This window comes from Erpetoichthys calabaricus, chromosome 5 (genome assembly GCF_900747795.2).
Source record: "Erpetoichthys calabaricus chromosome 5, fErpCal1.3, whole genome shotgun sequence".
In the NCBI taxonomy this organism is placed as follows: Eukaryota; Metazoa; Chordata; class Cladistia; order Polypteriformes; family Polypteridae; genus Erpetoichthys; species Erpetoichthys calabaricus.
The window spans coordinates 129,120,181-129,264,359 of NC_041398.2; the positions used below are offsets into that span (position 1 = coordinate 129,120,181).

The 144,179-nt window shown below is 39.1% G+C and overlaps 2 long non-coding RNA genes across 2 annotated transcripts; both read right to left on the reverse strand.

Annotated features, from left to right (window-relative positions):
- Positions 1-35,127: 35,127 nt before the first annotated feature.
- On the reverse strand, positions 35,128-42,056 carry LOC114652658 (uncharacterized). Its single transcript, XR_003716410.2, has 3 exons — positions 41,904-42,056; positions 38,576-38,629; positions 35,128-35,882 (listed from the first exon to the last, which is right to left on the reverse strand). It is a non-coding gene; the product is annotated as an uncharacterized LOC114652658 (long non-coding RNA).
- Positions 42,057-48,690: 6,634 nt separating this feature from the next.
- On the reverse strand, positions 48,691-94,415 carry LOC127528036 (uncharacterized). Its single transcript, XR_007935189.1, has 3 exons — positions 94,290-94,415; positions 93,863-93,946; positions 48,691-48,829 (listed from the first exon to the last, which is right to left on the reverse strand). It is a non-coding gene; the product is annotated as an uncharacterized LOC127528036 (long non-coding RNA).
- Between the last annotated feature and the right edge of the window lie 49,764 nt (positions 94,416-144,179).

Sequence of the window (144,179 nt, forward strand, 5' to 3'; positions counted from 1 at the left end):
CCCCCTTCCTACTTCAAATATTCTCAAATATATTGCGCAATTACGCGATAGATTGGAGAAAATTAGACCCATTCTAAAAGACAATTTGGAAAAAGCACAAGCAGCACAGTCGCGTTATTATAACGGTAACACCACCATCCGGGAGTTTGTTCTGGGTGATCGTGTTATGGTACTTGTCCCGACGTCCCATTTTAAATTGTTAGCACATTGGCAGGGCCCCTATGAAATCAAAGAAAGGAAAGGACTCGTCGATTATTTGGTTAAACAACCCAATCGTCGACCGAGTGAACGCGTATATCATATTAATTTGCTGAAGCCGTGGAAGGATAGGGATCTTGATCCCTCCTCCGGCCAGCCTCTTTCTCTTTCTATGTCTTAACCCCACCTTAATTTTGGCCCCGATTTGACGTCACAACAAAGACAAGATCTCAAACAGGCTATCTTGTCTGTGCCCAAAGTTGTGGACGAAATTCCTGGATGTACTGTGCTGATTGTTCATGACATCATCACTGACCCTTGAGTGATTGTCAGAGAGAAGCCCTATAGGCTCCCGGAGGCAAAGAAAGCGGAAGTAGAGTTGGCAATTAGATGAATGTTAGAATTAGGGGTTATTGAAGAAAGCTATAGCCCTTGGTCTAGTCCAATTGTCCTAGTTTCTAAGCCTGATGGGTCATGGAGGTTTTGCAATGACTTCTGTCGACTTAATCAGGTCTCTAAATTCGATGCGTATCCCATGCCGTGAGTGGACGATTTACTCGATCGGCTAGGGAACGCTCAATTCCTAACTACTCTTGACATGACGAAAGGGTATTGGCAAATTCCCTTAACGGACTCCACTAAAGAAAAAACCGCCTTTAGTACTCCAAGTGGACACCAGCTACCTTCCAACGTCTGGTAGACACACTGCTATGGCCCCACAGTTCATTTAGTGCCGCCTACCTGGATGATGTGGTCATTTATTCCAGCACGTGGAAGGACCATATAGTGCAGGTTAAAACGGTACTCTCCACACTAGCATCGGCAGGGCTCCATATTAATCTGAGGAAATGTTTCTTTGGATTGCGCGAAGCCAAATATTTGGGCTACCTGGTGGGTGGAGGTGTCATTAAACCACAATGTAGTAAAGTGGATGCCATCATTAATTGGCCCCGTCCGATAAATAAGAGGCAAGTTCAAGCATTTTTGGGTTTAGCTGGTTACTATCGCCGTTTTGTACCGCATTTCTTCGAAACTGCTGTGCCCTTATCTAATTTGACAAAGAAACGAGCACCTGTGAAAGTGGTAATGGATGATTTGGCTGATAAAGCATTTAGTGACTTAAAATTGGCCCTTACGTCAGCACCTGTTTTGAAATCTCCTAACTTTTCTGTTCCTTTCATCCTCCAGACTGATGCATCAGCCACAGGATTGGGTGCTGTGCTGAGCCAATGCGTCAATGGTGCTGAACACTCTATTATGTACCTCAGCCGGAAACTGCTGGATCGGGAGACCAAGTATGCCGCGGTGGAGCGGGAAGCCTTGGCAATTAAGTGGGATGTTACGTCCTTAAGGTATTATCTGTTCGGGCGGGGATCATGCCGCTTTACAGTGGATGTCCCTTCATCGGGAGTCGAATCCTCGCATCACTAGGTGGTTTTTGGATCTTCAACCTTATCCTTTCAGTGTCATTTATCGTAGAGGTTCCTTGCAGGCCAACGCAAATGCTCTCTCCCGTATCCACGACCTCTCGGTGCAGGACGCCCGACCCGATGGGTCCGGGCTGAGGGGGGGGGGGGGGGTCATGTCACACACGTGCGATTAGGAGGCAGTCAAAGAGCCTAAAGGTGATTGAACTTTCGCGAGATATGGAGTGGTCACTTGGTACTTACCTGAATCTCTTCTCTCCACAGAAAGTCAGAAGGAATTTAATTACCTCCACTTCCGGGTATACAAAATGGCCGAGGCAACGTCACTTCCGGCCATCTCCAATGACATCACTTCTGGCTCATTATAATGACGTCATTTCCGGTTCATGTCTGACGTCACTTCACGCCAACCATTTCCTGTTTCCATAAACCTTACTGTATAAAACCACCATTTTCATCTCAGTAAATTGTCAATTGTACTTTGCATTCAAAGACTTTTGATCTCTTTTTTTCATATATTGTCTTAGGGCAATATACGGGGACGGTCCCCAAACCTTTATATTTGTCAAGATTTATTTTTTCAAGAAGAAGCTTTACACAAGATAATGTCTTTTCAGATGCAAGTCCAAAACTAGACTGTTGGCTGCAGTAATGGTGAACCTCTTAAGATTTTCCAGGTGGAATAGAGTGGGAAAAAGTAACCTGGAGCCGTAAGTGACGTCAGAGGTCCTCATGCTGCTGATTTCCTGGTCTGAGGATAGAAGGAGAGGGGAATCAGTATGTGACAGTGCCAACCTGTAGTTTGAAGTGGTATCACTGATAGAACAAGCCTGAAGTTGTCCTCCAATCATGTGTGTGTGACAGGTGTAAATCCTTAAAACATCCTTCCATTCATTATCCAACCCACTATATCCTAACACAGGGTCACGGGGGCCTGCTAGAGCCAATCCCAGCCAACACAGGGTGCAAGGCAGGAACAAACCCCGGGCAGGGCGCCAGCCCACCACAGAGCACACACACACACACACAAACACACCAAGCACACACTAAGGCCAATTTAGAATCGCCAATGCACCTCACCTGCATGTCTTTGGACTGTGGGAGGAAACCGGAGCACCCGGAGAAAACCCACGCAGACACGGTGAGAACATGCAAACTCCACGCAGGGAAGACCCGGGAAGCAAACCCAGGTGTCCTTACTACGAGGCAGCAGCGCTACCACTGTGCCACCATGGCGCCCATCCTTAAAATAAGTTTGTTTAACTTTTCAAAAATAACATTGTATTTATTCCTCAAGAGAATGCACATAAATCCAAAGAAAATGCCCAAAATCCAAAAGGGGAACAGGTATTCAACAATTATTTATCATTGTTTTGCTTTAATTCAGCAGATTCCTTGAGAATCTCTATGGTAACTATTATGGTAACAAAGAAAATATTGTTTATAAAAATATATATAAATGCTGTTTATATAAATACTGTTTGCAAGGAAAGCAAAAAATAAATACAAATCTGTGATTATAAAAGAAAGGTGAAGTGGCTCTGATCAATCTAAAGCATATAGACAGGTAATTTTGATTAATTCGGCCTCAGAGTTCTTCATAGTGTCATAGAGAACTAGACATTTCATGATCTCTCAGTGCATCTAAATAAGATGAAAGAGCCAGGAGGGAAACTCCTTGGTTTCAGCAAATCAATGGATGGATGAATGATGGATGAAAATGTGCCACATAATTAGCTATTTTTTCCTTGATATACTCCCCCAAAGTAACCCACATACAGTTTCTCAATATCAATTGCATTGCATTCCAACTGTCACGACAATTCACTTCTCAAACACTATCTTTTCACGGCATGCTACTGATCTGGATTTTTTAAAAACAATTTATTTGACCACATGGGTGTCTAACTGTATGCTTTTCACAGACAAATACAAGTTAACGGATTTCTTGTTTGTTCTATGTCTAATAACACTGAATGGAGCCATTTTGACCAGAGTCCAAGTGCATAAATGTACAGGTAGCCAGCCCTCATTCATGGTGCTTTGGGTCTCCATAGTGACATCACGCAACAAACACAGATGTGGAAAACTTGTGGTTTGCTTCTGTCAGTACCTTCTTTTCCTGTTTAAACAGATTTTTTTTTTGTTTTTGTAAATATCTCCCATATGGACAAGATTTAAACAAAGATGTGACATTCTAGAGGTGTGTTTTTTTGTAATGTAATCTATGTTAAGAATCACAAATTGAATAAAAGCAGTGAGTCTGCTCTGTTATAATACATTATAACGTGAAGAAAGTCTGATTAATATAAAAGGCAAATTAATGTATTCTTATTTAATTAGTTAATTTATTTTGGCTAAGTACCACAATTATGCAAAAGGTAGATACAGTATATTATTTCAGGCTGATATGTTATGACAGACCACAAATAATGTTGATAGATAATCACAGCATGGCCTAATAATATTGGGTGCAAAGGACCACAAGAACCAGAAATAGGTTACACACCAGTTTATTGAATAGCATTCTTATTTTATAAATTAGACTCATCTGACTGCGGTGGGTTGGCACCCTGCCCAGGATTGGTTCCTGCCTTGCGCCCTGTGTTGGCTGGGATTGGCTCCAGCAGACCCCCGTGACCCTGTGTTCGGATTCAGCGGGTTGGAAAATGGATGGATGGATGGACTCATCTGAACATTTTTACGAAAACTGCAGAGAAATATGGAGATCATGCAAAGTCCATACAATGAGTAGTTTTATATATTGCTTTGATTATTAGCTTTATGCCACTTAAAATTGTTCAGTTAAAAGGCCTTTTGCCTCAAATCTGAGGTATTGTCAACCTGAACAGAAGTGCTGTACATGCTGGGGATGATGAAACACAAAGCAGGACTTTAGAGATTTTTTTTTATATCTTTTACTTTTGCCTATGTTGCTGGGAATCTCATAGAACCACACTTGAGCTTTGGTAACAATGTCTGAAGCATTCACCGTGTTCTGATAAAATGCAAAATATAATGTGAACTTGGCGGCACGGTGGCACAGTGGGTAGCGCTGCTGCCTCGCAGTTGGGAGATCTGGGGACCTGGGTTCGCTTCCCGGGTCCGCCCTGCATGGAGTTTGCATGTTCTCCCCGTGTCTGCGTGGGTTTCCTCCGGGCGCTCCGGTTTCCTCCCACAGTCCAAAGACATGCAGGTTAGGTGGACTGGCGATTCTAAATTGGCCCTAGTGTGTGCTTGGTGTGTGGGTGTGTTTGTGTGTGTCCTGCGGTGGGTTGGCACCCTGCCCGGGATTGGTTCCCTGCCTTGTGCCCTGTGTTGGCTGGAATTGGCTCCAGCAGACCCCCGTGACCCTGTGTTCGGATTCAGCGGGTTGGAAAATGGATGGATGGATGGATAATGTGAACTTGCACTCGTGCCGGTGTGTGTGTGTGTGTGTGTGTTTTCTCAGGTTTGGGAAAGAAGGGGGAAGCTGAAGCTGAAGTCCCTCCCCTTCCCCTCTTTCAGCTGCTCTTTTAAAAACTGCCAATGAGTTCTCTATCTTTCTCACGCTATATCTTTGCTTTCCTAGAGAACACATAACCTCCAAGAAAAGAAGACACTTGGGAGTGGAATAATCATCAGCATCTTGCTTCAGTTTGGACTTAATGAAAATTTAAAGCACTCAGGTTGTACAATTCTGTGTATCTCCATATATCTACTGTTATTGATTTTAATTCAAATCAATATCATTTACAAGTAAAAACTTAAAATTCAGCCCCTTGGTCTAATCATTTCTATTGAGCAGAGAAGCTAGATTGTCCATTCCTTCACTAGCTAGGGTCCCTTAAGGGCATTTGAGGGCACTCGGGTGAATCCCTCTATTGGTGGTAAAACTGGGTATGGGAAAAAAACGACCGTCCCAGTCAATAAGCAGACTGCATTAGAGGTCCCTAGGGTTGAATAGACAGGGTTCAAAATGGACAGTCAGACAGGAAAGAGGATACAAGTAAGAAGAATATAGCTGGTTTTAACGTTTCTTCCTATCCCCCTTTTTGTGTTAGGTGATCTGATAACATGATAAAAAATCTCCTTAGAACTTTGAAACAGTGGTGCCAGACACTGTTCCACAGTACAACTCTGTTGATTTGTATCTTTATGAGTAAAACAATAATTAGAAACTTTGTGATTTACTGCTCTGTGCTCAACTGTCATTCTTCCCAGGATTGGTTCCTCACTAGCATTCATAGTTCTTTATAATCCTGTAACATAAAATAACAGGTTCATAAAATGGATGGGAAGATAGATGATTTAAAAGAAATTCTTAAAATGTGTACTTTTTAGTTAAGGAGCATTAAAAATACCACCTTAATAAAAGGACAAGTGTGTGTTGTAACTGTGTGTCTATCAGGATGCTATACCTCTCTCATTCCAACAGATGAGGCATCACAAACATTTGTAGTAGTAAAATGCAGTGAATTTGTCATTAAAAAAGATGGTGCATCACAATCATTTACTCTGCTTTTACAAATTTCACACGAAATGGCATATAACAGAGACATATGCATTGTATTTCTCATTCCAACAGACAGCACATCTTATTGCTGCAAATGTGATGCCCCACCTGTTCGAAACACAAATGGCAATGTATTTCTTTACTACATGCATTACAAAATACAGTGGTGGGTTGGCACCCTGCCTGGGATTGGTTCCTGCCTTGTGCCCTGTGTTGGCTGGGATTGGCTCCAGCAGACCCCCGTGACCCTGTGTTCGGATTCAGCGGGTTAGAAAATGGATGGATGGATGGATTACAAAATATATTCCAACAGATGGTACATTACAAACATTAAGGTCTGTATTGATTATTTAAATTTCAACTCATCTTAGATGGTAGCAGTGCTAGTCTAATGCAGTATATAAAGCTGAATTTGCCCAGCATGCAAACCCAAACCATTGAAACTTGCATTTGTACAAGAGAAGGCTCTAGGTTATGTTTCATTCAATATGGTTATTGTTCAAACCCCGGCAAGCACCTGGCACCCCTGTTTTTTTGTTTTTCAGGTATGCATATCAACCCTATTTTATCTATTTCCACCAAATTTTGCACAAATTCCCAATTTTTTACTGGGGGACACCATAGGCTCTGCTTTGTTCTGAACTTTAGCAAGTGCCCCTAATCCAAGCAGTGTCAAATGGTGTACCCAAGGCTGGGTACCACAGCTAGTATTTTATAAAATCAAAAAGAAAAATACTGCATTTGAAAAACTGAAATTTAAAACTGCATTACAATATACAGAATGCAAAAGACAGGAGCAGAATCCTTAAAAATGTTTGCTATTGCTCAACAGAGAACTTTGTGAGTTTACACGATCCTGACAGTTTCAGTTATTGACATTTCTTCATCTGACAGATACCATGCATCCAGGCTGCTGACAAGCTGAGGGTTACAGAGGAAGAAAGACAAGCTCCAGTCAGCACCTTAATCAGCAAGACGCTGCAGATGCTTGCACAGGAATGTAAAATCTTCTGGAATTACATCAGTACAGCAGTTTCTTGCTCGATTCTATTTTAATAAAAGAGTGCACTAATAATTGCTATTCTTGTAATTTACTCAGCAAAGTGATACTAGACACATTTTAAGTTAAAAATCATAAATATTTTCCAATGTAACTTCCAACTACATTAAATTTCTTTTAATATTGGACTGGTATGGGGTTAAACTAATTTTTCACAAAGAATAGTGCAAATAACAACTATAAATTCAATTGTAAAAATTTTGAGAATACTAAAAATACACGTGGGTTCGCTCACCTCTGACTTATAAGGTGGTAAAGAACATACAGATTGATGTGACAATTTTGTAGCAGAAATGCAGGGTGAACTTTTAATCGTTGGTAGAAAAGTGACATGTTTCTTTAAAATATCTATTAAACTATATTAACCGGTCCTTTTGCATGTATGTAAATGCAGAATACACACTTTTTTTAGAATTAAACAGTAATTAGATGCCTAATATTTAATCAGATCACCGGCAGCTTTGAACAGTCAAAGAAATAAGAGTTAGTTTTTATTTTGTAACCTAAATGGGAGGACATCTTAAAGAGTATTCATACATAGCGAAAGGTTTTTATGTTGTAGGGTAGGTAAAGGGAGCGTATCGAATTTGTGTTAAAAAGCTAACATATATGAATGTTCCACTATTTAATTTGGACACTTCACTTACCAAATATTGTGTGGATATGCGTGTGTGTGTTCACCCTGCGATGGACTGGCACCCTGCTCAAGGTTTGTTCCTACCTTGCACCCTTATGCTAGCTGGTTTAGGCTCCAGCACACCCTGCGACTCTGGTCTGGATTAAGCAGGTTAGGAATGAAACTTACCAAATGTCCTTTTATTATTTTTTTTTCTGTTTATGACATTCATGTCCCAAAGCCATGCACCACATTTGTGTTGATATGAAATACACAGTTTTTTGTCAGTTTTCCCAGTCAAAAACAAGAAATAACCTGATGGATCGAAATGTGTTCATGAGGTTTGGTTCAGTGGTTGATATTACAAGCTTGGATATTCTGCTTGTCTGCTTTTCATGGTCTCAGAAAAGGCATCCTAACTTTAATGCTTTCTGGCGTTCCTAACTCATTAATGCATTAACAACTACTTGACTGCAAATTAAGTAACAACAGTTCCATAGATTTTGATCTTGGACCTATTGAAAAAGAAATCTACCTGCCTCTCTGCCTGGGTTAATAAAGCTTTAGTGAGTATTCTTTTGCATCAGCAGAGAGACCCAGTATCATTTTTTAATGGTTCTATCATGCTTTCCAGTCTCAGTTCGAGCGAAGGTTACCTGCAAGTACAGAACTAATTTCAATAAGACAAAATTATGATTAAAAAATGTACCCATAACCAGCTCTCATCTGTGCTCTATCTGTTCTTGATGAGGATGGATTTGAAAAAAATTGACTGGCATTCCATCTGCTTCTTCCCATCGGAACTTTTGAACTATGTCACCAATTAATTTCTGCGTAACTGAAATGAAAAGATTCACCTTTTTTAACCGTTATGTATTGCTCATATCTGCAAATAAAACCTAAAATAATTCTAGTAGCTATTTTCAAACATCCTTTACTACTGTTATATCATTGTTATAATTTGAAAATTAAAATTTCATACAACAAGTGTTTAAACATTATTTAAATGGACACAACATGCACTGGAGTTTACATGTTCTCCCCGTGTCTGCATAGGTTTTCTCCGGGTGCTCCGGTTTCCTCCCACAGTCCAAAGACATGCAGGTTAGGTGCATTGGCGATTCTAAATTGTCCCTAGTGTGTTCTTGGTGTGCTTGGTGTGTGTGTGTGTGTGTGCCCTGCGGTGGGCTTGCACCTTGCCCAGGATTTGTTCCTGCCTTGTGCCCTGTGTTGCCTGGGATTGGCTCCAGCAGACCCCCGTGACCCTGTGTTCGGATTCAGCGGGATGGAAAATGGATGGATGGATTTTTAGCTTATATTTAAGTTAGTTTTTCAGTTTTATATTCTGTATTGCTTGGGGTTCCTGCTAACCAACCTAATTTAGTGCAATTTTTTAAAATTTAACTGATCTGTTAATTAGATGTTTTAACTATTTACATACATTTTTAGAAGTATCTGCAGTTGCAACAGACCTTTGCTGTGTGTAAACTTTGACCTCAACTAAAACTTAACTCTGGCCTTATGTTTGCCTATTTAGTTTATTCTTAATTCATTATATATTTTGTAATAAGTACCTTATTTATTTAAGAGCCAAAATGAGAAGCAAACATTACAATGATCATAAAAGTTCAATGTTTGCATTGCGAACCAAAAAATGAGGCATCGAGACAGGATCACAAAAAATCTTCTTCTTCTTTCAGCTGCTCCTGTTAGGGCCTGCCACAGTGGATCATCTTCTTCCATATCTTTCTGTCCTTTGCATCTTGTTCTGTTACACCCATCACCTGCATGTCCTCTCTCACCACATCCATAAACCTTCGCTTATGCCTTCCTCTTTTCCTCTTCAACTGGTAGCTCTATCCTTAGCATTCTTCTCCCAATATACCCAGCATCTCTCCTCTGCACATGTCCAAACCAATGCAATCTCATCTCTCGGACTTTGTCTTCCAACCGTCCAACTTGAGCTGACCCTCTAATGTACTCATTTCTAATCCTATCCATCCTCGTCACACCCAGTGCAAATCTTAGCATCTTTAACTCTGCTACCTCCAGCTCTGTCTCCTGCTTTCTGGTCAGTGCCACCATCTCCAACCCATATAACATAGCCGGTCTCACTACCGTCCTGTAGACCTTCCCTTTCACTCTTGCTGAAACCCATCTGTCACAAATCACTCCTGACACTCTTCTCCACCCATTCCACCCTGCCTGCACTCTCTTTTTCACCTCTCTTCCACAATCCCCATTACGCTGTACTTTTGATCCCAAGTATTTAAACTCATTCACCTTCGCCAACTCTACTCTTTGCATCCTCACCATTCCACTGACCTCCCTCTTATTTAAACACATGTATTCTGTCTTGTTCCTACTGACCTTCATTCCTCTCCAGGGTCTCCTCACCCTGCTCCCTACTATCACTACCGATCACAATGTCATCATCAAACATCATAGTCCACGGAGACTTCTGTCTAATCTTGTCTGTCAATCTGTCCATCACCATTCCAAATAAGAAAGGGCTCAGAGCCGATCCCTGATGTAATCCCATCTCCACCTTGAATGCATCCGTCACTCCTACCACAGAGCTCACCACAGTCACACTTCCCTCGTACATACAGTATCCTGTACAACTCTTACGTACTACTCTGCCACTCCCAACTTCCTCATACAATACCACAGCTCCTCTCGAGGCACCCTGTCATATGCTTTCTCCAGGTCCACAAAGATGCAATGCAACTCCTTCTGGCCTTCTCTAAACTTCTCCATCAACATCCTCAGAGCAAACATTGTATCTGTGGTGCTCTTTCTTGGCATGAAGCCATACTGCTGCTCACTAATCATCACCTCACTTCTTAACCTAGTTTCCACTACTCTTTCCCATAACTTCATGCTCTGGCTCATCAATTTTATTCCCCTGTAGTTACTGTAGTCCTTACACTTCTTCTCCACTCCTCAGGCATCCTTTCACTTTCCAAGATTCCATTAAATAATCTGGTTAAAAACTCCACTGCCATTTCTCCTAAACACCTCCTTGCTTCCATAGGTATGTTATCTGGACCAACGGCCTTTCCATTTTTCATCCTCTTCATAGCTGCCCTTACTTCCTCCTTGCTAATCCGTTGCACTTCCTAATTCACTATCTCCACATCATCCAAACTCTTCTCTCTCTCTCATTCTCTTCATTCATCAGCCTCTCAGACTACTCTTTCCGTCTGCTCAACACACTCTCCTCGCTTGTGAGTACGTTTCCATCTTTATCCTTTATTACCCTAACCTGCTGCACATCTTTCCCAGCTCGGTCCCTCTGTCTAGCTAATCGGTTCAGGTCCTTTTCTCCCTCCTTAGTGTCCAACCTCTCATACTACTCATCATACGCCTTTTCCTTAGCCTTTGCCACCTCTCTCTTCACCTTGCGCCTTATCTCCTTGTACTCTCGTCTACTTTCTGCATCTCTCTGACTATCCCACTTCTTCTTTGCCATCCTCTTCCTTTGTATACTCTCCTGTATTTCCTCATTCCACCACCAGGTTTCCTTTTCCTCCTTCCTCTTTCCAGATTCTTGCTGTCACCCTTACTACATCTGCTGTAGTTTCCCAGCTGTCTGGTAACTCTTCACTGCCACCCAGTGCCTGTTTCACCTCCTCCCTAAACTCAACCTTGCAGTCTTCCTTTTTCAACTTCCACCATTTGATCCTTGGCTCTGCTCTCACTCTCTTCCTCTTCTTGATCTCTAACATTCATCCTACAGACCACCATCCTATGCTGCTTAACTACACTTTGCCCTGTCACCACTTTGCAGTCTTCAGTCTCCTTCAGATCAACTCTTCTGCATAGGATGTAATCTACCTGTGTGCATCTTCCTCCACTCTTGTACGTAACCCTATGTTCCTCCCTCTTCTTAAAATATGTATTCACCACAGCCATGTCCATCCTTTTGGCAAAATCCACTATCCTCTGACCTTCTTCATTCCTCTCCTTGACACCATACCTACCCATTACCTCCTCGTCTCCACTGTTCCCTTCACCAACATGCCCATTGAAATCCGCTCCAATCATCACTTTCTATCCCTTGGGTACACTGCTCATCACTTCATCCAACTCACTCCAAAAATTTTCTTTCTCACACATTGCACATCCAACTTGCGGTGCATATGCACTAACAACATTCATCATCACATCTCCAGTTTCCAGCTTCATAATCATTACTAGGCCTGACACTCTTTTCACCTCCAAAACACTCTTGACATACTGTTCCTTCAGAACTACTCCATTTCTCCTCCCATCCACACCATGATCAAACAATTTGAATCCACTTCCAATCCACCTGGCCTTACTCCCCTTCCATTTAGTCTCTTGCATGCACAATATATCAACCTTCCTTCTCTACATCATATCTGCTAACTCTCAACTGCCAACATTCAAAGTTCCTACCTCTTTACTTTCCTCTTCTCCTTCTGCCTCCGGACACATCTCCTGCCTCTTCTTCTCCTTCTTCTTCTTCGGCCAACAGTAGCCCAATTTCTGCCAGCATATGGATATTGATTTGGCAAAGTTTTACACCAGATGCCCTTCCTAATGCAACCCTCCCCATTTATCCGGGCTTGGGACCGGCACGAAGAAACACACTGGTTTGTGCATCCCCTGTAGCTGGGTTACAGGATCACAAAAAATAATGAGAAAAAAAGCAGAATAATATCAAACCTACAAAGTCAAACATGAGTTATTAATGTAAAATAAAAAAAATAATGCACCAAAAGTGTTCCACAATTCTCCATCAGGACAAGTGCCTCTGGTCCAACCAAGACAACAGGAACGTTGATGACTTACTTATCAACTGCTGCATTCTTGTCACTTCATCTTTATCTAGGTTTCAGGGTAAATTTCCAAAGACTGCACAGCTTGATGAATTCCAACAAGGCAGCTTTGAGATGTTAAACAATTGTGATAGACAGTGTTTTGTGTTTAGTGTTTTGGCTTGCTTTTTGATACTTTTTGTGTTTTCTGTCTCCTGGTACAGCTTGCACTTATAAGAATCCATCTAGACCACCTCTTATTTTACCGGGGGTTCACAAAAGTTTTAGCAATGCCTAAACTGTAATATTGCTGCCTTCTAGTTGCTACAACATTTCTGTGAAGGCAACCTTCACTCCCACAAGATTTTGGAAACTACATACAGTATTTGGCTAGATCTGCACTGCCTAGTTGAACAAATTTGTCTCAACAACGTCTATGCCTTGTGTATTTTACAAGTACAGTATGTGCACATGATAATACAGAAAGCAGTTACTCAGTAATATAAGCAAAAAAAAAAAAACTGAGGGCCAGTGAGGGCTTTGCAGAGGTAGACAAAGATGACACTAATAAGGCATTAAAAAATTACTCTGTAGTGCAAAATGACAGAATTCATTAGGTCCAGTAAACCTAATAGTGAAAGGACTTTGTTTTGTTTTCCCAATCCTGGAGGTTCATTTAATAGACTTTACCCCACTAACGTGGGCAGCTTTTTTTTGTTACTGCAGAGTAAAACCTGCCCAAAAAATTATCCATATGTCAGAAATAAAAATGCATGCAAATTTGTATTCCCCATTGATAGAAGAGTATAAACTGGAACACCTCTCCCTTAAAGGACAGTTTTACTAAACAGCTTGAGGAGGGAAGGGGTGAGGACAATAGTAATAGTGTGACTTTCTCAGGTCTGTCAGAGACCTTGCACAGTTTGTGGCAAAGAAAGTAATATTCTGTCAACCAAGCTCTAAATCCATAATAGCATATTCAACATTTGTGGAAAATGGTATGCCGGTCATAGAATTAAAGACTGAAGGTCACTTACACTTTGTTTCACACTACAACTAAAGAATTCACATGACCAGTATCTTTAGGTAACCTGGCTTGGGCTGCCTTTCAACTTGAGGCAAAACACATCAAGGGCTAGGATGCCACACAATTTAGAGTATCTCCAACATCATTAGAAGGTAGTAAGCCAGACAGCATAGCAAATAAATTCTGAATAAGCATGTCCGTGTCTTCTGCTTGATTACTTATGATAGGCAAGTCTATTATTTTTGCAGGGTGCCTAACAAAAAAGAAGCCCTAAGCATGGTAAAGAATCCAAACTGGTTTCAGCATCAGTAAATAAAATTGGTCATTATTATTACTTGGCTGAAGTCTTTATCCAAGATAACTTACAATATCTGAGAGTGTGGCCTGCAGGGAGCGCTCAGCGCTCCAAACCCAACACAAGGAGACACAGGACACAAAATCAGCTAGACACGTTTTTTTATTTTTCTTGTGGGAAATGCTTCTGCACCATTTCCATCCTGTCCAGCACAGTGCACAATCAAGAGCACAATAAAACTTGCCTTTGCCTTCTCTCTTCTTCTCTCTTTCTCTCTCTCTTTCCACCTTCACTTGTCCTCTGCCAAGAATCCTCCTATCCCTCCTAACTCTGGCTCCCCAAATGGAGTGAGGTGACTCCTTTAATAGAGCACCAGGAAGTGCTTCAGGTGTCCAATAGTCTCCTTCGGGCAGCACTTCCTGGTGTGGCGGAAGTGCTGGAATAAAGGACTCCGCATTTTCAACAGTACCCACTGCAGGGCAGCACCCACGGAACCCAACTGGGCTGTACCAAACTCCAACTCCCATGAAGCCCATGGTGCAGCAGCAACCCAGGGGGCTACCCTTTAGCATTCCAGGGGAGATAATGCCCTGAGCACGCTTTTATTGTAAAGGGCCCTGGCTGTCTGCTACAAGAGATACAACTTACAAGTTACAAACTTTGTAAGAAAGAATATGCCTAACTTCTCTAATCCACCAACAGTCCTCAAACATGAAAATATTATAAGTAAAGAGCAGTATGTTGACAACATTTCTAGACTAATATTGTCATAGAGCTCACACCTGGTTACAAACCCTTATTTTCAATTGGAGCATAAGCATTTGCTCATGGTCAAGGAGCATTTACTCATGGTCACACAGTGTCAGTAGTGGGATATGAACCCAAAATCCTTAACTACTATGACACATTGTTGAAGCTAGTAGGATGTTCTCATGCAGGATTTGTTTAATGTTGTTAGCTCTGTTATCTGTGTGCTTACTGGAGAGAACTATTCATTGGAACTACATATTTCAGTTGTGGAGCCATATGTTCATACAGGCTCCTTTAAGCTGACACGCAAATTTGTGTAATAATATCCCATTGCCAGTGCTCCTGTGAAATGCATAATTCATCAGTTGGTGGAAAAGCAAAGCCTCTACTCCCTAATTTTATGTACTACTTTTTCATATAATTTCAAGTAATTTCCTTGTAAATGAATCCCATATCAAATGCTGTGTTCATTGTCAAGTATGTGCATGCTTGGATCTGCTGAGTGTGAGGAGAAACACGTTCTGGTTACACAAAAAAGCAAAAATTATGTTTCAGATTACTGGCATTCTTCCTAATCGAAAGTCTTCACCTCATTTTTCTTGATATAAACCTGTTGTGTTATGAAATAGTTTCAAATGATTCCCCTTTCTGTATGTTTTATAAAATGGTCTTCTAGTATCATTGATTATATTTTAACAAAACACACATATTATAAATTTTAAGCAGTGAATATAGTTAAAATAAATATTTATGTAAAAATGTATCTCTGAAGCAAAGATCTAGAAGGATTGGAACAAGAAAAGGGAATTAATCATAAAATATATCAATTGCTTTTCTACCCTCTTTGACTATATCTAAACAGAATCTGTGATCCCCCCATTAAATGTTGACAAAACCCTCTCTTGCATCTTGCTTCCATCAAACTGCTACTGGAGTAAAATATTACAGTAAAATGTCATGGGCCACTTTTCAGTTCTGCATCATTGCTACCTTCTGTCAGAATTTATTCTATCATGCATGCTTGGCAAGAAACAAGCAAAATTCTCTAGGGTTTCCTAGGACAACTTACAAAAGAGAAATAGAAGTACTGACCACTGGCAAAGCTCAGACATGATTGCTTGCTGGGTGGCTGTCTTTCAAAGAGATAAGACCAAAAGTCTCATACTCACACTAATGTAAGACCTATCATCTAATTTCCAAAACTAATCATAGCATCTAATGTGTATCACTTTGCAGAGTTCATAGTGTATTGCAAGGTGGTAGTACATCCTAACTAGCAGACACCCCTAAACCCAGGTAGAATAAGCTAACCCTCCCTAGCTTGAGATTCATTATGGAGGAGAAGTGTGCACACATAGGTATTGCTACTGCTCCATACCCAAAAACTAAAATATTAAACGGATATTACATATATATATAGAAAGTTGTATGTTAATTAGTGCTCCATGTCTCAGTACAACTTAAATAATTTAAAGGGATATATTAAAAGAATTATATTTATATATAATACACTACCATGGCTGTTCGTTTGTCTGTCCAGGATTTTAAATTACCTGTAGCTCACAAACCGTTTAACCTATTGACCTGAACTTTGGTACACATATACTACATGACATCTACTATCCGCATTTAGGGTGATAATTGACATCCAAGGTTATTCCTCTTTTTATTTTTATTGTAGAAACAACTCTTGGCAGCGGCAAGCAGGGTGGCTGTGCAGCGCATGTGTATGGGTGCTGTTCTTATCCCTACCACCTTCGCTGTCACTCCCCCTACCTCTTCATATCTTAAATAATTCTTGAGACAGATTGAAGACTTAAGTGCCAGCTTAAGTGAAAACTTAAGTAAAACGTACTAAGTAATTGCAGCATAAACACTAACTTAATCAGTTTTAACACGAAAAGATCCCGACGAAAGAAGAGAAGAAATGGGCCGCTAGAGTGGGGAAAAGAAGAGCTGCTCAGGAAGCAGCAAGTGCATCAACCTCTGAGCAAACAAATGCTAAACGTACAGAGAAAGAGTATGAAAACTAGGAATGCTCAAGTCGAGTGTATTCACTGGACATTACCGTGCAGTGCGGCGTTGCTGGTATTACATAAAAGATTAATAAAAGCATAGATAATTGATTAAACATCCAACGATAGCATTAATCAATTTGTCAACAAATGCAACTTTCTCACTGTGCTTATGTGAGTTTCTTCCAGCTAATTTGTATTCATCTATCAATATATAGGCAACCGTTGATCTTGAGAGACGATGGAACATGGTACACAAGGATAAAACAGAGAATCAGGAGGAACTGACATCACACTGCTTGCCGATTTCCATCCATTTTCCAGCCTGCTGAATCCGAACACAGGGTCATGGGGGTCTGCTGGAGCCAATCCCAGCCAACACAAGGCACAAACCAATCCCAGGCAGGGTGCCAACCCACCGCAGGACACACACAAACACACCAAGCACACACTAGGGCCAATTTAGAATCACCAATCCACCTAACCTGCATGTCTTTGGACTGTGGGAGGAAACCGGAGTGCCCAGACGAAACCCACACAGACACGGGGAGAACATGCAAACTCCACGCAGGGAGGACCTGGGAAGCGAACCCAGGTCCCCAGGTCTCCCAACTGCGAGGCAGCAGCGCTACCCACTGTGCCACCGTGCTGCCTAGAACCCAATTTATGAGTGGAAATCCCTCTGGCAACAGCTACAAAAAAGGTTGCTGCTGCCTGGGATCTAAGAGGCTAAATTCCCCTAATGTGCTTGAGTGCACTCTCAACAAGACTGCTTTCCTACTCAGGGTTTTTTCCTAATTTGCACCAAATGCTTCTGGGATTGACTTTCACCCCCTATCTTCATTTGTGAATAAACAAATTCAGAACATTAATCCTTGGATGGATAGATTATAATGTATTGATTGAAAGTTATATGTACAGATACATATCTTATAATCTACTAACTGTGATGAACTGGTACACCACACAAAGTAGGTTGCGCCCAAGTTTGTTAGGACAAACTTTTGTGACCCTCTGCTTGATTAGTCAGGTTCTGTAATAGATTACAGTGTATATGGATGGATGCAATATAATCAATTTGCATAAATTAGAAAGTATATACAATATCCGTAGGAAGAACTTTCTTTTGTAGTGATTTTTTGTATTAGAAAGCATCGGTAAAGTGTTTACCACAGTGGCTCAGTGGTTGTGCTGCTGCCTAACAGTAAGGTGACTAGGGTTTAAATCCTGTGTCCATCTTTTATTGATTGTGTATGTTCTCCCTGTGACTGTGTGGGTTTTCTCTGAGTACTTAAGTTTCCCCCTACGATCCAAAGACATGCTGGTTAGGTGGCTGGGTGATGCCAAATTGGCCCTAACGTGCATGCATTTGGGGTGTATTTTCACCTTGTGATGAAATGGTGCCTTGTTTAGGGATTGTTCTTTTCTTATGCCCTATGCCTGCAGTAATGGGCTCCAGCAACCCTGAAAATGGATGGTAGGGTTCATGATCATGCTGACCTGCTATATAACTGTTGTGAAATACATTAGAAATACAAAATTAAGGTAGACAGTATAGTTACAGATCTGCAAACAGGTATTAAATAAATATTACTTGTTACAGTTTTATCAATTGGGGATCAGTGCACCCATAGAAGTAAATACTAGGTTAGAGTCATTCAGCAAAATGACATTTAAAAATTGATTCCTCAAACATAATGTTTTTTTGCTCTGTTTAGAACAACTATATTAAACAACTATTATATACATAATATATATATGAGTGTGTGTGTGTGTGTGTGTGTGTGTGTAAAATTTGATTTTAAATTATACACATTCTCTCATTGAAAGGTAGTGGGAAACAATTAAATATCAGTCCTGAGCTCTTATTCATAGGCTGAGTGAACAAATCTGCAGGGGCAATCTGTAATCTATTCATTTCCACAAGCAAATGCCAATCCTTTTACTGGATTATCTAATCAATTTGTTTATCAGTAAGGCTCCCTTGTAAGCAGGGCCAAGTGGTGCCCTTCTCAAATCCTTCCCCACCCCCTGTGCTAAGATATTTTGTTCCCAGACTAGTGATGTAAGAACAAAGGACAGCTGAAAAGGGAAAGAAAGGCTAGGCTTGAGACAGGACACAGGCTTATCCAGCAGCTTTCTGTTTTTTAATTCGATCGCCAATGATAGAAGTGATCAAAGGCCAGAACCCCTGCAGGAGCTTAGGCGAAGCAGCATGGCTGGCAGAACGCTTCCTGATGATTTGTAAGCAGGAAAAGACTTTTGACATGAAAGACAGCTTAAACAGCAGAAGAATAATAATAAACCAGCTGTAAAATGCTTCTTGTTGCCCTTGAACTGATGCAGATTGTTCCAAACAATTTTCTCTTTTCTGTAGGTCTCTGGCTACCCTGCTGGGGCATTTAAACAGTCACATGCTTGCAGTACAAAAGACTATATTAATAGAGAAAGGGAAAAAAACTGTTGCTTTGTGTTGGAAATGGCCAAACCAGACAACTTCCCCTTTCTTTGATTCAGTCCCTGTTGTTTGGCCGACTTCATTGTGAAGACAGAGGCCAGACTCCAAATAATTTAATTTATAAGACATTGCAGCTTTTAGTATGACTCTCACTTTTTTTATATACCCAGTGGCATCTCAGTGGACCAGGCACACTAATTTATATACTGTATATGTGCATTACCTATTTTACTTTTAAATGAAATATACACAATTTAAGGAAAAAATCAAATGATAAAGAAATATTGTCACTAATTGCTACATTTTGAATGATCACTTTGTCATGTATCAGATTACTGAGTGTGTACTGTAAAACTCAGAAAACAATATATTTCTGCTTAAACCATTTACAAGAAAATGTGCTTTGAAATATAATGTAATTTTTTCACAGATTATTACACATTTTTATTATATACTAAGTCATTGTTCCAGAAACCAATACAAATTTTATCTTGTAATTTTATTATTTTTAATATTCAAATGCTCTTCCATCTAATATTGAAAGCTTACTTTTATTTACTTTATATGTTATTATAATTTCATGTGCTTGATTAGGTATAAACAAAAATGGAGCCAGGAGTGGAGAAGGTAACATATCACCATTGACACAATTGGGTGTTCATCATAAAGAAACTGCTTGAAAAGCATGCTTAAAAAGAAATGGGGGCAGACTAGATAGATAGATAGATAGATAGATAGATAGATAGATAGATAGATAGATAGATAGATAGATAGATAGATAGATAGATAGATAGATAGATAGATAGATAGATAGATAGATAGATAGATAGATACTTTATTGACCCCAAGGGGAAATTCACATACACCAGCAGCAGCATATTGATAAAAAACAATATTAATTAAAGAGTGATAAAAATGTAGATATAACAGACAATAACTTTGAATAATGTTAACATTTACCCCCCCTGGTGGAACTGAAGAGTCGCATAGTGTGGGGGAGGAACGATCTCCTCAGTCTGTCAGTGGAGCAGGACATTGACAACAGTCTGTCGCTGAAACTGTTCCTCTGTCTGGAGATGATACTGTTTAGTGGATGCAGTGAATTCTCCATGATTGACAGGAGCCTGCTCAGCGCCTGTCGCTCTGCCACGGATGTCAAACTGTCCAGCTCCATGCCTACAATAGAGCCTGCCTTCTTCGCCTGTTTGTCCATGCGTGAGGCGTCCCTCTTCTTTATGCTGCCTCCCCAGCACACCACCGCATAGAAGAGGGCGCTCGCCACAACCGTCTGATAGAACATCTGCAACATCTTGTTGCAGATGTTGAAGGACTCCAGCCTGCTAAGGAAGTATAGTCGACTCTGTCCTCTCTTGCACAGAGCATCAGTATTGGCAGTCCAGACAAAGTAGGTTATGCCCAAGTTTGTTAGGACAGACTTCTGTGACCCTCTGCTTGATTAGTCAGGTTCTGCAATAGATTACGGTGTATATGGATGAACAGATGGATGCAATATAATCAATTTGCATAAATTGGAAAGTATATACAATATCCATAGGAAGAAAAATTTTACTTTCTTTTGTAGTGATTTTTTGTATTAGAAAGCATTGGTAAAGTGTTTACCACAGTGACTCAGTGGTTGTGCTGCTGCCTCACAGTAAGGTGACCAGGGTTTAAATCCTGTGTCCACCTTTTATTGATTTTTGTATGTTCTCCCTGTGACTGTGTGGGCTTTCTCTGAGTACTTATGTTTCCACCCACAATACAAAGACATGCAGGTTAGGTGGCTTGGTGATGCCAAATTGGCCCTAACCTGCATGCATTTGGGGTGTTTTTTCACCTTGTGATGAAATGGTGCCTTGTTTAGGGATTGTTCTTGTCTTGTGCCCTATGCCTGCAGCAATGGGCTCCAGCAACCCTGAAAATGGATGGTAGGGTTCATGATCATGCTGACCTGCTATATAACTGTTGTGAAATACATTAGAAATACAAAATTAAGGTAGACAGTATAGTTACAGATCTGCAAACAGGTATTAAATAAATATTACTTGTTACAGTTTTATCAGTTGGGGATCAGTGCACCCATAGAAGTAAATACTAGGTTAGAGTCATTCAGCAAAATGACATTTAAAAATTGATTCCTCAAACATAATGTTTTTTTGCTCTGTTTAGAACAACTATATTAAACAACTATTATATATATATATAATATATATATTGTCACGCATGTGCGCTTAGGGAGCCGCGTAACGACCCAAAATGTAACGTGAAACCGCATGCCAGAAGGGAATGGCGGGGTACTAACCTCTCTCTCTTTATTTTCTGCAGAAAGAAAGACGCACCGCCGCCATGAATCGGCTAAGAATACCTGAACACACACCGCCACTTCCGCTTTCCCTCTGTCGCTTCCCGATGACATCAACAATCCCAGCATCCATCGCAGTTTCTTCCCAGCATTCCATTCATCTATTTCCGGCTCCTCTTCATAAATGTTCCCCACTCCGCCATCTTGGTGGCTGTCTTAGGAATGCCAATATTGAACAGAATAATTTTGGAAAATATTAATTGTTATAGTATACGGGGCCGGAAAACCCCAAACCTTTATGCTGTCTGAGTCTTTCTTTTACTATATATATATATATATATATATATATATATATATATATATATATATATATATTGTGGGAGATGGTCGGTTGTTCATCCTGGCCAATACCCCCAGGCGCCTAGATGGAGCCCTCCCTGTAGCATGGGAGTGCCCCGAAGACCAGCAGGGAATTATGGACAATGGAGTTTTTATTCCCGACCCTGCTGGACACTGTGGGGCCTACCAGAGGACGCTGCAGGGAGGCTCAAAGACTTATATGTGCCCTATAACCCGGAAGTGTGTCATGATCACATGACCGGAAGTAACGACATGCTTCTGGGTTGAAGAAAAGGACTTTTAATCTGACCCAGAAGTGATGAGGACTTATGGATTGTTGGGCTGGAACCACTTCCGGGTCATGGGATATAAAAGGACTCTGGGAAAGCCCAGACGCTGAGCTGAGCTGGGAAGAAGGGTGGAAACGCGTCTGGGAGAGGAGGATTTGGTTATTGTATTAATTTGGTGATTTGTATGAGTAGTGTGGAGTGGAGAGTGCTTTGTGCACATTATTATTATAAAAATAAAAAGTCTTGGACTTTTACCTGGTGTTTGGCATGGTACCTGAGGGTTCAAGGGAGCACTAGCACCCCCTACTGTTACAATATATATATATACAGTGCATCCAGAAAGTATTCACAGCGCATCACTTTTTCCACATTTTGTTATGTTACAGCTTTATTCCAAAATGGATTAAATTCATTTTTTTCCTCAGAATTCTACACACAACACCCCATAATGATAACATGAAAAAAGTTTACTTGAGGTTTTTGCAAATTTATTAAAAATAAAAAACTGAGAAATCACATGTACATAAGTATTCACAGCCTTTGCTCAATACTTTGTCGATGCACCTTTGACAGCAATTACAGCCTCAAGTCTTTTTGAATATGATGCCACAAGCTTGGCACACCTATCCTTGGCCAGTTTCGCCCATTCCTCTTTGCAGCACCTCTCAAGCTCCATCAAGTTGGATGGGAAGTGTCGGTGCACAGCCATTTTAAGATCTCTCCAGAGATGTTCATTCGGATTCAAGTCTGGGCTCTGGCTGGGCCACTCAAGGACATTCACAGAGTTGTCCTGAAGCCACTCCTGTGATATCTTGGCTGTGTGCTTAGTCCAGTCCAATTTATCATCCAGCTGCACTCCCAGGTATTTATAGGTCTGCACCCTCTGCACACAGTCACCTCTGATGATCACGGGGTCCATGAGGGGCCTGGTCCTCCTAAAATCCACCACCAGCTCCTTGGTTTTGCTGGTGTTCAGTTGTAGGTGGTTTGAGTCACACCATTTAATAAAAGTCCTTGATTAGGTTCCTATACTCCTCCTCCTGCCCAATCCTTATGCAGCCCACGATAGCAGTGTCATCAGCAAACTTCTGCACGTGGCAGGATTCCAAGTTGTATTGAAAGTCTGATGTATATAGGCTGAACAGGACCAGAGAAAGTACAGTCCCCTATAGCGCTGCGGTGTTGCTGACCACAATGTCAGACCTGCAGTTAACGAGATGCACATACTGAGGTCTGTCTGTAAGATAGTCCACAATCCATGCCACCAGGTATGAATCTATTCCCATCTCTGTCAGCTTGTCCCTAAGGAGCAGAGGTTGGATGGTGTTGAAGGTGCTAGAGAAGTCCAGAAACATAATTCTTACAGCACCACTGTCCAAGTGGGAGATGGATCGGTGTAGCATATACATGATGGCATCCTCCTCTCCCACCTTCTCCTGGTATGCGAACTGCAGAGGGTCAAGGGTGTGGTGGACCTGTGGACACAGGTGGTGAAGCAGCAGCCTCTCCATGGTCTTCATCACATGTGAAGTCAGAGCGACAGGCCTGAAGTCATTCAGCTCACCAGGACGTGATACCTTTGGGACTGGGGTGATGCAAGATGTTTTCCAAAGCCTCGGGACTCTCCCCTGTTCCAGGCTCAGGTTGAATATACACTGTAGAGGACTCCCCAGCTCCAACACACAGGCCTTCAGCAGTCGTGGCAATACTCCATCTGGACCCACTGCTTTGCTGTCACGAAGTCTCCTCAGCTCTCTGCTTACCTGGGCGGCTGTAATTGTGGGTGGGGGGAAACTCTCTCCTATGCTGGTATCAGCAGAAGGATGGGTGGTGGGTGCAGTACTCTGAGGTGAGAGTGGGTTAGGATGGTCAAACCTGTTAAAGAAGTTGTTCATCTGGTTTGCTCTCTCCACGTTTCTCTCGATGATGGCACCCCAATTCGAGCTGCAGTCAGTGATAATCTTCATCCCATCCCACACTTCCTTCATCATGTTATTCTGCAACTTCTGCTCCAGCTTTCTCCTGTACTGCTCCTTCGCCGCCATGAAGCTGGACTTGGAGTTCCTTCTGCATGAGCTTGAGCTCATGCTGATCACCGCCTTTAAAAGCCCTTTTCTTCTGGTTCAAAAGGCCCTTGATGTCACTTGTAATCCATGGCTTCTTGTTAGCATAGCAGCGTACTGTTCTTACTGGAACTACAATATCCATACAGAAGTTGATGTAGTCAGTAGTGCAGTCAACAACCTCCTCAATATTCTCGCTATATGATCCCTGCAGGATATCCCAGTCCGTAGTTCCAAAGCAGTCTCTCAGAGCCTGCTCTGCCTCAGTGGACCACTAATACTATGATCTACAATAATTTTAATGATTTTGCATATTCCAAATTTGAGCTGAACAAGCCATCTTTTACACAACATGTTACACTCCAAATATGTCCTACTCTGACAAGCTAAGTAGATTAAACCTCAAAGTCGAGCAGAAAAATCTACATGGAGACCTAATTCAGGTGTTCATAACTGTCAAAGGCATTGATAACACTATTCTAGTAGAATTCATTTAATTAAATAGTGAAATACTCAAGGCCAAATGTGAAAATTTACATAAACGGCATTTAAGATGGAAGCCAAGAAGACCTCTATTGCACAAAGTGATCTGGTAATCTGGCAGTTAAAGCTAAATTTAAATAGTTCCTGGATTAGCTATTGAGACAACTTACTGTAGTTATTAGCAGACTGAACAAGCTTGGTGAACTGAATGGTGTCTTTTCATCTGCAAAATTTCTAAAAGTATGGACAAGCTTCAGATTAAAAGCAGTCCAAGTTAGTAACCCTTAATGATGAGTGAATGGATTCACACAAAACTGAATTTACAAAACAGGTTTCAGAACAAGTAAAATCTTCACTATTGCTACAAATATTTTCACCTCATCTGTAGCCCTTTTTCTCCATGTGTAAAAAGCATGGAATAATTTATTATGGGTGGGTGTCTGTAGGGCATAACATCTGCAAGCTCTTCACTGCTGCTAAAATCCATGGGCCTTAGTATACGGCCACTGGCAATTGGCTTATGGTGTTGGGGAAATGGACTACAAATTGTGTTACCTCTGTCCTTAACTGAGTGGTGCAAGTCAGAACTGGTGACATAAACATGCAGGCAGGCAGTGTAATAATATTGGGTGGAGCTGTATGGAAGGAGCCATGGAACTTTGGGGTGGCGTTGGTGTTGGCCCAAGGAAAGTGAAAGCGGTTTCAGGCGGCAAATAACCCATAGGGTGCAAATTGCAAAATCACAATGCAAACAGAATTTTAAGTGCAATGACACAAAAATGAAACTCTGCTGTTTGGCTCAATAATTGTAACAAATGGTGATGTGGTTCTGGTGCTTATTTTGTTGTTTTCTTCATGCTGATAACTTTATTTTACATTTTCACTATTACTGCAATGGACTGGTATCTCATCCAGATATTGTTCCTGCTTTGCACCCAGTGCTTAGTGGATGAGAATTTGGAAATGGATTGATGGATTTTTATTATCACTTCAAGGACATTATTTTGTGCTTTGTTTCTTTTTTGTTACGGTCATTTTAAAAGCGTAAAAAAAAATAGTACATTGTCAGGTGGGCTAAGCTGGTTACTTAGACTTAGTTCCTCCCGTGCATTTCCGCACATCGGGCGACAAGCGTCCGCCAACGAGATCGATCCTCAGCGATAGCATTCATATTTTGCCAACTGATGTCGATGTTCTTGAGGTCTTCATGCAGGGTTCTTCTCCAGGTGATCTTTGGTCGTCCAACATTTCTTTTTCCACCAGGGGGAATCCAGTGCATCGCGATTTTCGGGTGCCGATTTTCTGGTAGGCGGAGAACATGCCCTGCAAGGCGCATTCAGCGCTCGGCAACAATCGCTTCCAGTCGGCGAGTGTTTGCTCTTCTTAGAACTTCATTGTTTGTGATGCGGTCGCGATAGGAGATTCGAAGAATTTTTCTCAGGCAGCGTTGTTGGAATGTGTTCAGCTTTCCGGCGACCCACTTTGTATGTTTCCACGTCTAGCATAGATAGCCGTCGGAATAACAATGGTGTTGAGGAGGCATATCTTGATAGGCGTGCTGACCGATGCCGATGCCCAAATTTGGCGGAGGCGTTGGAAGACTGCTGAGGCCTTGCCAATTCTGTAGCTGACGTCCACGTCCGTGCCACCTTCCTTGGCCATGACGCTCCCGAGGTATGTAAACTGGTCGACCTCATCTGCCAGCTTATTCTCGATCTTGATTCCTGCGCTGGTCCTTCGGTTGATGGTCATGATCTTCGACTTTTCAGTGCTGATGCGAAGACCCACCTTCGAAGCCTCTTCACTCAGTGAGATGGTCATTCGTTGAAGGGAGGGTTTGGTCGAGGCTAGTAGCACTACATCGTCCGCGAAATCCAGGTTGGTGAGGCGAGCTTGGTCTTTCCAGCTGATACCAAAACCTGCATTGTCTGTTGCGCGTTTGGTGACAAAGTCGATCGCAAGGAGGAAGAGAAAAGGCGATAGAACGCAACCTTGGTGGACGCCCGTCTCAATATCGAAGAAATCCGTGTGGCCCTCTTCGGTCTTCACACAACAGCTTGAGCCTTGATACAGATTCTTGAAGATGGAGATGAAGCGCTGGGGTATGCCATAGAGTGCGGCTATGCACCACAATGATTTATGGTGGATACTATCAAAGGCTTTTTTGAAGTCGATGAAATTTATCAGGAGCAGTTTTTGGAATTCGGCGCATTGCTCGATACTGTTCCTGAATGAAAATATCTGCTCACTACACGATTGTCCTTGCCTGAACCCCGCTTGCGTGGAGTCAGTTTAGCACAATGATGCCAAGCACTTTTCCAGGCACCAATAGTAACGTGATTCCTCTCCAGTTGTTACTGTCAGAGAGGGCCCTTCTTGATTTCTTTGGTTTCTGCTTGTTGTTTCCGTAGCAATAGCTTTTTTACAGAGCCAGGTTGCTAGCCCGGTGCCCAACCTTCCTCCTTTATCCGGACTTGGGACCGGCGTTTTTTCCAAGCTGGTGGGTGCTGTTTAATGTGTGCTGTCAAACAGCGCTGTTTGCAAAAGAAATCACCTGAAATTTACAAGAACAATGCAGTAAGAGCTAAGAACTCGAGTAAACAAATTAACTATTTAAAAATAGGAGTCTGCTTATGATTTCTGTTATGTTTAAACTTCAACCCTGGATTCCTCTTGAACTTCAGAAATGACCAAACAACTTCATTTTTTTACACTATTCCGTATGCTTCTGACAATCCCTAAAAGAAACACCTTAACTGATCCCTCTCAACTTGCTTGTCAAAAATGCCTTTGAGACATTAATGTCCTTAATGAGCTAGATGGTCCAATCTCAAAAGCTTGTTTGCGTGGGAGACAACAGACCTCATTTTGGTCTTTTCTGTCTGTTGAAACCTCAACAAGACGTGAACAAAATACATTGATTCATTTTCATTAAACTCATCTCGGTCAAGGAGTGCAAGGCCAGCTTGGCATCAGCAGTTGCAAGGTAGGCATGGATTCCAATCCCTAGAACTTTGTACTCAAACATACATGCCATGCAAATTTGGATTTTAGCTATGGGTGGAAATTCACTCCACAAATAGATCAACTTTAAATTTATGCCATAAATGCTCATAAACTGAATGACTACTATCTGTGACACTAAAAAAAATAAACTGCAAACCTTTCTGATATATATTTTGTTAGGAAAATTTGTTAAAATTGTATACTTGTAGTGGATTTAAAATGGCAAATAAAATAAAAAACTAACAAAAATTCCTACAATAGCACATATTTCATTTTGCATCCACCTATTGATTCATTACCTGAACCCATATATTCCATTTATCATTTGCCTGGTAGCACAGAAAAAAAGAAACATAAATAAAAGTAGTATGTAATACATTTTTTGGTACCCTTCAACAGAGCTGAAAATTAACATTTTGGATACTTCATGAGACAAGGGAAGAGCATAAGTGTGCAGTATGGAGGCATAAACACTTGTCAGGGACTACACTTCCATTTTGCAATGTGATTCCATATCATGAAAAGCAAATTTTTTGTACCAATTATTTAGTCAGCCATTTGTATTATCTTAATTGGAGTTAGCCTCAAAATGACCCCCTCTTTAATACGACAATAATTCAATAGTGAAATGTTGGGAACCTTAAAGGGTGATTACCATATATACTCACGTATAAGTCAGGTCCTGAAACCTGAAAAATCGTTCATAAAATCAGACCCCGACTTATACGCCCATTCGAAAATGCAACACCTAATTTTTTTTTTTTTAAATCTTCTTGCTTCCTCCAATCTCGCACCAGTTTATCAAACACATTAAATTTTGTTGCAGCAGCACAGTTACGAAATTTCTTTCGCTACTTCAACGACATTTGATTTAAAATCAGCTTCGTATTTTCTTCTGATCGAACACTCCATCGTAGATAAGGGATGCTCTTACGATAAAGGTGTATGAGGATGTGAGATACAAAAAGCACAAATCAGTGCAAACATTGCTTCGGAATAGTTCAGGTATTACTGCGTATTCATTTAGGCACAATACATAGAAAAAATAAGGCAGTGTGCTCCGTGATTACTCTCTCAGGTGGGCATTAGCATCTCTTGGACCAATAGCATGAGTTTTCCACATTCGACTTATATAAAATACCAGAAATTATATGGTAAAATCAAGCCCCGACTTATCCCTGGGAGAACTTTTACGTGAGTATATATGGTATATATTATCACATTCTGTATTATTTTTGGAACAGTTGAGCAAAGCATCCTCTGTATCTTTTAATATTGCAAGGTACCAAAGTTTACGGACAGCCAGGGCCAGTAGAGCTCATGGCATACACTGGCATCACAGCTTTGGGGTGACAGAGATATGACAACTGAAGAGAGTATCACAATTTAAACTATTCTAGGTGGCTCCTTAGTGAGATAATAGGGAGTGAACCTTAAAGTTTGAAAATCATGTGTAATGTGCAAAAAGTGTGCCTCCTTCATCTCAGAGATGGAAACAAGCAGTATAGCTGAGTGTACAGCTGCCCTTTATGCTTTTTGTTATTTTCAGAGGTTTTCGTCATTATATGTTTGTGTGAATGTGGCACCCTCAATGGGTGTAAGTCAATAGTCAAATCTAGAAGAGATGCAAGTCCCACACAGAGTATGCTCATTCACATCCACACACTCATACTGTACCAGATAAATGTCATTTTTTTATTTAGTCCAATATGCATATCTTTGACATATGTGTGAAAACCTACACGACACTTGGAGTTAAACTTAACAAAACTATTTAAAATACTAACTGTGACCTGGCAGATCCCAAGGGTGCTGAAGAAGCAGAGATAACCACTTTTCTTATATAAACATTTCAAATAAAGAAGTAAGTAGCCAAGTCCTATTTCTATGCATGACCCCCTAGCCAATGTAAAAAAAAAGGTAAAATTTAATCCACATTACGAATCTGATCACAACCTGTGTGAGCTTATAAGATGTTCGAGAAAATATAATACATTTGTAGTGTGCACTCGGAACATCCTGTTATGCCCCAACAGTTGTTATTAATTTTAGCATTGTTTAAAATGTAATTTAGTAGGACCCAGTCGTTCACTACAGTTAAGGAAAGCATAATAGCATGATGGTATCATGTGTGTTTGTGAATGATTAAAAATCAGCAAGGAGTTTATCTTATTTTATAAAACTAAATATACCCCAAAAATACAGTGTTGATTTGAAAACTACAGTATCAAATATTGCAAAGGGCAATCGCAGAGACAGCCAGTTATTGGTACTTACATTACATGGCCCAGCATGAGAATATGCTTTAATCCCTTGTTGTTAAAGCGCACCTTGTCTTGAGGTAATTGCATTAAACCTCAAAAACCTCTTAGACAAGCATAACCTTAAGAGCAAAAGAGAGTAATTGGCTTCCTCTCAGTTACAAGAATGTTTAGGAGAACGTGAGCCTAAGGGAGACCCTGTTTTGGTTGCAGTTTATTATTAGGTGAGGAAATTATTGGACACCTCCAGCTGCCATTAATCAGGAAAACAGTCTGGCTGGAGCCAAGTGAGGGGCCGTTGGGCGAATTTATACTAGTGATAGGGAAATACAATAAGACAGAGACAAATGTTTTCCAGCCTAGCAGTGTGAAAACATGTCCCTTCACAGTCATAACGTGCAGACTCTGATTAATTTAGTTCCGTTTGCTCCCGAAACCCAGCGCTTAGTTTGTTCTCAGAATGACACTTTTATGGATTTGCAGTACATCGTTGTCAGTAACTATTCAGCTTATAAGTGATGCATTTCAAAAACACACTTTAAAGAATTTGAGCTCATCATCTCTCCAATTATGTTAGTGTCTATTGAGACTTCCGTATGCCATCTTAATATCGAATACAAATAGAACGTCCGAATATATCATAATTAATAGATGTAATACTAGGAGAAACACAAAAGTTTGAAAATATTAGAAGACAAAGAAATGGCTGCTCTTCCACTGTTTAGTATAAATTCTGGTCTCATTCACTTTCCCACCTGAAGGCCAATGAACTCAAACACAAAACAGTTCCTCTCTTACACAACTCTGATTTTTGTTCCAAAGCATACTTGCAACACTGTCTCTTCCTAGTGCAATCCTTGGCATTACTTTAGGTCCACGGACTCTTCAAAACATCCCGGGGCCACCTAATTAAGCTTAAGTATTCCCTACTATGTGTAATGTACTCCAAGGTCCCATTTGTCAATCAAACAGAAAGACTCATTAGTGTGTTATTAATAATAATAACTGCTCTAGAAAAAATCTCTCTGAGACCGCCATCAGCATAGAGAAGTCCCACTGGCCTTCAGCCAGTTTACATAAAGACTCTCCAGTGAATTCAGTTGAAATAATTACATATATAATGGGCAGCACGCATGCAAACTGAGAGAGCTGTGCTGCTCTGTGAAAAAAGCATCATCACAGATTTGTGGCCAAATCTGCCTCTGCCTCATGGAGATTTCCTTCAACTGAGAAGTAGAAATGGTGGGTTATATGGTGTGTATCTCACCTCTATTATCTCAAGTAGGATGACGTAAGAAAGGAAGAGACAGTGGGAGGATCGCCCTTAGTGATTCCTCAGCATTTAGACTTGGAGGACTCATCCGGGATTGCTCAGGGAGAATGTGCCAGTTATGAAGGATATAAGAGGCTAGTTACTGATCAAGAGAAGTGCTGGCACAGTTTAGCAGCCAAATCTGCCACTGGATAATGAAGATTCCCTTTGGCACAATGTTACAGATAGAGACTGTAATCCCAGTGTCCTGGGTTGATGTCTCACATTTGCTCTCTTAAGGAGGAAAACTTGAAAGAGAATGGGAGCATTGCTGTGAAAAATTCCTTGTTGGTAACAACATAACACAATATATTCTGTACATATTGTACATATACACAGCACGGCACACAAAAAGGTATCCCAGTGCCTGGTAAGAAGGCCTACCTTGGTGTTAGCAACAAATGAGGTGAGGCTAGGGGGAAGTCTTGATGCACTTTTATTATTTTGTTTCATTAGTCCAGTTAACTGTATGCATTTTGGAAAATAAGACAATCTGTTTTTATCGGAACAACATATTCCGATTGTGTAGCCATATGCCTGTGCATGTTCCTTCAAATTGACATGAGAAGTGTTCTTGGAACAATATCCCATTACAAGTGCTCCTGTGAAATTCACAATTCAGTAGTCGATGAAGGAATGATATACTCTTGGTTCCATAAATAAGGTACAGAATCCAAGAAACATTTCCATCCATAGACCACAGGTTGTAGCTGACATTATGGATGGAAAATTATGGAAAGAAGTCCCTAGAAATTGATGTAGCTATTATTACACTAGATGTGTCAAAAAGGCCATGTTGGAGTGTACTCCATTATCTGTGGGGTACTTTTTCATATAACAACTGAATTATATATACAGTATATATATATATATATATATATATATATATATATATATATATATATATATAGTAGCTATCAACCCATCATTTTTCAAATCTCCTTTTTTCAGTTATGAGGTTCAGGAACCTGGTAAAGGTTGCTTTGATTCACAATGAGTGGTTTTGGGTGTTTGATTGAGTGTACACCAAGATGAACTGGCACTCAGTCAAAGGATGGTTACTGCCGTGCATCGAAGCATGGACAGGAAATGCTCCAACTCTAAAGGTAAATAAAGACTTCTTTAAATGTCATTTTAAGGTATTTTATAAGCCAAAGGGAATGTGTAGTGATAAAGAAAAATCAAATTAACAATGCTAATACTTCTATGATTTGCTTCATCATAGAAATGTAAATTTACATATTTGAAATGCAGTTTTAACAAATCAGACTCTTAACATCTAATTCTGATTTTAACCAGTGAAAATATAATTTTCAAAAAAGACATAAAAATGGTACAGTGGAGAGCAACTAGGCTGGATCCGATACTGCAAAGGTTGAGTTATGAGGAAAGATTAAAGAAGTTGAACCTTTTCAGTTTAAACAAAAGGAGATTAAGAGGGTACATGACTGAAGTGTTTAAAATTATGAAGGGAATACGTACAGTGGATTGAAATTGTTACTTCAAAATAAATTCAACAAAAACATAGGAACACAGTTGGAAACTCTTTACACATAGTACCACAGACACATGGAATAAGCTACCAGGCAGTGTGGTGGACAGTATGGCTATGGGAAAAACTAGATTTGATGTTATTTTAGAGGAATTAGGTGGATAGGATTGGTGAGCTTTGTTAGGCTGCATGGCCTGTTCTCATGAAATTTTCAGTGTTCTAATTATATACTCATCTGATGTTTCTACATGTTGCTTAGTTATCACTAGACCAAATGTATCTATATTTATATTTAAATTATATTTTCAATATGTACACATTTGTCAGAATGTACAGTATTTCTAATTAGAGTAAGAAATAAAATGTTAAAATGGCTCACCGTGTACAGAAAACATGCTATGTACTTAACACTGCACAAAATAGATGTCCAGCAATGCAATTATTTGTAAAACTACAAGTAATACTGACATCCAAACGTATTAAGGAATGGCATTCAATTTAGAGACTTTTTTACATTTTGTAAAAAAAAGAATAACTGTCCTTGGTTTTGTATTTGAAAATGCATTATAGTTTAAATCCCAATCATCTTTTTCAAATACTACATAGCTACACCTTGATATCACATTGGCTAAACGCCTGTGCCCATTGGAAGTATGTGCTGACTCCACAAAGACAGTTACTGGGCTGGAATTCAACTACAAATTCATGAAATTTGAAATGGCACTAAGAAAACCTTTGACTATATTTCTTCAAAAAATTAATGTGTCTAATTATGTCAATCTGTTGTTCAACATGTCATCATTTTGATGGTGGTATGTTGGGGGAGTAGCAGGGGTTTACAACAGATTTAACAAGTTAATCATCAATCATGTACTGCTGTTCTGGACTAAAACTCTCTGGAGACAGTACCAGAAACAAGCATGTTGGATAGGCTGCTGCCTATCATGAATAATATCATAGACCCTGCATGTCATCTTCAGGAACACCTTCAGCATAAGGTTGATTCTACTTCAGTGCCCCAGGGAGCAATATTGGTTATTTTTCACCAGATGCCATTTTAATATGTAATTTTAAATTCTTTCTGGAGATGTTTATTTATTTTTGTCATGATAATATTCTGTTCAATTTTTTTAAGTCACTTGCTCCAACTCCCATTGGGATGCATTAAATATCTCTCATGCCTTCTGTGTGTATCTAACCCTTCTGCTACCCATTAAATAACAGTGAAGAGGTCATTTCAGTGTATGCACAGCATGCTCACTAAAACACATAAATCAGATTAAAGGTGCATTAGAAATATTACTCATTTGGATGTAGTCAAAAGAGATCATTTGAGACTTTACTATTCAAAAAATATTTCAAGTATAGCTGTTGATTCCATATGATGTTGCTTCTGGAATACCATTTGGATATTACACTTTACCATAGAAGCAAAACAACCTCTAAACACATAATGTGTTAAAATCCAAATATGTTATAAGCCAAATAAGTAAATATAATCACAAAAAAACTCCAGAAGTCAGCTATTAGAAAATCATTTATAATATAAATTAATTTTTATATTCAGAAAAGTTTGTTAAAGCCTTTATACTGTGAAAATAACAGGCCTTGACACAGGAAGAGGTTTGGGGCAGCCACCCATATACTTGAATAAGGCTGCAAAAAATGATGAATTGTTAGTACAGAAGTGTACAGGTTTGAGTCCAAAACAGAACTGAGTAGGCTGTTTTGCTGTCTAGCTTTTAAGTCAGGTCGGCAGAAGTGACGTCTTCAGGGCCGGAACTGGAAGTCATTTCATTGGATCCAGGCAGAATCGTGTTTGGTCTGTAGAGATAATAGAGAAAGGGTTAGCGCACCCCGCCACCCCCTGGCCTGGTGTGGAACTATAGAAGGAAATCATTTTTTACATTAGGAATAAATAGCATATTAGCATAAATAGCCATAAAAGTAATTAATAGCTTCTAAAAATATTAAGATTAAGCATAAATTAGAATGTTAAGCAAATAAGATAGGTCAAGCAAATGGTTAACTAAAGAAAAATCAGTCATATTGCATTTTCTAGTAAAAAAGGAAAATCACCAGTATTAAGAGAGCAGAAATGGAACAGGACAAGAATGATGCACAGAAACTACCTAAGGACAGAAGAAGGGGGGACCAGCACACCTGCATTTAACCTTCGTGCAGGAATTAAAAGTAAAACAAGCATGCCAAGCAAATGATTAAATAAAGGCACATGTCTTATTTCTTTTTAAATTAAAGCTTAAGCTTCAGACCACCATTATAACATAGTTTGGAAGGCTTAGGAAAGGAAATGACACAAGAAAGCCCAAAGAAGGAAAAAAGAAACCATCTGCCCAGCCTTAGACCAATCAAAAATAAGCAAAACAGAAACTATAGATTAACAATGGACAGTAAAGCCAGTATATTTTAGTGGGATATTAAGTCCTGGGTGTCAGACAGATAATGATGTGGAAAAAAAATATATACTGAAACCAATGAATATATGGCCACCCATCATTTTAAAAGGCTTCTGGTTGCTGAACAGATAAACTGGTCACAGACAGCTTTCATGGTGATAAAGCAAGAAAATGTATTTGAAAATATATACCCAGAATTCAATTGAATTGGTGTAATAAAAATATAAATCAAAGTGCAGCATAAATTGCAGAGAATATATTTTGTAATGACAGGCTCAAAATATCTCTGCACTCCTGGGCCAGAGGCCTGGAAAAAGCTTGGACTAAGCCAAGTCAGCCATGTACTTCACTCATAAGTTTCTTAATCTTCTCCCAATCAGTGGTGAAAAGACAGTTAATCATAAAATATTATTATATTATGCAAATATAAGACTGTACCCCAAAATATGCAATTCATTACCAAATATTTATATGCACAAAAAGAATTGCTAACAGCTAATAAAAACTTCACAGAAATAATATTACTCCAAATAACACACAATACATACAACAAATATCATAAACCAAACACACTTGAAACAACAACTGGGAAGACGGTGGAAAACAATGAAGCTGGACTAAATTCCTGATCTAAAATGAATGCAAAATGACTGATGGTAATATTGGTGCTACCCCAAAGTAAATAAAGTTGAACAAAACAGAGCAGTCTCACCAATCTGTGTTCCGGCAGATGAAATTTATTTCCCAGGATGGAACCAGAGAGAATGTTCTATTGTTGTGAGATGGATTCTGGAAGTACAAATGGCATTTGTAGTGATCATTAAAAACTGTTTTAGCACATGAAATGAAGATGGCAGAAGTTGTGGAATGAAAGCAAGATTGAGATCCAACTGAAGACTAAAGACTTTTATATATAGAAGTACCCATGTAATCTTTTTGACCAGAAAAGGGATATCCTACTGCGAAGTGTCAGCAGTTGTCAATCACAGTATGTGTCTTCTACGTTCTATTTCAAAGTGTGGTTGCTTTTACACAGTAAACCAATGGGAATTCTGTAACAGCTGACAGAAACAACTGAGCAGACCAATATAAATGAAAACAACTCATGTGTTACACAATAAAAACAAAAATGTTAGGACCTCATTTTTACATAATGTTATGACTAACATCTTATTGTGTTTAACTTAATTTGTAGTTTTCTTTTTTTTATTTACTGATCAATATAATCAACATGTTCTACTAATAATACAGATTAAACTGTGACAGAATGCTTATGTATGAGTATAATGTTTACAGTGTAAAAAACAAGCTAATATTTTAGTTATGTTCACATGTATAACAGTGCTGGTAACACAGTATTTAAGACAAGATGTCATCTGTAAAATTACAACATAAAAATCTGTTTTTTTAAAGCTCTTTTGGATCCATGTCATAATGGAAACCAAGCACATATTTAACAGTTGCAACCACATCATAATCCTGAAATGTTTGCCAGACCCATAATGCTTAGGACTGGAAAACCATTCTGCAAAAGGACTATAATATAGGAAACCATGGGATGTGGCATGTCACCAAGGAACACAAACACATGACCTTGCTATATAATCAAAGAATGATTACCCATCATAGCAAAACCAGAGAGTGCTCAGCACTGAACTTTTTTTCAAATATACAGAAAATACAAGTATAAACAAGTTGTACAAATGCTATCATATGAGCCACAATATATCGCATCCTGTATGTTTTGCATGAACAATCAATTTTAAAAGTTAAATCAATATTCAGACCATTGTGTCATCTTATAGAATTATACATTCTTTGAAGTATGAACAATAGGTTACAAATTAGCCTTCTATTATGAGACTTATAATGATTAAAATGGATTTATAATAAAACAGTGTTTTCCTTAGGTATTACTGGAATAAAATTATACTGCTGTACCTTTGAACAACTTCTATTATGTGCTACAGTATGGTTTTATAAACCTGTAATACTGCCCTTGAATATTGGAAATCTAGCAGTAACATCAAAAAGGTTTAATGAGTATATACAAAATGAAACTACGTAAATTATAACAGTCAAAATGGTCTTTGATGTCATACAATTACATGACAAACCTAATCCCTTCAAAAGCCATATAAACAAATTTAACATAAAAGTTATATTGTAAGCATTCATTTTAAATAGAGTATACATGTCAAAATATTTTTTAATTAACTACTGTGTGGTCGAGGGTGTACTGCAGATCCCCAACAAGAAATGTTGGGGCGTCACATTTGGGATTAAATCACTTATAGATTTGTATATAGACAACGTCTTTGCATCCTATGAACAATTACACTCCAAATTTAACTTTCCAGCAACACATTTCTTTCACTACCTCCAAATTAGAAACATTGCTAAACAACACCTGCCCAATTTCCCTCACTTCCCACCTACTTTTATTCCAGAAAAAATATTGATCAATCTCGAGGACTCAGACAGTATTTCTGTAATATATACAAACATTTTAAAGTTCCTCCCTTTCAAAGATGCCAGAGTACATTGGGAAAAGAAACTCTAACTCAGCATTTCAGAAAAGGAGTGGAAGGCAGTGTTGCACAGAATTCACTCGAGCTCCAGTTGTTCAACTTATAATTATCTTTCAAGTACATCTGTTTCGTTTAAAATTGTCCAAAATGTTTCCAGGGCAAGATCCAACCTGCGAATGTTGCAATCAAGTTCTAGCCTCATTTGGCCACATGTTTTGGGCCTGCACCGAATTAACATAAATGCCTTTCAGACACTCTTGGTGTCACAATCCCTCCTAATCCACTAACAGCTGTGTTTGGTGTACTCCTAGCTGGGCTTAAAGTGGAGAAGGACAAACAAACTGTGATTACCTTTACTACACTATTGGCACACAGACTTATCTTGCTCAGTTGGAAGAATCCTAACTCACCTCTTTCAAGTTAGTAGGTAACTGATGTTACATACTATTTGAAATTGGAAATAATCAAATTCTCACCTAGAGGATCTGTGCAAAATGTTTTTAAAACCAGGCAGGATGTAATTGATAACATTTGAGAATAAGCATTTAAATTGAGGAAGCAGATTCTCTTCTATTTTTTAGCTTGTTTTATTTTATTTATTTATTTTTTCTACTATTAAAGTTTTACTCTGTTAGCCTAGCTCTCTTTCTCATGTTTGGGGGTTGATTTGACTTGTACTTAGTTCCGCAAAAATTGACTTTCTTGTATGGAATGTTATTTGCTTTTAATTCAATAAAATCTAACAAAAAGGAAAGAAATGTTGGGGCTTTAGTCTGGGTTTCACCCTTTTAATCAACGAAAATAATAAACAAAACACGTGCTTGATGGAGCTAGAATGAAACAGAAAAAGGTTTCCACAAAGTCTGGAATCTGCATTAGGGTCGGACTGCCTGACTTTCAGTGCACTCTTTATTGAGTGACGCCTTCTTCCTGTGACCACAGGACATATACCTGGGGAACCGGAAGGGTCAGAGTCAAATGCCCTCACTGGATGTCTTCTCTTCACTGTGGAGAGAATACAAGAGGATATGGTTAGTGCCGGCACCCCCTCTTGACCAGGGATCATAGTATTTACCTAAGATTTGCCAGGAGAGTAATCCATTGATGTGCATGTGTGAAATTACATAATGAGAAATGATTTAATGGTCAAATAATTAAGTGGTAAGAAAATGAAGTTGCTTACAATATTGTACTTTTTCCATACTAAATTCATTCTGTACTCTGTGAATTCTGTTATGTTTTAGCTATCTTAAATATGAATTATCATATTTTATCATTTACATTTAATGTATGTTAAGTTAATTTTGGTGTGTGCTTATATGCCTGATAATTCAGTTCAACTCAATTTATCTTATACAGAATGTTTCACAGAATATTTGTTCTGAGACCTCACACAAGATTATAGTAAAAATGCTTTAGTAAAATTGTAAATCCATACTTTACCGTATTTATACACATTGTCATGTGTGTGCACTTGAGGTACAGCTTAAGGGCCTGAGTGATTGTAATTCTCCACCAAGACATGAAGTGGTGCTATCTAATAATGATCTCTCTTCTCCTCCTGTTGCAGAAAGGAAGATTGACGCTATTCTGACGTTACATGTTTAAGGTCTTCATAAGTAATTATTAGCTCCTGTGCAGATTTTGGCCTAGTGTGATTTCAGAGTAATCCTTATGTACTGTATATCCCTGACAAAGATTTACAATCAGTTGAACACCTGCTTCCACTCTAATAAAACCACATTGGCTCCATATTGGATTAGGCGGAACATGTTCATCATAGGCATGCTTGAAAATTGTAATAGGCTCTTTCTACTTCTTCTTGAAAGTGTTCCAGCAATGCAAGAACACATTATCTACCAATAACAAAAATGTCGTATGACAAACAGTCACATCAAAAAAAATTTTTTTTTCAAGCATAAGGAAACCTGATTTTCTTAGAAGAACAAAATGGTTTACTCTGCACCAAGGCTTAAACATTTTAAATTTCTCAATATAATTTTTAATTAATGAAGTCCTATATTATATAGTCTCCACATTAAGCCGTATAAAGTCTATCAGCAGAAATTCAGAACTGGTGTGGTGCTGAAGCGTCTCCCACTGCACAGCAGCACTCAGGTCCCAGTTTGAGGCAGCCCATCTGAGGAGGTGCGTGGAACATCTTATCTCGCCGCCATGATGATCATCTTAATCTGCTGTCAGAAGAGCTTTATAAACTTTGCATTTCAGTGCCAGTACTTTGTGAGTTGTGCAGAACTGGGACTGGCCAGATCTCTGTAAATGGGTATGCCTGTTATTTTTCTGGTCGCTCTGTTAGCTGTCATCCTCAGGGAGTAACTGTTGCAGTGGTGGATTAGCTCTTTCTGATGGTCACTCCTTTCAAAGAGCGAATTATGAGACTCAGATTAAGGCACTTTTTGGGTGGCTTGTTTGTTGTCTCAGTGTATTATCTGACCATGGTGAGTGATGTCTTGGTCAGGGAGACATTCACAGCTGCATTCGGTGGTTAATGGGTGCCCGTGAGGTGACACTCCTCTGATCATGAGTGACTTCAGTGCAACCACTGGCACTGACAGGGCTGGCTTTGAGGATTATGTTGATCCCCATGAGTCTGGCTCCATGTTGCAAAAGACCAGGGGCTGCAGATTGCTGGATCCTGGTTACAGTGCCCTGAGCCGCATTGTTGGACTTGATACTCCAATACTGATGGTGTGGTGAAGGAAATTGATCACAGTTTGCAGACACTGGGGGTTCCTACAGAACTGCAGGGCCTACAGAAGTACCCAGTGTGTGAATTCTGACTACAAACTTGTTGCTACTCTGAAGATCCAGCTTAGGTCCAGCAGGCTACCACCTACTACAAGAATGAGGCTGGACCTGGCCAGACTCCAAGATCAGGCTGCGTCTAATGAGTTTGCATGCAGTTTGTGTGAGAAACTTGCAGACTTAGGTGTGACTGTCAATTGTAATGTGATGTTGGAGACCTTCCGTGACAAGACCCTGAAAGTTACTAAAGGTTGTGTTGGTGTTGCTGGAGTTCCCAGCAGGAGGTATTTCTTTGCGCAGGACACCCTGGATTTCATCGAGAGGAGTCACAGCACATGGGTTGATGGCAACTCTGGTCTGTACAGGGAACTGAGAAGGTCAGCTGTGAGGGCTCTGAGGGCAGATAAGGAAACGTTTGTTAGAGGAATCTGTGAGCAAGTGACACATTATCTATGGTCTAGTGATCCACATGCTGCTTACAGAGAAATCAAAGCATTATGCACATCTGAATCTGTTCTTACAGATGATGCTGCAGTTGTGACCCACTGAGCTGGCTAATTTGAACAGCTGGTTAAAACTGATCCTTCAGCCAGAGACGTTGGACATCTCCAGGTCCAAGGTTCTTGAGGCTGATCTTCCAATTATCTGTGAACCACCCAATCTCAGATTGCACAGGTGTTGAACCAGCTGAGGCTAGGGAAGATTGCAGGGATCTGTGGTGTCCGGGGTGAACATCTCCAGGCTTATGGTAAGGCTGTCTTCGTGGCATTGCAAGCAATCTTTGCTTCCATTTATGAGATGGGCATCATCCCAACTGACTGGAAAACAGGACTTGTCGCCTCTGTCTGGAAAGGAAAGGGTGATCGCCTGGATTGCAGCAACTACAGGGGGATAACACTGCTCTCGGTGCCTGGTAAGGTCCTTGCTAAGGTCATCCTCAATAGGATCTGTGATCACTTTCTAACCTACTAGCGAGTGAGGCTGTTTGGTTTTATGACTAAGAAGTCTACCATCAACTGCATCCTGGCACTGAGGGTTCGCATTGAGCACAAACACAAATATCAGCAGAGTTTCTTTGCAGCCTTTGTCATAAAGCTTTCAATTCAGTTGATTGAGCTGCCCTCTGGGACATCCTGAGACTTTGCAGATTCCCCCAAAGTTGTTGGATATCATGGCTGGCCTGTATATTGGTACTGTGAGTGTCAGGAGTGTGTTCTTGCTTCTACTCTGTTCAATATTTGCATGGACTGGGTGTTGGGCAGGGTCATGGGGTCCAGCGGCCATGGGGAATCTGTGGGTGAAGAGAGTTCACTGAGCTTGACTTTGCTGACAATGCTGTGATCTTCACAGAGTCAATGGATGCTCTGATCGGGGTGCTCGAGAGACTGAGCGAGGAGTCTGAGTGTCATGGATAAAAACCAAGATCAAGGCCTTTAATGACCTTTTGGGGGCAGCTGTCAGCAATGTGTCTGTCTGTGGAGAGAGTGTCGACTGTGTTGAGAGGTTTACTTACCTCTTCCTATTAAGTCAGTAGATGGATTGGGAGAGCATGGGGGGTTCATGACGTCACTAGAAAGGGGTGTGTGGTGGTCCCAATATCTCTGCAAAAGGACGAAGGTCCAAGTCTTTAGAGTCTTGCTTTGTTATGTAGTTTGGAGACATGGACGCTATCCAGTGACCAGAGACGAAAACTGGACTCCTTCGGTACTGTGTCTCTTTGCAAAATCCTTGGGTAATGCTGGTTTGACTTTATGTTGAATGAGCGGTTGCTCATGGAGTCCCAAATGAGGCACATGAGGCGTGGTTCCCTGAGGGTGATCCGGCTTGCAGGATCCTCATTTTTGAGGACCTAAGCAACTGGACCAGGCCAAGGGGACACCCATGTAACACCTGGCTGAGGCAGATAGATGGTCATTTCTGGAGGGTGGGACTGGACCACATGTCTGCCTGGGGGGTTGCCCACCAGGATACCTAGGTGTTTCGTTGTGTGGTGGGTGCGGCAATGTGCTGTACCAGTGCATGCTCTTCAACCTGACCTGATGGTTTCCTCAGACTAGTGAATGTAATGCAATAAACAAGAGATGAAGGAAAAAGTCAATGAATACAACATCCCTCACTGAATCGACCATACTGTATGTATATGATAAATGCTATATATACTGTGCCAGAACATGTGTTTTCCAGTACAGGTGACTTTTGAGTAACCATATGACTTGTGGATAAACTTTCAAACCTACTTTCAAAGGCACATATGTTAAATATGTCTGGACAAAAGGGAGCTGCACACCAGTAATATTCTGTGCTAATTTCTCCAACTTCTTCAAGGTGTTGCAGAATCAGTCTGAGCAAGTACCTTACCAGGATGTTATAGAGCCAGTAGGTAGTGTCTACTGTGCACCTGTAGAACATGGCAAGCTTAGAAGAAGGGATTCATTAGTTTATATACATCAGTTTTACTACAGCATCAAAAACATGTCCAGTCTAAACTTACAGTACATTGAATATTCTAGGATACATTTTCAAGGATAGTACTCTTTTACTGACTACTTACAGACTGCCCACAGTTATATTTGTATTGCTTTTCTGCCCCCCCTGGACTTCTCCATCTAATTTTGCTTTATGAATTCTAATGAACTCTTTTAATTAGGGACAGCACTGTAACCTTCTGTTATTGCTTGGTTTCTTTTTTATTGTGTTTACTCTGGGTTTTGGACATACATAACTTTAAATCTAAACTTAATATTAATCCAAGTTGACTGTATAACATGAAATTAATATAATTTAAATTATTTAGCAAATAGCTATGTTGGTTATGCCCATTGTTCTTTTACATTGAAATCAAAACTTTATATTGAAATGCTTGTGTTTGACTCATCCTATTAGTCTGTATAAGTGGTACATATACTTTTGTCCTATTTGCAATATACATTTATTAGCTGAGCACATTTTTAGCTTCATCTGAGTACAGTATGTTTACTTTGTAGTCTAAAAGCAATATCATCTCATAATCATCTTTTGAAGATACTGACATCCATTGCATATATGACTGAATCTCAAAAGAATTCATCCAGCAATCATCTGTGTTTGTGGGGTGCATCTCTTTATTCTTCTTTTCTCAAGCAAATAAGTCTAATTTGTGAAGTCCTATTCACAAGAGAACAATACTTCAGAGCAAATGACGCACCATGATGTTATGTGTTTTTTGTTTCAACATTAATTAAAGTGTTTTCATTTTTTTAACTGCTGATGTTTTTTTCATCACACTGATACCATGCAAACAATCTTTGAAAGTGTATGTTTATGGGTTACAGAGCAAGTCTACTTGGCACTCCATTGATTTTTGAATTATTAGTGAAATAAGTTCTCCTCTAAAAGACTTTCGTAATGAAAGTTTATTTTTGCATGCATACTTGGGGAATTTCTTTTGTAAATATATGCAGAGTTTCAAATACCTCATTGGTTAGTTTCAAGCCTCTTATGTCTATATTTTTTGTACTTTTTGTTTTTGTCACATTTGCTTAAGATCTAAAGATAGAACTATCTTTATGTGAATTTTATTTTATCTCAACTATATTTTACCTACATACAAAAGTATGTTAAGGCTAACTTTAGATTAGAAATAGCCTATTAAATTAATAATACTGCCTAAATGAGATGGAAGGGAATGTTGCAAAATTATTAAATTAAGAAAATGTGCAAAAATATAAAAAAACAGTAATTTGAATCAACATTTAAATGGTAACACCATAGTTCTGTAGCAATGGCATAAATGTTTGATTTTTCACTATTTCACACATTCTGCAGGGTACTTACTCACATCATTATCATGTACCTGGGGTTACTGGCTGTTTTGGATCTCTCATCAAACACCCTCAATAAGGAGAATCAGTTGGGGTTGATCAGGGACCAACCTATGACCAAGCAACATATTGTGATGGATGGCCGGCCGCAGATTCCGGCCGCCACCCCCAGGCCGCCAGGAGGAGCTCTCTGGACAGCAGGAACGTGCCCAGAGTTCAAGCAGGGCCTCATGGACTTTGTAGTTTCTACACACAGCCCTGCTAGATACCTTGTGGGCCACCGGGAGTCGCTGTAGGGGGGCTCGTGGGCTCTTATGTGCCCTATAACCCGGGAGTACGTCATGGTCACATGACGGGAAGAAACGACGTGCTCCCGGGTTGAAGAGAAGGACTGTTTACTCTGACCCGGAAGGAATAAGGAACTGTGGACTGTTGGGCAGGAACACCTCCGGGTCAGGGTGTATAAAAGGACTCTGGGAAAGCCCAGACACTGAGCTGAGCTGGGAGGTAGGGTGGCTAAGTGTCTGGGAGAAGTAGGAGAGTATTATTGTGAGAGTATTGTTTATATGAGTAGTGTGGAGTGGAGGGTGCTTGGTGCACTGTGTTATAACAAAATAAATAGTTGTTATACTTTCACCTGGTGTTTGGAGTGGAACCTGAGGGTTCAAGAGGTGGACAAAAGCCTCTACTGCTACAATATGTTGTTCACTTAAGCCCCCACCCCCCCATCTTCTGCTCAACAGCCATCTTGAAGCTTTCCCTTCACTCTCTGTGATATTCCTGATGGTTTACCTGCTGTGCTTTTTTGGTAAAACCAAGGAGTTTAAGGCCTATAAACAGTGATTGCCCTGGAAAGTATCTACAGCCTACCTCTATTTGCAGACACTGTCAATTCCAACGGTTCTTAATTATGGTCACTGCAATAGATTCCTTGAACTTTAGTTGCATCCCCAAGTCAACCTTTACCTACCACTTTTGTGCAGTAATAATAAGCCTACTTTACACTGTTGAACATGGTTGCAGCTTTTGCTCTGCCTTGACTTAGGTGTTTGTCTGTGGTGCAGTCTACTGTGGCTGATCTCATTGTAGATGGCTCTTGATACCACTTTAAGCACCTGGTCATGCCGCCAGCGATAGTGGCCATCTCCCACAGTCTTTGGACAACGACTGAGCATGCGCTTTAGAGATCAATTTCTTAGTTGTTGGTGTTGCCCCAGATGAAGAGGTTAGATGTACTGGGGAAGATATCATCGACCAACAGGATCAACAATCTGATGTGAAATTACTCAAGTTTCGAAAGCTTTGACTAAGAGATCTTCTGATCCGTTGCTTGCTCCCACTTAGTCCTTTAGCCCTGCTGTTGCATCCCCATCATCCTACTGTGTTGCATCTCCTCCACATTTTCTTCTTCCTTCTGGAATAGCTGTTTTCTTTTCTTGCCTTGTATCTGAAGAGTCCCTGTACTGCAGTACCTCTCTTGCAAGAATTAAAATGATCTCCTCGGTAAAACTGCTGTTTTGTGATTGTTTTGCTGGCTTTGTGGTAGGCTCAGCCACCTATGAAGGGAATAGCTTAGCTTCCTTTCAAGGGCCTCAGTGGTGGTTAGTGTTAGTTCGTAGACCCACTTTCAAATCTCATTAATCTGACTGTAAATAGTACCAATTTCAAAAACTCAAGTTCAAATGTTTAAATAGTAATAACATTTTATCCTGAAAAGCATTTATATTACTAAAAACCTGAAATGGAATTATCCATGACCTATGTCAAATATGCTAGCAAGTTTTTTGCTATTGTACCAGGCTTACAAAGTCAGACATTGAAAATATTCATATAATTAATTCAGTATATATTTCCAGGAATATACAGTATATTTTACATATCATGTCAATAACAATAACATTCTGGTACAAACTAAACATAACAAATCCCTTTTCTGACAGGATTTGTGGGTGATTGTTTGTTAATAATTTGTTAATTGCACTTTTATCTATTGTTTTAGTGTTCTGTTTGGTACTTTCCTTGTTTTCTCATGTTTTATTTCTGGCATCACGACCAGACTTCTGCACAGGCTAACCAGGGCTGCAGTCTTGGGCCCAGCAGGCTATGTGGCCCTGTCAACCTAAGCCAAAATGAGACACAAACTTGAGGTTACAAATATGTTCTCCAAAAAGTCATGCATCAAATTATTAAAAATTTTACCAACAGGACATTTAGCAAAAATAGATTTTGAATCTGCAGGTTGGATGAGGAAGTAAACTTGCAGATGACCTTTTATCCTATCATCTTGGCCACCTGCGGATCATGACCTCTCACTACACATCCCTAATAACATGGAATGCTGTTTTGATGATGGGTGTTCAAAATGGTGTTGATCATTAAACATATAAATTAGAAGCCAAAACAGCCCATCATTTATACAACTTTTACAATAAATGGTCAAATAAAAAATAAAGAGCAGACAAAAACCTGAAATGAATGCCAAATCATTTAGAATGATTGAGATAAACACACAAAAAAATATTAACAGATTCCAAAGTATAACACCAACAGCCATTGGACTGAAATGAGCATTGAGTAAAAATATTACTGCAGACTTAGAGCATAAAGTCAAGTAAGAGCGACAGCCCAGACACATGAAAGAATTTGTTGATAAAGTAAAGTATATAGTTCTTTATAGTGGCGTATGTGAAGTCGAGCCACCTTCTCCTTTATGAGACTGTCACCTGTTTGGCATCATGCTAAAACTGTAAAGTACTCAATGGTACCCTGGCATGTCACGCTATTTTCACTTTTTCATGTTAGGTCAGTTTCCATTTTAATTACAGGTTATCCTATTAAATTATATACAATGTTTAAATAAAATGCACATTAATATGGGTATTTGAGAAGGTCATAGCATATGGTCATAGCAGGCCAGATATAGCATGTTTTTAATATTGAAACGGGCCACTTTAAAAAGATCCAAGGGCTGGATCCAACATACAGCCCTACTGTTTGACACCACTGATCTCGAAGACCAATATGCCACCTTCATCACACTATTGATGGCTCTACCGCCACCACTTCCAATACACATAGACTTTACTTGCCTGAAGAACCTCTGGCAACCTACCTCTAGCCTGCACCAGACCTTCCAACCCCATCTGCAACACGTAAAATAGTCAGTCAATTGAACTCTCAGGTTTCCATAAACCTTATTGGGGAGAATATGATAAAAAATCTGGTTTTGAATATTGCACTGCTTGTGAACAATATCAAGTAATACACTTTGCAATTAAAATGATAATATTTGCAGAAAACAGGCTATTACACACCACAACTTACTGATCCAGATATCTCATATACATTATAAGATAGAGAGGACACGGATTGGGTAAAGAGTTGGAGCTCCAAGATGGTTGAAGTTTGGAAACAGGCATGCTTTGATGTAGCTGCCAAAACCATTCCTGGTATATGTTGATATTCCTTCACTTTAAGAGAACCAATTTGCCTATACATATTACAACACTGTCAAATAAACAGACAAATGCAACAAAAAAGGTTTGGGGAAGCCACCTGTATACTTGAAATAAGGCTGCAAAAGTAGGCAATTATGAGGGATGTTCAAAAAATTTCCACACTTTTCTTAACTCTATTTATTAACCCTTAAACCGCCACATACTTGGGGGTTAATGCACCCCTGGACGCAAAATACTTTTTTGCTCCACTTTTTAAGTAAACGTCACAATGAACTGTAAAAACATTTTTAAAAACTACTGCAGCAATCAATTATTATATGTACAAGGTGCAACTGACGCCATTGATGAAATTCAGTAAATCACAGAGGCCACTGCTGATGCTTGCAGGCTAGTATAGTGCAGCGGCTGAATCCCAGAGACAGTGAAGCTGCAGTGCTGCCCAGCAGTGGTCATGAACTGGCTGCTCAACAAATATACGGCACTGACTGATCAGCTCTGGCGTGCTGGCAAATTGCTCTGTGAAGCGACTATAGTTGGTTGCGGCGTTCAATTAATGTACGTCGCCGAATATACTCGGCCCCTGCGTGCTGGCAAATTGCAATGAGACATGATTATAGCCGGTTGCAGCATTCAATGAATATACGTCGCTGCATATACTCACCTTCGGTGTGCTTCCAAACACTGGAAACCGACTTTAGCCGGTTGCGGCATTCAATGAATGTACTTTGCCGAATTTACTTGGCTCCGGCGTGCTGGCAAATTGCATTGGGGACCGACTACTGTATAGCCGGTTCCGGTGGTTTAAGGGTTAAGGATTTTAAAAACAAATTACATCACTTTTCTACATAGTCACCTTCCTTTGTGATGTAATTTTCCTAGTCACATGACACTCTCAGACATGTCAAATTACTACTCCTTCCGCCTTCACTGTTTCCAATGAAAATATAAAAGTGCGGAAACTTTTTGAACATCTCTTGTAAATGTGAGTTGTATACAGATTTGAGTCCAAAGCAGATCTGACACTATGAAACAAAATGGTCGTTTTATGGTTGGGTAGGAAGTGAGGTTAGCAGATTCTGAACTAGAAATAAGGTAATCGGGCCTGGAACAGGAAGTGATGTCATTGGGACCGGGACTGGAAGTGATGTCATATGGGCCAGGCGGGATTTCCCAAAATTAGTCTGCAGAGGAAAGAGAAAAAGGGTTAGTGCACTCTGCCACACCTGGTCTGGCATGGAATTACCCTCATTTGAACCCTTTAGCTGCCTCCCATGTGCATGTGTATGACAACATCTACAGTATTTGTAAATGCATATTGTATAATGCCAGGAGTACTGTTGAAATGGCCAAATTGATCAAATAAATGTCAGATCTGCAAGTCATGTTTTGTCTTATTAAAAATGGTGAAAGAGTTTGTTTTATTAAAATGACTTGTAATTTTCATGGTTGCTGCACTAATCATTATGGTGTCTTCCTTTTTTCCTTCAAGAAAATCTTATGAAAGTACTATTCATCAGATGACTTTGTAAGCATGACTTTGACAAATTGCAAAAAACAACCATTTGCCCAAGTGGGCTATTTAATGTCAGGGTTCCAATACTTGAGTGAAATTGAAAACACCAAGTAGGAACTCTGTTATGCCTGCATTTGAAAGAATAAACACCTTAATAGCCATGGTGGACATTAACAGAATCTAATTGCATGTTCTAATTGCATGTCTGGGAGAACCTGATATTTACTAGTTCCACTACATCTTGACCTTTGGACTCAAGAAAGACCCAGTCTCTATGGGGATTATTTTGATTTATTGACCTGAGAAGAATGAATAATGCAGAAACTACTGCCATTTGCAAGGGTTAAATAGATGATAAAATGAGTCAGATGTGATTTTTGAGGCATGGTATTTGAATCTCTTTATTCATTGGATTGCTGTTCTTAAATCATATTAATTTGTAACTCTCATTTCTTAAAGAATATATTGTTTACAGGTACACATTCTGGTATTAAAAAAACTCCAAAAAAGCATCATCAATTTACTTGACATTTTAGCAATTTCTTTAATATTTGAGCTTTCGGCCATGCCTAGGGGAAACTGCAAAATGTTTTGACAAAAAAGTTTACTGAGAACTGAACTGAAATGTTAGAAATAATCTTACAAGACTTGGCTTCTTATTTAAAAAAGATGCTATATGAGTAAATTAATTTCAGGATTGTGAGAGAGCATGGCTTAAAAACCTTACAATATATACTGTATGACATGTATGCTACTGTCCAACCTTAAAGCACATGTAACCATCTTTTTGATGATGTCAAATATGTTTCATACAACACAAATATCACAGTTTACTCAAAACATTTCATGCATCTACTTGTTCCGTTAGAAATGCCTCAGATTAAACACCTTTCAACACCATCAAGTTAACCTTACTTTCACATTAACTAAAAAAATCATCAAGTCAACCTTACATCTCCTGGGACCAGTGTCTAGGTTCCATTCCTGAATTTTCGTGTCCTCCCTGCATCTGCCAGTTTAATTTTCACATTATAATGCTGAAAAAAGGAATGGACAAAAATGCATCTTAAAAAGAAGGGATGGGTGTAACTCAACTTTTAAATACAGTTGCCTGTGAGAATGTTATTCCTGGCTTCAAAAAGGGCTCTTCAGTCAGCACCTCTAAGTGCATGAAGCTTGTGCCTCAAGGAGCTACCCTTCACAGTGAGTGAGCTGTTTGTGCTAAGGTTACCCCCAATTACCATATTTCTGTTACTGGTTACTTATAGATATTTTGGCATCAAATTTAGAAATTATTTCTTTCAAAACATGACAGAATTGTTGGTAGTTTCAGTTACCTTCCTGATGGACTCTTTTCATAGATAGATAGATAGATAGATAGATAGATAGATAGATAGATAGATAGATAGATAGATAGATAGATAGATAGATAGATAGATAGATAGATAGATAGATAGATAGATAGATAGATAAGACTTTTTTGTCCCCATTGAGAAATTAAAATATTACAGAAGCTTCAAAATAAATATGATAAAAACAAACTACAACCCAACTAACCTCGGCACCCCACAACACACATAAAAGCTTCTTGGATAACAAAAAGCAGTTACTGTCAATACTTGCTTTTAGGTCGGAGTGAAATGAAGTTAGACCTGGTCAAAAAATGCTTATTAGTAAAATAGCTAAAGATCAATATGCATAGATCTCTATTTCATTTTAAAACTAGCTGAAATACCCAGCGTTGCACTGGAGGAAAATAAAGTGGTTTTTTTTTTTAATTGTTTCAGAAAAATATAATAAAAAAAAACTTTAAAAATAAAAATAAATCAACAAACAATGAAGACTCGCTAATGTGCTTGTTTTGCGGTTTTGTATGTATGTTATCATCCAGTTGATGCTCGGAAACCGGCCAACTCTATTAAATATCAAAAGCAACAGGGGCGCGGTGGTGCTCAAAAATAAAGAATGCTGGCAGTCACCTCCAGTTCACCCTCTGATGGTCATTACGAGTGTCAACTGGATGACAACATGCATACATGACCGCAAGATCACGCCCCACCCTACCCAGAAGGGGGTGGGTTAGGGTTGATTTCACCCTACAGTATTTTAAATTGAGCAATAAGAAACATGTGTACCAAGTGTCATGAAAATCGCTCCAGCCGTTCGGAAATGATGCAGGAACATATACAGTAATCCCTCCTCCATCGCGGGGGTTGCGTTCCAGAGCCACCCGCGAAATAAGAAAATCCGCGAAGTAGAAACCATATGTTTATATGGTTATTTTTATATTGTCATGCTTGGGTCACAGATTTGCGCAGAAACACAGGAGGTTGTAGAGAGACAGGAACGTTAGTCAAACACTGCAAACAAACATTTGTCTCTTTTTCAAAAGTTTAAACTGTGCTCCATGACAAGACAGAGATGACAGTTCTGTCTCACAATTAAAAGAATGCAAACATATCTTCCTCTTCAAAGGAAACAGAGAGTAAAGCAAACAAATCAATACGGCTGTTTGGCTCTTAAGTATGCGAAGCACCGCCGGTACAAAGCTGTTGAAGGCGGCAGCTCACACCCCCTCCGTCAGGAGCAGGGAGAGAGAGAGAGAAACAAAGTCAAAAATCAATACGTGCCCTTTGAGCTTTTAAGTATGCGAAGCACCGTGCAGCATTCTTAAAAGCTGCACACAGAAGGTAGCAATGTGAAGATAATCTTTCAGCATTTTTAGCCGAGCGTCCGTATCGTCTAGGTGTGCGAACAGCCCCCCTGCTCACACCCCCTACGTCAGGATCACAGATAGTCAGCGCAAGAGAGAGAGAAAGAAAAGTAAGTTGGGTAGCTTCTCAGCCATCTGCCAATAGCGTCCCTTGTATGAAATCAACTGGGCAAACCAACTGAGGAAGCATGTACCAGAAATTAAAAGACCCATTGTCCGCAGAAATCCACGAACCAGCAAAAAATCCGCGATATATATTTAAATATGCTTACATATAAAATCCGCGATAGAGTGAAGCCGCGAAAGGCGAAGCGCGATATAGCGAGGGATCACTGTATACTGTACATATACACACACACATATATTGACTTAATGAAACAGGACAAACTTTAAAAATAAATAGATGTTGGCACTGTATCTGATAATGTTCATCTCTGATAGGAAAGCGTTCCCCACGTGGGGAGAAAAGCAAATGCTCATGATATCTCTGGCAATCAGCAGCTACCCTGTAAAACACATGTAGCATGAGCTCTCTCTCAAAAACATCAAAATTTACTCCTTAACAATTTGTAGATGATAATGTCTGTTGAACAAACAGGTATCTCTAGCTAAGCAGAGGCAAGATGGACTCCAACGCATGGTGAGACGTAGAGTAACTCGAATAGAGGCTGGAGAGGAAATGAGGAAGGCCCCGCCCCCCTGCTCTCAGCCTACAGCCACTCTGTTGGATTTGCATACATTGGTACCACAAGTGATCTATGGTAGTTAGTGCAATGAGAGAAGTTACAAAATCAACCGGAAAGTTCAAGCAAATTATAGAAAACAACCAGATCTAAATCCGTTAAGTAATTCTCTCGTGAAAAGCGGACAGACACACACACAGAACGCGCTTGGACCACAACATTTTTAAGACCGTTTCTTAAGGAGGACTTATGGGCCAAGGGTTACCTACATTCTAAATTTCAAGTCCCAAGTCCTCATGGTTTGGGAGATTTTGTGATGAGTGAGTCGGTGGTATTTGGCTTTTATATACAGTACATCCGGAAAGTATTCATAGAGCATCACTTTTTCCACATTTTGTTATGTTACAGCCTTATTCCAAAATGGATTAAATTCATTTTTTTCCTCAGAATTCTACACACAACACCCCATAATGACAACGTGAAAAAAGTTTACTTGAGGTTTTTGCAAATTTATTAAAAATAAAAAAACTGAGGAATCACCAGACCAACTTAGAGTCAAACAATGGCTGAAAACACTCTTCTTTACATCCTGAGGGAAAGCAGGTCTCCTATTAAAAAAATAAAATTTTAAAAAGAAATGGTAAGGCTTGGGTTTTAAGCCTATCCACTGTTTTCTTATAATGTACTTTCCAACTAGCAAACTACATAAATTTATGTACTGAACGAAAATAATGCATCTGAATGCCATTTAAAAAAATAAGAAGATGCAAAAGAAAAGTATTTATTTGGAGTTATCATAAAGTGTCAAACTCCTTTAACAAGAGGTTTTACCGATTACACCAAAAGCAGTGTTTACTCTACATGAATTGATATTCTAGGATGACTCCATAAACATCTAGAGAAAGCAGATAATATTTGTTATGATGACAGCTTAGCCCTGAAGAGACATCTATATTCAAAATCAATATCAGAATCTAAACTTCAAAGTTCTAGAATTCTTCAGACTATCATAAAGTACCTACTGTTGTTCATGTGGATGTTATTATTATTGTGTGAAAAGATTAATTGCAATGCAAACACCACGAAAGTTTAAATATGAAAATACCAAAATATCTAAATGCTTAGCACCTGTTCTTCATACTCAGTTAACCGAAGATAACATCCATAAATGCATGCCAGATCCTAAAAAAGTGGAGCCTGTGAAATGAGTTTAATTTCTTTTCATTTTAAGAGAAACATCCCTTTCCTCCTAAGCACCATATTGCTGTTTTCTATGTGAAATTAGGGAAAGGGTGCTAGGTTTCTCTTTCTGCCATTAGTAGATTTATATCTAAAGTAAAAAGATCCTCTGTTGTTTCTATTTTTTGCCTAATCAGTAACTTTCACATTTAATATTCTCATTCTTTCACATTCTTCTTCGTAAAGTAATCTTGACATGATAACTAAACATGATATTGATTAAAGGGAGTTAGAAAATGGTACAAGGAGAGCACCTACAACTTCCAATCTGCAGTCACTAGTCAAGGCGGAAAGAATTTTGTGTTGTTCATTTTTTCAATAAAGTCAAAATTCCAGTTATTCTATCTTACAATTTCTTTAGAATTCTGGCCATATTTCAACAGTTAATTCATGGACAGATATTGCTGAACTCTATGTTAGTTTCAAACCACTTTATTTTCCTTTCTATTTAAACGAATCTGTGTATTTATAACTACAACTTGTCAGAAGAAGGGGCCTGAGCTGCCTCATAAACTTGTGTATTGTAATCTGTTCAGTTACCCAATAACAGGTGTCATTTTGCTTCACTTCTCATTGCATTGTTGTGTGATCAGTAATTTGTAAATTTTGCTTTTATAATCTACCTTGTGTGATGAGTGGCCGGGTCCCATGCCCAGCCAGGATGCCCCTGTTGCTTATGTTCTGGGGGAGCAACCATGGGCAGCGCAATAACTCCCCCGGGACGCTTGGTGGCAGCCTCCCTGGCCGACGGTGATTCCCCAACCTCCCGCCAGGCTCCATGGGAGATGGAGTCCTTCACAGTCTGGTTGGGACTCAGGGTGGCCGCTAGGGGGGGCTGTCTGGATTCAACAGCTGGGCTGGACGAGTCTTCAGCCCCACCCGGAAGTACAATTGGGACCAGGTGGTCGAACATCTGGAACACTTCCGGGTGGGCTATAAAAGGGGCCAGCCACCAACACTCGAGAGCCAGAGTCGGGAGGAGGAGGAGGACTAAGCTTGAGGAGGAGTGGTGGTAAAGGAGAAAACTGTGTTGTGGGCCTTTTGTGGTGTTTGGGATTGTGTACTGCCTGTGGGTCACAGGGAAGACGTGCGCCCACGGGTGAAGAAAAATGAAGTCTTTGTTTGTTTTATATGTGCCTCCGTGTCCATCTGTGTCGGGTCCGGCGCCTATATAGCGCCTTGTTACACTTGTTAAGAGTGCAATACAAAAATAAATGGAATTGAATTGAATTTAGTTTTTGTCTGTTTATTTTTCACCATCCTGTTGGGAACATCATTATCATTTGATAATCCCATCTTTCTGACATGTGACGTTAATCTAACCATCTAAAATAAAAATGTTTTACAAAGTATGATTTGTTTTGACTTTTGAAAAAAGTATAGAATCTTGGTTTGTGTTGTGGTTCCTAAATCCCTCCTTCTTTAAGGATAAACAACTTGTATAACCAATTGTGAGACTTTCCAACTTCTATTCTGGATTTCCAATAGTAAAAAGCAAGCTGCTCTAAGCAGCTCATTTTGAGAATTACACCACCCAATGAGCTTCATGTCTCTCCTCTGGGCAAATGACTTTTGCACAATCCTAAATAAGCAGCTTTTTGAATTGAGTGCACCTCAAATCCAGTATTACTGATAGCATTTTACTTTGCAAAGGTATTGCAATATTTCTCTCTTCTTCTCTTTCTCTCCTTCTTGCTCTGTTCTACTCTCAGTGTGCAAACCTGCCTCCAGAAATGGCACTGACACTACATCTAATTTGCCATCATTCTAGCTATTCATCTTATAAACTACTTTCTTTTCCTTATGTTCCTTATGATCTCATTCAGATACAAATTCCCATTTTTAACCAAGCACTTAAAGGAAGTAATGTCCCACTTGAATATGTTTTATCTGATATTCTCTCCTACTTATTTTCCTCAGCAGCGAGTATCTGTGAACAAATAACTAACTTTTTCTTTCAGCCAAACAATGTATCAATGTCTTTTCTCTAAAAATAACACAAAAAAAACCCTTTACGCTAAAAAAAGATCATTTCAAATTGTCTCTATCTCCTACTCATGTAAACCCATGTTAAAAATCTATTTTGTACTCCATGGTCCAAAATGTAAATCCCAGCAATTTACACTGTCAGACTGTTTGGCAAAGCTTCAGTTCATTTCATAACACTGCTCTATTATTATATTATTATCTCATTGATGGTTTCCTCTAACACAAATATATTGAAAACCTCTGCTACCAAACTGAATCTCAGAACAATCTTTCAATTGTTTCCACTCTGCTTTACATGGCTGCCCTTGCTGATCTATAAATATTCCACAAATACTCTGACTGATTAAAAGTTTCCAGTGTGTGGAATCTATTTCTAACCCAAAATATCTGCCCTAAACCTCAAACTTCTAGCATACTGCATATTATCAGAACAACTTGATTATTTCTTCTCATACATAAATCAAACGTGAGGCAGTGCTTCTACTCAAATTAAGTTTAGAAATAGGATACATGACTCCTCACTAGCTCTCTGCTTCCACACAGAAGTAAATACATCAAAAGCTGAACAGAGAAGTTTAGATCACATCAAAAGCAGCTTGGCAGTTGAACATTTGGGGTATGGCTTACAGAACTCTATGTTACAACAAATTTCCACCCATTAATCCTGTACAAGTTTGGAAAATTCACTTCTATGGCTTAAATTTTACTGAACCAAAACTAAGTTAAAGCCCCTTTTATCACTCATCGTAGCCTTAAGTTCATATTTCATATCATAACATTAAATCAACATCGATCACCTTTCTCATCAAATTTTGAGAGGATTTCAGCCTGAGAATTGCACCCTTTTCCAGTGCCTTTGTTCCTAGCCTTTCTGTGCCTTGCCACATACAGTAAGTGACACACTGCCCAAATGATGAAGTCATCTGGCAGACATAATCATCATTCATTAATTATACTAATAATTAAGTGTATAGCTTCATTATTGAATTTTCTTAAATTAAACAGTGACAAAACTGAGGTTCTCCTCATTGGTTCAAAATCATCATTATCCAAAACCAATAATCTTTCTCTTATTATTGATAACTCTGTTGTTTCCCCATCATCTCAAGTCAAGAGTCTGGGTGTCATCCTCAACAGTACTCTGTCTTTCCAATCTCACATTAATAACATCACCCGGTCTGCTTACTTCCACCTACGTAATATTAATCGCATTCGCCCCTCCCTCACTCCTCATACCACTGCCATTCTTGTTCATAGTCTTGTCACTTCTCGGCTGGACTACTGCAATTCACTCCTCTTTGGTCTCCCTAATAAATCTCTTCAAAAGCTTCAGTTAGTCCAGAATTCTGCAGCACGTATCATCACTTGAACCCCATCTATTCACCATATTACTCCGGTCTTGCAGCAGCTTCATTGGTTCCCGATCAAGTTTCATACTGATTTTAAGATTCTGCTATTAACATTTAAGGCCATCCATAACCTCGCCCCTCCATATCTGTCTGACCTTCTTCATGTTGCCATTCCCTCCCGTAACCTTAGATCCTCTTCCTCCACCCATCTGACCGTCCCTCCCGCCCATCTAACCACCATGGGGAGCAGAGCTTTCAGCCGTTCTGCTCCCAAGCTCTGGAATTCATTACCTGCAGATCTCCAAAATATCAAATCATATTAATCCTTCAAATGTAAACTTAAAACACATCTGTTTAAAATGGCTTTTTCTTTTCCCTCCTGATTATAGTGGTTTTGTTTGGTTTTAATTTTTAGATTTTCTGATGTTTTAAGTTGTTTATAATTGTGTCTTTTATTTATTTATTTATTGTTTGTCCGGTGTCCTTGAGTTCTCTGAAAGGAGCCTTGTATAAATAAAATGTATTATTGTTATTATTATTATTATTATTGCATAGAAATGCTATTTAATAATAACTGAGTGTTCAGTTAAGGCTTTTAAAAAAGGAAATGTTTACACTTTAAGTACCGTATATACTCGTGTTTAAGTTCTCCCGTTGATAAGTCGGGGCTTGATTTTACCGTATAATTTCCGGTATTTTATAATGTCGGTCGTATAAGTCAAATGTGGAAAACTCACACTACTGGTCCAAGAGATTACAATATGCTAACACACACCTGAGTGAGTAACCATGAAGCACACTGCCTTTTTTTCTATGTATTGTGCCTACGTGACCACACGGTAATACCCAAACTATTCTGAAGCGACATTTGCACTGTTTTGTGTTTTTTGTATCTCACACCCTCATACATCTTTATCGTAAGACCATACCTTATCTACGATGGAGGGTTCAATCAGAAGAAAATATGAAGCTGGCTTTAAATTAAAAGCCATTGAAGTGACCAAAGAAATTGGTAACTGCACTGCTGCAACAAAATTCGATGTGTCTGAGAAACTGGTTTGAGATTGGAGGAAGCAAGAAGATGTAAAAAAAAGAAAAATGAAGGGTCGCATTTTTGAACAGGCTTATAAGTCGGGGTCTGATTTTATGATCGATTTTTCGGGTTACAACACCTGACTTATACACGAATATTTATGGTAGTTGGTTATATAGAATATGTTATTTTTAAGTTTTCTGTTCTGAATCGTAATGGACCCTCTGCTGGAAGTGTATAATTTCTTGAAGTAGCAGGAGCAGCTGAAAGAAGAAGAAGAAGAGTTATTTTATCCAAACCAGGCACCAAACAAGTATCCTTTTTTTAATACAATAATCTAAAAAAAAAAAAACATAGGCAACAATTAGAATCATTGGTACACTGTAGCCATTAACCGGGACTGTGTTCCTCTATAATATAATTAGTTTAAGGTGACCAGTGATTGGCGGATGTGGTCTTTTAATTTTTTTCAACCTTTACTTCCAGCATTTTGAGATTCTGGATCAGTAGCTGTAACTGTTATACTAACATGTTGTTATGCATGTATTTTTGTGTATTTCATGATTTGTCACACTGTTCTAACTTTTGTGTGATTTATTTTTTATTTTAGCTTGACTTAACAACATTTGTTTTGTATTTGCGTCACATCATTTGCAGACATCACTTGGCCACGATTGTTGCACTGATGACATCACAGTAGTAATGATATGTAAACGCAATGGTCACTCTGCACTTTCTACCTCGATGGATACAATTATTATCAAAGATCTTCTTTATTGTAGTCCGTTTCTAATTGAAGCAGGTCCTTGTACAAGGTTTGTCTATTCTGGGTTCAACTTTGTTTTATTCCTGACTTCTGATTAACATCTTGCCCTGTTTTTTTTCCTGATCTTCTAGTTTTGACAATTCATTTTTGGTCAGCCATCTCATGGTCTTTGTCTCTTACAACAATCCTCAGACATGCTTTGTGTCTCTACAGTCACCTTCTCTTGTGGCTTATCTGTCTATTGGGAAGTGCAGTAAGTGTGCAGGTTGAGTGAGGGGCTGGCTCTGTTTGATATTTTTATTTTTAAATCTGTTGTAATCATTTCAGATTAGTTGATTTCAGTGTAAATTTGGTCAGAAGAAAAACAAATAACTAGTTAATGTGCCTGGAATTATAAGTGGATATAATCATTTTAAGAATAAATATACTTTAATTGAATTAATGTGTTCAATGGTCATTCTAAATTTTAAAAGGCCATTTACATCATTTTTAAAATACCAAACTATTTCAAGAAATATAGATTTTTCAGTTCTATGCTAAAGTATACACAATATGGAATTGGTTTATGGCACTAATGCCAGCACATATGGTTCTGATTTCAGCAGTCAGAAGACTAATCCAACAAAGTAGAGTAAGCATGAGAGATCGAATGAAAATTTGGTCAGTAGTAATTCAGCATGTTTACTTGCGCTTCAATAACCTGATGATTCACAGAAACCTAATTTCTAAAAATGCCTTGTAAACCCATATTCTGATTAGAGAAATCAGGTTATCTTTGTTTAAAAAATCTGATTAACAGAGGTAGACATCTCCAAGAATAATCAGATTATGTGGCCATGTTAACCCATAACCGGGCTACTGTTAAGGATTTTGGTGTCTGCACATGTCTGTTGCACTCTCTCAACCTGCTGCATGTATTTGCTTTGCACAAGCTTTCAGCATCAGCGGGTAGAAGCGTCCACAAAATACATTTCTAGAGGCAAATGTTCCGCCGATTATATAACTCCTTCTCCTGGTTGCTCAATTTATGTTGATGAGCTGAATGTATAGTGCTAAGCTCAGAAACACAATCTCAAGAGCAGTAGGGTAATGCATTAAAAGAAACAGGCATTAAGTAGTTTGATTACTTTTTTAAAGTAATGAGTAACCTAACACCTATCTTATTGAAGTAAAACTACCTGTGCTATACAAGTGCTGGACTGGATGGATGGACATTCTGACTAGGGTTGAAGGTGAATTCCAACCCAGCTGGAATGGATAGAGCACAAGAATGGAGAAGTAACCCAGCTGGAATAGCCCTCAGTTTCTGTCTCAGTCGGGATGCCCTGATAATGGATGGATGAGGGACTAATGGATATTCGTCCCCCAGCACAAGAGGTAGCAGTGCTCCCCCAGCTGAAGTACAGTCTGGACATCTGCAGAGTGGCCTGATTGTCTGAACTGCAGTACAAAAAGGCAACCTTGTCAGGGTCCTTGGGTGCCGCAGTGAAGATCAGACCTCCCTATTTCTTTAGTTTCCATACAACCCAGAATTGCTTCCAGCATGCAATGCCATGATACCAGAGCTGCTCCAGGGTCCGACATAAAAGGAAACATCTTGCAGAAAGTCAGAGTCCAAAGAAGGTGGAGGAGTTGAGGAGTGGTGGAAGGAGCAGGAAGGTGACCAATTATTCGCTATCATTGTGCTGGACTGATTTAATCATTAAAGGAAATTATTGCATATTAAACAACCTTTTATTTGACCTAAAATTGTGCTTTTTTGAGTTATGTCTGGTGTTTGGAATCATGGAGCACACCCTGGTGGCCACAGTTATTATTCCATCAGCACTGGGTGTAAGTATACATACCTGATCCTTTGCAGGGCTCAATTGCATAGCCAAACAGAAAAGTGTTTGCTGCATACAACCTGGTTAACAGTAACCTATAAATAAACATCAATCTGACTTTATAAAACAAGAAAATTATCATAGGCATCATGCTTATTTTTGGATTCACTGTGACCTATGATGATGTTTAACTCTTTTTGCACAGTTTTATGACGTTGGAGTGTTTTGCCAATGGAGAACTGTAGAAGATTACTTGTACACAGAATATTAAGAAACTAGGTCTGTGCCTTAATTGAGTTATTAACCTTAACCCAATTATGTGTGTGTATGTAAATGCACTGAGTGAGTGCTCCATCCATCCATTTCTTGACTCTAGTTAATCCATTTTAGGATTATCAAGCTGAATATCAATCACTAAAACATTAACGCCAAAGCCGGAACCAAATCTGAAGAGCCATGAGCTTGTGGCAAGATGAATTCAATCCTACACCCACAAGGTTAATTTACAGTCACCAATCAAACTAACCTAGAGGAAGAACCAAAATATTAGTCAAAACCGAAGGAGAAATAGCTTCAGAACAAAGTTAACGCAACTTGACACATGTTTGCAAGCAACAAAAAAATGCAAAGAGGTTCTGCGTTATCAACACATCATACAGTTAGCCCAGCTAAACTACAGTAGATGTCTAAAGTCTCCTTCTAAACATCATAAAAATGTTAAAAGTGTAACGCCACTACAGGACAGTATTGACTACAGATGTTGCTTTGTAAAGATGGTAGTTTCACTTATCTGTTTGGCCTGTAAGAGAGCTAAGAAATGTATTGGATGAATTTTATTTCTAAGTGGGAAGCAAACAGGAGTGTTTGTCATTGTCTAATTTCGATTCCCTGCTAGTTTCAGCATATAAATTGTTGCAAAATTCTCAGTGAAGAGAAAGGTGCATATCACTGCACTGCTTAGTCTTCACATGTATAGAAGAACCTTAAATTGATATTTATGTCATCTTTTTCTGAACTACTTTTAGTAGTCGCAGACATCTAATTACCCCTTTGTCTGGAAAATGCTGAGGAAGGAACCCATTGTTTTTAGCTCTAAGAAAGATTTGATGATACACACATTTCCTATACTTAACAGTAAATGTTTCCACTTTAAGAGCTGCAGGCATTGACTCAGTGTTTATTATTGAACCTACGCTGACGAACAACATGCTTTGGCAATGACATGGCAGTACAAGACCTGTTCCTGGACTCAGGTGCAGAAAGTATGGAACCCATACAGTCATTTTCAGTTACCAGTCTGTGAATTAGTGTTTCATTAAGTGCAGCACAGTCAATAGTACTTATCTTCATTTATCGGCAGCTTATGATATCTAACAAGATAACAGTATTAACTATAACATTTTCAGTAAACAGAAAGCAAGCCTTTCTGACAGCCTCTTATTGTGTGCCTACCACTTAATCATTTTGCTTTTCTGTCTGTGACTTTTGGGTTAAAAGAATTAAAAATGCTTCAAGATACTGTATGTACCTGGAAAACTCTTCAAATTAAACAGCTCCCTCCCCTACATTCCAAACAGTTTTTTGATAACGGTATCAAGGCCGGCCTAGGAATTTTTTCAGTGAATAGCAGTAATCTTCATTCTAAAACATTGCAATTTCATTTCATAATAGTTTCCTTCCGGCCGCCCAGCTGCGGTTACTCAAAACAGATTAAATAAAACCTGACCAAATTCAGTTCCCTTAAGCAATGCCATATAAATACCATAATTATACAGGATGCGGGTACAGACAATGTTAGCCATGTACTTATCCCTGGGTATCTCACTGCTAGTTCCACACGCATGTCTTTCAGAAATCTTAACTGTACTATAATCAAGACAAAAATGCACTGCTATTAGAAGCCATGGAAAGAAGGACAATATTCAAAGGGGGATTTGATCATACTAATGATTGCTTCTCTTTTTAACCACCTTATGTTGCTTACCAGCTTGTATTACATGTATAGTCTTGTAGCTGAATTAATGCTGTGATTTCAAACACTCTGAATAAAGCATTATCCCATTTAGTCCCTGGCACAGTGTGTGAATGTCTGTCATATAATGCATTTATACCCATGTACTAGATGGCTACAGTAAAAGAAAGAAAGAAAGAAAGAAAGAAAGAAAGAAAGAAAGAAAGAAAGAAAGAAAGAAAGAAAGAAAGAAAGAAAGAAAGAAAGAAAGAAAGAAAGAAAGTGGACTTTTCTGGACAGACCTGCTTCTTTGCTGTCTGTTTGGTAAAAGCTGAATATTCCTTTATTCACTTAACTTGATGTCATTAAATGTTTGCAGACCTTTTTCATTCAATATACAGTATATTCTGCCTAAATTGTGTCTCCTATTGAACTTACAAAAGCACATAAAGCTGAAAATTAACATTTGAAAATTAAGAAAGTACCTTCAGTAGACTGTACCTCAGATTCTGGAGAAACAATGGGTATTCCATCCTGGCCATTGAACTTTGGTCTGACTATAATTATTTGGATCTGAGAAGTTATTGGAATTTGCCATTCTTACTTTGGAGAGGAATTATAACTATGTGCTCTATGGGATCTGATGGAAGATGCTATAAGATTGTTGAATTCTGGGACAACAGCAGCAACAATATTTCTATAGCACACTTTCATACACAAGATTTAGCTAAACATGCTTTGCAAGATGTCAAATAAATTGCTACATGAAAAGAAAAACAATTTAACTTAGGTAAGAATAATAATAAGTAAGTAATAAAAAATACACCAAAACAAGCTTACATAACATAGATTTATACTTTGCAGAAAAGTAGAGTCCTTATATATAATATCATATTCTAAGTCTCTAAAGATGAATATAATGATAAGGTCAGATGTCAGAACAAAAACAAAATAAAACAAAACACGCAAAAAAAAATCATGGATTTGTAGAGCAAGACTTGCATTTTTATACTTTGCCTTTAGTAAAGTCCTCCTATAGTGTGCCGAATTTGTTCTGTTCATCATTTTCATGTGTGTGACATCAGTCAAAGTAGAGAATTGGAAAGCATCCCATATGCTGTGATAAATGAAACAATTTGTGTAAAATAGAATTTGCAACAAAACTCAATGCTTCATTTTGAAAAAAAAAATCATTGCCTGACGTATAGTATTTAAATAGAAATCTTGAGTTAAAAAAATGAAAAAAAAATCACCAGATGTGTGTACATCCTCAGCTAGGATAAGGCAGTTGCAAGATAATACTGGTAAGGTTTGGCAGCAGCGACTTTCCATGTAGTTAGTTTTTCTGTGGAGAAAACAGTAATGTGAATGATGGTAAAGTTTAGTGTATCATCTTGTGGGGCATGTGACATTTAAAAAACATACTGCACTGTTGCATGTTAATATGGACAAGAGGAATAAATAGAATTGATCATACCAGTAAGTTATAGATTATATTCTTTACAAGGCTGCAGAAATTAACACAGGTAAACGTGTAAGCATAACAATACTGTAATTATACTTTACATTTTTATGATGGTTTTCTCACTGCTCAAGTGTTTCAGTGAGTGGGGAGCCACCTCAAACACCACCAATATGTAGCATCCACCTGGATGATGTGACGACAGCCATTTTTGTGCCTGTACACTCACCACATATTAGCTGTTAGGTGGTAATGTGATGAGAGAGATAGCCAATTACAGACAGGGGATGATTATGGGGCCAGAATGACAAGGCCGTGGTTGGCAATTTATCCTGGACATCACTCTTTATGAAAGATGCCCAGTGATCTATACTAATAAAAGGCAAAGCCCTCACTGACTGACTCACTGACTGACTCATCACTAATTCTCCAACTTCCCGTGTAGGTAGAAGGCTGAAATTTGGCAGGCTCATTCCTTACAGCTTACTTACAAAAGTTAGGCAGGTTTCATTTCGAAATTCTACACGTAATGGTCATAACTGGAACCTGTTTTTTGTCCATATACTCTAATGGAGGAGGCGGAGTCACGTATCGCGTCATCACGCCTCCTACGTAATCACGTGAACTAAAAACAAGGAAGAGATTTACAGCACGAGTCAAATGTGGGAACGAAGGTAAATGACGTTAATTTTTGAGTGTCTTATAATACTGTGTAAGCATACATATTAACACGTGCAATTAAACGTGTGCATTTACGGGGTGATTTCTCAGGCTTAAAAGCTCGCCTTTTATCAAACGCGGGAACAAAGGTAAATGACGTTGTTGAGTGTCTTTTAATACTGTGTAAGCATACATATTAACACATGTGCAATTAAACGTGCATTTACGGGGTGATTTCTCAGGCTTAAAAGCTCGCCTTTTATTAAAAAGGTGAATGCAAACTGTTTTCATTCTGAAGGGCACAAACCACGTTAGATTTCATGCTCAAGAGTAAGCTCAGCACACAGCTTGGTCATATTAGAACCGGAAGGGCGAACTGACAACATGGTATACAAAGAGATCCTTAAGAAATAATTATTGATTCATTTTCCCTCAGTTTAAAAAGGTTTACTTTTCTTCTTAATAAAAATTTTAAAGCAGTACTTCGCCGCTGCGAAGCGCGGGTATTTTGATATATATATATATATATATCAAAATATATCGCGTCATCACGCCTCCCATGTGAGCACGTGAACTGACCCGCTGCCGTTTGCAATGCCATATTCGCGAGATACAAGTTTAATGAGAAGACACGAGGTATAAACGACAGTTTGGATCACTTTGTGACAGAGTTAAAATTGCTGTAGCGAGAAACTTTTAACTGCTGGGTCTTAGCTAACATTAAATAAACCCCTGGACATCACAACATCACACAAGAGATCGGCTCACGTGAAGTGACTGAACGCAGCAGGAGTGATCACTTCGATGAATCAAACCTGTTCAAAAAACACATTACACAATTGATAAGGTACGAAAACAATATGAAACCGATTGTGGATTTCCGTACAGCCACTGAAACTTTGTGACGGCACGAGACTTCAGGTCACGTGTCTGCAAAAGAACCTCATTCAGGCAACTATTTTTACTGGCGGTGGCTCAGGGGAGAGAGTTTTTATTCCTCGCATCCCCGTTATACCCTCTGATCTCCCATTTCAATTCAAACGCCTCCAATTTCCACTAAGGCTCTGCTTAGCAATGACAATTAATAAGTCTCAGGGACAGACCCTACAAAAGGTTGGCATTGATTTGAGGCAGGACTGCTTTTCAAATGGCCAACTGTACGTTGCATGCTCAACAGTAAGCTCAGCACACAGCTTGGTCATATTACAACCAGAGGGGAGAACTGACAACGTGCTATACAAAGAGATCCATAACAAATTATTATTGATTCATTTTCCATCAGTTTAAAAAGGTTTACTTTTCTTCTTAATAAAAATTTTAAAGCAGTACTTCGCCACTGCGAAGCGCGGGTATTTTGATATATATCAAAATATATCGAGTCATCACGCCTCCCATGTAAGCACGTGAACTGACCCGCTGCCGTTTGCAATGCCATATTCGCGAGATACAAGTTTAATGAGAAGACACGAGGTATAAACGACAGTTTGGATCACTTTGTGACAGAGTTAAAATTGCTGTAGCGAGAAACTTTTAACTGCCGGGTCTTAGCTAACATTAAATCAACCCGTGGACATCGCAACATCACACAAGAGAGCGGCTCACGTGAAGTGACTGAACGCAGCAGAACTGATCACTTCGATGAATCAAACCTGTACAAAAAATACATTACACAATTGGTAACGTGCGAAAACAATATGAAACCGATTGTGGATTTGCGTACAGCCACTGAAACTTTGTGACGGCACGAGACTTCAGGTCACGTGTCTCCAAAAGAACCTCATTCAAGCAACTATTTTTACTGGCGGTGGCTCAGGGGAGAGAGTTTTTATTCCTCGCATCCCCGTTATACCCTCTGATCTCCCATTTCAATTCAAACGCCTCCAATTTCCACTAAGGCTCTGCTTCGCAATGACAATTAATAAGTCTCAGGGACAGACCCTACAAAAGGTTGACATTGATTTGATATATATATATATATATATATATATATATATATATATATATATATATATATATATATATATATATATATATATATATGTAGATATGTATATATATATATATATATATATATATATATATATACTAGCAAAATACCCGCGCTTCGCAGCGGAGAAGTAGTGTGTTAAAGAGGTTATGAAAAAGTAAAGGAAACATTTTAAAAATAATGTAACATGATTGTCAATGTAATTGTGTTGTCATTGTTATGAGTGTTGCTGTCATATATATATACATATACACATATACACACACATATACACACATATACAGATATATTATATATACATATACACATATATTTTTTATATATATATATATATATATATATATATATATATATATATATATATATATATATATATATACACATACATACATACATATACACACATAGATGCACTTACAATAACATAGAAATCAATATAAACAACATTAACATCATTATCATATGAGAATATGAAGTAATATATAAGAAGCACATTTCATATAAATATAAATTATTAAACAGTAAAATCTTCTTCTATAATTTGCTACCGTGGCTTTTCGTTGGTCTGTCCAGGATTTTAAATCACATGTAGCTTGCAAACCGTTTCACGTATTGACTTGAAATGTGGTACACATATAATATGTCACGTCTGCTATCCGCTTTATGGGTGATGAATGTATTACTCTTTTTATGTTTATTTTATTTTAGAATCAACTCCTATCTGCGCACACCAGGGCGGACGTGGGCAGATGCGTATGGTGTATTCAGTCCATGTTATCGTGCATTGCGCTGTCACTGGTATTTTGATAAAAGAATTTGAACAATATATAAGAAGCGTATAAATTATTAAACAGTAAAACATTAACATTTAAGAAGTAAAGTTACATTGAGTACTACTGCAGTGCCTTCGGGTATACCTCATTTTTTCTTTGCCCATTACATGCTTAAATGTATACATTTTTTGGTGTACCTACCCAAGAAGACGCGACATATAACCGACCGTGGGAGAAGCATGGATTTTAAACACGCGTTGAGTTCATCTGCTGGTCTCCCTCGTGGAATAACTGGTAATGTTTGACTAAAATCTACAGCGAGTAAAACGACATTACGTCCTTTTTTTTTTTACGATCTCTGAGATCTTGCTTTTTTCGGTTCAAGGCTTCATAAGCTCTTTTATGTTCAATATTGTACTTAATAAGTACTAATTATCCCAAACCATCATCTTTGAATGTTGCAAGACTTTCGCCTTGTATGTAGATCGGGGTAATTACATTCATTGCATTCCTAGTCTGAATCACAATCTGATTGTATGGGTGGTTACCTGGCACTGTAGGGTTGCCACCCGTCCTTTAAAATACGGAATCGTGCCGCGTTTGAGAATTAAATTGCGCGTCCCGTTTTGAATCAATACTGGACGGGATTTATCCCGTATTTTTTTTATAATTTTTTTTTTAAAGCAGCGTCTCATGCAAATCATCCCACACGCATTTTATGAAGATGCCTCCTTTCCTACTTTTGATTGGGTAATACTTGATGTCATCGTTAGTTTGATTGGTGTTTTTAACTGTCCAGTGAGGAGGGCGTGTCTTTTAAGTACAGTCTGCAAAGTGTTGGCACTGAGATGTTGCGTCAGCGCCATAGTTGAAGCCCCTAACGTTGCGGTCAGCAAGTCGGCTAACATCCGCCATGTGCCGTCTTTCAGTTGCAAGAAGCAGATCATAGAATGGTTGAAACTGTTGCCCCTAACGTTGCGCCACGGCGTGTGCTTCGTTTATACCTCGTGTCTTCTCATTAAAGTTTTATCTCGCGAATATGTTATTGCAATCCGCAGCGGGAGCGTTTCTATAAACTTAATTTAAACTTACGTTTTACACCGTGCTTTGTTTCCCTTATGAACATGCTTGTATGCTGAACTCGCTCCGTTCTCAATTGTTTAATTAATTTTTTGCTCTTCGCTGTTTGCGGCTGTTCCTCCATTTCCCCCTACTTCGTTCTTTTATCTCGCGAATATGTTATTGCAATCCTTAACGGGAGCGTTTCAATAAACTGATTGAAAATAGTTTTGCATTTACCTTTTTAGTAAAAGGCAAGCTTTTAAGCCTGACAAATCAGCCCGTAAATGCACACGTTTAATTGGACATGTGTTAATATGTATGGTTACACAGTATTAAAAGACAGTGAACAACGTCAGTTACCTTTCTTCCCGCGTTTGATAAAAGGTGAGCTTTTAAGCCTCAGAAATCACCCCGTAAATGCACACGTTTAATTGCACATGTGTTAATATGTATGCTCACACAGTATTAAAAGACAATCAAAAATTAACGTCATTTACCTTCGTTCCCGCGTGTGACTCGTGCTGTAAATGTCTTCCTTGTTTTTAGTTCACGTGATTACGTAGGAGGCGTGATGACGCGATACGTGACTCCGCCTCCTCCATTACAGTGTATGGACAAAAAATATGTTCCAGTTATGACCATTACGCTTTGAATTTCGAAATGAAACCTGCCTAACTTTTGTAAGTAAGCTGTAAGGAATGAGCCTGCCAAATTTCAGCCTTCCACCTACACAGGAAGTTGGAGAATTAGTGATGAGTGAGTCAGTCAGTCAGTGAGTGAGTGAGTGAGTGAGTGAGTGAGTCAGTGAGGGCTTTGCCTTTTATTATTATATATATATATATATATATATATATATATATATATATATATATAAATATATATATATATATACATACATATATATGTCAATGTATGTATGTATATATGTATGTCTAGATATATGTAGATATGTATATATATGTGTATATATGTGTAGATATGTATATATATACTGTATGTGTATATATATGTAGATATGTAAATATATATATATATGTGTGTGTGTATGTACGTATGTATGTGTGTATATATATATCTATGTGTATGTATGTATGTGTATATGTATATATGTATATGTGTGTATATGTATGTGTATATATATATATATGTGTGATATGTGTATATATATATGTATATATATGTAGATGTACATATGTATATATATGTATATATGTATATGTATATATATGTTTATGTGTGTGTGTGTATATTATATATATATATATATATATATGACGGCAACACTCATAACAGTGACAACACAATTACATATATATATATGTAGATATGTATATATATATGTGTCAATGTATTTTTGTATGTATGTCTAGATATATATATATGTAGATATGTATATATATGTGTATATATATGTAGATGTGTATATATATGTAGATATGTGTATATATGTAGATATGTAAATATATATGTATATATATGTGTCTGTGTGTATATATATATATATATATATATATATATATATATGTATGTGTGTATATATATGTATGTGTGTGTATGTGTATCTATGTATGTGTATATGTATATATGTATATGTGTGTGTGTATGTATGTGTGTATATATATGTTGATATATATATATATATGTAGATGTGTATATGTATATATATATGTAGATATGTGTATATGTAGATATGTATATATGTATATATATGTTTATGTGTGTGTGTGTGTGTGTGTATAGCAACACTCATAACAATGACAACACAATTACATTGACAATCATGTTATGTTATTTTTAAAATGTTTCCTTTTCTTTTTCATAACATCTTTAACACACTACTTCTCTGCTGCGAAGCGCGGGTATTTTGCTAGTAATTTATAACCACAGAGTGTAAGGACATCGGTTTTACGTCTCATCCGAAGGACGGCGCCATTTTTACAACACAGTGTCCTCGTCACTGCACTGGGGCATTGAGATCCTCACACAGACCACAGGATAAGCACCTTTTGCTGGCCTCACTAATATCTCTTCCAGTAGCAACCCAAGTTTTTCCTAGATAGGATCCCATCCAAGTACTGCCTGGGCCCAGGCATGCTTAGCTTCAGGTGGATGACGTGTTCTCAACGCATGGCTGCAGGTTAAAGGTAACAGTATTCTTTGTTTTCTACCTAAGCAAACCTTTAAAACTCCCAAAGAACTCTTTAGTGAGGGTCACATTTTGCAATTGGTTAATCAACTGTCAAACAAATTTTAGTGTTTTGCGAAACTATATACAAATCAAAACTTAAATGTATAGCTCGTCGCTATCCTTATGAACTAGTTAGGACTCCATCTCAGCTTTTTTCAGATAGCATTGTCCTCTTGCCCTCATGAGACTTTGGCACACTAGAGTGAGTCACAACCAAGTGGGTTTTGCTCATAGTGAGAGTTGGCACCTGCAAATAAAATTAACTTGTTCCCTGGAGACAGAGTCAGTAATTTTTCTAAGTTTAGGAGAAACAGAGGGTCTTGATCATGAGTGAAATGATTATATAATTTAAAAATGAAGCAGGACAGCATTAATAATTTTTGAATGTTGTTCTGTTAAGTGCTAACAAACCAGGTGGTATGTTCTCAATTTACTGGTCAGACTATATTCCCATTTTCACCTACAGTCACAACTCTAAGCAGTGACCCAACCAATGAGGCAGAAAGAAAATGTTGCTGAAATGAGGTTCTTGTAACAAGCTGCTGGCTTCACAAGATAGAATGATGAGTGCAGCGAGACAGAAAGAGGTCAAAGTAGAAGAGCTGTGTCTTTTGATCAAGAGAAGCCAATTGGGTGTTGGCTGGGATTGGCTCCAGCAGACCCCCGTGACCCTGTAGTTAGGATATAGCGGGTTGGATAATGGATGAATGGAAGCCAATTGAGTTGTTTTGAGCATATACTACGAATATTCCCAGGGTGTGTCAAATAGCAGTGGTGACATGTATGGCCCACCATTAGAAGATCCAGGAAAAGCTGGAAGGCTTATATCACTTGCTTGGCCAAGGAGGGCCTGATAGCTCATACCAGGAATAGGAAGGCCTGGTCTATTCAATTTGACATGCTGTCAGCATAGTTACTAGACGGAAAGAGAAGGGAGAGAAAAAAAACTTTCAGTAAATTTCTTGGTACACAAGCCTCAAATGATCAAAGATGTAAATGTGACATTTGCTGGAAACTGGTAATAGTAAGCATGGATGTGTACATGAGAGTGTCCTGTCATGGACAGGCATCACATCCATGGTATACATGGTATACTTCTAAGCAAGTATTACTGCAATGGTTACAGCAGCCATGTAAAGCTAAGAGGTAACAAGTCCAAAGTGTCTCCTCACAGGCACTGACATTATTTATACCCTGAATAGCGATTAAATGTCAAACCTACAAGGCAGTTTCCAGGGTACCTGTTCCGTGGGATCTTTTTGTTGCTAATGGTTGGCCAACATCTGTTATACTGTCCTCCTGTAAGTCTCCCATGTCCTCTCTATGACAATTTATATTCAGAGCATCCATATCATATATAATAAATTAGATTAGGTTAGATAAACTGTATTAATCCCATGGGGAAATTCAAATGCAAACAGGAGCAGAAAAACAAGAATACAGACTCACAGGACAGATAATACAGTACATCCAATCAATCAATAAACAAACAAACAAATAAACAAAAGTGTTCAAGTATATCAGGTTGAAAGCATTGAATTGTCTGATAGCAGTGGACAGAAGTGCTCCTTGAAAGTACCTCCTCGAGAATATGGAAGGCATTTTTCATGATGGCATCCAATTTTGCCATCATCATCTTTTCCACAACAGCTTACAGTGTGTCCAGGGTTCACCCTGAGATGGAACAGCCTTTCCTGAGAAGTCTGTTCAGACATTGTGCATGTTTTGAGCCCAGGGTGCTTCTCCAGAAGACTGAAGCATAGAACACCACACTGGCTTCTATGGACTTGTAGAACATTTCCAGCAGCTTGCTGCATACACCTGAGTCACCTTAGCAAGTGCAAGGAATACTCATTTAAAATATTATATGCCAAGAAGAGAGCAGCAAAGTGGAACATTTTGTGGCCAAGTGCCTTTCTGGGAAACTTTGATTGCTTCCTCATAGTATTTTAAGTTTTTTTTTTTTTTGTACTTAGGATATCTCCTTCCAGTTCACAATCTACAGTGACATGACTTACCACTTTCTGACTCTCAGTGGAATCAAGAAAAGCTGTCGGTACCCTTATGGAGTTCTCTTATGTATGACCCCTTTTAGTTCCATCACATGTCCTCTGCTTTGCCTAGTGCTATTGTTGCCATGGCAGCCCCTTGTCAGTTAGACAGACCACTAATGCTGTAGATAAAACTAGGGCACAAAATTAAAATAACATTTACCTCGGAGAAATTAAATTAAAACCCCCTTAGCCACTCAATATGTTTTAATCAGTTTAAAGAACTTTGGCTGAAGAGTCTGAGTTTCCATGAAGTAACATCACTACAGAAAAGCTTCAAAAAATTTGTAAGTAAGAAATAAATTTATGCAGGAGTTGATTACACAACACACAATAGTGTGAGTGACAGCTGATGCTCATCTTCACTTCAGAAATAGCAGTAGCTGGAGCTCCTGTGTGACCTTCTATTGACTGAGTGTTTTGATAACTCAAGGGAAGAAGCTGTGTATTTTCTATGATCTTGGTGCTGGTGGATGAGTACCACAGTCAATAGAGCATAGGATTGCAGTGACCACAGAGTGTGAATGCTCGGCTCCTCATACTGTAGCACAGGATGAGTTTACAATCGCTGATAACCACCTTGCACACAAAATTCTGCATTGCTGCCATAAGAAAAAACAATCATTACCATTACATGATATATTTATTGGAATACTTGGAATACCAAGGGTGTAGGACAGTGCACCGTATTCAAATAAGTCACTGAGTAAATGAATGTGCAAGGTAGACATCATATTAAAATACTACTTGAATCGCACTGTTCATTCCTTGTACACTCATTATGAGAGTGAAATAGACCTTTCCACTTTTTGCGTCTTTTCAGCATCTTATGTTAGAAGATGAGTCTAACTTCTATTAGATCAATAATATGGAAGAAACTATGTTTGAAAGCACACTTGTATATGCCATGGGGCGTTTGTGAGTTAAAATTGCTTATGATTACTTTTGAGACACTTGGCTAAACTTAACACCATTTCCTGTGAATCTTTGTGCAAGTCTTGGCTATATCGGTTTCAACAGAGTGTCTATGAAACTGAAAAAAAAACAGTAACTTAAGAATTAAAGTTGTGATCTTTTCCTTTAAGGATGTATAAATCTGTTATGTTTGCACCTTCATTACCACCAACAACATCACTCACCATAAGAGATAAATTTCAGCAACAGCAATGTCCTTAAATACGAGAGCAAAACCAAAGAAACTTCTGAAAGACGACAGCAACTACCTTTTGGAAATAAATAAAATAACAAATAATTGAGAAGAAACGTGAGATTTTTCTTGATTAGACATCCAGGCTAGAGATCCTCAATAAAAACTGCTGGCCCTAGTAATATATACAAAGCTGTAATACCTAATATATGGCAGGAATGAGTTGAGATGCTACCAGAAAGACGTATGTTTGGCTTAAATTTGTTTAGGAAATCAGGAAAACATAAACTGTGTGAAACAGTAGAAGTTGGACAGTCTCCATTATAGAGTGCAGTGCATCCCTAAATGTAACTGGAGTAGATCACATTACACTTCTGGAAAGAAAAAGGAAAGGAAAAAACTGTGTCTCATGTCACGAGGAGGCAAACAGGCAGATAATAAAGAAAAGCAAGAAACACAACACCTGTTGTAGGGAAGTGATAGTTATTATGATTGGTTTGAACAAATAGAGTAGTCTAAATGGATTGAATATTTTTGGAGTGAGGCAATAATAAAGTATCACTTTTCTTTAGTGGAATATTGAAGAGAATAGTCATTAAGCAACTCGAAGACAGTTTCATGTGAAGCTGAATGATGTTTAGTCAAAACTAAAACACTATCCATGATTTGTATTAAAAAAAAACATAAGGAGGATCACAGTCAGAAATGTTCCCTAGAAGAGTTTCTTTTTCTTTTGCAGGTTGTCACAAAAGAGGAAGATCTTAATGTGTGGACATTTCTCTATGTGTACAGCCCCCTTTCATAATAACAACATCACAATGTTAGGCTTCAAAAAGCACCAGATGCATGCGAACAGCAACAAAGGTTATTGCAAGAAACAACATGGCTGCATCCAAGAAACAACAACCACACAATATAGCTATGCCAAGATAAAATATTTCAAAATGAAAAAAACTTAACAAAAAGACAAAATTAACGATATGTTAATTGGCATTTCTAACACAAGGGAGACCAATATTATTTCAGGGAAAGAAAGCAACACTATTCACTTGGCAGGCAGATTCTAGCACTACAAAGAACAACTGTATGACTCCTGCCCTTACATCTTTACAATGGTTTCCAGTAAAGTCTGTCCCAATTTCGAAATACTTCTAACATATAAAGTTTTAAATAGAATCGGCAAAATGTACTTAACAGAAATTAAAAACACATATATAATATAGTAAAAAATTCAGTCTCAATATACATGTCTTCTCACATTCCCAAAGACACATACAGTGACTCATTCACTACAGCTTTATTACTGGCAAATATCAAGAAATAAAAAATGAATAAATTGTATATCCAGATAACCAAACCCAGGGGTTGGTGAGCGAAGCGAGCAGGGGGCTGAGCCCCCTAGTTTTCCAAAAAAACATAGTTTCTGAAAAGCAATAGTTTCAGATAGAAATTAACATAAAACGACTGTTGCTGCATACTGTGGCTGCCAGTTTGCGAAGAATGTGCAGCAGGCTTGCGGCCAGAATGTCTTTGCGTGGCTTGGACACAGTCACAGTGCATTGCAATCTGGTTTCTACCTCTTATCATTGTTAAGTAGCAGTCCTCCCTGGCGAACATTGTCAGTGCAAAAATTAGCTGGGGACCATTCAGCTGAAGCTGGAACCTCACATTCATTTTTGATCACTTGTATCAAAATCTGAGTCTGACAAGTCATAGTCCAGTTCAGAGATAATAGGCAAAACGTCATCCACGGAGTTTTTTGCTTTACGCATTCGCTTTGATCTCATACCAGATGTCAGTGCCATTTTTTCCGTTGTTTGTGGCTTGCTACTCATGCGAGCGCAGGAAATCTTGGTCAAATCAATGAATCTAACTTTCATCTAGAGAGTCCAACTAAAACATAACGGTTGGTTTTGTCACAGTTCACAGTCGATTACCATCGTCAACTCCTCCTTTTGACAAAAGTCGACATCAGCCCTGAAAAAGTTAATGCTCTCTAATTAAGCACAATAGAATATGAGCAGATCTTTGACTTCTTATAACATTCATCTTCCTTAATAGATTAAATGTACTGGAACAACCTGAGGTCTTTTGGAGAAAGTACTGACATACACACAGTCAAGCAATGATTATAAATATAAGACTGTGGCTTTTACTTGTTGGATCTTTTAAAATGTTTAGATGGACTGAAAGGTAATATTTCCATTTATTTTTACTAGTACTGTTTATTACCATCAGCTTAATGTTGGCTCTCATTTATTATATCACAAAGAAGTAACTTATATTCTATAACCAAGACATCCAACCTATTGCACCTGTTGATATTTATTGGACCTTCTTATGGTGTGCTCCATAGAAATTTTATATATTAACTCGTTCATCTCTCTTCTCTTTTTAAAATAAACACTTTTACAAGTAAATGGACCAGGATCTATGCCACCATTATCAGGGACTAAGCAAGAAACAATCATAGGTGCTGTGGCAGTCCATCAGAGCACCCTGGACTAAACCCCATTGTCGCAAGATAACAAATGCAGATGGGGTCACTGTCTTAGTGCACTCTCATTACTACTTACCATTCCATCTTCCCATTCATTTCCAGTCCAGACTTACTGTTCCATTTATGCAACTTTAGTTCACATGGCTTCACTCCCTGTTTTCTCAAAGATCAGAGTTGCTGAGGTATTTTAAGCCATTAATGTGCAATAAACATGCTTATTTGTAAAATATCCACAACTATTGAAACTGGGGCTCCATTCACTTACTAAAGAAACCGTACACACACAAAGCTAAAATAAACCTACTGTAAGTACTTATACATGACCATTGAGAGATTACCTGAAAAGATTGTTCCAAAACTACAAAAGCTGCTGTTTGTTTTCCTTCTTTCAGTATTGAAATATGGAATGGAAAAGGTATAAATTGAACTGATAAGTGGTTATGATGCATTGAATTCACGTGGCTTATATTAAGTAACCAAAAGTGTTCACAAATCCTTTTGTCCAAAAGGTGACACAATTTAGTTCAGGGGATGACACCAGCTTTTGCACTTGCAACCCCCAAGGGGCTGTAGCTAGCTTAGGGCCAGAGAATACTTTCACCATCAATGGATAATTCTGCCACCCATGTGTTTTTATCTTTTAGGAGACCAAATAAGAGCAGAAGTTATTTAGTAGTAGTATTGTTATGTGTATAGAGTAGCTCTATGGCACCCTGTGAAAGCCAAAAACTTCAGTTTAATTGAAAAGTTGACATACAGGTTTAGTCGATGTTTTTGTCATCCCTGTTTCCATACCACTTGCTCAGTTATGTTCCCAGCTTCTAAATGTAAACCGTTACATTACTTATGTAGCTACTGCTTAGACTCCCTTTAGAGCACCTAAAAATTAGACTATAAAATTGCAGCATTGGGTCAAATCTCTAACAAAATGAATTCTGTTCCATGCCATGGGTATTAGGTAAGAAGTTGTATGTCTGGTCACCTTTGTGAGATACTTTGAAAACCATAAACAACAAAGACTGTTCTCAGAGGTACTGAGAATAAAAAAGGCTGAGACCATTTTTAAAAAATGTCACTAATCAGTTAATATGAAATGAATGTACAAAAGCAAACAATCTCACAACAATCAATATCAAATATCAGATAAAGAGACTTGTAGGCAAACTTGATGTGAAAGGTATTGTTACTAAAGCAGCTGTAAAAAAGTTATTGCAAATTAATTATAATACAACATTCTCAAACCTGTGTAATTGAAATTAGGGTTCAAAGGGGCCTGAACTTATACTGGCAGCATCAAGAACAAGGCGGGTATTAGTGCCGGTCTATCACAGTGCCCACTTACATACAGGACTACTCTCACACGTGTCCAGCTTATCGGCACCAATTGACCTAGCCAGCATCTCTTTGGGGACACAAATACAATCAAAATGTGCAAACTCCACACAGACAATATTTAAGCCCCATTCATTCTCAAAACACTGAAACTATTAGGGTGCAGCGCTAACCACTGCACTACTGTGCTTTCCTAAATGAATTTACCTTGAACAACTCAAGTGTTTATACTGGTTAAAGTGCCCTTGATATTATATTCCTTGGATCCTTATTTAGATTACGTTAGTTTAACAGTATTTTTCAAAAATTAGAAACAAAATGTTAAGTAATATGCTGAGTAAATGCAAACATTAAGATAAATTAATGCAAAATGGTTATAACTTGGTTCTAAAATATATGTTGAAACCCTCCCATCTAAATAATCTCTCCCTCTCTTTAAAAATAAAACAGGCTCTGATAAGCCAATTAGAAGGAATTGACAATAACAGAACACACCTAAGTATGCTAATAGAACTAGGGGCCTGTTCTTAATTGTTTTCCATAAGATGAACCCCAAGAATATTAAATGAATACCATTAGTGCTACACTTCCATATTATTTCTTAAAAAGGAATGATTTTGCTGATGTTTCTTTGCAAAACTTTGGTCACTTCCATCACATGCTTTTGGAATGGAAACAGGACTGGCACAGAATTTTGTAGGATTTTAATATATATGTGTATCACAGCACATACTTCAGAGAAAGCAATGTTACGTGAACATGGCTCATAATGGTCTTTCCTTTTAAGCAGGTTCTGGAACTACAGTATATTACCATTAGTTGTGGAAATTAACTTAGCACATTGACTGTTTCCCTCTTGTAACAGGGACCTCAATCCTTTGAGATTCAAGATGGTTCTTTTATCTGCTCCTGGATCATTCATCTTCTGGGCTGTTAACATTGCACAGCGGGTGTTCCCTTGGCAAACAAAGTTCAGTGCTGGTGCTGAAGGTTGGGTGGTGGGGGGGTGTGGGTCTGTCACATCATAAGTGATAATCAAAAGACTCATCAGCGTTAACTAGTGTTGGAAGAGTTTTTTGCTAATGCACAGAGATGGAGGCCTGCTTTGTGTGTCATTAGCTATATATAATTGTTGAATGCTCAGCATTGTCATTACAGACACTTCACAAATTTTTTGTTATGTGGTAGTGAAATATTCCATGATCTACAATGCACACCTACACCACCTACTGGATACAACGTCTGTAAACAGAGCCATTAGTCAAGGAAGCACAGTGAAGATGTTAGCTCGCTTGATTTTACAACATGAGTTTGCTAATCCAACAACCTTCATCTTAATCATTGGTCCTGTAACTGTTTAAAGTTTTAATGCAGTTCTGTGTTTCTTAACAGGGCCTTTAAGCATTGGAAAGACACTGCATAAATGCAATGAATTATTATTATTATTACAGCATACCAGGCAAATAGTAACACACACAGACAAACCAAATATTGATGCTTTTGATCAATTATCTATTCAATACAAAGGTTCAGACACAGCCTAAAATATTTTTTTCAAGTCATTTTATACATACTTAGGCCATATACTATTTATATTTATGCTACATTATAACATAAGTAAGACTTTGTTAAGTTAGAGATTTACTAATTAAAAATGCAAAACCAAATATTTTAAATGACTATTAAAAATGTAAACTTAAAAAGAAAGAAAAACGCATAAGTGTTGCCCCCCCCCAAAGACTTTACAACAGCTCTCCACTTAATTTACTGCTTAATTTTGATTCTTAAGAAGTCATTACAGTAAATATTAATCAGAAAACAGATGCTCCCTAAACAGTGGGGTTACTAGAAATATCTTTGTTCAACATTCAACACTCTGTCTGGCACATTTTCTTTTATTATTAAGCCTTCACTCAACTATGATACATGTCTGTCTCTCCTTTTAATCTTTCTATTAAACTGTAACTCAATCCAGAAAAAGCAGGCGATCTCAGAACCCACATAAGAAGGTCCTTACTTCCATGAAAGCACTGATATTTCCCTTTGTTAGCCTTATTGTATAGAATTTCAATCCCTGGGAAAAAAAAATCTTAAAAAAAAGAATCTCCAGGCAATATGAGAACCCAAAAGATTCTAATCACCCCTTTGTTGAATTCGAAACACAATCATATACCTGAGTGATGTCACAGCTTATGAATGTTATAGCACTTAAGGTAAACAATGCCTGCAGTCTTGATAACCACAATCACAAACGTCGCTTGCATGTGAAAAACTAGTTAATAGAGCTAAAAATCTATCACTGTTACAAGCAAATGGTTAATTTATACACGTTTAGTGTATTGATTACCTAGATACAAAAAAAGCACAGTTTCATTGAGATACATATATATATATATATATATATATATATATATATATATATATATATATATATATATATATATATATATATTTATATATATATATACATATAAATATACATATATATATATATATATAAAATATATATATATAAATATATATTTAATATATATACACACACGCACGCACACACACATACATATATATATACACATATATATTAAATATTTTTTCTTACTATAATCCATAGTATCTGACACAGCTAGCATCTTTAAAACACTAAAACAAACAGAAATTGAAAATACCTGGTAAGACTTTACATTCAGTTTATGTAATATTTTATACAAATATTTTTCAGAACTTGCTACTAATCAAGCAGAGTCATTCACTGAGAGATTTATTCCACAATGGATGAAAAAATATCAATGATGATGAAATTGTGGAAGGTAGAGAAGCTTGTTATTTATGTTCTTATCAATATAATGTTTTGTTTATACCAGAAGTAAACAGAGTCAGGGTTTTTCCCACAAGGTTTTAGATTACAGAAACATGGAAACAGGAGTAAGGAGTACATCAGGTGAGCAGATTTGAGTATCTGTTAGTTCTTTATTGTAATACATTCATATTTGTCATAATGTCAGACAGTGGGGATATGTGGCATGTCGTTTGGACATGCAAGTAAGAATTTTACTGTACTCTCTATATGTGACAATATTCATATTAGTACTGATACAACTGCAAACTTCCATTAAATGTAAGTATTCAAATGTAATTCAGCACAACCATAAACACTGATGAAAGTGGATGGGTGGCAGTTGCCTGCAGAAACATGTATGCTACTCAACAAAGGCAGAGCAACAAGTATGGGTACAACTTGGATTTCCATTCACGTATCTTGACATGAGCGTTACCTGCATGGTTTCTGGGTAGCTAATTAATAGGCCTGGCTGAAAAGAAACTAAACGTAAATATGTTCTATAATACCATACCTAACTTTTAAATATCTCATAATAGACCATCATGGAGGGACCTACCATCAGGGCATTCTGGGTGTACGCCCAGGGGCCCAAGACTGCAGGTGGCATTTTTCACAACTCACAATCCTCCCCCCGCATGGGGAAAGGGGAAATCACCAAAGGGGATCCTCTCCACTCGTTGAAACAATTAGGTGTCCAAGTGCCCAAATCACCAAGGGCAAACCGCCTATGCTCAATAAAGCAATCTGGTGTCTATGTTCCCCAACATGGGAATACTTCTCACTCCACTCGATGAAACGATCAAAATACCTGCACTGAAATCATCAAGGAAAAATCCTCCCCACCCCTTGTCACCGCTTGAGTCTCTGATGGAGTAGTGTCTCCTTGCACATTAAATGGAAGGGTGTTCGCATGCTACATTTTTCAAAGTATGATCAACTCTCTGCTAAGGAGTTCTGTTTATTACATCATCCAGGGGCCTGTGGGGGTCTTAATCCAGTCTTGCAGACCAGTGTAAATGAGAAGCAAGAAGAGCAAGCAACCAGTGTACAACATGTAAGTATGGTGAATGCCCTACATTTACCGATTCAGAGGTGCACATGGGAATGGAGTGATTGTTGCACAGTCTTTAAACCAGTTTCCAATTCTGCTCTTAGAATGAAAGAGAACACCACTGAAGAAAAGTTAATGATATCACTCAACTGATGGAATCAGAAGACGCATCATCAAAAATAACTTGTCAAGGTCAAAACCAGAAAGGCAGCCCAAGATATGGCACAAGAATCATAACTAGAGCATTGTAAGGAGAATGTCAGAAAACAGAATAGTGAAAAAAAAGTCAAAATGTTAAGCATAAATCACATTCTATGGACAAAAAAAGAGTTCAAACTCTGAAATTCCTTTAAATGCTCAAACAACACTAGATATTAGGTTGTTTCCTCAAGCTTGGACAATGAATGCTCTGTGCTGCTGGCAACTTACAGTAGTTGTTGCCTTGAACATGTGGCACATGAATGCATCCCTAACTATGAGGTTCTCAAAGTAGCAACACCCATAACAAAAACAAGGTGATGCCATATTTAATCTTTAACACCATTAAAGATTTGTCTGATTCAAAAACCAACGTGATGACCAGATTCCCTGATCTCTACAACCACCAAAATAAAGTCTCCATTCTTTTTAGAGATAGATAGATAGATAGATAGATAGATAGATAGATAGATAGATAGATAGATAGATAGATAGATAGATAGATAGATAGATAGATAGATAGATAGATAGATAGATAGATAGATAGATAGATAGATAGATAGATAGATCTTTATTTGTTCACAAGGGGGAAATTTGGCTTTTACAGAAGCTTTTTAAATAAATAAATGTGTAAATAGATAAATAAATACACACACACACTGTCTGAACACATGCCAGAATGACTAAAAAAGGAAGAAAAACTAAAAAAATAAAAGTAAAGAAAACTTGCTGTTGGTATAAAGAAGTCCCAGTAGCGCTTCTTGACATACTTCTGCTGAAAGATTCATTGGCTGAAAGTACTCAGTGTTAGTGTGTCAGGGAGAGGATGTGCAATATTGTTCATAATGGTACTCAGTTTTGTTTTACATTTTCTCCTATGCTACTTCCTCCAGGGGATACAGAGTGCATCCAAAAACTGAGTTTGCCCTATTAATTTGGTTGTTAATTCGGTGGATCTCTCTTGAAGTGATGTTACCAGCTCAGCATACCACATCATAGAAAATTGAACTGGCTGTTACAGAGTTATAGAGGATGTGACGAATGTCACTCCCCATATTAAAGGAACACAGTTTCCTAAGAAAGAAGAGCCTGCTCTGCCCTTTCTTATATAGTTTCTATGTGTTCCAAAGATCAGTCCAACCTGCTATTGATGTAGATCCCCAAGTACTTGTAGGACTGGACCACCTGTACATTCACTCCTTGAATAATGACATAGAGGCTGTTTGGTGCGGCGGAAGTCTTTAACCAGTTTCCTGGTTTTGCTGATATTAAGTTGCAGACAATTCACTTTGCACCAAGAAACAAAGTTCTCCACCTGACTCCTATACTCTGTCTCAACCCCTTTATCAATACACCCCATAGGTGCAGAATCATCCTAGAATTTCTGTAAGTGGCATGACCTGGGGCCTCATGTATAACGCCGTGCGTAGAACTCACACTTAACATGGCGTAAGCACAAAAGCGGGATTGTGCGTACGCACAGAAAAATCCAGATGCAGGAATCTGTGCGCACGCATACTTTCACGTTCTTCCACTACATAAATCCCGATTTGCGTGAAAAGTAACGCACGTGCACGCGCCTTCTGTCCCGCCCCAACTCCTCCCAGAATTACGCCTCTTTGAATATGCAAATCAATATAAATAGCCTTCTGAGAAAAGACAATGTGAAAAGCACAGGGGAAAATATAAGAATTTCAGCGAATACCAAGTGGAGGCAAAGGAAAAACGTACTATTTGTTGGTTTAAACAGTGGTATAATCAAATTCACAAAGTCGCACAGTGCCCGAAATAAAAAAGAAATCACATATCAAAGTCGCTGTGAAAAGGCGAGTTGTAGCCCACCGTCTGAGTGTCATATGAAAGCGTATTAGGGAACAAACAAAAAACATAGGCACACAGTGGGAAAAAAGCACGAAATGTCAACTTTAATCTCGAAATTTCTTAAAATCGTTTATTTTACTACCGTAGTTTCTCAAGTAGCATGTTAAATGCTTTTTTCTGTGTTTGATCTTCTATGTGCTCTATGTGTGTGAATCACTACGTGCTTCCGTTCTTTCTCTTTCTCCGACAGGACACAGAATGCATTACATTCGAGATATTACAGCTCTCTGAATAATTAAAATACTGAGATGTATACGTGATATCATTTTCATGATGATAGGGATGAAAGCATGTTATTAAACATGGGAACACGGTGGCGCAGTGATTGTTCATATCTCACGCAAGAGGCTTGTTGCACCATGTGTGACCTTCGATGAAATAATTTATTACAGAAGTACTGTCTCTTTCAAACGTACTAACCTCCAATTCCTGTCCATACTTTTCTTTCTCCAATCGCCACACAATCAGCTCTGTAATAGACGTGAAGCCATTTGTAAGCTTAGAACGCCGATTCTTCAAAACTTTTAAGGAACATTGAAATATCTTCGTAGTACATGTTTAATTATTCTATTCGTCTATCCTTCCAGTGTCGCGTCAGCACCAGCAAGAATACAGCGCAAGGCAGGAGCTATCCGTGAACTAGCTAGCGCTGCGGCACCGTGTCCTCACATGTTTAATTATTAGCAATACAGATTATTTAAATGAAGTTAAAGTTTTATCTGTATACTATAAGCAACATATTTTGCTGCATTTCATCTTAAAAATGATATTGTCATCATACGCGCTTTATAAAGTAGCGCAGGTTGTGCAATATTATAACTGTAGTGCAAGTTTACAGTGAGGTGATTGAGTGCGTTTATAGTTCTTGGGATGAAACTGTTTCTGAAACGCGAGGTCCGTACAGGAAAGGGTTTGACGCTTTTTGCCGTGGTTGAGGTAGTGTGTACTTGAAACTGTATACCGATAATTCTCTTTCCGATCATCTGCTGCTGTGATTCACACTCAGATACAGTGATATAAATACTCCGAGTGGTGCAGTGAGAGTAATATGGAAAAAAATGATCCGCAGTGGCAACCCTTAACGGGAACAGCAAAAAGAAGAACAAGATGCAGTGAGCGTAACAACGCTAAAGCAGTTCTGGTATTTGGAATACTATGGCTTTTCCCTGGCCCATTATATTGCAGCAGGTTAATTACAATCAGATGTATTACACTAATAAACAATATGCAGTTAATTTCAGTGTATTTATAAAGCCGCGTCAAGAATGTGGAGCTAAAAAAGAAAGGATGAGCACACAGGAACAGTAGTTTGACCATTCTGTGGACCATTATATTGTTACAGGTTAATTACAATCAGATGCATTAAATTTATGAACGATATGCGGTTAATTTCAGTGTATTTGATAAAGCCGCCGCCGTGGATGTGGATCTAAGAAAAGGTAACTACACAGGAACAGTAGCACTGCTTTGACACTGGGTGCCGCCAGTCTGCAAAACCGGGCGGATAAATTGCGTACGCCAAGGAATGAGTTACCGTGGAAATGTGCGTGGCTTTACGCCAAGTTTAGGTTTTATACATCGCGATTTGAGCGTGGAAAGGTTCGTACGCAACATTTCTGTGCGTACGCACCGTTTATACATGAGGCCCCTGGTGTGTTTATTAAAGGTTGGAGATGTACAGAGAGAAGACAAAAGGAGATAGGACTTTTTCTTGTGGTGCTTCACTGTTGCTCACATCAAAAACACAGTCCTTTAGCTTCACAAACTACAGTCTGCCTGACAGGTAGTTCATCATCCAGGACACCATAGGCTCATCCACCTGCTTATTTCTGAGTTTACAGGAATGGCTCTGTGGTATCGAAGGCACTGGAGAAATCAAAAAACATAATCTTCACAGAGTTACCAGCTTTGCCCAGGTGAGAATAAGCCTTGTGCAGCAGACAGGTGATTGCATCCTCCACTCTAAGGAGAAATTAACACCAGATCACGACAGTCACTCAGTACCCCTTGTAGTGGGGCTACATAGTTAGTGTTGTTAAATGTCAGTTCTAAGTGCGTCTTGTTTCCATTGTCCCGTTTGCTGTTTATGTGTGTGTATCAGGAAATGCCGTCCTCATAAAGGGGGACGGATGATGGAAGAAGACCACAGCCTCTAACCTGGAAAACACCTGTTCGCAATTAATCAATTACAGCCGTCACAAGGACTATTTAAGTAATTATAAAGGAGAGAGGAGAGGAGAGAAGAGAGGAGAAAGGAGACCATTCGTTTTCAACCACGTATCAACTTGCTTGCTGTTTTTCCACATCGCGCCTTTGCACCAGTTTGATTTTCCCGGCAAATGGAACAACCTCACCGTGATTCCTCGGCGTATGGTGGATGGCGATTCGACCCCAGGGTCTCAGCAGATGAAGGATGAAAGCAGTCCGGCAAAATGAAAAACAAACTGGTGCAAAGTCGCGATGTGGAAAAACAGCAAGTAAGTTGATACGTGGTTGAAAACGAATGGTCTCCTTTTTCCTCTCTTCTCTCCTCTCCTCTCTCTTTTATAATTACTTAAATAGTCCTTGTGAGGCTGTAATTGATTAATTGCGAACAGGTGTTTTCCAGGTTAGAGGCTGTGGTCTTCTTCCATCATCCGTCCCCCTTTACGCAGACGCCATTTCCTGATACACACACATAAACAGCAAACGGGACAATGGAAACAAGATGCACTTAGAACTGACATTTAACAACACTAACTATGTAGCCCTGCTACATTCCGCCCCCCCCAACCTTGGACAAGGGAGGGCCGAAGTACGGCTTGAGATTGGCCACATGGATTGTGTCTAGTTTGGAGTCAGTGCCGATACCCCTTTAGATCTGGAAATTGACTGGACCCGTTTGAGATATGATTTTGGCTGGACCTAACCATTTAGGCGCTAGCTTGGCGGAGAACCTTTTGCTGGCATCCGAGAGATGGTGAGCTCTAATCCAGATCAAATCACCCGGCTGAAAGTACGCTTCCTTACGCCGGGCATTGTACAACTTGGCATGTCTGGATGTCGAACTCACCATCCTCTGTTGGATTCTCCGCCGTAATTCCTCTAGTTTAAATAAATTACTGTAGCTGGTGGTTTCTGGACTAGGGACTCTGGGAAGGAGTCGGTCAAGCGGGCCCTTTAGCTGTCTGCCCAGCGCAACTAAAGCAGGCGTCTCACCTATGGCCTCATGCACAGCGGTGTTCAGGGCAAACCGGAGCTCGGGGAGCCATTTATCCCAATCCTGATGGCGTTCACCCATATAGGAGGTGATCATGCTCTTCAGGGTCCGGTTCACTCGCTCTGTCATGTTGGCCTGGAGAAGGTAAGCTGTTGTCAGGTTTTTCTTCATTCCACAGGATGTATAAAGTTCATCTAATACTGAGCTTGTGAACTGCGGACCCCGGTCTGAGACGATGTTCTTCGGCACCCCCCAGCGGGTGAAGATTTCGTTCTTCAGGGTGGAGCATATTTTGTTGGTTTTCGCTTCTGTTAATGCAAACAGCTCCACCCACTTCGAAAAATAATCGATCACCACCATCAGGACGGTTTTCCTCGAGCTGGTAACAGGAAATGGCCCCATCAGGTTGACTCCCAAAGTCTCCCCCGGTCCATCAGCGATTGTTGATTGTAAAAATCCTGCCGGTTTACCAGGTGGGTTTTTGAGCTGCTGGCAGGTTAAGCACTTCTTCACGTGGTGGCAAACGTCTTTCCGGACAGACGGCCACCACGCAACCCCCAGGATCTTCAATAAAGTTTTTGTCCTTCCAAGGTGACCACCTAAAGGACTGTCATGATAGTAACTCAGAAAGTTGGGGATGAGCTCTTCCGGGACCACTAGTTGGTGTTGCAGACCCCCAAGGGAGGATGGAGTAGTCCTGTACAGAACCCCCTGGAGGTCCATGAAGGGTACCCGGTCAGTACGCTGCTGCTCCAACCCTCCCTGATGATCTGGCAGAATGGACTGGTGGCTTGTGCTTGAGCCAGGTCTTCAAGACTTCTTGGCAGAGGGAGGACCATCTTCTTTGCCTCTGCCAAACACACCATCCCCGGTGGCTCTGACACCCTGGACAGAGCATCAGGCACGATATTGCCACAGCCCTTCCGATAGGTCACCTTGAAAGTAAAGTTCTGGAGGCGTAGTACCCACCTGGTTAGACGGGAGGAGGTCTTCGGGTGATTAAATACCCAGGTCAGAGCGTGATGGTCTGTGTACACTTCAAATTAAACCCCCTCCAGATAGTGTTTCCATTTTTCCACAGCCCACACGACAGCCAAACACTCTTTTTCAGCCGTCGAATAATTCAGCTCATCGCCGTGCAATGCTCGAGAGGCGTAAGCGATGACATGTTCAGCCTGGTGGATTTTCTGAGTGAGCACGGAGCCAAGCCCCAGGTTGCTGGCATCTGTTTGTACCTGGAAAGTGAGCTGCGGATCTGGCTGGGCCAGAACGGGTGGGTTTTGAAGATGGCTTTTTAGTTGCTCAACCACGTCCTGGCACTCCGTTGTCCACTCCCACGGGACATCTTTTTTTCTTAAGTAGTTCAAGGGAGCTGCTATATCAGCCATCCTGGGGTTGAACTTGTGATACCACCCCACTAACCCAAGGAAACGTTATAAAGATTTCAAATCCTTGGGCGTGGGGTAGTCTTGGATGGCTAAGGTCTTCTCGGGGTCTACAGCGACCCCCTCAGATGAAAGAATGTGCCCGAGGAAGCGGATGTGGGGTTGAATGAAGGTACATTTCTTCGTGTTCAGCGTGAGGTGCGCTTGATGAAATCATTGAAAGATGGTGTCCAAGTCCTGGAGATGTTGTTTAATAGAAGGGGAGTAGACAATGATGTCGTCAATATAAACAAAGCAGATCTTGCCTATCAACCCCCTCAGGACTTGTTCCATGAGCCGCTGGAAGGTGGCCCCAGCATTTTTAAGTCCAAAAGGCATGACTTTGAACTGGAACAAGCCTTCAGGGGCGATGACTGCTGTCTTCCTCTTACTCCCCTCGTCCATCGGCACCTGCCAATAGCCACTGCGGAGGTCTAGTGTGCTGAAAACTGCAGCTCCATGCAGTGACTCCAGAATCTCATGAACCAGGGGCATGGGATATGCGTCTAGGCTCGTCTTTCCATTAACCCCCCTGTAGTCCACACAAAAGCGATAAGTGTCATCCGACTTCTTCACGAGGACCACAGGGGACGCCCAGGAGGAGGAAGATGGTTAGATTATACCCTCGGCGAGCATTCGATCAAGGTGTTCTTTAATTATGCCCTTCTTTAGTGGAGAAATGCGGTATGCTTGGTGCCTTACTGGAATTTCGTCCGAGGTGTGGATCACATGGGTAACTCCACGGGCGACTCCTAATTTCTCAGTCCACACCTTGGCCCACTTCTTCAGCACCGGCCTCACCTCTTCGGGCTGTTCCTCCACAGGGGCTGCCGCCGAGGTGCTTGCGTCACTCCTCACTGCTGCGTAAAAACCAATGAATTCCGAGCCCAGATCTTCTTTGGATTTATGAACAAATTCGCATACCCCTTCCCCTGGCACCGTATACCCCCTGGGACTGAGATGGATGGTCATCCTCATGGTGGTTAAAGAGTCCAGCCCAAGGAGTAACGGGACGGACAGGTGCCGGTCATCCAGGACATATGTATCTATTTCCCAGGTGGTGGAGAGTACACTGTACCTCAAGGGGACTTTGCCCAGGGCCCTGTGTTCACTCCCATCTGCCAATACAAATCGGACAGACGGGGCAGATGTTAAGTTGTCTGTTGGTCGGCTAATCTTCTTCCATATACTTGAGCGGATTAAGGTGTGATGGCTCCCTGTATCCACCACCGCATCCACTTGCCACCCCCGCAGCTTCACTGGGACGATTAGGAGGGACGTACTCGCTTGCATGATGGCGAGATCGGCTTCCGACCGGCAAGGTTTGTCTCGTTGGGGTTTTAGGGGCTGGGTTTCTCGTGTACTGGCTTGTACTTTATTCCAGTACGTTTTTGAGTTTCCCCAGTCCCGTTCCACTTGCGAACCCACCTTTACCAGGTCTTCCACCGACCCCACCACCCCCCTGAGACCCCCAGCTAACCGTGGGTTACAGGCATTAAGGATGTGGCGGACCACCTCTTCTTCAGACATAGCCGGCCACCACTTCAAACACAAAGCCTGATATTCATAGGCGAAGTCCCGGATGGTTTGCGAAGGCAGTTACACCATGGATCGCAGCTTGTCCTCCAGTTCAGATTTGTAATCTTCCGGAAGAAAAGCCGCAAGGAAAGATCGACGAAAGGATCCCCAGTCTTTAATATTCTTCTTGGCTGTCAGCCACAAGCTCCGCACCGGCCCCGAGAGGGATGTCCCTATCACCCCCATAAGCTCTTCTGGGGTTAAAGGGTTAACAGCCAGATATGCCTCCCCGTCCTCCACAAAGTTGAGGACATCATCGATGTTATATGGAGCCCCCAACTTGGGAAAGGAAAGGCTCACCCCAGGAACAGAGGGCCGATTGATGTATTCTCCCCCCCCCCCCCCCACGAGACCCGTACGGTGTTGAATGACAGGGTGACTGACGTAACTTCTGGAGACTCCTTCGGACCTCCCACTGAAGAGTTTCTTGCCAGCGTTGATCTCGCCTCTGGAGGCGCAACATGATTTCCCACCCCAAGAGTTGAACTTGCTCATTGAGGTATTCTTTTATTTCCTCCTGGGAGCTGCTGATGCGAGCCCGCAAGGCATCTTCGCGCCCGAGCGCACTTTCAGCAGCCTCGCGGACTTTCTCATCCAGCCGGGTCAGTTGTTGCGCCAGATCTTCCCACGGAGGCGAGACATCCTCCAGGCATTCCTCCTCAGGTCCATGGTGATCTTCGAGGTACAGCGACTGCAATGAATCCACCACCTCCTGCAACGCTGAACACGCTCTGACCGTGACGTGCCGCACCCCGGTTACTCCTTCCTTCATTTCATTTTATTCATTTCATTTAATACATTTAATCAGTTTAATTTTACATACCTGCTTTTGCGTGCTTATATTTACAACGTCGATTGTGGGGGAAAAGTGTAATTTGTTAGAGGTACGGCTTGATAGTTTAGATTAATCTCAGTAAATTATCCAGGCCACAGGTCTTGGAGGTGTAGCTGCCGGCTGGGTACGAGGTCGGCCGTTACACCCTCATGGTACCCCCTCATGGACTCTGCCTCTTAAGTCACTGTAGCAAAAGAAGCTGTCATCAGTTGATAGAGCAACACCCCAGAGGTAACACCGGTGTTCTAACTAAATATCATACCGATAATTTGCAGATCTTTTTTTTTGCTTATATCATTGACATCAGCAATTAAACTGGGCTTCCATCATGGATCCAAAATTTTGTAACATGTTTTATTTCCATTTTTTACACCCGATAGCTATTGATTAACTCTGAAAGACTCTTAGGCAGAGCAGTTAGAGAAAAAATAGTGTCTTTAAATTTGTGCATACTTGTTGTGTATAAACACTAACTTGAATTTTTAGGATTAAAGCATTTTATAAACTGGCATAATAGCAAGATATGTTTATAAGGACAGGCTTCCGCTGAGGTTAGTTTTTGTGCTTCAGTGTAAAAATTATGGAACAAAGGATGATTCAGAAAATAGATGAATGGATAATTATTTGTTTGGAAATATAAGACGGTGGGTTTTATTTGTTTGATCTTTTAAAAATGTTTGGATAAACCGGAAGGTAGTGTTTACATTTATTTTTATTGGTTTCTTTTATTACCATCGGATTAATGTTGGCTTTTATTTTATTATTTCACAAAAAGTAACATATTTTATAAACAAGACAGCAATCTTCAAAGGTATTGCACCTGTTGTTAACTATTGACCTTCTGATGATGTGCTCCATAGAAGGTGCAATACATTAACTCATTCATTCCTCTGTCCTTTTTTTAATAAACATTTTTATAAGTAAATAAACTACAGTCTACTTCACCATTATCAAGGACAAAGCAAGAATCAATCCAAGGTGGTGTGGTAGTCCGTCAGGGCATACTTATTGTTAGCTTATACCCACACTCACTGACACTGGGCCAATTTCAAGTTTCTACCTTGGAAATTATAGTTCCTAAAGAAACCCCATGAAGACACGGTGAGAACATGTCAATTCCACAAAGCAGACTGGTCTAGGAACTGATGTTAGCTTCTAGGAACTGTAAATGAAGCAGCACTGAATCCTGCACCACCCTGCCCACTGGCAACATTACCCCTGCATTCTTAAAGCCCAGTTCAGAGTCTGTGAGGCCATATGGCAGGATCCAATCCCGGATGGAGTGCCAGTCTATTACAGAGCACACTCAAGTGCAAACCAACACTCACACTATGAGGGCGTGAGTTTAGAATAGCTAATTAGCCCAGGCCAATATTTTAGAGACATTATACCTTCCCAAATCACATTTTACTGAATTAATTAATATGTGAAAAAACATAGAAAGTTCCTGTTTATTACATGGAACATTTGTTATCATGCAAATTTAGCCTTTTTAAACATGTTATGTTATGATGATTCCCTTTTTTGCCATACACAATTTCTTGCATTAGGAATTTGTCATTTTTCACATACCCCAAATTATACTCCAGAGGTACACAGAGGGAAGAGAGAAGCTTGGGTTCAGAGAGTAGGGTCAGCAAAATTGGACAGCAAATTCAGCTTAAGGGCCTTGCTCAAGGGCCCAATGGGGTACCAGCTAAATCTTTAGTCAGCCACCATATCTCATCAACTAGCTGCAATTTTACTTGCTTCATCGTTCTAGTTGTTTTGCTTTAAGAGATGAATTCTCTATACAAATTTGCATGATCATTATTGTCCTGAAATATACAGTATAAATAATAATTTAAAAGCATTGCAACCTAACAGGAACTCAAATTGGAGCTCAGTTCTTAATTATTCAACCCTTTATTCAATTTCCTCAACACTATCGACAATGTGCATTTGCTTTTCTCATAAACCATTGTGATCAACACGGGGAGCCAGTCCTGGATTAAAAATGCCAACTTTTATTGAACAGACTACCTTGTCACAGCAACAAAATCCTGTCTTCTTCTTTCTTCTCTCCACTGCTCCTCCTAGACAAGTGTTACCTGTCTCCTCTCCCACTCCAACTTGCCTGGATAAGGCAGTACGGTCCCATTTAGTGAAGAGGGGTGACGTTTTGCATGTTGATTAGCACATGCAAGTAAGAATTTCATTTTACTGTTTACATGTGACAAAAATGACCCCATAGAGCTATAAATCAGCCACATACTGTATGAATGTGCATATGAGGGTCCTTTGATAAGCAAACACCGTGCCCAGAATTTCTTCCTACTGTTATAATTTAGGTCACAGACCTAAAAATAAAAAAAGTCTGGATCTGTCCTCTTCACAGCTCATGGAACATGGAAGAGTTCTCTTTTTCTAGCAGCCTAGCACTAAACTTAACAGTCAGGTTTGTGGCCTGCACAGGTCCAAAACTAAGGTCTTTAAAGTTCAAAATCATAGAATATCTACCAAAGGAGTAGAGAAAAACCACAAAAAAAAAAAAAACTTTGTCAGGTCTGAGACAAGCAAAGCAAATGACAGTTTATATTTAAAGATTATGTACTGAAAATTAAAAAATCAAAAGGGAGGGGAAAAAGACAGGCAGGACAAAGGAGCAAAAATGTGTGTTGCCTAAAGGGTAAAACCTAAAGCAACAAATCCAAAGAGCTGCAAACCAAAAACAGAACCTTATAAGTGAAGCAGAGATCAAAACCAGGAAATCCATGCAAGAAAAGTATCTCAGTTGGAAGAATGCAAGAATTAGAAAAAAAAGATTGCCTAAAGTACCCAGCTACTTAATTAGATGGTCTCACTTCCTTAGGTTCTACTAACAATATATAAGGTCAAGGCACCCCTTATTCAAAATGCCATATTATCAGTAAAAAAAATATCAATAAAGTCATGCAACAATTTATTTAAAAGACAATAAGAACTGTAAATAAACATAAAACATACTTGAGTCAGGAGTGAAACCATGGCTGAAGCGTAACACCTGCCTTGCTCCTGATTCCACTGGCATAGCCTGTAGCCCCTGTGACCCTAAATTGGTTTAAACAGGTTTGAGAGTGTTATTTCATTTAATTTATATTTACAAGTAAACTTGAATTAATTGCAGCATCTGAAACAGTGAATTACATGATGTTTTGATATTAGTACCAACATTCAAAGAAGTTAAATTGAAACAGGTAACACTCTAACCATCCACTCAAGCCAGAAGCAGGCAATTGGATTCTTTTAGAGAGTTAATACTCCTTTCCTTAAAGAAAGGCATTTTTGTCTATAAGATTCAAGTGATTTACTAAAGTCTAGTTTTTTTTCCATTTTATATTATTTTAAACTCTATTCCTGAAAAGAGCAGCTGTGCAAACCCAACAGTACATACATGAACTTTATTTTTCTTGATGCCAGGGAAATTGCATTTCGTCTTTTAATTTGGCCATTAGTTCCACAGAAGTACTTAAAGTTTCTTTTACTGGAAAGTTCAGCAGACTGTAGCTAACAAGCTGACATTCAGGCCACATTAGCTACCAATGACTGCTTGCATAACAAGCCTGTCAATGATTTACAAAGTGTTTATGCAGTCTGCCAAAAGTGGTCCCACACAAACAACCGGTTACTCATTACCTACCCTGTTTGGTACTTATACTCAAGCTTGGCTTTATATATTAAAGGTACAACATCATCAAGGTTCCCTTTCACCCCAACTTTTCCATTTAATAAATATGCAATTTAAATAATTCATCTCCAATCCATTTTAATAATTTATGTGACAGTCCTTGACATTACAATTTAAAATCTGAAGCTCAGTAAAAAAATTAAATTACTGATCATACATTATGAAATTTGAGTTATAAGTGCATGTTCAAAATACAGCTCATCTGTATGAAAGAAAGTATTTTATGACATATCTAAACATTTTACTCAAAATAGAAAACACACATGGTAAAACTAAAAGTGTGCTCACTTGTATTTCTCTTGTTATGGTTGATTTTTTAAGAACTTTATAAAGTACTAGAAGATACTCATCAAAAATGACAGGCAAAAGTAAAATCAAGTAAAATGTTAATTTCTTCAGTTTTTGATTGATAAAGCCAATTTCTGAAACAGCACACCCTGACAAGCTGCAGCAACTTTTTAGGGTTTCTGATCGACTTGCTGTCTTTTCAGTCTTTCAGCATTTTGAATGCAATGCGCTTCTACTTTTCAAATATTTTACTTATTCATTTTTTGCTATAATTTGCTCTCATTATTTGAGGTGTGGACTTCCAGCATGATCATTTCATTTCCAGTTTCAGAAACATCTTTTATATACGGATATAATAAGTAACCTTAAAATAGGGTAATTAGTGCACATGTGGACAAACAGAATGACATAAAATATACACTACATGTAATTTTTTTCTTTCCATGGTGGCATTTTTTTACATTATCAGTGGTCATAGCTTTTTCCATCAGTTTTGCCCTCATTCTCTCCTCTGCTTCTACCTCCAGTGGGTCATAAAAGGACAATAGTTGTAATAAAGCTTTATGGAGTTGTTGGAATGGTAACACCATTAACCTTTTCATTCTGATGTCAAGTAGGCAAGCGTGTTTATAATAAAGCTAAACAACAACCATGCAGTCACCATGGGCCCTCCAGCCCCATGAGGCCCAGTGCAACTGCTCGACCTGCACCACCTACAGTTATACCACTGTTTAAGTTTATATATGAGTTTATACAGTGGGTACGGAAAGTATTCAGACCCCCTTCAATATTTCCCTCTTTGTCATATTGCAGCCATTTGCTAAAATCATTTAAATTAATTTTTTCCCTCATTAATGTACACACAGCACCCCATATTGACAGACAAAAAAAAGAATTTTTGAAATTGTTGCAGATTTATTAAAAAAGAAAAACTGAAATATCACATGGTCCTAAGTATTCAGACCCTTTGCTCAGTATTTAGTAGAAGCACCCTTTTGAGCTAATACAGCCATGAGTCTTCTTGGGAAAGATGCAACAAGTTTTTCACACCTGGATTTGGGGATCCTCTGCCATTCCTCCTTGCAGATCCTCTCCAGTTCTGTCAGGTTGGATGGTAAACGTTGGTGGACAGCCATTTTTAGGTCTCTCCAGAGATGCTCAATTGGGTTTAAGTCAGGGCTCTGGCTGGGCCATTCAAGAACAGTCACAGAGTTGTTGTGAAGCCACTCCTTCATTATTTTAGCTGTGTGCTTAGGGTCATTGTCTTGTTGGAAGGTAAACCTTTGGCCCAGTCTGAGGTCCTTAGCACTCTGGAGAAGGTTTTTGTCCAGGATATCCCTGTACTTGGCCGCATTCATCTTTCCCTCGATTGCAACCAGTCGTCCTGTCCCTGCAGCTGAAAAACACCCCCACAGCATGATGCTGCCACCACCATGCTTCACTGTGGGGACTGTATTGGACAAGTGATGAGCAGTGCCTGGTTGTCTCCACACATACCGCTTAGAATTAAGGCCAAAAAGTTCTATCTTGGTCTCATCAGACCAGAGAATCTTATTTCTCACCATCTCAGAGTCCTTCAGGTGTCTTTTAGCAAACTGTGTCTTGCACTGAGGTATGTGTGGAGACAACTTTTCAGCTGCAGGGACAGGATGACTGGTTGCAATCGAGGGAAAGATGAATGCGGCCAAGTACAGGGATATCCTGGACAAAAACCTTCTCCAGAGTGCTAAGGACCTCAGACTGGGCCGAAGGTTTACCTTCCAACAAGACAATGACCCTAAGCACACAGCTAAAATAATGAAGGAGTGGCTTCACAACAACTCTGTGATTGTTCTTGAATGACCCAGCCAGAGCCCTTACTTAAACCCAATTGAGCATCTCTGGAGAGACCTAAAAATGGCTGTCCACCAACGTTTACCATCCAACCTGACAGAACTGGAGAGGATCTGCAAGGAGGAATGGCAGACAATCCCCAAATCCAGGTGTGAAAAACTTGTTGCATCTTTCCCAAGAAGACTCATGGCTGTATTAGCTCAAAAGGGTGCTTCTATTAAATACTGAGCAAAGGGTCTGAATACTTAGGACCATGTGATATTTCAGTTTTTCTTTTTTAATAAATCTGCAACAATTTCAAAAATTCTTTTTTTTGTCTGTCAATATGGGGTGCTGTGTGTACATTAATGAGGGAAAAAATTAATTTAAATGATTTTAGCAAATGGCTGCAATATGACAAAGAGTGAAAAATTGAAGGGGGTCTGAATACTTTCCGTACCCACCACTGTATGTTCTCCTTGTTTCTGTGTATGTTTCTTCTTGTAATTTACTTTCCTCACTTCACCCAAAGACATGAAGCAAATGTGTAAATTTAGAACAATTTGCATCTTAGAATATGCTCAGCTACACTAGTATGAGAAAGAGTTATTTCAGAAAATGGATGGAAGAACACTGTATACTTTAGTATTGATTAATCACATTAATTTACAGTGGTGCAAGAAATATATATATTATATTGAAATTTGTGTAATAAGTGGTTGAGATGTGCCACGCTTTATATGAATTAAACATAACACTGTATTCTACTGTAAGACACTTCATCACATGTGACGTCATGTGATGAAGACCATGGAGTGGCTGCTGCTTCACCACCTGAGGCCACAGGTCCATCATGCCCTTGACCCTCTGCAGTTCGCATACCAGGAGAAGGTGGGAGCGGAGGATGCCATCATCTTCATGCTACACCGATCCCTCTCCCACTTGGACAGAGGCAGTGGTGCAGTAAGAATTATGTTCCTGGACTTCTCTAGCGCCTTCAACACCATCCAACCTCTGCTCCTTAGGGACAAGCTGACAGAGATGGAAGTAGATTCATACCTGGTGGCATGGATCATGATCTATCTTACAGGCAGACCTCAGTATGTGCGTCACGGGAACTGCAGGTCTGACATTGTGGTCAGCAGCACAGGAGCGCAGCAGGGAACTGTGCTTTCTCTGGTCCTGTTCAGCCTATATACATCGGCTTGTAGCAACTGCAAAATACGGGAACGCGATTCCTACACTTCACAACCCGACAGGGGAGTGGACAATGTTTGAAGGTTACAATAGCATTACCATATTTGGTCCTCGTCCCCTCTTGCCCCTATGCCCCCTTAAATAATTGGCAAAAAATAAAACGCAATAGGAAGTGGGACTGATAAATATATTAACATTTGCTGTTTACATTTACTTGTACAGTGCCTGAGTGCTCATTAGTGAACTCCTTCCCCAGACACCCTCCCCAGCGCCCAAATCCTAACCCCGGTTTGACACAGACAATAAAAAAAAAGTAAATAATAAAAAAAAAACTGTTCTTTGAGAACGCAAAAGAAAGATTTAACTTAGTCCACAATATAAGAAAACAAGAAACCCTGCAGTTCAGTTCCTCCTGTATGGCAGGAGGAAACACAACAGTCCTTTGGCGAAACGGCTTCTCCGCGGACTATCACGAAGAATGCAAACTCAGGAATCCGACTCACCAGACGGGAGCACCCGGAGAACACCAGTACCTGACCTCTTCTCAGGGATTCGTCACTTGATTATTTCTTCGAGGTGGCCACCCATAAATAGCAGACGTCCCTGGGTGAAGTAAGATCCTGAATAATTCTTTGAGCGTGAATAGTCGACGCCTTGCCTTCAGCCATATCCTTCCTTTTTTTCTCTCTCCCTCCTTGATCCGCCATTCCCCTTAAAAAGAAAAAGTTTCCCGCCGAAAATCCTTGCCCCTCTCGGTTGTTATGGAAACCTCACGGCGGCAACAAGCAGCTGGAAAATTTACTCTGGCGGGATCCTCTCTGACTGGGATGTCACCAAAGGTGCCTGAAGGGCTATTTAAAACACCCTCCCAGCCAATATTATAAAGTGACGGACAATCCAGAAGGCCAACCCGACTGTCCGTTATGTAGCCTTGCTACAGGCTTCCAATACAACTCGGAGTCCTGCCATGTACAAAAGTTCACTGATGACACTGCTATCATGGGCTGCATCAGGAGTGGGCAGGAGGAGGAGTATAGGAACCTGATCAAGGACTTTGTTAAATGGTGCGACTCAAACCACCTACAACTGAACACCAGCAAAACCAAGGAGCTGGTGGTGGAGTTTAGGAGGCCCAGGCCCCTCACGGACCCTGTGATTATCAGAGGTGACTGTGTGCAGAGGGTGCAGACCTATAAATACCTGGGAGTGCAGCTGGATGATAAACTGGACTGGACTGCCAATACAGATGCTCTGTGCAAGAAATGACAGAGCCGATTATACTTCCTTAGAAGGCTGGCATCCTTCAACATCTGCAATAAGATGCTGCAGATGTTCTATCAGACGGTTGTGGTGAGCGCCCTCTTCTATGCGGTGGTGTGCTGGGGAGGCAGCATAAAGACGAGGGATGCCTCATGCCTGGACAAGTTGGTGAGGAAGGCAGTCTTTATTGTAGGAACAGAGCTGGACAGTTTGACATCATGTGGCGACGGGCACTGTGCAGGCTCCTGTCAATTATGGAGAATCCACTGCATCCACTGAACAGTATCAATTCCAGACAGAGGAGCAGCTTCAGCAACAGACTGCTGTCACTGTCCTGCTCCACTGACAGACTCAGGATATCGTTCCTCCCCCACACCACGCGACTCTTCAATTCCACGGGGGGTAAATGTTAATATTATACAAAGTTATACTGTTATACCTGCCTTGCACTCTCCACCTTGCCCTTTTTAACTTGCACTGTGTTTTTATCACTCTTTAATTAATATTGTTTTTATCAGTATGCTGCTGCTAGAGTATGTGAATTTCCCCTTGGGGATTAATAAAGTATCTATCTATCTATCTATCTATCTATCTATCTATCTATCTATCTATCTATCTATCTATCTATCTATCTATCTATCTATCTATCTATCTATCTATCTATCTATCTATCTATCTATCTATCTATCTATCTATCTATCTATCTGTCTGTCTATCTATCTATCTATCTATCTGTCTGTCTGTCTGTCTGTCTGTCTGTCTGTCTGTCTGTCTGTCTGTCTGTCTGTCTGTCTGTCTGTCTGTCTGTCTGTCTGTCTGTCTGTGGTATGGTGCTGCGCTGTATGGTATGGGCTGAGTAAACAGCTCAGCTGATGTCACCAGGAAGCACTCTGCCTTAAGTTTTTAGAAGCAATATCAGTTCAGTCAAAGCCAGGACACTCCTATTAGCACAAGCTGACAAGAAATTGCTTCTGAGAGCTTTTGTACTCCAGATGTTGTGGGGTTTTGGCCCGTCACTGGCAGTTACCACTGTGCTAATCTGTGAACTGAGATGGCTCGTGGTGTGAGTCCACTGCAATACACCATCTTGGACATCTATCTATCTATCTATCTATCTATCTATCTATCTATCTATCTATCTATCTATCTATCTATCTATCTATCTATCTATCTATCTATCTATCTATCTATCTATCTATCTATCTATCTATCTATCTATCTATCTATCTATCTAAGAATTGTTCTGATAATGCCATGGTTTGCAAAAGTTTTGTTACATTAGAAGCTGGGTCCCTTCTCTGACACCAACCACAGAGTATCATTTTTTGGAAGTTTTATTGCAGATGCTTCTGAAGCCTTGCTACAAAAGGTGTTCATGATAATAAAAAAGCTGTAAAGATCTATATACAGACACCTGTAACCAAAATTAAGTTTTATGACCCAGTTCTTTTTCTAGAAGAAAAAAGAAAAACTTTACAGAAGGACAAAATCCCAAACAGCCCCACAAGGTAAATATAGCTTTGCAAGCAAACAGTAATCTATTCTCTGTAAGCAGGTATTTAAGCCAAAAACATAACTCTCTGACTCCAAATATTGACTTAGTTCAGTTAAAATGAATGGTTAAATGATTTTTTCATCCATTTGCATTTCTGCAAATAGGGAGATACTATTGATAGTTAAGGAAAGGCCCACCGAGGAGAAGACCAAAGGGCAGATCAAAGCACTTTGGAAAATTGAAGGATGTTCCTAGAAATTGGGGACTTGGACAGTCCAGCTCAGTATGCTACTACAGAGATCCTCATCCAGGGGAACAGGAACAAAATGATGATGACAATGATGATATATTCAGCTTCAAATAAAACATATTCTGTGCCCAATACTAACAATTAAGAATTTTGTGTAAAAGTTAAAATTAAGTTAGACAATATTATATTCAATTTCTTGTATACTCGGTTGCCTAATGCCCCAAAAAGATAAGATAAATTGGCAACTCTATAGTATATGGGTCATATTTAGATGAGGTTAATCTTGTGTATGAGAGTTTGTGTTGTGATTGACTGACATTGCAACTGGCTTAATATAGCAGTAACTGGCTGTAGCCCACTACAGCTCACAGTGATCAGGTTTGGAGACCAAATTAATGAAGTTTTGAACAGAAATATTCGTGAACTTGATGTGTGTGTTGGCACTGATTAATCCAGTGGTTCTCAAACTCAGTCCTAAAAATTAGTTTGAAGGCCAAGCAATACAAAAACTAACATGATATGAACTGAAGTCAGAACCATAGCAAGAAAAGGTTTGAGGCTCCCAGAAGGCTTCCCTGACCAGGCTCGGCATTCTAAGTCTGCCTGGAAAAAGCCTCACCCCAGTAGGCCTGATCCCAACCCTAATGACCTGCCTTAGGCTTTGCCGGCCCAAGTGGAATTTAAGCCTCAAAAATATACTAGAAATATCCCAAACCTATATCAAATAGCCCCACAAGGCAAGGGTGACCAAAAACCTCATGCAAAGAAAGGAACCAAAAATATTTATAAATGAAAGGATTTATTTTCAAAATATGCCAAAATACAAATAAAACTTCACAAAAGCAGAAAAGAGGCACAAAGGAGTTGACAAAGGCAATCCAAAGGCCAACAAGTCTAAATTCCAGAAATGGAATCCAATAAACATAGAAAAATGAATAAAAATAAAGAAATTCAAATAAGAAACACAGTAACTCACTTTAATCCAACAGAAATCAATGTGCCATGTCTGAGCTCTCCTTTGGCTTTGACCTAATATATTGTACATATCAGACAATTATAACACCACCTCTTGGGGCTCCACCCGGAAAGAACATGGCACATAAGTAAATTTAAAGTGACAGCATATAATTATAAACATAACATAAAAGAATTAAAAATAAAAACATAACTTAGAAACTGCAAAAAAATAAAATACATAAACATGTTGTAAAAGGCGCTATATAGCGCCCGACCCGGCACAGACTCACGCAGAGGCACGTACTTAAATAAAAGGTACTTTATTTTCTCTTCAGCCGTGGGGCACGCCTTCCCCGTGTCCCACAGGCCCAACACAGTCCCAAAAGTACTTCCAACACAATAACTCACAGTTTTCTCCACCTCAGCACCACCACTCCTCCTCAGGCTTAGTCCTCTTCCTCCTGACTCTGGCTCTCTCGAGTGGTGGTGGCTGGCCCTTTTTATATCCCACCCGGAAGCGGTCCAGGTGCTTGGACACCTGGTCCTAATTGCCCTTCCGGGTGGGGCTGAAGGTATGACCAGCCAGGCTGCTGACTCCACGCAGCTCCCCCTGGCGGCCATCCGAGCCCCCAACCAGGCTGTGAAGGACTCCATCTCCCATGGAGCCATGCGCCGGGCTGGGGAATCATTGGCTGCCAGGGAGGCTGCCACCAAGCGTCCCGGGGGAGGTATTGAACAGTCCATGGCTGCTCCCCCGGAACAGATGTAGGAGAGGCGTCCCTGCCGGGCATGGGACGCGGCTGTCCTTTACAATGTGTAATGTCATAATACCAAAAAATCAAAGAAGCCTAAAATATCAAAAATACGATAATGTGTGAAAGCTTATACAAGACCATGCAATATTTAAATGGAAAGCAACGCAAAGGTCAACATAGAAAAAATACTATATACAGGTGGAATCCTGTTAAATGAAACTCATGGAACCTTAACAATATTTTGTTATAATGGAAATTTTGTTATAATGTACATGGGAACCTCAGGTCACAACCGTAATTCGTTCCAAAACTCTGGTCGTAACCTGATTTGGTCGTGACCCGAAGTAATTTCCCCCATCGGATTGTATGTAAATACAATTAATCCATTCCAGACTGTACGAACTGCATGTAAATATATATTTTTTAAAGATTTTTAAGCATAAATATAGTTAATTACAGTAATCCCTCCTCCATCGCGGGGGTTGCGTTCCAGAGCCACCCGCGAAATAGGAAAATCCGCGAAGTAGAAACCATATGTTTATATGGTTATTTTTAGAATGTCATGCTTGGGTCACAGATTTGCGCAGAAACACAGGAGATTGTAGAGAGATAGGAACGTTATTCAAACACTGCAAACAAACATTTGTCTCTTTTTCAAAAGTTTAAACTGTGCTCCATGACAAGACAGAGATGACAGTTCTGTCTCACAATTAAAAGAATGCAAACATATCTTCCTTTTCAAAGGAGTGCAAAGCAAGCAGTCAAAAAAAAAATCAATAGGGCTTTTTGGCTTTTAAGTATGCGAAGCACCGCCGGTACAAAGCTGTTGAAGGCGGCAGCTCACACCCCCTCTGTCAGGAGCAGGAAGAGAGATAGAGAGAGATAGAGAGAGACAGATAAAAGCTCAAAGGGCACGTATTGATTTTTTTTAAGTATGCGAAGCTCCGTGCAGCATGTCCTTCAGGAAGCAGCTGCACACAGCCCCCCTGCTCACACCCCCCTACGTCAGCGCAAGAGAGAGAGAGAGAGAGAGAGAAAGTAAGCTGGATAGCTTCTCAGCCATCTGCCAATAGCGTCCCTTGTATGAAATCAACTGGGAAAACCAACTGAGGAAGCATGTACCAGAAATTAAAAGACCTATTGTCCGCAGAAACCCGCGAAGCAGCGAAAAATCCGCGATATATATTTAAATATGCTTACATATAAAATCCGCGATGGAGTGAAGCCGCGAAAGGCGAAGCGCGATATAGCGAGGGATCACTGTATACCATAGAAAGCACAGCTTAATACTAAACTAAATGTAAAAACATTGAATAACACTGAGAAAACCTTGAACAACAGAGAAAACTAGAGTTCGCGCTATAGCCTTACGAACCGCTCGCTGTAAACAGTTTTTTTTTTTAAGCACAGCACAGGGAAAAAAAATGAACATTTGAAAAATCCGTAATTTAATAAACCAAGAAAAGTAACATTGCAACAAATCAAGCTACGAACCACTTGCTGTAAACACTTTTTTTAATGAGTTTTAAGCACAGGGAAAAAAAAGGAACATTTGAACAAATCCAAACTTTATTTAAAAACCAACCATAAACAACCAAGAAAGTAACATTGCAGGAGTCACGCTAATAGCCTTACGACCCGATCGCTGTAAACACTTTTTAAAATGAGTTTTAAGCACAGTGAAAAACATGAACATTTGAAAAATACTTAATTTATACAAAAATTAACCATAACCAAGTAAACTAATCTTGCATGAGTTGTGTTCTGGCATGAAGAAGTGAGGAGGAAGAACTAGCCACTCGTAGGATTGTTTTGCAGCAAATGGCCATGAATCTTCCTGGCTTTCTCACCTAACATCGCCTCACTTACACTATCCCCTGCAAGTTGCTTCTCATTCAACCACACTAGCAACAGTTTTTCTACCTCTTCCAGCACTTGAGGCCTCTGTTTGGTTAACACTGTAACTCCTTTTGCAACATCAGCTGCTTTAATGGCCTCTTTCTGCTTTAGAATAGTCAACATCGTAGATTTTGACTTCTTGTACTCGGCGGCAAGATCAGTAACATGAACGCCACGCTCATACTTTCAATAATTTCTTTCTTTAATTCGATTTCAATTTTCTTCGAACTTTTCTTCTCACCACTTTTCACTTGCTTAGAAGCCATGGTTAACTGCAAAATTAATGCAAAAGCACACGAAATACTGTAGAGCACAAAGAGTTCACAGAGAAAGCACGCACGTCTGACTAAGAACAATGCACAGGGAGAGACTGAACAAGTGAGGAACTTATCGGCGCGTACGAACCGGAAGGGAAACGAAACAGAGCACAAAGAGTTCACAGCGAAAGCACGCATGCACGTGCAAGCACGCACGTCTGACCGAGAACAATGCAAAACGTGCGGAAATCATCGGCGCGTACAAACCGGAAGGGAAACTGGCTTGTTCGTCAACCAAGTGTGTGGTCATGAACAGATATAAAAGTTTGGTGAACGTTTTGGTCGTAACCCGATTTGTACGTGTTTAGAGACGTTCGTGAACCGAGGTTCCACTGTATATGGGGAAATTACACATACTATTGTGAACGGGGTCGCCATCTCTAATGGCAGTGGCACAAGGACAGCTCTGTAGCTGCTCTGCTGCGTCTGGTAAACAGTAAACCAAGGGCGAAGTGATTCATTGTTCTCTACAGGATAAGGCATACTGTGTAATGTGCTTGTCGCAAAATGTTTAGAAAATTTAACATAAGGCTTTGAAATGCTTTTCCTCGCACTCTCATGACCTTTCTTCTCCAGACTGCATCTTCCACAGAGGTGATTCTGAGCCACTGGTGTTCTTCTTATCTGAAGATGGGAGCAAAAGCAGGATGAATGCCCATGTCACAGCTCCTATTCTGAATGAAGTCTTGAGATTGTACCTGCCTGCTCTATAGAATAATAAAGTACCTGTATTTTCCTTGAAAACCTGGACTCACCTTCCTGTCTCTCGTGAAACTCTGTGACCCAAGCTTGACAACACCTGTGTAAAAAAATAGAGCTTTTTAGACTGCAATAAATATTTTATTGGATGAGATATGCTAGATGTAACTTCTTTTTTTAGAAATATACAGGTATGAAAATACTGAACGAAAATTAGACATTAGATGTAACTTCTTTTTAATAGAAATACAGGTGTGAAAATTCAGAATAAAAACAAGGTGTTAGATGTAACCTTTTATTTTTATAGAAATACAGGTATGGAAATACAGAATGAAAATGAGATATTAGATGAAGATGAAGGTGCGATTCTGAATGCTTTTGCCATGTCATTTTTCTTCATTCTTTGTCTAGTATTGACAGTCAGCGTAAACTGACTTCTCACTTTTTTTGTTCATCTCAAAAAAGACGTTGAGAACTACTATGAAACGCGAATAGTTTACAGTATTCGCACACATGACACAACTATCTACTCGGAGTGCTAACTCTGAAATCGGCTATACCTATATGATGTCGTGAGACTGCCAGAGACCAGAAATTTCACAACAGACTGTCTCTTTCTTTGAAAGAGCCTTTTACAAGGTTCCTAAGAATCGGAAAGTTCAAGCACAACATTGAGTATTTTTTGCATTGCATTATTATCTTCAGTGGCAATTTCTGGTTGAAAAAATGTTCTCTTTACTGAAATTTACATTTTGTTAAAACAAATTCCGTTTAACATGATGTTGTGTGTCCAGCCCACAAAAAGTATTTGTTATGTAAAAGATCAAAATTTAAGAACAAATCAAAATCAAATAAACCTTCCAGTAATATAATCAAACTTATTTTGAGATGAGAAAAAAGTGAAGCCACAGACTAAGGGCAAACTCAATGCACCAATGGTTAACCCTGAACTAGAGGGTGCCCTAAAATTCACGCAAGATTTGAATTTGGCGCCATTTGTGCGATAAAGTGTTGCCAACGAAAAAAAAAGACAGTGTGACAGCTCACAGTTCAGGGTTATTAAAAATGGAGCGCTACACGAAAGAACAACGCGTTTTCATTGTTGAGCAATATTTTAAAAATAATGAAGGTTTGGCAGCTACAGTTCGCAATTTTCGTACAAAATATGATCGGAATAGTGATTTAACTTCATCAACTGTGAAGAGATTAATTAAAAAATTCAGGGAGACTGGATCAATTAGTGATCTTAGACACTCTGGCCGTCCTTCAACAAGTGTGTTGGTGAGAGTCCAGGAACATCAATTCGGCACCGTGGTCAAGAATTGAACATTTCCAGAAGCTCTCTACAGTGTATTCTCACGAAAGATTTGCATCTTCATTCTTACAAAGTTCAAATGAGTCAAGAACTGAAGCCTACTGACCATGCACAGTGAAGAGAGTTCGTTGAATGGATTTTGGAACAACAACAAGTGAATGCCGATTTTTCGAACAAAATCATCTTCAGCGATGAGGCTCATTTTCATTTTGATGGCTTCATTAATTGTAAAAATTGTTGCATTTGGGGTTCAGAAAATCCACAAGTGATTGTGGAGAAACAAATGCATCCACAACGTGTCACTGTTTGGTACGGGTTCTGGGATGGAGGCATCATCGGACCATTTTTTTTTCGAAAATGCAGCTGGTCAGGCAATAACAGTTAATGGTGCTCGCTATCGCAACATGATAATCCAGCTTTTTGTGCCTAAATTGCAAGATATGGATGTGGACGACATGTGGTTTCAACAAGACGGTGCTACATGCCATGCAGCCCAAGAAACAATTCAATTACTGCATGAGTTATTTCCTGGTCGTGTAATTTCCCGTTTTGGTGATCAGAATTGGCCGCCCAAATCATGCGATTTAACGCTGTTGGACTTTTTTCTTTGGGGTTTTTTGAAGTCTAAAGTTTATGCCATCAAGCCCATGACCACCCACGCCTTGAAGGAGGAAATTGAGCGCTGTATCAATGAAATTCAGCCACATTTATGCAATATGGTCATGGAAAATTTCGACAAAAGAGTGCGTATGTGCCAGCAAAGCTGTGGAGGCCATTTACCCGATATGCTATTCCATACATAACCCTATACTGTATACTTTATGAATCAATTCAAAATTTACAATTTTTAATTAAAAACCTGTGTTCTCTATCAAAATGACTTCTTGCGTGAATTTTGGGACACCCATAAATAGGGGCTCAGATGACAGCCATTTAGCTGAACAACTGTAGTATTACAAACACAAAAAGCAAATTATAAAATGATTAACAAAAAAAAAGTGCATTAAATGAAACACAAATCCATATTACTAACCGAGAATGCTAAACCGGATGATGGACGCAGGCACATCCGGCCATGGGCCGTAGCTGCAAAAAGACGTACTGCGCAGGCGCAAAAAGAGTCCGCGAGAGTCAGCTGAGGAGCCGAGAAAAGCGGACAAAAGAGGGAGAGAAGAGGCGGAGAAAGGCGGAGAAAAGAGGGCGACAAAGGCGGATGAGGGGCCGCGAGTGGCGGACAAGACCACAGAAAAAAGGAGTGAGCACATACAAAAAGGAGAAATGAGGCGCAAAGTCAAACGCAGGAAAAACACGAAACACATTGCACACGAAACTAGACCCGAAAAAAAAAAAAAAAAAAAAAAAAAGAGGCTCGCGCACAACAGCAAGGCACCCCCCCCCCCCCCCCCCCACTACAGGCACCGGACGGGACACACACCAAGAGGGGGATTCAACAAGCCCATGGAACACAAAAAAAAGAACACAAAACCACCCCACAAACCCTACAAGCGTGGGACGGGACACACACAAAGAGGGGGATTCAACAAGACACAGGAACACAAAAAGAAAGAAGACGCTCGCGCAACAACAATCCTCAACAATCCCCCCCCCCCCCCCACATCCATAAGAAGTCACACCCAAAGCCACATATTCTAAAGTGAACGTCAGCACCTTCACACTAGACAGCATAGGTGTCAGCATTGGTGGATCTCCTTACAATAAAGCACTATTAACCGTTCAACTGCAGAAAAGGAAACATATTAACAGTGACTGCGATCCTTCTTATTGCTTATCCATATTTCGCATGCTGAGAAAGAAACAAGTCATGAATACACGGTCACGGGTACAAAACGAAAAGGAAAGGATAACAGGAACAAACACACGAACACGAAAGAAACAACAAAATAGACGGCTATGCAGCATAGGTGGATCTCATTACAATAAGGCACTATTAACCGTTCAACCGCAGAAAAGTCTCCATATTAACAGTGAGTGCAATACTCCTTATTACTTATCCATATTTATAAAAGAAAAAATGTCTCGACTCCAAAAACGCAAAGCTCAACTAAAGCTTCTAACTAACGATGTACCTAAAAGTAAAAACTTTATGAACTGCGTTAGATCCTACAATAGTTCATTTGCTTTTAGTAAATATCAGGCCACCAAAAGGCAATGGCCCATACTGCTTTCGCATATGTGCACAAATACTGCATCGCATTGTAACAGTGCACCCTGAAACAAATCAACAACGCAAATATGCACAAATCTACATCCTGGAGCCACATGACGCAAACTATCAATCAAAGTGCTGCATCGCAACAGGCACGGATTCAAAACGAAACACCTCCCGTCTCAGACATACGTTAATGGCAGCGAAGGCTACAACGGGCGTCTCACACAGCACAGGCAAATCGATTACAGCTCCAAAACAACACGTCCCAAATACTACATATACAACAACGCGCCTCTCAAACGGCACAAGGAAAACATACACCGGGAAAATTCATTCGGATTAATGAATGTCATTTGCAATCATTGTCATTCAGTTCACTTCCCTGAAGAAACAACTGGCAATACAAGTAATACATTTAGACGTTGTTGTCAAAAGGGTCAAATTAGACTGCCTTCTTTACATTCATATACTGAATATCTACAGAAGATTATAACTGACGATGTACCTGAAAGTGAGATCTTTATCAACTGCATTAGATCCTACAAATCGGTATCCACTATGAACATTAACGGTGGCACTGCACGTGACATCCGTCTTGAAAAAATGTTGTTTACTGATGAATGTTCAATGGCATGAAGTCACTTACTCAACACCATTCATAAACTTCTACAAACGTTTATGAATAATAATATTCGATTTGGAGGAAAGGTACTTTTATTAGGAGTAGATTTTAAACAGTGATTAGCTATTCTTCCAGATGCCATGCACTCGGCTATTGTTCAGTGCACCTTAAAATACGCAGACAATTGGCATTGCTTTCAAAAGATACAGTTAGTAAAAAAGATACGATGTCCAGAACCAGATCATAACAATTGCTTATTACAACTGAGAGATGGTACACTCACCAATACAGATGGACTTCAGCCACATATTATTACAATTCCTCAAGCCTTTATGTGCGACGACTTAGTTACACAGAGATTTGGAACAGTAATCTCATTAGACCAAATGCCCCTTTTAACACAACGCACTATATTATGTCCAAAAAATATTAATGTGGAAAACATAAATACCCAAGTCATTCCATTACTTCCTGGAGAGACACAACTCTTTCTAAGCTCTAACAAAGTTGACTCTGATCACGATAATGACCATCTTCATTGACCTTTCAAGTTCTGACCTGGAATTACCTTTTACACTTAAACGGCGTGTACAAAGAAATTTTCCAATAAACCTTTACACTGTGCCACACACTTTATTGTTTGCTTTCTATTTGCATCATCTACACCGTCACACTATTCTATATCTCATTCATACATCACGCTCTTTGTCATTCCCAACACCGGGGGTTGGCGAGCGAAGCGAGCAGGGGGCGGAGCCCCCTAGTAGTAGAAGAAGGTAATTCATGGATACAATTAAATATACAAAATTAAGAAAACAATTTACAAAGAAAAAGAAAATAAACAGGAAACAATAAACAAAACTAAACCAAAACAAAAAAGTCTAAGAAATCAGAATCCTTGCAAATAAGGAAAAAAATCACAAAAGGCAGCCAACAGCCAGAAATGAGGAAATGGAAGATGAATAACACAGCCAATTGCTGGGACATGTGACATCAATGTAACTTAAACTAACATGGCACATGAAAGGCCTAATCCAAAAGGAAAGGGATCAAAAAGACAACATTGTACATTCATGTTAAAACAGGCAGTTTGGAGGCAAGATCATCAGGAAATGAGAATACTAAAACAAAGTCAGAAATGAAAGAAAACACTCGAAAGCAATGAAGACCAATGCACCAAAATCCAAAATGTTAACTAAAAATAAAAGTCAAAAGCGCAAATGCAAAGTTCAGTTCCTAGAAGTCTTTTAACACAAATCAGCATAATAAAAGTGTTTGCAAAAGCAGTCCAAAATCTTGAATGCCAGGAGTAAAAATAATTTAAATACATCCCAAGCAAGGACATTACGTTGCACCACTTTTGGTTGTCACACACCAACAACAACATGAGCTGTCTGATCATGAAATTATCGCAAATTAGTAATGGCAGGGAAAATGTAAATAAAAAAATGCTAAAAACACAAATATATTCCAAATCTATGCAAAAGGGTACAAAAGTACAAGAAGTGCATAAAGTCATTATAACACAGAAGAAAGCACAGACACACCAAAATAAGGGAGCTGGCAAAAATGACAAAAAGAAGAATGTTTTAAAAGATGACATAATGCTGAAATCCTAATAAGGTCACTGTATTGTACAGTATATAATGCATTTATGTTATTGCATTAGTAAACATCTAAAACACAGAGGGGCTGTCTACTCCACACTTTGTTCTTGCTTCAGTCTCCAAATCTCTCTGACAGGTCTAGACGGAACAGGAAAATTCATACAAGTACACAATTTTTTAGGAAACTAGAGCTTAGTCAGCTGCTTTTTTCCTGGTGCACAGTTCAACCATACTAATAGGATTTTCACAATTCACTTCAACAATACATGAGATAAGGTCATTGTGTAGAATTTATTTTCGGAAGTAAATGTGAAGGTCTGTAAAATAAGTCAACAAAAGGAAGGATATAATCAATTTAGAACTTTTAATGAACAACCACTTATCACAGTCTTATTGCAGTATTGCTCCACTAGTTAAATATTAGATCCTGGCCAGACTGCACATTTTAAGGTGGTTGGCTGGGCTGCAGAGTTGGGCTTCACTTTCACCATTTAAGGTGGATACTGCAAAGTTAGCACAGTCATAGTTATAGTCACACTGTGAAACTAGATGGGTTTGTTTTTTAATTTACAGTTTTATTTTCTTCCTTGCTATTTGTTTTTCCTTTGTGACAATAAATGGCAGACACCATCAGGTACTTTTGATTAATTTCCTTACTATCATTTAAATTTCACCAGTTTATGTCTTAGTAAAATAACATGTATTTTGTGTATCTTAAAGTAGATAAAAACAGTACAAAGAACAACAAGCAGAATTAACTGCAGACAGTGAGAAGAAAGTCTTACTCCTTAAAAAGCTTCAACTTGCATTTGTAGAGTGGAACAGAAAACACTTTTGGCCTCCTGATTCGGTGGTGACATTGTGAATAACAGCAGTTTTCAGAATGTCCAAGTTGGTGTATTGCAGTGGACTCACACCACGAGCCATCTCAGTTCACAGATTAGCACAGTGGTAACTGCCAGTGACGGGCCAAAACTCCACAACATCTGGAGTACAAAAGCTCTCAGAAGCAATTTCTTGTCAGCTTGTGCTAATAGGAGTGTCCTGGCTTTGACTGAACTGATATTGCTTCTGAAAACTTAAGGCAGAGTGCTTCCTGGTGACATCAGCTGAGCTGTTTACTCAGCCCATACCATACAGCACAGCACCATACCACTGATAGATAGATAGATAGATAGATAGATAGATAGATAGATAGATAGATAGATAGATAGATAGATAGATAGATAGATAGATAGATAGATAGATAGATAGATAGATAGATAATACTTTATTTTTCTCAGCTATTCACAGAAGCTCAAAAATAGCAAATAAAACGACAATAATAGCAAACCCCCCCACAAACACACTATCACACACGTGTGCATAGGAAACAGTTTATGTGCTCAAATAAATGTGTTTCTCAGCCAGACGATGGGTTGGCACAATCCTTTAACACCTTCTCCTCTTTTTCCTCTGCAGACCACCAAAAGAACCTGCCTCTTAAAGACGCCACTTCTGGTTCCAGTCCCCTTGAACCCGCCTTTTCCTTTCTACAGGATATGTAACTGCTATGTTTTCTGTTGTCGTTCAGTTCCATTTTGAACTCATGTCTGTAAAGAAGTAATTTCAGTTTTGCCTGTTTTTCAGCTATGTAGGGTGGAATCCCCAACTTTTCATAAGATTATTTCTTTTTGTTTTGCAACATACAAGAATTACATAAAGAAGAAAAAATTCCAACCTGACTATTGATAAGAAAGCAGCCACAGTGAGGCATTATAAAGGCATATTGCTTTAAGTACTGTATGAAGGAGCCTCAGAAGTGCTTTACAATTCTACTGAATAATTCTTTGAGCAATTGGTGTCAAACTATCCTGCAAGATATATGTTTAAACTTGTTATCCCAATTTGTGGTCCAATTCATACTTTATTCTCACCAAATTATTTTGAAAACAGTCACTTCCAAATAAAATATTATCTGTAGCCTACATAAAAACATCAAACATAAATAAGTTAGTTGCCAGATTTACTACTGTATACTAAATTGGCATAATCGCTTGCACATGTCTGTATTAAAGTGTTTTTTTCCATAACTTGTTCTCAGGAAGTGTAAATAGAACTGTTTATTTATAAAGCCAGCTATTTGTTTCTTCCTTCCCTTTTATAGTATTAACAACAATGCATTGATCCATTTCTTATTCTGCTTTAACAGGTAGGCCTGTTTGGAGTTGGAGACTATCCTGCTCTCACTGGACACAAAGCCATTAAAAGGTGCACACACCTACACACACTCATTAGCTAATGTAAAAGGTCATAAATTAGATTAATACACGCATACTGTATTTGGGATGTGGGAGGAAAACCCATGTGGACAAAGGGTAAACATACAAATTAAAGATTTATTAATTCATTCAGTTTTTAAAATTTAAACATTTAAATGAAGTGGCGTCCCTGTTTTTTTGTTTGGTGAAGCAAAAAATAGTTAAGCTACGCTCTTAAAAATAATGGCTGTTTAATGGCATTTTATGGGTCTTTCTTTAATGGACTCTATGGTTCCTTGTAGAACTATTGCTTGACAAAGCACCATTTCATTCTGGGAAGTGATCATTGCATATGAAGTTGTTTTTTGTACTTTGAAAAACTTCCTAATATGAAGATCAAAAACCTGACATCTTTAATGTATGGTAGGTTACCTGGCAGTACACTAACAGACTAAGAAATCCTGGACTACTGTATAAAGGCAAGAGTCCTTTGTAAAAGCATGAGCCAATTGGTATTTCACAAATCTTTTGCCATCTATTCATGGCCCTTTATTACTATGTGAAGCCTGTTTTGGATCTAAATAAAGGTTCCTTTCTGAAACCTTCATGTGGATGGGTCTTTTGGGAACCAAAATTTGTTTCCCTGTGGCATCACTCTGAAGACTCACTCTGGCTTCTTTATTTTTAAGAATGTGTGTAAATTATCCTCAGAGTACTATATCAAGAATTATTTTTTTTGTTATGATTATGCTGTTTGAAGTGAAAAATAGCATGTAGTCCCTGAATAATTAAAATTCAACGTAGTTCTTGTGAAACGTGTAATAATTTACTTTCAAATAGAACATTTTTATCTAACATCAAGGTTTTACTGTCAAAGTTTCAACCAACAAAGGTAACATTTCTTACAAGTAAAAACTGCATACTTTTCATTTGTTAATCAATCTTCTCTTAAAAAGATTCAAATCAAAAGCTCAGTCTTACTGTATTCTTTAGATTCAAAAGAGACTGCAGAACAACATTTTTAAAGTGTATAATTAAAAATAAAATAATTCTATGGATAAATCTTATGGGTTTTTGATGGGACCACTCTATATAAGACATTAAATATTGACATTCACAAACTGTTTACTGTTTTTTTTGTTTTGTGTTTTAGTGTTTTTGCTTTGCATCTTAATTATACCAAAGGAAAGTTTAATTTTTAGGTTAAATTAGTTTAGTTTGTGCAATATTTAAGAATATTTTGACGAGAACAGGCTATTCAGCCCAGCATTCCCAAAATCATCTAACTTTTACAAATTGAAATTTATGACTGTCTACCCTAGAACTTGATAATTTATTCCATATATCTTTTTTTTCCTCTCCTTTAAGGAAAATGTTATAATGGTCTGTGAGAAATAAATTTACCCTTCATCTGCTTCTATCTGTGCCCATATTCTTCTTCAGGAGCTCATTATACAGGAATAGCTTGAATCTGCTCTCTTAATTCCCTTCATAATTGTTTGTGATAATGTTTCCATGTCGTCCTTTCAGTCTTTGCTTATAGTTCATACCCTGTAGACCTGGAGTCAGTCTAGCTGTTCTTCTCTGGCCTTTATTTTCATTTTCAAGCACATAATATTCCAGAGGAGGCCTCCCTGGTGTGTTGTAAAGCTTAAGAATAACCTTGGTCGATTTGTATTAAACACTTTTTGCTATGTAACTTAACCTTAATATTTTCTATACACTATCAGTGCATAAAAAGTAACATAAGACCTAAGTCATTCTTTAAAGATGTACTTTTATGTTTCAGATCTTCTCCATTGTGTAATCAAAGGTAATATTTCAACTTCTAAATGTAACATTTATTTAATTCAAATTTAACTTTCTCAAGTTTTAATTCTGCCCAGGCAATTGGCAAATGAAGGAAAACAATAACTGAATTGTATACATGTTGAGTATAAAGCAAGGTGGTGTAGTGGGTAGCACTGCCACCTCCTGACTCCAATGTCATAGGTTCAAACCCTGTGCCTTGTTTACTCTCCATGTGCTGTTTCCATGTTCTCCCTGTATCAGCATGGGTTTCTGCTAAGGTGAACAGATTAACTAGTGGTTCCACCTGGCCTGCTATATGTTATGATAAGATATGTGTTTTCAGCACAGCTGGTCAAATTTAACAAAAGAAAAACAAATTCTAGTAATGCTACTAGCAAACCTGTATATCTGTTGTTTTGGCTTTAAGTTACTGCCTGTAGACTATATAACTGCTCCATTAATTTTTTACAATTCGCCTTTCTCTTTCGCTGTTGAGTTTGGAAGTAGACACGTACTATAAAAGCTATAAACACCATACACCTCAATTAAATTTTTTCTTCAAATCAAGAGAGAATAAAAGCACTGTAACAATATCCAGAATACACATGTGTGGTATAACAGGTTGTCCAATTGGAAAACAATTGGAAAACTTTGCAAGAACTTTCAATGAAAACCAAACCAATACTGGACTAGCTTGACACATGCGATATGTCCTTATCCTACTGTGATGGTAATAGGGAGCTCATTAATAAATATACTGGGATTCTGTTTTTGCATATAATAGGACAGGCAGCAGCATAAAAGCAGTTACAGGTACCCAGACCGAAAAACCACTTCTTATGTAGAGAGTAATGATGTGAATTAAGTTTATTTAGTGTGATGATTCACATCACAGCATGGGAAGAACATATTATATACAGTAACCATCTGTATGGTTACTCCCATGAAGTGCATTATTTTCAGGAAACAAGGCCATTTTATACACGACTTAGCAGAGTTGTGGTGTGGAAATCCTCCTGGGCTGAGCCAGAGAAGAAACAACCTGGTGACATAAGACTTTTTTTATTTAATCTTATTTGATATGATTTAAAGAAAACAACATTCCATACAGTCATGTCAAACCTAATAAACCATAATTCAACCCCTGAACGAGAGAAAAAGAGGAGAGACTACAACATGAGCAAATCTTTAATCAAAAAAAAATGAAGAGAGGAGAATGTCCCTTTCTCTGATATAAATGCTTATTCTAAGATTTGATTAATTAGATGTGAATTAAATTTTTCCAATTTAAAATAGTAGAGAACATCAGTTACCCACTGACTTAGGTAGTAGGTGGGCTAGGATTCTTCCAGTTGAGCAAATGAGGTAAAGGCAATACAGTTAGTTTGTCCTTCTCCACTGTAAGCCCATCTGGAAGTACACCAAGCACAGCTGTTAATGGGTTAGGAGTGGTTGTGACATCAAGACTGTCTGATAAGCATTCAAAGATTTTGATCCAGAATTATGTTAATTTGGTGCACACCCAGAACATGTGGTCCAGTGAGGCTGGAGCTCAATTGCAACTTTCATAGTTTGAATCTTGCCCTGGAAACATTTTGGACAATTGTAAGCAGGATAAATGAGCTCGATAAAAAATTTTAAGTTTGACTGAATGCTTTCCACATATGGAGCTGGAATGTATTCTATGCATGACTGCCTTCCACTCCTTTTCAGAGATGCTAAGTGAAAGATCCTTTCCCCAATGTACCCCGGGATCTTTGAGAAGAAAGAGTCTTGAAGATGTTTTATGTATATTGTTGAGATGCTGTCTGATTCTTCAAGACTAATCAGAATTGCCTCTGGAATAGAACTGGGTAGGAGGTGAGGAAAATCAGGCAGGTTCCTATTAATGAAGTTTCTGATTTGAAAGTAGTGGAAAAATTGTATTGATGGGAAGTTTAATTTGAAACGTACTTGTCATAAGAAATCTTAAACATCTCATCTATTTCTTCCCTGGTCATTCCCCAAGTATGGGAGACGTTGTTGAATGACTCCAAACATGGCAACACGCCATCTTTACAAATAACTGAATAATCTACACTTCCAGAAAGAGAAATTTAAAATTAGTGAGGTCACAATATTTTCATTAGTGCACTTTTTATTGTTGAAAGCTACTAGAACACAAAGGTTGGAATAACTAAGCAAACAAAACAAATGTTATTCCTCACTTTTCACTGTTAAAAATATCAGGGGACAACTAATTTTATTGTTTTTTTTTCTTGAGTGTGTGAAAGTCATTGTGAAAGCACAGACTGAAACAAATTAATATTTGTGATCCACCTGCAATGGAAAAACCTTTACAGGGTGTGAATACTTTTGCAAGTGTGCCTTTCCACTTTATATATAAATATATTGTAATCAGTTGGGGACCATCATTGAACCCCTTCACATTACAAAACAATACATATAAGCTAAAAATGTACAGAAAATTTCATCAAAATGCTGTTGGGATGTGTGGTTGGTGGTACACAAAAAAGTAAATTCACAATGTACAATTATTCCAGGTTGTTATGATTAAGATGGGATTCAAAAATTGGAAATGCAAAGGTGTTAGTAATATCAAGGTCAAGGGACGAGTTAGGATCAAAACCAAGACACAATAGATCTAAGAGAACAAAATCAGAGACAAGCCCAGAATTGTAATCAAAGGAACAGAGCAGGCACTAGTCCTAACACTAAAGTCTTCATGGAAATGCCTTTTAGCTTCCATTGATATTAGCGAAAAAGTTAAAGGCTTTTAGAAAGAGAGAGATATCCAGTTAAAGGAGCTATGTGCTACTATCTTTTAAAGGCAGGATAACACAAGCTCCTTGTCATGTGACCAGCAATGGACATAGTGATCAAAACAAAATGGTTGTGACAGACCTACAAAACCAACACAAAAATAGCATAGTCAAAATAAAAATAAAATAATGTAACAGAAAAACAAAGTATACACAGAGTCCCAAAATAAGAACAAAAAGTTCAAAAACCATCATTTCAAAGCCAGGAAACATTTGCAGGTTCAACAATGTCCTTTCAAAAAAAGTGAAGCAGTTTCCTTAGATTTCCTTCTGGTGACTACAGGTAGTCCTGCATTCCTGACCTTCATTTCACCATCAATGGGCCAGCTTACTCTTGATAGCAGGTAGTTTGTCTCCATTCAGTTCCTTTGAAAGAAATTGAATGCCTTCCAGTAATCAGAGGGACTTTCTTTAAATAAATGCCAATCTTCTCTGATATTTCTCTTGTGGCCATTAAAGCCAGTATCACACTATATGTAATTTCCAGCAATTTTCATTTGTAACCTCCTTTTACATAATCTTAAGAACATCACAAGTTGTAGACCTTCATAATGACCACCCATTCCCATCAGTGGTGTCGTATGACGCACCCAGTGACTCAGCCATATTACTGTGTGACTTGCTATGCCAAAATCAATCTGGTTTGATTTTCTTGTAGTGAGTCAATAGTCCTTGGGGTGAGCTTTTGTACTTGAAATATTAAAAAGGCAGTGAGTGCTTAGCCGGAAGTGCAATGCATATAGTGCTCATGAACAGTTAGAGGCATTGGCAGTTTCACATAAAGAAGAAAAATAATCGTTTTGGACTGTGTAAATGGAGAGGAATTTTTCAAACATTAGAGCTAGCATAGATATCTGTTCCATTTTTTATTATTTTTGAATGCTAATATAGTGGAAAATGAAAAACAATTACTTAAATTGCAACTTATACCAGAGTGCTCTACATTAATCCACTGCCAAAAAGGGGATATCATGGTACATTCGTGGTACAAAATTTGGAAGTGTGATGAAAAGTCATAATCAATAAACGCCTACAATTACAGAAACCTTCATATTTAGTTGTTATTTTCTAGTTGTGAGTCCTGTAGTGTGATGTTGGCCTTATTAGCTCAATACCCACCTCCCACTGTCACGGCAGTATACAGTCAGTCAGTCAACCCGCTATATCCTAACACAGGGTCACGGGGGTCTGCTGGAGCCAATCCCAGCCAACACAGGGCACAAGGCAGGAACAAACCCGGGCAGGGCGCCAGCCCACCATAGGGCACACACATACCCACACACCATGCACACACTAGGGACAATTTAGGATTGCCAATGCACCTAACCTGCATGTATTTGGACTGTGGGAGGAAATCCACACAGACACAGGGAGAACAGGCAAACTCCACGCAGGGAGGACCCGGGAAGTGAACCCGGGTCTCCTAACTGTGAGGCAGCAGCGCTACCCACTGCGCCACCGTGCCGCCCTATTGTGAATTTTCAATTTAAAATAAAATTAATCCTTTTAAACTATTTTAACAAAGAATTGATGTCAACATATTTTTAATTAAATGAATGGCAGAGATACTGATGTGCTAATCATTCATGCACTAATTTGAAAATATGATTTGCAACAAGATTTCAGTGTCACTATGAGCTGCAGACAATCTAATCTCAACAGGGCAGCCCTCTTACCGAGATGCCATCCTAAAGAACTGCATTAGGGCTAAGACACTAAAACAAACGTACAACCAGCCAATAAACTTATTACAGTCTTTGTGTCCAACAATGAGTGCTGCCACTTTAATGCAAGGCTATATCTGTCAGGTATTACATTAATCAAATGTTAATAGCTATATTAACGACATACTGAACACCAGAATAGTACATCATTAAGCCAGGCAGCATATGTATATGCTGTCGGGTCATTCATCACCTGTTCTTCCTTTCAATAAGTTTGCAGAAGGTTCTGCATCTGTGTAGTCCCAGTGCTAAAGAATGGGCATTCCAGTGACCTCAAGGATTTTAGATCAATTGCTCTCACTTTGTACATCATGAAAATTTTGAGAGGCTAGTCATAAAACAGCTCTAACTCCTGGTTTCAGAATATCTTGATCCTCCGTAGGATGCTCTGATCTACTTGCCTTCTCTGCAGTCAGGATAATGATTTTCGACTTTTCCAGTGCTTTTAACACCATTCTGCCCCATCGACTAAGGAAAAAGCTCAAAGCTATGCATCTTGACACCCTCACAATCTCCTGGGTTAAGGACTACTTGACCAACAAAATGTAATTTGTGAGGCTTAGGGACTGTGTGACAGACCTTGTGGTGTGCAATATTGGAGCACTACAGGGATCTGTCATGTGTCCCTTCCTGTTCATCCTCCACACAATGAACTTCCAGTATAATACCAGTGCATCAGAAATTCTCACATAACTCCTTCATAGGCGTCATTAATAATGGTGATTAGTAAGAGTAGAGGAGGCTTGTAGAAGACTTCATCTTGTGGTGCGGCAAGAACCACCTGCAACTCAACATCAGCAAGACAAAAGAGTTGGTGATGGTTGTCTGGCATGCCAAAGAGCCTCTAAGACCAATCACCATTCAAGGGGAGGATGTGGAAGTGGTTAACAGCTACAGGTATCAGAGGGTCCACATAAACAGCAAACTGGACTGGTCTAAACATGCATTGGTGCTGTGCAAGACGAGCCAGAACAGATTTTACTTTTTGAGAAGACTCTGGTCTTTTGAGATATGCTGCGTCGTATTGAACGTAGCACATGCAATTCAGTCCAAACCCGGTCTTCTTCACACAATGACGGATCTTTCTGTGGATTAGGATCCAGCATCCTGTGGTACTGTGAGAGAGCAAGGATAGGAGCACGTGATGATACAGCACATTGCCACACCCACCACACGACAAGCCAAATCAGGATCCAGATTAGGACCCGAGTGTAGCCATACAATGGGTGACACCTCAGGACTACACTAGTTCAGATTTAGTGGAACAGTGTGAGTTTTTTTATGGTGGCTGGAGTGCCAATTCTGCCAGCAACCCCCAAGTTTTTCCCTGCAGGTTGGAGGGGCTACATGGAGGGATGGATGCAGATTAACATCATACCCAGGACAGAGAGAGAAAGCATGTTAAGAAAAGGAAAACATTAATGGACAGGTATTAGGTAGTATCAGCAGCATTTACGTAGAAGCTATTCATTTATAACACAAAACTTAAGGAGAAAAAAGAGTTGGCAACCAATATTGCTTTATTAAAACTCGGAGTTGGAATTTTGTTCCTTCCTCACACACATAACTAATGTAAGGGATAACCGGTAGCCTTACCTGGCTGGGATGCCCATGAGATGAAAGGACCAGGGGAGGGTCTGGGTACAGGGCATTATCTCCCCCGGTGGGCTAGATGGCCCCCGGGGTGCAGCAGTGCCTTGGATTCCCACAGGGTAGCATGGGAAATGGAATTTTTTGACTCAGCCCTGTTGGGTTTCGTGGGGGCCCTCAGTGAGTGCTGCACGGATTGAGGAGCTCTATTTCACTCTTTCAGACCACGTGTACGGAAGTACTCTCGGGTGGAAGATAAAAGGAGCTGCCTGACTCTGTTGGAAGAGTCTAAGTCGGGTGAAGGCAGACAAAGCTTACAAGGAGGAGTGGAGGAGGCAGTAAAAGATTGGCCGAGAGACAGAAGGGAAAGAAGTTATTGTGTGCTACTGTGCTTATTGTACTGGTGACTGTGGTGGGAAACGATTGATTCAAAAAGTTTCCCACAATAAAGGACTCTAAGTGCCTTTTAACTTCTGTTTTTTGTACCCATTTGTGTTAGGTGTTTGCGGAGCTGGAGCACCCATTGGTGTCCACACTAATTAGTTACTTTCACAGCAGGGCACTTGATTGAGCCAAGGAAGTTCCACCTATTGAAGCCATATAAGACCAAGACAAACAATTAGCTCTGAGTTGGCCTGTCTGGGTTCCACTCTGATTCTGAGTTTTGCACTTTCCAATTTAGTGATTAATCTTGATTTGACGTCATGAACTAGCAAACATAATTTATATATCATTTATTTAAAATGTGGTGTTTTTTATAAGCTAAACTGCTGATTAATCATATTACTGTACATGTTTATGACAGTGTATGGGTGCCACAATAAACAGGTATGAAAAATGTTTCACTTCCAATAAGTTACCAATTTCCTTTAAATGAATACTGTAAAATGAGCCTATTACTAACACATAAAATTCTGTCATATTTAAAAATGTATTGCACAATGTCCTTTAATTTACAGACTGTGGTTACAATATAAATTACAGATAGGGAGGCAACTCGGGGTTTAAGTTTCCAGAATATGTTTGCTACTGCTTGTTTCGATACCAAAACTAGCATTTAACTGCACAAAACCATATACAATCTGCTGTTCATCACATGACAGAGCACATGCCTAAAATCCTTTCTTAGCATTGCCTCAGGATGCATCTATAATATTTCCTAACAAGTTCTGAATAAGAGTCCACACCCTTCAGAGTCACACCATATAAGAAAAGAGATTCTTGCCCTTCTGCAAAAAACAGACGACTGGTATTATGTTGCACACTGGACTTGAATGTACTTTCTACCTGCTTTTATACTTGTAGAAACAGATCCTTGACAAGCCAGAGACTGAGGCTTTAGCTGTAATCCCATAATCCAAAGCCTGTGGGGTATGAGCACAGGTGAAAGTCAGTTTTATTTATTTTTTGCTGATCAAACTGATGACATTTGCCAAATTTTAATGTATTTCTTCCAAAAATCTTGTCAGCAATGCTAGGAAATTCTCCCACTTAACACTAAGTAACTTAAAGGAAATGTTATCATTTTTTTAAAAGGTTTTTCACCTATGCATAAATTTGACAGCTGCTTTTAACACACATTTTTAATCTATCCATCCGTCTTCTAACCTGGTAATGCATTTCAAGTTCATGGAAAACTGATGGCTTTCCAGCAGCACTGGGTATAAAAGGGGAAACGACTCTGGATGTGGCACCAACCCATTGCAAGGCACACATATTTACTGTACATGCCCACACTCATTTATAATTTAATTACTAACTGGTAAGTGGCAGGAACATGTAGACATGGGAAAAGCATGCAAGCTCTACAGAGGTAGGATTTAAACTCGGAACTCTGCAGATGTGAGGCTGCTTTATCACTGTGCTGCCCTACACAATCTTTAGAGGGTTTTAAACATAATTTTAAACAATACAAGCCCTTTCCAGACCCCGTCTCTTAAGTACTGCAGCAATTTAAACATCATAATTAAAATTTTCAAATGATATTGATCCCTTTATGCATTACAACACATGTTGTTATTAGATATTCTTTTATGGTTTTTCACTAAAACATCAACATGGAGTGCTGCTTAAAATATATACATACTGTACTTTCTCAAACCCAAATAATACAGGTAAAGGTTAAAGGGGCAGAGGCATAACCAAGTTGCTCTGGCAGCAGAGCAGTAAACAGCTCTGGATAGGATGCAAGTCCACCATAGGGTCACTCACACTAGCATATTTTTGGGATGTAACAGGAAAAGTCCCATTCATGCACAGGAAATATGTGCAAACATCATGCAGGGCATGTCTATATGCTGGATTCAAACCCAGGATGGCAGACCTGCGAGGTGACAGCATTACCCACTGTGCCAACCTTTGAAATATATACTTTACCGTTGAGGAATATAAAGTCTGGCACCACATCAAGAAATGATTTATGCTTTATGGTCAATGCTGATGTGATAGGCTTCTAATTTTGAGGTTCTCATTCTCCATCCCAGAGGACTGTAGGCTTTCATTTAAACTAGTTTCTTAATTAGAAGCTTGTCTTTACTGTTGGTGAAGCTTTTTAATTCTATAACTATTCATGTAAAATCTTTCTAGTAAAAAGGATTTTCCTTTCACTCAAGAACATTCAAATGTTTTGTGGACCAGAGCAGGTTAATTCTAAACTCTTCACTTTTTTACTCTCATTTCTTTTCTAAACATTTTATTAAGGTCAATGAATTCACACTTGTAAATGGGACAAAGTAAGCTGCTGGTTTCCTTATTTGTGTCTCACTGTTAATTAAAATCAAAGAAATGTAGTGATCAACAAGTGAGTGAACTAAAACTAGGCTCAATAAAGTATGTTGTTTTAGCTGAAGTAATTGATTTCTGCTTAAAAACATGGCTTGGGATAACAGTTATCACTCCGGCCCTTAAAACTGAGAACTCCGGCTAAACTCAAAAAAAAAAATTGTAAATGAATAGATGGATGGACAGAGTAACATAATAAAACCTTTATAATACAATTCAGGGCTAAAAGGGCACCATCCTAGCAGCACTGATTGTCTCACACACACACACACACAATAATTTAGAACTGACATTATTATTTAGCACAGCTTTGGGCTTAGGGAAGAAAACTGGAGGACCCGTAGGAAAACTCACACAGACGTGAAAAGGACACACATATTTCATACAGACAATGACAAGGTTCAAACCTAGGATACTGAATATGTGAGACAGCAGAGCTATCCACTGGTCCACCTTGACATAAAGTAGGAGAACACACATTTAAATAAAGGATACACTTCCATGAAAGTCTGTAATGCAAGTCAGCAGTAATAAAACGTGATGTTATTAAAGGTTTCTAGGAAAAAAGGGATTTCTTTTTGTACTAATGCAGAAGCTGAGGTATATTCTCTGACTTTTTTCATAGTAACTTTTGCAAATCAGGCTTATATATCTACTCTAATATAAATTCCTTAAAACAAAATGCCGACAACTTCCTCTATTAGAAAACTTTTTCTTGGAAAATTTTAAATGCAGTGACCAGCTCCTTTATTCAACAATTATTAGCCTTACCACTTGGTATGTAGAAAAATAATATTGAGACTACTGATATTTTCTCTTTCTTATCATAAAAATATCCAGTTAGAAGACCTAGGATTTCAATCAAGGATCTTCACTTACAGCAGAACCTTTTTCGATTCATTATATATGTTGTGATAAACGGCCGGGGACCTTGCCCGGTCGGGACGCCCTTTTGAGGAGAGGACCAGGGGAGTGAACAAATCACCAGCAGTACCTCCCCCGGGACATGAGAGGGCAGCCCTCCTGGTTTACATCGGGGCCAAGGGACTGGAGCTTAGAAGCTCAACCCTGCGGGAGCCCGTGGCCACCACCAGGGGGAACTGAGACAGTTCTGGAGCTGTGGTCTGCAGCACTTCCGCCACACCCAGAAGTGCTGCCGGAAGAGGAGCCGGATTCCTATGCAGCACTTCCGCCACACCCGGAAGTGCTGCCGGGACTTGATCGAGGAGCACCTGGAGCACTTCCGGGTGCGGTATAAAAGAGGCCGCCTCATTCCACTCGGGAGCGAGCATTATTGTGGGGTTTGTGCACTGTGTGCATTGTGCTGTGCCAAGGAAAAATAAAACGTGTGTGTTTTCGGACGTTGTGTCTTAGTGTCTGTCTGTATATAAAACACATTTTCTTAGGTTGCTATTGTAGTTATTGTATTGCAACTATTCATTTTCTTATTCCACTACAGGAATACATGAAGCTGGAGCTTCTCCTATCAGTATCAGCTGAAGGCAGGAAGCTACATATTCTAAGAGGTCACTCCACAGCCACATCCACCCACCTCAGACAGACGTGCAGACATCAGTCAGCATAATGTTTTGATATATGAATGGATATCAGAGTATTTAGGAAAAAAGGTGACACTGAAAGAATACAGATACTGTGCAAACTCTACACAGATAAAAATTATACCTAAGTCCGTGGAGATGAGGTGCTAATCACTAGGCCACAATGCTGGCCGTTTGCATTTATTGTGATCATTTAATAATTGTGCTTCTGGATTCAGAAAAGCATATAACAATTTCAACTCTCTATATTAGAAATTTATTGTACTGCAAACTCTTTTAACTTTAGTGCAATATTCACCCAGCAATGCATTTTCTAAGCTAATTTCCCACACTACAGGCCATCAGTAGTCAGAGGCCATTCTAAAGTTCTAAATGTAACGCAGGAAACATCTCTGGGCATGCTCAGTCATAGCAGACCACTCCATACTTGACATTTAACCTAATATCAGAGCTCTTTCTAGTATTTTGAGGGCCTTGAGCAGTATACCTATTTTGCAGTCACTATTCTCCATGAGTTGGGAGCTCCCCACTAGTGGTGGGGCCCTAAGCTGTCACCTAGTTTACTTATGCTAGGAAATGGCCTTGCCTACCATGCACATCTTTAAAATGTGAGAAGAAACTAAACACTGGTCAACAAGCATTTTGCTACTGGGATTCTTTCACCTGTACTTTAACAAATTTCACTTGCTGACTCCAAATCTGAAAACCGTTTTCGTCCAGCATGTCCCATTTTTTTAGATATGATGTTCCAGGTCTTGGACAACTAGGGTGACTGGACAGTAAAGGTGATGTGTTTCAGCATCCTCTTTAATAAAATCCCTGTGTGTGTCCAGGTGTCCGTGTGTGTGTGTCGTCTGGTGAAGTGCGCATGCGCGGGGCACGGTGTGATGCGCGATATTACTGTCAGAGTAAGTTAGAGACGTTTTACGGAAATACAAACCAGTATTACTGCGAGAGGAAATTAAAGGCACACAATGCAGTGATGCATATTACAGCCACATACAGCCGGTATTACTGTCAGAGAAAATTAAAGGCATATTACCGACGCACACGCCTGTATTACCGCCAGAGAAAATTAAAGGTATATTATGGACGTACAAGCCAGCAGATGTACAAGACAGTATTACTGTCACAGAAAATTAAAGACACACAATACACGGTGGCAGCCCACGAAGAACGGTCAGCTCAGCAAGTAAACATCAACAAAAGAAAGGCTGAAAGACAAAGAAAAATACAACCAACAAAAAGAATGAGGTCAATGTCCCTTGCCATTTAATATAGACTGTTCCTACTAATGTTTATGCACTACTGTTCTAGCGCCCATTATTGTAACGGGCTTAATGACTAGTTTAAGAAATAAGTTTGGTATTAAGAAAAGTGAAGCCAAAATTAAGGAAGGTATTTTTGTTGGCCCTGAAATCCGTGAACTGATGCTTGACGATGAGTTCAAAAGGAAACTGAAGCCAACTGAATCAGCAACCTCATTCGTGCAGGTTGTCCAGAATTTTCTTGACAGTCACTGAGCAGAGAATAATGCTGAGCTTGTACAGAATATGCTGAAAGTATACTAGCTTACAGGAACCAGAATGTCACTGAAGACGCTTTTTTAAATTCTCATCTCGACTTTTTTTCCACCAAATCTAAGCGATGTCAGAGATGAGCATGGGGAAAGATTTCACCAAGATATAAAGGTGATGGAAAACTGATATCGGGGAAAATTCACTCTGAGCATGATGGGTGACTACTGTTGGTTCTTGCAAAGAGAGACGAATGTGCAGTACAAGTGCAAAAGCGAGTGCCTCCAACATTTTTGGGCACACTGACCTCACTTTTATATTGAGGTAAATTGACATAAATATGCTTTAACGTGTCTCTGGTATTGTCTTCTGGTTTGTTTTCAGAATAAACACATCAAAACAATTTTGGTGGGACAGAGTTCAAACTCCAGATATTGTGTTGATATATTGATTTTCAAAAGTGTCAAAACATCTATGATGTGTATTTCAAAAACCTGACGTGCTAGCTTAATTATGATTTCATATATGAAATCAGTGTAAAAAAACTTAATAAAGAGATGCTCTGAAGTTCCCAGAAGCAAACAAAAAATATTTTTTGTAGACCAATGTAACTTGAGAAAACCCACACGCACAAGGCTAGATCATGCACACTCTACACAGATAGTGATAGAAGCTGTGCTTCTGCAGCTTTAAAGGACCTCAGTGCAAAACACGTGACAATATCAAAAGTGAAAAATTCTAATTGAGTATCTAAGAGCGGATGTTTGCTTAAATTACAAAACAGTACAAAAGCACTCTAGTGGCTGTAAGCACAAAGAAAAGAAATACATATGGTTTAAATAGCTGTAAAAATATATTAGCAGACTGTATCATAATGTTATATGACTATGTCGATAGCAACCCAATCTTTGCTAGTGTATATGGTATAAAAGCTTTATTATTAAATAAAGGTTCTTTTATTAAATGGAAAAAGCAGCCATAGAAATAAGCAATATTGGGGATATCCTTGATATAACTTGGTGCTAAGGGATTTGTGTCAAAAAGGAGGAGTCACCTTTCACCCAAAACCAAGGGCATGGATGCGACAGTTTAATCACTAAAGTCACTAAAGCTGAGTAAGTGGGCAGAATAATAATGCTTGTTTGGGTAAGCAAGGGTCTCCCCTTTGTAAGGAGCATCACAGGAGTGATAGATGAATGGTGATGGTTATGAAGGATTTTTAAAAGACTCACAGGGGGAAAGGCAAGTCATCACTTAAGAAAAACCTTTCTCCTCAGAAATACGGAAACTCATAATAATTCATCCTAAGACTGAAAAACTTAATCCTCTGCTCAAACAAGCAATTAGACCCACTCCTGCTTACATGCAGAATGACAGCTATTACAGGTTAAGCTAAAGGCAATGCACTTTTGGGATCAGCGCCTGTGTTAGCAATTTGCTAGAAAAACACTCAATAGGAGAAACATTTTTGTTATGTAATATATGATTTACTTATTAAATCTGAAATATAATTCTGATTAAACAGTTTTGAAAAGTTACACACGAAATATGTATATTTTGCTCTTTTTGAAAGGTTTAAAAATCAATCAATTATCGCACCTATTTACTCCAATTCACTTTTTCAAATAAGTTGATCTTATTAATTTATATGTAATGAGTATACTTGTTTGAACAATCTTACACATAATCCACATTTTAGGTCACAGGGATCAAATTCATTCTTGGCGTTATTGGCTTAGACAGGAACTAACTCTGGACAGAATGCAAGCTTATCGAGGGACACATTCACACACAAATCCACACTGGATCAGTTTGCAGTTAACAGTCAACCTTATACATGCATTTTAGGGAGGAAAACCCACGCACGTAGAAAGGATGTCCAAACTCTAGACAGATAGCAATGGCACCAAGATTTGATGCCAGTCTCTGTGAACTGTGAGAAAGTGATGCTAATCACTTACAGTATAAATTATAGACCTATAAAGTTTTAGCTTTTGCCTCACAACCCAAAGAGTCTAGTTTCAATTCAGTTATTTGACATCTAGATCTATAGAGAATGAAAAGTATTTTTGGTTAGTCATGCAGAAGCATAAAAAATGTTGTGATAATATAGCACATTAAACAACATCACCATGCTGGAGAAACAAATTATCCAATAATACAATGGTTAATAATGAACAAATCCTGACCTACAGTAAGTTCTATGCGTGTGATATTTGCATTTCCTCTACATGTCTAAATGGCTTTACTTCTACATTTCAAAACTATGTGTGTGTCAGGTTAACTAGAGACTCTAAATTGGAATGATATAAGTTACTGTGAGTGAATGTATGGATGTGCCAAGAGATGGACTTGTGCCTTAGGGTTTTCCTCAAAGTTCAAATTGCGGCATTTGAAACATATGCTCACTCTCAGCTACCCTGGTGTGTTTGTACAGCTGTGTGTAACCTTCAAAAGATTTTACATTTTTTATATTTTTCTTTTCTCCTGACATTTTCAGAATTCAGAATGTATTACACTAACTGGTAGGGAGAATCTTGCTGGAAATAATAATTATCTTTAACAAAACAGTATCTTATTTTTTATTCTATACTGTAAATACACATATAATAAATATACTGTATCATTCTCAAAGTCACAATTCAGGGCACTAAAGCTTTGGGTGCACTCATACACAAACCCAAACTCATTGTCACACTTGGTCAGTTTTGTATGCAATTACAGTAGAACTCTGCACAGATAGGAATGGGGTGTGGGATGCCACCCCAAATATGCAAATGTAGACACACATTCTCAGACATCATTAAGCCAGGTCAGAGTCACCACAGCATTAATCACCAAGTGGAAAGCAACACTGGTCAAGATGGCAATCCATCACAGGTTCCATACATCATCAAAAACAACAACTACAACTTATATTTTGTATAGCTTTTGTGGTCGTAATTTAACTTCTTATTAAAGAAAGAAACATCCTCTAACAGGACAATTCAGTAATCAGACAGGAGAAAAGCTGTTCATTGTATCTTTTAATTACTCCTCAGCAAAATGCCTTGGAGGGAGCATTCTACAACAGCAGTCTGTTACAGCATGGTCAGAATGATCAGAATGGTCAGAGAAGTCATCCTTCAGTACATTTTGTATATTCCATCCACCTTTCTTCTGGTCCATTCTTTATTTGACCATCTCAGTATTTTTCCTAAACCAATTCTTATATTTCATTGTACATTTTTTGTGGTTCACTTGACCTTTATCTGGTTTCCTGGTGTGCCTGAACAGGTTTCTGACATATATTAAGTCTTTATACTATTTGTTTTAGATGAATGCTATGTTACCCTAAAATTATTCTTCCACACATTCTTCACTGAATGCAGGTGCAGAGTGCTGTGAACAATTCTCAATTAAAATACAAGCGTACAGGGTAGATTATATTAATTACTAAAAACAGAACTGGTGCACATATAAATGCAGATTTATTAAAACACACAAAGAACAAGATAGAATCTGGATAAACATAAATGTAAACAAACAATATCTGTCCATAGCTAATTAATGAATTATAGCCAGTTGACAACAGTTAAAACTAAAATAGTAAAAGGGAAAGTCAAAAATAAATTTGCAGTCCAGGAGATCTCGGTTAAATGGCTGTCTGTCCCCTCCTTGGTTTGCTATAGTGGAGTCTGGGCTGGCCTTCCAATCTGATGAGAGAATTTTTCCATTAGATAATTCCAATGCTCCTTTATTCATGATGACTTTTCCATATGCATGAGAGCAGCCTGGCAGTACAGCAAGTGGCACCAAGTGTCACATCCAGATGCTGAGAAGAGAAACAGAATAGAGGAGGGTTAGTAAATGGTTTATAGGTATATGTACATATGTACTGTGCACACATGACTAATACAGAAAAATGCTGTATGCATCACCAATCAGCAGCTCTAGTCAGGGTATGCTCGACTGAAGTCTTCAGCATGGATTTAAATGCTGAGACTGAATGGACAACTCTTCTATTATCAGCCAGATCATTCCACAGCTTTGCAGCCCTGTAACTAAAACCTGTACCTCCCACTGTCATTTTATTAATTTTTAGAATATGAAGCAGGCTGGCATCTTGAGATCTCAAGGTTCATTTTGGTTTGTAAGTAATGATAAGCTCAGATAAGTAAGCAGAGCTCTGGCCATTTAAGGCTTTATATGTTAAAAGGAGGGTTTTGAAATTAGCGCTAAGAGAAGTGGGAGCTAGGGAAGAGCTATGTGTTCATATTTTCTGGTTTGTATAATAATTCATGCAGCAGCATTTTGAATGAATTATTCATGCTCACTCACACTGGGGCCATATTTGATTCACCAGTTAACGTTACGTGTACATTTTTGTAGATGTGGAAAAAAAATTGTAATACCCCCCCAAAAAAACTATACTGTACAGGAGGTAAAACTGAGAAAATGTAATGATTTCATGTAGAACTTCTATTCATTCGTTTCCACTAAATCTGTATAAACCAGTGCCTGCCAACGAGCAAGAAACCAACCGCAGACAGGGTATGAGCCTCTCACATGGCACACCTATACACACACACTGACTCATTTAGAGTAACCAATCAACCTACCCTGAATCCCTGTTGGGTATGGGAGCACCCAGAAAAGATCCCATGCAGGCTTGAGAAGAATCCCCACAAGGCACAAAATCTGAACTCAGAAACTGTGTCTTGCAAACCACTATACTATAGAGGTCTTTTTTGAAGATCACTGGGCAGAACAATGTTAAAAACTGATATAACATTGTTAGTTTTCATGCAAAATGGAGCTAAAGAGAGCATTCCTGAAAAGGACAGTTAAATATTAAATCAGATACTTAAAGCTGTATTTCCTCAATAAAGTGTGAATGAGAAAACCTGAAAGTTCCCCCCTGCTTGGCTACCTATTCAGTATTTTATTCTACAGTAAATACAGCAAGGACTTTGTAGAGTTTGAATTTGAAAATGAACCATATGATCTTTTAACTCCAAAAATGTAATTGTTTTTACATATCCTTCAGTCAGTGAGTCAGTCATTGTCCAAACAACTATATCCTAACACAGGGTCACGGGGGTCTGCTGGAGCCAATCCCAGCAAACACAGGGCGCAAGGCAGGAACAAATCCCTGGGCAGGGCACCAGCCCACTGCAGGGCACACGTACACACACAAACACACACACCAAGCACACACTAGGGACAATTTAGGATTGCCAGTGCACCAAACCTGCATGTCTTTGGACTGTGGGAGGAAACCGGAGCACCTGGAGGAAACCCATTCAGACATGGGGAGAACATGCAAACTCCACGCTGGGAGGACCCGGGGAGCGAACCCAGGTCTCTTTACTGCGAGGCAGCAGCGTTACCTCTGCGACACCATGCTGTCCACATATCCTTCACCATTTACTATATATTGAAACTTACAGTTTTTTGAGGAACAGATACCTCTTTTTAACACTAGATGGTGTGGACAGGTAGAAGGAACACTCGTTCCTCCTGCAAAGTGTTGGGGTACCAACCAGATAACCCCCCCTTTATTCTACTTGCAAAGTAAACAGGTGCCTCTATGGCTATTGCTGTAAATGCTTTCTTTAAAAGGTCTGGGGAGCTTCGTACTTCTCAGAAGTTCGGGTCCAAGTGAGAGGCTGACATTTGGGGGTGTCTCCCTTTTATACTAGTTCAATTGGAAGGTGGGTGGTCAATTGCCTTCACTTCAGTTGGCATCTTCTCTGGCCTGAAGAACAAAATAGAGAAAAGCCTGTTAGCAGCAGCGCCCCCTCTCACCCTGGTGGGATTTTACATACCAGGGATGAGTCTTTGAGGCATCCCTCAGACGCACATCCATGATAGCGGTTTTGTTCACCAGACACTGGGACAGGAATCTAATCCACCACCACACCACAGTAGAAGTTTAAAATGGTTGAACTCTCAAATGTAATAGAAGTAATTAAAGTATCAGCCATGTTTCGTTGTAAAGCTATAACTATATAATTATTGTGATGGACACACTTTTTTATTTACTGTGCACTTTGGTGATTTTTTTCAGTCATGTGTTTCTCCTTGCCATTCATTCTGATTTACAAAGTCACCTCATGCCCTATACAATGTGAACATGTGTTGTAACAGAAGAATGGCTACATTTCATGTTAGTCAGGATTTTTTCATCTATTGCTGTAAATACCTGTGAACTCATAAACTACTGTCACTTCTAAAATGTTTTAATAAAAACATGCTTTACCAGTCAAGGTTTACAACCAATGTTCTCAAATAACTCTTGATGCTTGTATTTGCTCCAACCAGTTCCTTAATCGAAAATAATTGTGCCTTTAAGTGATTTAATTTTTAAGATAGGCAGCATTTTTAGCTCCTAATTTGTACTGACAAATATAATGTAGGAGAAACGTTTAACTTTATTAAGAAGCAGGCCAGAAAAATATTTTTTAAAGAAGAAAAGTATTTGTTAAAACTGTACTCTAGTACAGTTTTACTGTACTCTAGTACAGTTTTACTGTACTCTAGTACAGTTCTACTTTACAGAATGCATTGCTACTTCCACCTGTGTTTTTTCCGCATTAATTTAAAGCTACTTTGATCAAGTATGTGTCAAAAAGCTAAACTTACAACAAAGCTTTCAAACTAAAGAATATCCATAAGAAGAGAGAAAAGAACTTTCATTGTCCTAACATTTCATCAAGATTTGTGTTTAAAGTTCTTAAGGCAACTCCTTCAACTACATGGTGGCCCTTTTGGCTGCCCACAGCCCTTTATCTGATGAAGCACTTTTTGGTATTCATCTTTAATTTACTTTAATTTACACTGTGAAGGCTAGGAGGCACCAGTGAGCCCCAAATCCTAGACACAAACACACAAGACAGTCCCAGGTTCAAATGAAGAGTGTTTTATACTATTCTTGTAAGATCTTGTAAACACAAGCCCAAAACCAGTTGTCTCTTCTCTTTCATCTCCTCTCCTCTCTCTGCCGCACTGCTCTCCTCCAGTCAAGTGTTGCCTTCCTTCCTCCCAGCAGAAACTCGCCTGGACAAGGGGGCGCAGTCCCTTTAATAAAGGACCCAGGAGTACTTCTGATGCCTGGGCTTTTGCCCATTTGAAGTACTTCCGGGTCAAATGGAAGCTCCTAGTAATAAGGTGTGTAACTCCACACAGCACCCTCTTGCGGCACCCATGGACACCAGCAGGGCTACATTTCCCAGCATGCCCTACTAGTTTCCAACCAGGCACCGATATCCAGGGCCGCTGCTATCTAGCGTCCTGGGGGAATAAACAGCCCTCAGCGACAGCCCTTCTCTGTCTTTCCCTTTCATCCTGGTCAGGGAAGGTACTCCAGATATATTCAGCTGGAACACCTGTCCGTCTGCCTGGGGCTTCCTGTCAAGGTAAGGAATCTTCCTCACCTTCGTCTGGGATGTCCATCCATCCATTTGGGGAGTCTTGTTTGGGTACGGCACCTTCCTCTCTCTTTACTGGGATGCCTGTCTGTCCACTTGGGGCCTCCTGTCTGGGTAAGGAATCTCTCCCTCTCCTGGCTGGGATGCCCGTCCATCCCGTTTAACACTTACAACACTTATGATTTGACTGAAAAAATCTGACAAATTTTAGCTTTACAAATGCCACATGTAGCCCTCTCTGATAATGTTTTAAAGATTTAGATTTTCCTCACCTTTACTTGTAAGTAATGACCTTAATTCCTAGGATTCACTTGGTCACTCTTCATTTTTACAGCTTCTAGAGCGGCTATGTGTGTCCAGAACCGCAACAATAATTATAGTCCAAACAGGGTCTGGGGGTGTCAAATATTTTTAATCTAACAACAAATAACAACAAGCAGTATGAAATTATAGAACAATACAAGAAACCCATCTGTAAAAGAGAACAGACAAAAGGCAATGTAAAACGGGTTGGGGTCATCTCGGAGCTCCCTATTTAATAGCACCAACACAAATAAAAAATGAAAAGTAAAACAAAAGTAAACCGCACTAAGGTCCTTAGCGAGACAAAGTCTGAGTCTCCTGTAGATGACCAAAATGAACATAGACATCCATTTGAGTCTAATCATTTGTTTGGTGTTGAAGAGGCAGGTCTTCCAAAGCATGCTGGAAGTGAGATCCTTTGTCTAGAGTGGGACTGTTTTCCTCTCTGGGCAGAAGGAAAGAGATAGTGTGGTGACTATGTCTCATGTAAACCTTTCCCCTTGTGTTAGCTCAGGTACAGATGCCCAGCACCCTCCTGTAACATGAATGCATGACACTCCTGTAACCTTATTCTAACTTCTGTGCCATACCAATGGGAACGATGGCAAAGTCAGTTTACAACACTGCCATACCAAAATAAAGGAACCACCACATCATGAATTTTTAGTAAAGAATTTACAAAGAGGAACATCAAAATAACACTTTTAGATGGACTTGGTGATGCAGAAGACTCCATCTGAATTAAATAATAGAATGTAAGCAGCTAGTCCTTCAAAGTGATTAATTCAGAGGTGTTTGCTGAGGAAGGAAGAGAAGCAACAGTAGATGAACTGATGTTGGTGCACAGATATAGGTAAGCCACATACTGTAGGTCTAGAAGAGTTAGAATCTAAAGTTAAAGAGGAATTATAAAAGGCATTATGTCAAAGTATGCGAGTGAGAAATTAAAAACTAAAAAGCCACAACTGGAGGAGAAACCCCGTCCATGCAGGGGACACTAAGGGAACATAGATGTCACGAAGGATAAAGGGAAAAAGTCTGTTAGGTATAGTTTGAAAGTGGTGAGATAAAGCCTATGCACAAAATGAAACTGAGTAAACTGATTTCAGCAGTTATTATGATGTAACCTATTATTAAAATTATAATCTAAGTCAAGGAGGCACTACTTTTATTGCCCTGACTATGCTTCACTAAGCACTAATTCAAATATAATGTGCCTTTTCTTCTGTGATATATGAAGTATTGATTATTCAAGTCATTTAGGAGCCGGGAGAGCAAATGGAAATAAGAATAAATGGAGTATTTCATCATTTTTTGACACCTCATTTGTGGTTGCTTCCTGGCATGCAATCAGTAATGCCAAGATAGGCGCTGGCCCCTTGTGACCCTGAACTCAGTATAAGTGGGTAGAGAAAATGAATGAGTAGATTAATCACCTTTATTAACGAACAAGAATATCTAGGCTTTGTGTAATAATTTCATTTTACTTTTTAAAGAAATTTAGGTCTGCTCACTTTTACCCATGGAGTTGTTTTGTACATTTCCCCACCAAAACACAGTCTAATTCAGTATATGTAAAGTAAATGATTAAATATTGTATGTTCGTGATTAGCTGCCTTACTCACCTACTTCACTTTCAATAATCATATCTATATAATCCCCAAATGTCTGGCATTTTAATCTTTTTAAAAGAAATTTTAGCTAGGTAGCTTCAAAGGTTACTCATTTTTTTTCCTTTTTTTAAATACATCCAAACCCATTCAGGTTGTGTACCTGTCAGCTTTTTAATAACTTCTTCAGAGGTCAAAGATTAACAAGGTCATCACATAACTTGCTGGGCAAGCCCATCATGCACCCTTCTGGCAAGCTCCATGGAAACTGTTGCAGGCCTGAACCAAAAATAGTAAAACGGCAATTACCTTAGTAAAAAGCAAACATGCAGTGGGCAGCCTCTGCTCCATTCCTCAGGCCTAAGGCAGAACGTTCAAGGTGATAAGAGCTAATAAACATTTTACTTGGATGACATTTGTTGTCACGCACTTTCATTGTCTTTTGATCCTTGCAGCTGGACTCCATGTACTGTGTGTATGCTGATTCCATTATCAGATATTGTTTTATTTCCTCATCACATGACAACCCTCAAGAGCGGAATCGAAGGCTCATGAATCAAGTTTACAGAGCGAGAGATAAAGTAACCCTATAATTATAATCATCATAAACACTGCTTTCAGTGCAGTGTGTGTTGAAAACCTTTCTGTGTGCTTTTGCTGCCTTGTTGTACCCAAGGATTCCTCTGAGTTTATGAAACAGCTTATGCTAATATTTGAAATTCTGCTGCCTTCCGGCCATTCGCTCCTTCCTGTTAACACCTGCTGCAGGTGGAACAAATGCATGCTATTTCAAAGCATTCACAAATGGTAATTCTTTTTATTATACCCCTTAAGAAGAACAAGACTTTTAGTGCAAATGGCAAGGCTGTACTTTAAAAACATAGGATCTGGAAGAAGAAGTCATTACTTAAGGATATTACTGAATGGTGTGGGTGTAATAAAGGACAGCAGTTAAAAGAAAGCATCTGCAAAGAAACATTTATGAGTAGAGGAAATGACCAATGACTGATTCCACTACATTAATGGTCTGGTTTCATTCCTAATTTGCATGACATTTACAAGGTAAAAGAAGGATGGTCTGAAACGCTAAAGTAGTTAGATCACTGAAAATGTACATAAAAGGTGTTCTTAGTGTAGCAGGCACACAATACAAGTGATGAATAACATTCTTTCTAGTGCAGCTGGAATTTCCATAATGTGCTGCGATGAAAGTTACATGCAATATGAACAAAACTGGACTGTGATAAATTGTTCAAGAGTTAACATCATTACAATGAAAATCTTATTACATCCTTCCTGAAAACAACAAATAGAGTGCAGGCATAATGCGTGGGCTTATGGATCAAGCCTACCAGAAAATGTCATGTCAATGGCCTATGAAATGGACCATTCTCTCAGTTCCTTTTCAGTAGTGCAATATGCTGAAAAGTTCAATTGTTCTCTAAGGCTGCAGGAAAAATGCCAAATACATGATCTTTACACAAGAAAGAGGAAAACCCTACTTGTTAAGAAAAGAAGCATTGAAACTTACTTTGGCCCAGTGGCTAATTCAATGAACTTTGAAAATGCGGGGTTTCTGTTTCAGTCCATTGACTAATTGGGTGACCCTAACCAAATGACTTCAGCTGCCTGGGCATCAGTTGAAAATCTATCTATCTATCTATCTATCTATCTATCTATCTATCTATCTATCTATCTATCTATCTATCTATCTATCTATCTATCTATCTATCTATCTATCTATCTATCTATCTATCTATCTATCTATCTATCTATCTATCTATCTATCTGTTTTTATAGTGTCTTTCATATCTGTCTGTTTATCTACAATTATACTGTGCTCATAAATTGCCAAACTGTATTTACGAGCCTTCACTGACATAACATCACTAAACTCTTTACAAAGCAAACTAAAGTATGTTTAAAGGTTAAGAAGTAAAATTAAATATCATTAAATGTTTGGAAAAGGATGGTGTTCACCATAGAATATCTTTATAAAAAAATAAATGGGTAGTACAGTGACACAATGATTAGCAATGCAGCCCCACAGTTTTGGGAACATGGGTTCAATGCTGCATTTTATGCTGGTTTTCTGCCTGGTATGGTTTCTTTGTATTTTCCAAAGGTTTACATTTTTAATTTACTATAATTTAAAACACTTACTTGTCTTTTGTGAGATGGGGTTAGGTGTGTGGTTATGTGTAAGTGTTATGAAGAACACTGGTGCTGGTGTCTGCTTTGTACTCAGTTCTGCCAGAAAAGAATCTGGCATCCCATGACTCTAGAAAAAACATATTCAGATAAAAAAGCAAAGAGATGTTTTCAACATATATATATATATGTATATATATATATACAATTTCACATTTATACATCAGATGATTTTTTTTCTTCACTCTATATACTCTTTGAAGTAAAACGCACATTTAACCATGTTTGTATGCAAGGTTCCGTTAGTCTCAATATTCAAATTTAAATTCTGCATTCATTTACTGGTGATTAGATTGTGCTGGTGCATTGCAGCATTGGCTAAAATACAAACCTTCACTCGTTAACAATGTATATCAAAATAAAAAATACAGTGGTGTGAAAAACTATTTGCCCCCTTCCTGATTTCTTATTCTTTTGCATGTTTGTCACACAAAATGTTTCTGATCATCAAACACATTTAACCATTAGTCAAATATAACACAAGTAAACACAAAATGCAGTTTGTAAATGGTGTTTTTTATTATTTAGGGAGAAAAAAAAATCCAAACCTACATGGCCCTGTGTGAAAAAGTAATTGCCCCCTGAACCTAATAACTGGTTGGGCCACCCTTAGCAGCAATAACTGCAATCAAGCGTTTGCGATAACTTGCAATGAGTCTTTTACAGCGCTCTGGAGGAATTTTGGCCCACTCATCTTTGCAAAATTGTTGTAATTCAGCTTTATTTGAGGGTTTTCTAGCATGAACCGCCTTTTTAAGGTCATGCCATAGTACCTCAATTGGATTCAGGTCAGGACTTTGACTAGGCCACTCCAAAGTCTTCATTTTGTTTTTCTTCAGCCATTCAGAGGTGGATTTGCTGGTGTGTTTTGGGTCATTGTCCTGTTGCAGCACCCAAGATCGCTTCAGCTTGAGTTGACGAACAGATGGCCGGACATTCTCCTTCAGGATTTTTTGGTAGACAGTAGAATTCATGGTTCCATCTATCACAGCAAGCCTTCCAGGTCCTGAAGCAGCAAAACAACCCCAGACCATCACACTACCACCACCATATTTTACTGTTGGTATGATGTTCTTTTTCTGAAATGCTGTGTTCCTTTTACGCCAGATGTAACGGGACATTTGCCTTCCAAAAAGTTCAACTTTTGACTCATCAGTCCACAAGGTATTTTCCCAAAAGTCTTGGCAATCATTGAGATGTTTCTTAGCAAAATTGAGACGAGCCCTAATGTTCTTTTTGCTTAACAGTGGTTTGCGTCTTGGAAATCTGCCATGCAGGCCGTTTTTGCCCAGTCTCTTTCTTATGGTGGAGTCGTGAACACTGACCTTAATTGAGGCAAGTGAGGCCTGCAGTTCTTTAGACGTTGTCCTGGGGTCTTTTGTGACCTCTCGGATGAGTCGTCTCTGCGCTCTTGGGGTAATTTTGGTCGGCCGGCCACTCCTGGGAAGGTTCACCACTGTTCCATGTTTTTGCCATTTGTGGATAATGGCTCTCACTGTGGTTCGCTGGAGTCCCAAAGCTTTAGAAATGGCTTTATAACCTTTACCAGACTGATAGATCTCAATTACTTTTGTTCTCATTTGTTCCTGAATTTCTTTGGATCTTGGCATGATGTCTAGCTTTTGAGGTGCTTTTGGTCTACTTCTCTGTGTCAGGCAGCTCCTATTTAAGTGATTTCTTGATTGAAACAGGTGTGGCAGTAATCAGGCCTGGGGGTGGCTACGGAAATTGAACTCAGGTGTGATACACCACAGTTAGGTTATTTTTTAACAAGGGGGCAATTACTTTTTCACACAGGGCCATGTAGGTTTGGATTTTTTTTCTCCCTAAATAATAAAAACCATCATTTAAAAACTGCATTTTGTGTTTACTTGTGTTATATTTGACTAATGGTTAAATGTGTTTGATGATCAGAAACATTTTGTGTGACAAACATGCAAAAGAATAAGAAATCAGGAAGGGGGCAAATAGTTTTTCACACCACTGTATATATAAAAGAAATATATACTGTATATAGATGTTTAAGTCTGAAATAAGATTTCCTTATTATTGCTGCTGTATGCTACTAATTTGAATCTGACAGTGGAGGAAAAAGATTTGAGGAGAAAGCAATCTGTATCTGTACGTAATGCCAGACAATTTGAGTTTAACTAGTGATGGCGATGATGGTGATGATGATGAGACATTTAAGAGTATGTTAAAAATACAGAACACAACCATTTACTTCCACATAATTATTTGCTGGCAGGGTAGCACAGTAGTTAGTGGTACTGCTTCACATCTCCACAGTCATGACTCAGGTTCAGTACCTGACAATGACTCTGTAATTTAGTTATTTAGTTTTAGTTGATAGCTGTTTATTAGCAACATGTTAAGATGGACACAGAAAATGTTTTTAAAGGATTATATTGATTTGTGTTGATAATCTATGCAAATTAACTTTAAAATCCTGATGATACCATACGCACATCTGAAGAAAATCACATGACTAACCCAATAGCAATCTGGGATTTCAAGGTTAAATTAGATTTGGTAAGTTTTGTTTTCAAACTGATTTGCAGGATGAAATTCATGGTCTTTTGAAAAGCAGATGCTGTATTTTGCTTGTGCATGTAGAACATCCAGCTGACAGTCATCTTCATACAGCTTCATACGGCTAAAAAAAATGAAAAGAGAAATACAGTAGTACAATTGAGATGTGTGTGTAAGTGCAAGACTGTCCAGCAAGATATGCAAAGATTTACTGTTTTAATTTTTTTATGTGTTTTTGTGGTGGTACAATTGCATGGCAGTGAAATCTTAGTCTCAGCCAAGACTGCACATGCTTTCCAAGTCTGTGTTCATTTTTTCCCATACTCCACTGTTTTTCTCTTGCATCCCAATAGTGTACTTCATATTTCTTACAATATGTTTGCACGTGCACCCCATCTGCCATTGTTACAGCCTTACATTCTGTGCTGATTAATTGAAATGAAAGAATGAATTAATATACATTGATTTATTATTAGAAATAAAAAATATGGATTCATACGATATGATGTAACAGTTCGGAAACATTAATATGAGAAACAATATAAGCGTATGGTTGTTCCGAAAAAACAGATCAAAAGCATGAATTTGTCTAAACAACAGTAACGGAGTTAAAGAAACATCAGTCTAATTTGCTTTCAGGTCATTTGTTTATGTGTGCCTTAAAATGCATCACACTGGAACAACTGGCAGGGCTTTAGATTACATTTTGGTATGAAAAGTATATATTGTTTCTTTTTAACTTTACAATGTACGTTGTAAGACATGCACTTTGAGGCTTCTTCTCATTGGTAGAGAATGGAGTTAAGCAATGAATTAGAGAAGGGTTATAATAAAAAATTTACTGGAGATGGTGTGATGGATGGCCGGCCTCATATTCCGGCCCTCACCCCCAGGCCACCAAGAGGAGCTCTCCCGACAGCATGGACGTGCCCCGAATTCCAGCAGGGCCTCATGGACTTTGTAGTTTCTACACACAGCCCTGCTGGATACCTTGGGGACCACTAGGAGTTGCTGTAGGGAGGCCCGTGGACTCATATATGCCCTATAACCCGGAAGTGTGTCATAATCCAATGACAGGAAGAAACGACGTGCTCCCTGGTTGAAGATAAGGACTGTTTACCCTGACCTTGAAGGAATAAGGACTTGTGGGTAATGGAAAAGAAACACCTCTGGGTCAGGGGGTGTAAAGGACTCTGGGAAAGCCCAGACATTGAGCTGAGCTGGGAGGTAGGGTGGCTAAGTGTCTGGGAGCGGAGGAGAGAGTATTATTGTTGATTGGTTTATTATATGAGTAGTGTGGAGTGGAGGGTGCTTGGTGCACTGTATAATAAGAAAATAAAGAAGTCTTGGACTTTTACCTGGTGTTTGGAGTGGTACCTGAGGGTTCAAGAGGTGGATCAGAACCTCAACTGCTACAATGGATATAAACGTGTTATGCTTACAGACCAGTGAGGAATGTGTGTATTTGGCTAGATATACAGACCTCACGATGAGTGGAGTTAAGGCCTTGGGGGTAAGTGTCCTTGCTACAATTCCCAGAAAATACCAGCTGATTAAAGAGTATGGCATTATATTACTGAGAGGTGACAATACAGTAACAAGTATATTTTGAGTACCAGATAATTACTGGCCGACCACTTTAAGCACTTCAATCCACAGAATTTAATGCTGGCAGTGTCTGTAAGCCTTTTCCCTGCAATAGATGGACTTCTAGTGCAGAGCTGCATCCTGCCCAAGCATCATGCCTTTTAGTGTTTGTTGCATTTGTTATTTAATTTACACTGAAAAAATGAACGTATTTTAATAAACATTGCTTAAAGTCCCAGGTGGACAATTCACACAATTGTCGTAACTTGATCTTGTTAGATTTTATCTTTATAGATTGTGGTGGACAAAGGAACATCTACTTTTTGTAAATTGTATACTTCTAGTACTCATTTTGTACAGTTTGTGCAAATAATTCATTTTTCTGGTGACACCATTTTACATTCTTTATTTTTTTTGGATAGTCACTGTCATTTTGGAAAATAAAACCGTGTTGTTTACAATTGCTATCCCCATATTAGTTCTGTTATCACGTTACTCCCGTATAAGATGGTGGAACATAGTTTATGACATTCATGTTTTAAATGTCTTTGATACATTTTAGTGTTAGAGGAAGCCAAAACTCTTTCTAGATTAGATTGGATTATTTATTTACAAAAGCACATTTAAAACAACAGAGGTTGTGCCAAAGTGTTGTACAAAGAAGCATTAAAGTAAACACAATGCAAACAATCATGCAGAAGCAGATTAATAAAACAACCAATTATAACATCCACCACAATCCCATTCTAGTTATTTTAATTCATTTTCTTGTTTTAGTGCTTTTTTTTTCTTTTGATAATCATTATTTGGACATCTTCACTGTTTCTAAATATTTTACCTGTTCCTATCTACAACTCGGCCTGCTCCTTTTGTGCTGGCACTTTTTGGTCATACTTTTCAGTTCTGTTCAATTTTACCTCGTAATTCATAATCATTGATTATGTTTATACTGTCATTCGGTTAGAGTTACACACAACATGATTAGCTGTAATAAAAATTTAGAAATACATGTTCATGGTAATAATTTGCATTACTTAATCAAATATGCAAACCAAAAACTGATTCATGCAGTGTTTTAAAGCATTATCTAAGAGTGATCCTCAAGATTTGAGGCATAAAATTACTAAAATGTGTAGGTTTAACATCAGAGCCAACAGTGAAAAGACTTACAAATAACTTTAAAATTCTAATTGTATATGTTTCATTAAAAATATTTTCCATAAGGTAAACGTTGGGAAATTGCATGGGTATGATTCTTAAATATTTGCTCCTTT